The 141,887-nt window shown below is 47.0% G+C and overlaps 3 protein-coding genes across 7 annotated transcripts; 2 read left to right on the top strand and 1 right to left on the bottom strand.

The window, feature by feature from the left end:
* Nucleotides 1-35,032: 35,032 nt before the first annotated feature.
* RIPOR2 (RHO family interacting cell polarization regulator 2) lies at nt 35,033-110,725 on the top strand. Of its 3 annotated transcripts, XM_009939616.2 has the most exons (22): nt 35,038-35,096; nt 76,320-76,446; nt 77,655-77,810; nt 78,447-78,525; nt 78,732-78,755; nt 79,783-79,836; nt 82,917-83,066; nt 84,023-84,086; nt 88,279-88,322; nt 89,831-89,956; nt 91,929-92,077; nt 93,234-93,363; nt 95,416-96,105; nt 98,736-98,920; nt 100,734-100,902; nt 102,344-102,479; nt 102,921-103,082; nt 104,075-104,233; nt 105,232-105,434; nt 106,932-107,015; nt 108,983-109,073; nt 110,525-110,725. In XM_009939616.2, the coding sequence occupies exons 2-22, from the start codon at nt 76,346-76,348 to the stop codon at nt 110,623-110,625; spliced, it is 3,057 nt and encodes a 1,018-aa protein (XP_009937918.2). In that variant the 5' UTR covers nt 35,038-35,096; nt 76,320-76,345; the 3' UTR covers nt 110,626-110,725. The 3 variants fall into 3 exon arrangements, with proteins under 3 accessions (XP_009937919.1, XP_075272716.1, XP_009937918.2); XM_075416601.1 differs by lacking the exon at nt 106,932-107,015 and having other exon boundaries at nt 35,037-35,096; XM_009939617.2 differs by lacking the exons at nt 98,736-98,920; nt 100,734-100,902; nt 102,344-102,479; ... (4 more) ...; nt 108,983-109,073; nt 110,525-110,725 and adding an exon at nt 99,282-100,686 and having other exon boundaries at nt 35,033-35,096.
* A 4,438-nt stretch (nt 110,726-115,163) lies between these two features.
* On the bottom strand, nt 115,164-123,967 carry GMNN (geminin DNA replication inhibitor). Of its 3 annotated transcripts, none has more exons than XM_075416598.1 (7): nt 123,889-123,967; nt 123,293-123,356; nt 121,250-121,348; nt 120,730-120,868; nt 119,963-120,045; nt 119,774-119,884; nt 115,164-118,186 (listed from the first exon to the last, which is right to left on the bottom strand). In XM_075416598.1, exons 2-7 carry the CDS (start codon nt 123,347-123,349, stop codon nt 117,983-117,985), a joined length of 693 nt encoding a protein of 230 aa, XP_075272713.1. In that variant the 5' UTR covers nt 123,350-123,356; nt 123,889-123,967; the 3' UTR covers nt 115,164-117,982. The 3 variants fall into 3 exon arrangements, with proteins under 3 accessions (XP_075272713.1, XP_075272714.1, XP_075272715.1); XM_075416599.1 differs by lacking the exon at nt 123,889-123,967 and adding an exon at nt 123,493-123,660; XM_075416600.1 differs by lacking the exons at nt 123,293-123,356; nt 123,889-123,967 and adding an exon at nt 123,408-123,659.
* A 10,041-nt stretch (nt 123,968-134,008) lies between these two features.
* On the top strand, nt 134,009-141,856 carry C3H6orf62 (chromosome 3 C6orf62 homolog). The gene is made up of 5 exons (XM_009939620.2): nt 134,009-136,230; nt 138,185-138,361; nt 138,955-139,077; nt 139,946-140,080; nt 140,599-141,856. Exons 1-5 carry the CDS (start codon nt 136,102-136,104, stop codon nt 140,722-140,724), a joined length of 690 nt encoding a protein of 229 aa, XP_009937922.1. The 5' UTR covers nt 134,009-136,101; the 3' UTR covers nt 140,725-141,856.
* The last annotated feature ends 31 nt before the right edge of the window (nt 141,857-141,887 follow it).

The raw sequence follows: 141,887 nt of genomic DNA, 5'->3' as shown, positions 1-141,887 counted from the left end.
TGTGGGAGTTTCATCGGGGCATAAAACAATTCTTGCCAGACACTAGGGGCAGTGTAAAGAGATTACTCTGCCCAACAGCCAGATGTTTGCCTTTTTTGTTGTGCATTGAAACTGTTGTTTTCATAAAGCGAGGACTTCACCGTTCTGCTGAACATTTGGAAAACCCACAAGCCCTACACTTCAGAGCAGGCTACATTACCTAATGCCTTGTGCTAAATAGCTTTGGTAACTGCTTGCATAAAATCCAAAGGAATTAAATCCCCAAGCGGGCCCAGGGCCAGTCTCCCTTAAATCCCACGTAAGCCATACTCAGAGGAGGTGCGTGAGCCTTGCGCTGCGCGGGGAGATGGGAACTGCCACACAGCATCTTCATCCAAGCAGAGGGCACAGCATGGCCTCCGGCTCTGAGCGTAACACCCTCAGCTCCTGCTCCGAAGACAAAGCATAGAGCAACCTAGACTATTTTGCATTGCTGTATCACTGCCTCCTGCTGAATTACCCCGCCGACGATTCTCCGCTCCTCCCCTCTCCTCCCTGAGAACAGCACGGGCTTGAGCTGGTCTCAAAACTTTTAGATGGATAAAATTAGTCGAGATAAATCCCACTCATAGTGATCTTCTAAAGAGGGTTTCAAGCCTGACTATTTTCAAAATAGGTAGGGATTTAGCAGTCAGCTGAAAAAACGACGAGCTGGTCCAAAGCCAGTCATATAAACAGAGTGGTTACAGTGTCCACAGCATAGACACTAGCAAACTTGTGCCAAATCTAATGACTGCTTTACTTAAGCTTTTTAGCTCTGTTAATCCTTTGATCTGAGTAAGGAGTGACATGTCAGAAAACTAAGCTGGAAAGCAAAGAGAAAGTGATGAAAAGGAACAACAGATTATGCTTGCACAGAGTGGAGGACACCAGGGCTAAAAGAATGCAAAAGACATGTAAAAGCATTAGTACAGTAACTAGGCATGGAGTAGTCACTGTCTTGAGCATCCGGTTTGAGAAGTCCAGATAAAAGCATGTATCTTCTGTTTTAGAAGATGAGAAAGGACCAGACTTAGGTCCTTTCCCACGAAGACTAAAACCCAGCCAAGATAAATATGTCATCAGGGTAGACACTATGGCACAGTGTTTATGATGAAATGATTTTCAGTCCTTTGTAGGTTAAGATCCTGTGCCACAGGCAGCAGTTACATTTATCAAAGCTTCCGAGTGCTGGTGGCAGCTTTCCATCAAAGCCACTGGATCCTGAAGTCCTCTTTGCAAGTCACCTTCAAAAGCTTGCATGGGCTGTAGTCACCCATGGCTCAGCTCTAGTAACTCTGTGAGAACTGGGTGTTTCTCTTGAGGAGAAACCGAATTACAGAAGTATTTGTAAAGCATCTGTATGAAATAATGGAAAGCAGCTACTTTCTAAGTGATGGACAGCTAGAGGGAATATCAGTATGCATCACACAAGTTCTGGGAGGAATACAGACCTCCAGTGAAATACTACCATTGTGGAACTAAAATTGAAAGATACTTTTCGTTTTACTTGGAGTTGCCAAATTTTTTGAAGTTAGTTCTCCACTTCTGATTTTCATCTTAGTTATTCTCCAGCATACCCACCAAATGTGCTTTCATGTTTGTGACAAGCAAAACTCTCCACTTTCAAAAATGTTACACCACTTGCTCTGATGCAGAAGTCAAATTGTTGCATAAATTCTGTGGATGCAAACTAGCATGTTCGAAAACAAAAAAGAAATTAGGCTCAAATTTGCAATTTCATTTTTAACATCCAGATTTTAAACCACTAAAACAAAACCGAAAAAAGATTAACATATTCCAAGTATTAAAACAACAGTGTGCAGTAAAATAATAGCAAGAAGTTTGACACCTAGCTTGCAAAACCGCTTAGCAGGAGTATGCGTTATCTTTTGTATAAGATGAACAGCCTTATAATGCTTTCACATAGCCACACTTTAGTGAAACTAGGCCCTTTTATTTAACATAAAATCTAAGCTAAAACTTGAACCCTTATATTAAAACATCTGTTGCATTCACCAAATCTTGGCACAGTGGTGGACAGACCCGCAGTTATGGAGGAGAGCTCTGAAATGCAGAAGTGTCTCCATTTCCCACTGCTGATCATCCCCAGAGCATGAGGAGATTGGCATCTCCAGCAGAAGAAAACGCAGCCAGGGATCTGAGAGCCCGGCCAGGTCAGAGGAATCGTCTGGTGGAAAATATGGAAGATAAAGTAGCTCCCACAACCAGCTTTACCCTACTTATCCTTTCTATTTAAAACCTGTGCTGAAGGGAGTTAGGGATCTGAGAGGGTTTCGTTTTGGGGAAGGGGTGGGCTGATGCATAATTGAATCATTTCATGTTTGGAGCGGCAGTACAAAGCCAGGCTCCACACGGAGTTCCTAAAGCCTAACCCAAAAATGTCAAATCACCTTGAAGCGGAAAAAAACTTCCAAGAGGAACATAGACAGAGCAGTTCAGTTTGCCTGTAATTGCTTGTATTTCCTTTGCTTTCCTAGCACAAGAGTGCTGGATAAATCCAGTATGGTTTAAAATTTAAGTAATTAATATTTTACCTACACAGGCATGTGGGGTCTATTTAATACACCCAGATGCCCTTTAGAAACACTGAAGTATTTCAGCAAGTTTTTCAGCAGGAATTGAAAAACTGTAACATCTTCGTGATGCTGAGATGAGCATAAGCTGATGATATCTCTGTAATGAAAATAGGCATTGTATTAGAAATCCACTTCTTTTTAAGCACAAGGCAAGCCTACAGCTCTTGAGTGAACTAATTATTGCCCATTAACACTCTGCTTGTGGTAGTAAGCTTGGTTAAGCCACTTCTGACTGCCCTGTGTACAACTTCCTGAAGGTGTCTGACTGCTGACAGGGACTAACGTGAGAGCTCGACTCAGGCGCATTCTTTCATGGTGCTTCCTATACACATGTAATGGGAAAAAAAAAGAAATTATTGCAACCCCGAGAAGACAGAGATGCGGAATGATGAGAAGTGTGCTGCCATGGCCCACGCAGGAGGGACTTAAAGGGGGTTCACACAAAAATGCTGTTTCTGTGCAGTATGCAGGTGGGATCCAGAGCTGATCAGTACTGCTCAGCAAGCCTGGGCTCCCTCCGACACACAGCCAAAAAGCTGTAAGCTGTCAGGGGGTGGAGGGTAAGCAGAAAAGCATCGAGGCATTCTGCCAGCTATGTGGACCCCCCCCCACAGTGACGGACAGCTACAGGGCAAGGCAGCAGATGTGCAGGGAGGAGTCCCCGTGGGAGATCCTTGGTTCCCAGTCCGGGGCAGTCCTACGTGAGCCTGCCATGTTGCCCTTCCTTCCTGGCTGCTGGGCCAGCTGGTGGAGGGGAAGGATGGACTTCTCCTGGACGTGCCACTCCTTGCTTTGAAGTGAAATGGCATCTGCTTAGGTCATTTACTAGGAAATATTTTTAGGTGCATATGAGGTGTTCCTCTCCCCTGCTTCACTATGCGTTTCTGCAGGCTGTGGGGCAGGGGAGAGAGGACCACTTGGTGCTCGCCAGGAATATCTGTGCTGACACCTCCTCAAGCAGCTCATAGCTTGGGCAGATGTTGCTTGGTTACACTCTGCGAACAATTTTCACAGTTTACGTTACAGTCACGAGGGTAAGAGATTTTCAATACATATATAAATAAGAGCTGAGATTGCAGAGAACAAGTTGGTAAATTTTGAGACAAACAAATGCATGTAAATCTGAGGCCCAGCCAGCCTGAAGAAGTCCTGACTGTGATATTTCAAGAAACACTTGTAACTTGTTTAGTGAAGTTTTCCGCCGTTACAGGGCCTGATGGCACAGGTTGGGTCTGACAGTACAGCTGAGCTGATCGAAGCCAGCCACCACTGGAAGCTGTGGAGAGAAACCACATTAGCACAGATTTAGACCCTCAAAAGATACCAAAGTACCAAAGTCCCATCGCAAATATACCAGCAGAAGGTACCTAAGTACCTTTGATGAGCACGAGTTAGCATGCTTCCCCTTCTTGCAGCACTTGGTAATCTAGGCAGATCCCACCAAGCGCAAGTAAAACATCTATTTAACGTCATATCGAGGATGTTGACAAGGAGAAAGGCTGCCTAGCCTCTCAAACTGGGGGCCAAGTTGTGTCCTGCTTACCCTGCTGAGCCCTCAGCTACTCAACTGCCCCTGCAGACGTCCATGTGTGAAATTTATGTCACACCCACAGCCCTGGATTAGGACAGGGGCCCAGGGAAGCCAAGGAGCTTCCAAAAAACCAGAAGTTAATCAAGAAGAGATTTCCTTTGGGTCAGGAGACAGGGGTGTTCCTCCTCCCACGAAGCAAGAGGCTCCTTCACAGCCACTGCCTCCTGCCTCTGCCCTCAGCATGTTGGTATTTCACAGGAGTACTCTGGAAGCACAATGAAATGGTTATTTCTAAAATCACGAGCCATGTTCAAACATTATCCTGCCAAAGGAAGGGCAGTAAAACCACGTCTCTTTGCAGCAGGTCTGCATGGCTTCTAAAGGGGGGAGCTTGCCCGAGCCAAGCCTGGAGGATCAAGAACCTACAAATAGTCCATTATGTTTCTCATTTCGGTGTGTTGTAATTGTATGTCTTCAGTGCAGCTATCAGCTGCCCCCCAAACTCCAGCTGAGCAGCAGACGTATCGGCCCATGTCACTAACATTTTTTACATTGGTTGTCAAAATAAGGGCAGCTTAAGTTTAAGTAAGCATTGGTAACGTACATGCTCTTGGTTTGTTTTGCAAAGGCTGTATCAAATCCAGCTAAAACAGGAAACTAACTTGATGACCTCAAAAAAATAGACTATTGTGGTTTTATCTACCCTGTCTAATAGTCCTTATCGCTGTGTTTGTTATGCCTCATCATTGTTCAAGGAGAACACAATCACCTATTATTTCTCAATCAATCAGATCAGTCATTTGAGATCGGTCATTACTACTGACATTAATGTTGTCGCTATTTGAAAGATACATTTTTACAAAATGTTTTGGTCTTTGGGGCGCCTCTAACCTGTTGCAGTCAATTTGATAGATGAAAATGATGGGAAAACATTGCTTTGAGGAATTTGGGTGCTATTGTCATATTGCCATTTGTATTCAAATTTGTCCATTCGAGTACCAATCAACAGTGTCTCTGAAAAGGTCAGATGGAGGTCTGGTAGACCAAAATCAATCATTTCCACAGTGCTACCCTGTTGAATTAATCAATTAGAAGTGTTTTCAAGGATCTTTTGTGCCACTTCCAGCACTTGTCTATTGCTAGGTTATATATTCAAAGAGTCGTGCTGCATGAATTAGCTTTTGTGGAGGAAGTGCCTTTCTTTTATTCTTAAAAAAAGACCGTCTAGTTGGTTGCAGGAAATCAGTCTTGTCCGATGAGTGCTTCCCTGAGTAAATGGTCAAAGATGAAGGCACATGGCAAAGAAAATCCATACCAGCAGAATTATAGATTATTTTTTAACATACAAAGAAGATTTGAAAAGTAAAAGAAAGCGAGGGATGTAAGGCTGCTTGAAGCTGATTCTTTGGCTAATTGCATTGCAACCCTAAGAAAAGGGACTGCTGTGATGTCTCCCTGCAACTTTCTGTGACACGATGTCCTGCACCATACATCAAAAGCTACACAGTTCTCTCTCGTACGCACATTGAATTAAGCCCTGTAAAAGTATTAATGTAGTTACTGGAGGTCATAATCATATTTTCCTGACACAGAGAAATACGTGCATCACTTTTGTACTATGACACAATTGTTTTGGTATTGTTTTAAATAACGACCATAATTGCTAACTAAAATGAAAACAAGGTACTTTGTGTCTCAGGTATTTTCTCATTAAATGTAATTCACTTTAAAAAAACCCCAAACAGTAGCAACAACAAAAGCAACAACAGATTTCACATATCTTTGCAGCTTACGTTTCCTTCCAGCGGGAGGCTCGGTGGGTATGTGTGGCAGCAAGGTGAGCGAGGTGGGCTTGCTGGCAGCAGGCAGGGGGCTGGCAGGGTGCTCCGGCGGCTGTGCCCATGGGAGGGGGTGCACTGGGGGGGTGCCGTACCCCCCACTGCAGAGGAGCGGGAGAGCTGCCCTTCTGCACAGCCCCAGAGAGCCCCTCTCCTGAAACTGCTCTCTGCTTTGTAAAATAGCCCATCCTGCACTGTGTGCACATGTACCTTCTTTTGCTCTGGTTTTCCTTCTTTTGCAGATTTTTCTGTTGCTTTTGTTAAAAAGCAGAAGCTTAAAATCTTCTTGCTATGGTGGCAGTTGGCATTTGAGGGACATCTGTTCCTTGAAGGCAAGAATGTGTGTCCAAATTCTGATCTCATTTGTCTGGTAACCTTACAGTGTGGCTGGAGCAGAGATGCTGAGCTGATTATGCCAGCCTCCAATAGTTGAGTTCTCTATAGAAAGTGCCAAAAATAAGGGGTGGTTTTTTTCTTCATTACTTCATGAGGATTGTTCAGTCACATAGAAACAAAGCATGTCTGAACAGAAATATTCAGGAAGTTGGTATTGCAAAATATCCAGCTGGAGGCAGGATAAGGCTCAATAAATGCAGATAAATTGTGTACCTGATAAATCTACATGTGCTGCTAAATCCACTTGAATTATTGACACAATATAGAGCAAGCTCACTGGTCACAGCTCTTTGGAGGCACGCTTTTGATACAGCAAACACTTAATCGGGAGTTTGAGTGGTCCATGGCCCCTGCCCTGTGAGATAAACCTTCCTCCTTTTCCTTCCAGACCCCCTGGGTCCCACCAGGCTGTGACTGCTTCTTTTCCCCTGCAAGGGGTTCAGAGCCAATGTCTGCAGCCTGTCCTGCCCACCCTGTAGCCATGCAGCTCCCCCGTACAGGGTCCAAGCCTCCTCTCCCAGGTACTGGGAGTCAGGACCACTGATGGACTTGCAGTCAGCTCATCAAAGATGCAGCACAAAGTCATGAAATCTCCCAAGGGGAAGTTTCGCTCTAGACCTCCTGAAGAGAAGAAGGTACTCTGGAGGCTGCAGCTTTCAGCGTATTACATCTGATGCTCAGCTGCCCACAAATTATGCAAAATTAGGTGCAATTTGTCAGGCATTTATGTCCTTGAAAGTGAAACAAACCAAAACAAGCCACTCTGTAAAGCTGATGTAATTCTCCTGTCCTTGATTTAGGTGAGACCATAAAAGATCTAAGGACTAAAACATCCTGCTCTGCCTGCTGAAGGTTAAGCTTTCTGTGACCTCTGTAGTAATGAACACAGTTGTCCCCTTCAAGGGAGCCTGTGCACAGAGCCCACCAACGGGACAACCAGATCTTCGCTTAAAGTCAGGCCCTGCTAGTCCTGCCTGCAATCACAGAATCACAGAATCACAGAATAGTAGGGGTTGGAAGGGACCTCTGTGGGTCATCTAGTCCAACCCTCCTGCCAAAGCAGGGTCACCTACAGCAGGCTGCACAGGACCTTGTCCAGGCGGGTCTTGAATATCTCCAGAGAAGGAGACTCCACAACCTCCCTGGGCAGCCTGTTCCAGTGCTCCGTCAACCTCAGAGGGAAGAAGTTCTTCCTCATGTTCAGACGGAACTTCCTGTGCCTCACTTTGTGCCCATTGCCCCTTGTCCTGTCACTGGGCACCACTGAAAAGAGCTTGGCCCCATCCTCCTGACACCCACCCTTCAGCTATCTGTAAGCATTTATAAGGTCCCCTCGCAGCCTTCTCTTCTTCAGGCTGAACAAGCCCAGCTCCCTCAGCCTCTCCTCGTAGGGGAGATGTTCCAGTCCCCTCATCATCCTTGTAGCCCTCTGCTGGACTCTCTCCAGTAGCTGTTCATCTTTCTTGAACTGGGGAGCCCAGAACTGGACACAGTACTCTAGATGAGGCCTCACTAGGGCAGTGTAGAGGGGAAGGAGAACCTCCCTCGTCCTGCTGGCCACACTCTTCTTGATACACCCCAGGATCCCATTGGCTTTCTTGGCAGCCAGGGCACACTGCTGGCTCATGGTTAACCCGTCGTCCACCAGGACGCCCAGGTCCCTCTCCACAGAGCTGCTCTCCAGCAGGTCCACCCCAAGCCTGTACTAGTGCGTGAGGTTGTTCCTCCCCAGGTGCAGGACCCTGCATTTGGCTTTGTTGAACCTCATCAGGTTCCTCTCTGCCCAGTTTTCCAGCCTATCCAGGTCACGCTGAATGGCAGCACAGCCTTCTGGTGTATCTACCACACCTCCCAGTTTGGTGTCATCAGCAAACTTGCTGAGGGTACATTCTAACTCTTCATCCAGGTCATTGATGAAGAAGTTGGAAATCTGTTATTGCCAAGGTCTCTGCACTCTGCTGGGTGTATCTCCTGTGCAGCCACACGAAATGAGAAATTAAAAGGAAACAACCCCTCACAAAACTTACATAGACTCTCAGCTAGAGGTGTCTAAGAGAGATCTCCAAGGTTTGGCGCTTACAGAGCGCACTTTTGTTACAGGCTCACCCCTTGTTGTGCTCAAAGCACATGCCCAGCTCCTCACAGATGGTGTGTCCTCCAGCCTACTAATTCAAAGGGACAAGTTTGTCTCCATGATGCTCTTCCCGAGACCTTACGTCAGGTCTAGAGAAACAGGTTTGGGGGAAAAAAAGAGGACGAGCCACCAGTAGCCTCACCAGTGAGCCTCCGAGGAGACTCCAGCCTACTCTGCCCAGGCAGACTGACTCCAGCTTCCTCCACCTAGGTGTCTTGATACTGCAGAAAAAACAGTCCTGACATATTCCCAATACCTTCATATTTTCTTGCTACAAGAAAGGCAGCTGACCATCATCACGAAAGGATTTCCTCATAGTATTTATGTGACATTTCTGTAATACATGTCATAATGTGACTGCTTTTTGCTCCTAAGCATTATGTGGTTTAATTTAGATGGAAAAATTAACACAGTTATCAACTGAAGCCAAAAAAGTCATGCTGAGATGATGCAGCTCAGAATATTAAAATGCAAGATAAGAGAAATGAATACATTTTTATTTAGATAATGCGGCAGCCTATAAGCAAGACTTTTGTTATCCCATGTGAGATGTTTTTCCAAGAGCTGTGATTTTTATAAGATAGCAGCTCCTCGCCAGAGCAGAAGTGTGGCAGCTGCTGGTAGCTGCAATGCAGGTGCTCTGTGGTGGCCCCACATACATGAGGGCAGCCAGGCAGCTCCCCACCACCCCTGGTGCTCATGTCCAGGCAATACCCATTTTCAGAAGGCAGAAAAGGAGAAAAAGCATGAGGGAAGCAAAGCAGATTGCTTGGAGCAGTGAACACCACTGGGCACTGGGGCAGGGTCACCGTCTTCCTCTTAGCACTGGCCTGATCCTGCACAAGATCCAGCTTTCTGCAAAGGTGGAAAGTGCGTGCACTGAGGTATGCAGCTGGAAGGTTATTCGCACTAGTGCTCCTCCACACTGGTTCCATTTGTGCCTCCTAACTACTGTAGTCAACTTCGGCCTGATCTGGAGGAAGGTGACTTCGGTCTCATTATCTTCAGTTCCTGATTTCATGCTACTTAGCCACAATAGTTTCACACAAGATTTAAATGGTCTAAACATCTCCTTTTCCTGTCTTTTTTTGTTATTAACTTACCACTGTTGTTCTTTTATTAAATATCCAGAGATGCTATAGACATGTTGATGGAAATTAATTCTTCAGCTTGTTTGAGTGATGCTAAGTACCCATGACACTCATTAGCACCCAGCTACATTCCCTTTACAGAAGGGGCTGCTGGCACCATCTGGCATTGTCTGCAGGCACCTGTAGCTATTGTCTAGAAGCACTGAAAGCATTTTGAACATGTTGCTAATTAACGCCCAGAGCTACAAGAGGATTTGGGTGTGGCCAGCATCCCTGACAATCATAAATATTGAATAAAAAAGTGACACAGCTGCTTTGTGCTGTGCCAAAACCACACACTGGTGTGTATGTTGGGAGTAGAGCAAGCACACCCAGGAGACCCAGCTGCTCAGGGGATTTTTTTTGTACGCTAGGTTTTCCTGACTAAGCTTCATTAAAGGGCTCATGGTGGGAGTAAACGAGTGCTGGTGTCCACAGCAGGGTGGATGGGACCACCACAAGACCCACTGCTGCACTGAAGATGGTTTCAGGTCTGAGAGGTGCTGAGGTATTCAGTACCCTCTCTGGGAGTCAGTAGTGAAACTTTGAGTGTGGTGTGCTTAGTGGTGAAGATTTTGATGCCTATGGCCTTTGAGGAGCTTTGGCTGGTCTGAGTCTCAGTGATGCCACTGGACTGAGCTGGCCGGGTTCCACCAAAGTTGCACTGTGGGTACAAGTGCACTTTGTTCTTCTTTGTTTCGTTTTTTCCTTTTTCTGAGCCTGTCCATTATGCATAAACACACAGGACCACACAAGAGAGTAGGTGAAATTCTGGTTTCACAACGTGTTCTGAGATCTTTGTGATAAGTTTCCTCTGCACTTCACTCTCTGTCTTTTAATGTGTCTAAATTTATGCTTGTAACAACTCCCGTAATTCTGAAAAATATTGCCCTTTTTCTTCATTCCCTCTGCATCTAGCATTGCAGCAACAGTCATGAGGGATTCAGGATTGGTAAATTTAACTTTGGAACCTCTTTCTCTTTGGAGAATGATATTAAGACAGCATAACTGGTAGCCTGTGTACTTCCTAGTGATCTACTAGAAGTAGATTAGTTACTGCTAAAAGACATTTTGAAGGTGTCAAGAATAAGACCAAAGACTTGTTTTGGATTGGAAGGCATCCTGCTGGAATATTATTTGTATGTGAGTGGTTTTACTTGCTAACTGCTGACATTTAATACTTAAGGAGGAGAACCTGGAAAAGCTATGAAACTGCAGTAAATTACTGGAGTCTGTGGGAGGACTGGATTCCGGATACGATGTACTAACTTTGTCATTATGTCTAATTATATAAACTGTATAATGGAGGAGTCAGGAATATAACCCAGTTCTTCGGAATTTCAGCATCCGCTAAGTCGGTTCTCTCCCTGTGAGGTAGCTGTTCTATCTGAAACAAGATGTCTCACAGGAGATAATGACACAAACTCGCTCACTGGTTTCCACATTAAAACTAGAGCTAGCGGTGATGCTAGTGAACAGGTTCAAAAACCTCTGATGTTAGTGAGACAAAGTAACAAATTAATAGTTGCAGTGAATCAAGACTGAAGGGGACCTTCTCTTGTTCAACCTACAGCTATAACTGAAAGTGCAAAGACATGCTTTTGGCTACAGAAGCTTTTCTTCAGGTTGGAAGCAGCAGAGGTTAACGTCAAGCCACGCCAAGCCACGTGTAATGGGAGTTAAGTAATAGCTTCAGAAAACTGCAGAGTTTATCCTAACAATGCTAATCATTTACATATCTCAAGGAAGAGGGTGCCCTGTAACTGTGGAGTAGTGGGGAATGCCAGACATAAAAGGGTGATGAAGTCCTTAGCCCCTGTCGTACAGACAACAAGAGAGAGGTAGCCATCACGTTAAGGTATTAGTCGGGATAAGACATGGGAGAATTACTATGTGCCATGAAATAAATTTCTCTGTTGCATTTATGATTTTTTAATATTAGTAGAGTTACAAATTTTAGCTCCTAGCCTAGTCTTTAGACATATTTTGTGGGCCTACCATTGTTTTTTTAGGTTTAGGGTATGTCACGACATGCAGCAAGAAAGTGCATGAAGGATGATAGCAGAACTCAAATGCAGAGAGTGATGATGTTGCAGTGTTGGAAAGAACAACACACCGCCTTCCTTCTGTGCCCCGGGCTGACACAAAGCCTTTGGGACACTTCGCTATTTTAGGTGATGTGGTGGGCACACACGAGAGAGGAACTGATAGCACTGCTTAACACCCCGCAACCTGGTTTCAAGAACAAGCCAGCACACAAAGCAAGAACAGTTCCTGCTATGGCTGTATCTTAAACCTCAGTCTCAAATGTCCTCAACCCCAAAACTGTCAGAAGTGGATCATTAAAACCAAGTTGTCCTCTCCGAACTTTTAGAGGGCTGCATGAGAGCCTAGAGCAGTGAAAGGTGTGTGCTAAGTTAATGGGATTGACCAGGAGTGAAGTAAAGCATTTGTATAAAAGCAAGGGAGGAAAGCTTGCCAGACTAGTTAGATCTCAAAGAAACCATCACTGGCTGCAACGGTTTTGAAGAGAAGTTTTTCTACTTGGCTACAACTGGGTTTCTATAAACACAGATTGTTTTTTAATGGCTTCAGGGAGGACAATGGTGGTAAGAGAAGGACTGCCTGAAAATGCCTGCTCCAAGCATTCAATTATACCTCTATGTATCTTTAAGCAATGGGAAGATTTCCCTTTTTCACCTCTTTTTTTTTTCACTTTTTTTTTCTATTTTTTTTAAAGAGGGTGTTGCCAAAGGGTGTGCTATGGCAGCAACATCCTGCAGTATGTTTTTTGCTTCCTTCCTAATCAAAATATTATGGAGTTGTTATTGCATATCCCTGCTGTAATTTTGGAAATTTAATCCCCAGCCTTTGGGGGATCACACTCCTCCCTGCCATGTAAACTTCCTAAGCAAATTTTCTGCCAAGCTTTCAAGTGTTCCAATTTCAAGTTGTTTTGATCTTATCTCCGTTGTGTTTCCTTCATGTATCTTGTCTGTAAGGATTCTTTACCACAGTCAAAAATTACATACAGTTACACTCAGGCTCTGTGAACACAGGCCATATAGTCCAGAGCTCCCACGTTACATGAAGACGGAGCAAAAAGTTATTGGCCTGCTCCAGTAACTCCATTTGAAGAGAGGCACAGACTTTCTAGCCTCAGTTTGAACTGCTGGAATTTGGCTCATTGAACTTTAACAGACCATGTGTTACACATCTGGATGGCCCCTCTAACTTCAGCTAGTTTGGGTACAAATCTTACTAAAGATTGCTAGACTTTTCTAGTCTAAAAGCTGCAAAGTTCTGCCAATAGGGCCACGGTGAGACAGGTATAAAGGTGAAGAAGTTTCTAGTTGTGACTAGTGTCCCTGGCACAAGTTGCCCAGAGAGATGGTAGATGCCCCATCCCTAGAACCATTCCAGGTCAGGCTGGGTGGGGCTCTGAGCAACCTGATCTAGTTGAAGATGTCCCTGCTTACTGCAGGGGGGTTGGACTAGATGACCTTTAAAGGTCCCTTCCAATCCAAGCTATTCTATGATTCTATGAATAAGACAAATAGATAATAAATATCCCTTCCCAATTCCTAAAAGCTTTCAGTAGAGGTAGGGTGTCCTGAGGGAATTCCCCCAGCAGCTGCTTTTTGGCAGTTGTTGAAATGCCTGCCATGTGTAGCAAGGGCGTTGATGGTCTGAGCTCCCTTCACACAAACGTGCCCTTCAGTCATCAGCTGCACTGCTAGAGTCGGCTCCGTTGGTGCCTCCCAGCTGCATGGCTTGGGAACACCAGCAGCAGCTCTGGCACCGTGCTGCATTTGCTCCTTGCACACAGATTAGTCCAGAGCCAGAGAACAGTGTGTAACACCCCAAATCTTTACACTGATCCCGGAGCTGTTCTTTCTTAATAGGTAAGAACTTTGTGTACTTTTGGATGATTCCATATTGGATGATTTATTTTATTTAAACCTCTTTCCTGAACCACCTGCTGTTCTGACCTCTTTCTTGGACATCCAGGCTCTCCCAGCCTGGGGCTCCTGCAGCAGCACAGAGAATTGCGTGGCACTGGGAGGCACACCAGTCTCACACTGGTGAGACTCAGGTGATGTAACCCAGGGATTCATTTGCACTCTTGCACATGGAGACTCATTTTCATAGTCTGTGTTAAATTCAGGGATTGGTGTACTTGATAGGAAGCCTACCCTCTAGTATGGCTGTTTAGAAACATCCATAGCATATTTTGGGTCAACAAAGCACTTCACACACCAAAATGATGTATTATGCACAAAGTGTGCTTGCGTAGATGTGTTGAGGTATATGGAGGCAGAGGCTGTAACTGAGAAACCTACCGACAGTGGGCTTTAGGAGAAGAGCTTTGGCACCTCTGAGCATCCCATGGAGCAGGCAGGAATGTGAGGTGCTAAGGTCCCAGACAAAAGCACAGAATAAAACCAGAAGGTTTAATTTACCTACCTCGGAAGCATTTAGGCTTGCTGCTCCAGAACGCTGTTGACACTTGGCCGTGGCAAGACGAGCACTGCATGCTCAGCCGGTCGCTGAGTGAGAGGCTAAAGAAAAAGATCATACACAGTAGGACATCAGTAGCTTCATCGCACCACATGCTGGTGAGGAATAACTATTCACATCTCCCACAAAATCTGGGCATCACACCCTTGTGAACCAAGCAGCAGCAGAAATGTCCACATAGTCATTCTGACTCCTGCCTCTTATTGCCATCTGGGAATGGCTTTTAAAAAGTTTTAATAAGGTTTTACATAAGCCACAATCTTGATGGTGCACAGAAAGACTCTGTTTGTGTCAAAACCTCCCTGTGACACTGAGGATGAAAGCAGAACATTCATTTAGGAGATTTTTTCCTCCCCTGGGGGCTGCTGGGGTTGCTGGACCATACTTTGCAATCTTGGGTGAGCATTCCCTTGCTTACGCCTTGCCCTCCCTGGGATTTGAAACCTTGTGCAAAACAGTGTTCTCCTGCTGGGACAGTCATGCAAATAAACAACTCACGCTATTTTATGACTTTTCTTGATTTTCTCAGTGAGACATTTCTAAGCAGCGATTAATGAAAGCAATACGACATCGCATCTTCCCTTTGCAGTGTTAGTTGGAGAGCTCTAGCGCTTGCAGCTGGGCACTGCGTGTTCCTGAATGTGGGCTGACTTAGATATGAACCTCTCTGCCTTCCATTTTCTTTATTACTGGTTTTAATAAGCCTTTACTTACGCAAAGTATTTCCTTTGCTTATGAAAACAATCAGTGACAGATGATGCGTGATGCTATTCAGCTGAATCAACCCATTCATTCCCCACCACAAGTAAGAGGTTTTGCCCCTCTTCGTCATGTACAGAAGGAGTTTTCCCACCAAGACCCACTCAAACCTGCTTCACCCGGACACGGCTGCTCTCCACCTCGCCCACTACCTCCCAGCAGCTTGTATCCCTGTTACACCTCATGCACAGTGCAGTGTCAGACGCTCACTAGCACGAGTGGCCGGCAACCAGCAGAGCTCAACCAGTGCGAAGCACGAGGGCTGCGGCAGCACTTCAGCATCCGAAACCTCCTCTCCTGGCAGCAACAAGTGTCAGCTGTGGTTTGGTTTTCTTGCACAAACCCATCTGCGAGGTCAGGGCAGGACAGTGAGGAGCCCCTGGCAGGGCAGGGAGCGGTGCTGGCGACGGGCAGAGGGGCTTGTGGGGTGCCAGCAGCGCCGGGCTAGGGTACCGGCAGCAGTCATGCGTTGGTTTCAGCAGGGGGTCTGCTCACCCACAGGAGCATCCTGCTGCCCACCCACTTGGGGTCCCAGAGCCAGCCACCCCGCAGCGAGCCTGGCCAGCCAACCCATCGCACTCCCCCCTCAGCACAAGCCCACCTCCTTCTGCTCCACAGCCCACTTCTATTGTAAAGTTCAGGGTATGATGTGAAACTGCAGCATTCATTTCACTTCAGGAAGGGGATGTTAGACTGAAAACCATAACTTTTTTTGACACATAACTTTTTTTGTTTCCTGAATCAATGTTTGCTCTTGTGTCATCCCTTTGACAAGTGACCCTCAACAAGGATTTCAGGGGAAAGGCTTGATATTGTTGTGAATAAAGGTTTCCTAAATATCTTGCTCAAGAAAAGTAAGGAAAAAATCCCTAATCAGTATATTTCCTTTAAAATGGACATAAATTCAACATATCTGCTAAAAGGTAAATGTTGTATTGGTGTTTGGTCTTGAACTGCAGCTGCATGGAGCTGGGTTAGACTTTAGGCGATCTCTTTTAACGGTGGAGACCACAGAGCAGTAGGACAGGCTGCCGGGAATGGCTCAGACCCCCACCACCCAAGGTCTTAGGAAACAATTTAGCCAATATCTGCCTAGAGTGGTCTTGCCTTGGGACAGGAGAATGAACTTCTGCAGGTCGCTTCCAGTCCTGTTTTGATTTTCTACACTACTAGATTTTTCCTGTGTACCTCTGTCCTTAGCTGATGTCCCTGGTCGGCATTGGGTGGCAGCCACCAGCATCTGCCGGCCAGGACCGAGGTGACCAGCGGGTGCCCTGCAGCGTGCGGGGTGAGCCGGGAGGGGGGCTTCTGAGCGCTCGCCCCCTCCCCCAGCCATGGGAATGGCGGTGGGGGCATAAATACTATCTCCCACTGGATCTCCATCTGCAGAACAGATCTCCTGTCTGCTCCAGACCATGCGCCTTCACCCCCTGGCTGCGCTGCTTTTGTAATCAGGCATTTCTTATGATGAAAAATGGACACAAATACCAAACTGTTATCATTTTTAGTTATTCCATGAATAAGATGGTCAGCTTTTAGTGGCACTTTATTTTCCTTGGCTGCCAAAAATCCACTGACAAGGCAAAGGGCTGAGGGTTTATTTTGTGACGAGAGGGCACGTGATGCAGAACACACCCTAGGATTTGCATGAGGTGACTGAGCACATGCTGCAATAATTTGTAATTGTTTTATTGTGTCATCTTTCAACATTTTTCCTGCTCTTTAAAGACCGACTCACTGTCAGGAGCAGTAAAGTGTTTTCCATGAGGCAGAGGACTAGTTGTCAGACAGGGTCATCGTGGCAATTGTGCTGCCAGAGATGATTCTCAGCCATGGTTAGGTTCTGTGCTAAAAGGACATTTTTAAGTAGCTTCAGCAACAAATCTTTCTCTTCCATTCACTACCATGGATTTGTCTGATGACTTTGGTTAAACGTTTTCCTGGTCTGTTCCCAAGTTTTCTCAACTCTCCAAAGTTCATAAGACTTACATGGCTGCTGAGTGTTTGCTGGTGAAGTGGGCCCTACCAACTCCACACAGGACCACAGTTTTCAGATTGAGTGGAAATTATACCTCATGGTCATTTCTGCCTCTACAAGAAGTTGCTGAACTTCACTGAGGTGGTTTTGCAAGATACAAAGTTTCTGGTCAGAAAGTTGCTGGGGATCTTCCCCAAGAAAGAGATTTTCAACTTCAGGTTAACTTGAAGTTTCATGTAGGATTTCAGCATCTCTTTCTGGCAGGAAGTGGCGCTCTGAGGTCCCCTATCCAGCTGCTAGCTCTCAGCTGGGCCAAGGGCTTTATATTTAGCTGATGCTACGTGACTAGTTCTCCAAATTCCTTCCTTCCTTGTCCATTTTCCCTTTCCTTCAGGGGAAATATATGACAGATGTAGCCACGTCTTAGCTGGGGTAGCCGGGGCTCTTCCCCACTCACCTTGTGTGGTTCTGTAAGCCCATGACTTATCTATAAATTATGAATTGTTATCTTGATAGTGATGTTTCCAGCCCATAACCAGATGAAGTGATTGCATCACCAGTACAAGCTGGTGTTTGGCTAGCGAGAGCACCCTAGTGTAAGAAGCTGTGCTCATGATTTTCCTCTGCTGGGACATTACCCTTGCCTACGAGCCTGACAGAGCTGTCAGCAGCTCTCATAGCCCCATCTGAGGTGCCGTCACTCACAGGGCGTCATAGCCAGGGCGTTAGCAAAGCTCTGCCAAACTCCCAAGCATGAGAACAGGGCAGAGTGATTTCATGGGATTTGTCTTTGCTCTCCAGCATAGTGGATTTGTATTAGTTACTTGACTTTTTAAAAAAGAAAATTATGTTTTGTATGCCTAGATGAGAATATTAACTGTATATCAGAAAGATGTATGGTTCTTTGTTCCCACCATGGGAATTTTAGAGGTCCTTTTTTTGTTGTTTGTTGGGTTTTTTGTTGGCATCCTTTTGAAGCATACAATAGAATATTTGTCTTTGGAGCCCAATTCCTGCCACCGAAGTCAAAAATCAACTCCCACTATCTGAATAGCAGGGGATGGAATTTGTACCAGTAAGGATGTGCTCATATATCTTCACGGATTTTAATAGGGCTGATCCCCAGGCTTCATTTTCCAATTACTCTCGGGTAATTAAAGATACACATATCACATATCACAACTCTTTGTGCTTGCCCTCCTCTCTTCCCACCATAACAAGAATCATAATGGGAAAAGCTATTTCTCCATCCACCTTCAGTCTGTTGCGGACCACTAGTCTGTTTTGTATCCATCAGTTGTGGATGCTCCAGTTGAGGGTGTGATGCTGTGGCTTTCCATAAGCTGCTCTGGAAGTGGCTGAGATCAATGGAGCCACCATCCTTCCCTGACCATTAGCAGCTCCTCCTGCTCCTCACCATTATGGGTTGTGAGGCTTCACACAGTGGCTGTCGTGGCTGTCACCACTGCTCAACTGTCCTGAGGAATGACACCAGGACCTCGTTGAAAGTGCCAGCTGCACTCTGCACAGTGTCTGCAAGTTCCAGGATGGGCTAGGGGCAAAAGCTGAGGGCGGGACACCAGGACTGCTTCCTCGCTTTCAGAAAAACCCAGGAGACTAGCCCAAAAACAACCATGTGCATGGTGCATTACTGTTGGTGGGACCAGTGTTTGCCTGAGCCTCAGCTTCAGTCTACAGAGATTTGTGTCTGATGGTTACTTGGCCTGTTCATGGCTTGGGCACAGAGGAGATCCCCTGACCCCAGCAGCCAGTGTTGATTTTGGTGTGTCATGCCATTAAAAGCAGGTGTTTCTATGCAGCGTGGGAAGCCCAGCTTGGATGCTCCCTAACCTCCAGGAGACAGCTGAATAAAGGACCTGTTACACCCCTGGATCTTCCCATACCAGCCCTCTCCTCAGTACTAGGATACTCAGCAAAATAGCTGTGCAAGCAATATTTTAAGAAACAAAGTGCAACAATTCATTAAAGGGAACATCATGAACATAACCTGAAGTGAAACCATGCAAGTGAAGCAGAGGAAAGCTCTAGGCAAAACCAGCTATGGTGGAGTCCATGGCCCTGGGAGCGCGTTTCTGCCTGAGGCTGTGGGATCTGGGCAGAAGCGAGCAGGGTGCAGTAAGAGCCCACGCGTGGGCACAGCATGGGTCAACAAGCCATGCAGGCACTACAGACATTTTCTAGCCATGCTTCCAGCAGTACCTCCACATGGTCTTGTGCCCCAAGACACCTCCAGTTCCTCCAAGGGCCACTGCGACTGGCTACTAAATTGCCATGAATACATTGGCCATCTGGAGAAGGATGATCTTCTGCCTAAGAATGTTACCATCCCTTGGCTCTTTGGGTCATGCCCATGTGACTGTTCCTCCCATCTCTGCAGCTTTGAGCTACTGTGGAGGTCCTGGCAGTGCTCTGAGCATCACCACCTTTTTTGTTCTCTATTCCACATCCAGACAAAACTCTCAGTACTGGCTGCAGGTACCTACCTCCTTCTTGCTGAGGAGCACCAGACCTGTTATTATGTGTCTGCATCCCTGCAGTTCCTGAATGCCACCCCCATGCTAGCCTTCACTAAGGGCTGGATGTTTTTCCAAATGGCTAGGGTTTGTGGGTTTTTGGTTTGGGGTCTTTCGTACTAAGGGAAAGGTGAAACTGTAGGATTATAAAGAAACCAAAGAGATCTGTCTTCATTTATCCCCTTTTAAACCTGCATGAAACCTCTGACCACCTCACCTGGTTAAGTTCTGTACTTCTGTCACAGACAGAAACAAAACCCTGAGTGACAACATTCCTGAACCAGATGATTTTGAACTCTACATTGCCTGTACCCGAACGTAATGTCTTCTAACATTTCATTTGGGTTTGGGCAGTAGATAGTAGACAGGAAAACAAACCCAGGTCTTTAAGGTAAAGCTCAGATTAAATCTTTCATTTTGCACTCTGTGAAGATTTTATCTTCTAAATATTTGATGTTGTCCCTTAAATGCCTACTTCCTGGCTCTTTGCTTTGCAAGTGATGAGAACAGATCTAGTCTAGCAACTGTGTATCTATCTTCTGAACAGGTCACACTGTATGCTTGTGCTGGCAGTCATTGCTTCCTGGATGGAGGAAATGAAAGAAATCAAGTTTTTCACCATCTCGGTGATAAGAGAAATTCAATACCTTCATTGCCTATGCAAGCAGAGAGTATCTTTTTAATCACATAGTACTAAAAGCAAATGAGTCTACCTCCAGATCTCCTACCACCGATTCATAACACCTCCCACATTCATCACATACAAGAATGAATAAATAATGTATGAAAAATGCCTTCTAGCTATGAGTGTCATCCTTATTACAGGAACACATAGCTTTTCAGACTGGAGAAGTCTGAGGAAACTCACTGAAATGAGTTCTAAAATAGCTGCCACAAAAATTCACAGAAGGCTGGTACGAAACAGAGATGGTTTTTTCCCACCAGAAATGTCACTGGGCTATGAGCAACATGGGATAAAAGTTATTATAACTGTCACAGAAACAGAAGGTGTAAGAGCCCGAAGGTGCTGCCAGAGCACCTCAGCTGCCGCTTTGTTCCCGGCACTGCTGGTGGGTTCGCTGGGCGATGGGTATGAGTTCGCCCTCTTCCCGCAGCCGCCTCAGTCCCTGCTGCGAGTCAGCAACCCGGCCACTGGCCATCAGTCACGCAGTAGTCAGGCCTTCATTGCTACACCTTAATTACAGTATTCCCAGCAAAGGGGATTCTCCCCATCTCTAATTTCCACACCCTCTGGATAACCTGGTGAGGGGATGCCAACTTCCCGTGAAATCTTCCTGGCTTTAACCTCAACCATGGCAGCAGGAGCTGGTGCGCCTGGCTTTTATCAACATTTTTAGGTTGTAGCCTGGGGGCTACATAGCCGTTGCAGCTTCCTTTTGCCTCTCTCAGCCCCTTAGATGAGAAGTGGGTCTGCCCCTTGAATGTCCTCCTGACGGCTGGTCTGGCGGGGCAGAGCCGAGGAAGGGTGCAGTGAGGAGATGCTGCCTGCGCAAGGAGAGGCTGCTGGGTGGGCTGCCCCCTCATCCTGCTGCTGAGCCGCGGCCTTGGCAGGGTTTGCTAGGGGTGACAAAAAAAGAACAGACTGGAAGTATTATAAAACCCAGTGACAAAAGAAAACTATATTAATACGCTGCATAGGGTTTAGTCATTTTTCTGCTGTTGGGTTTTGAGCAGTGAAATCAATAAAGACAATAAATGAAGAGTAAAATTTAGTGTAAGTGGTTTATAAGTCATTCAGTCAGAATCCTGTACACTTTTGTATATAGAAAAGTACTCATAGTAACTAACTTTCTAGCACTTTCCATGTTCATGAAGGTTTTGTGTCTTCAGCAAATCTCTCCTCTTGTGTTGGTTCTTCTCTTAAACAAGCTATGCCATATAGGCATCTTCCTGACACAAACATAGCTGCCTTGCTGCCATCTGCCACCCAATGTGCTCGTGAAAAGAGATATTTGTCCCCAGCTAGAGTTACTGGAGTTATTTGTCCCAAGACTGAGTCCTTCATGAGCCTTTATTCATTTTTCAGTGATTGATCAATGGAATTATTTAGCCATTCACAATACAAGCAAAGTAGCAACAATATCATATAGCAACCCCTCATGCCTTAATACATTTTAAATACTCAATTTCCCTACTACCAGTTGGCTGTATATGAGAAGGGAGTGACACCACAAATGAGCAAAGAGGTCACTGCTGGTGGAAACAAGTGGGATGATCCTCTGGGCTGCTGCAACTCCAATGCTTTGGCAGACCATTCCTAGTCACAAAATAAGGGAAGCGACTCAAAAGTGATCTGCTGCTTGGTGGAGTCTGTACATCTGTTACAGAGAAATAGCACTGAAAATTGCAGTTGCCGCAGAATGAAGTCAGGATGCTGCTGCATGGGGACCAGATCATGTTGACTGAGCCTCTTTCACAACAGCCTTTGGGTTGAATCGTCTCAGCTTGTCACTTACAGACTGTAAGAATCCAAGCGGCTTTTTACATCGCTCAGGTTGAAATAAAATCTTCTCATTGAGGAAAATTAATTATTGAGCGTTCTGATGCTTTATAATATATTTACGTGCTCTTGGGAGCCTCTCTCTTTTAGAGTACAGAAAGCATCACTTTAAGCAAAGCTCAGGCAAGAGAAGTGCCCAGCTCTGCCTCCCAATTCCTTTCTTCCAAGTAGTTCAGGAGGTGCCGCTATCCACAGACAGTGTTAATCTGCCCGTTAGCAGTGCTTCTGAGCATTGGCTATAAAATGGAAGATAACCCTGATGTTCAGGATGGGCTGCTACTCTTATGCAAAGCATGTTACTCAAAGGGCTTTCCTCAAATCCAGGTGAAGTGAGCACTGTGCAAGCCTGCAAAGAGCTGTATTCCATTTTCCACCAAGGTTCATGGCTGGCTCATGCCCACAGTGAGTGCACGCTACCAGGGCCGTGCCAGGCAGCATGACTGACATCTGTCATAGCTGCCTTATTCTCTTTTCCTGTCCCCAAAGGGACAAGCGTGTGCAGTGGAGCATTTTGTTTTGGTGACCTGCTTGCTTCTGGCTTGTGAAGGTTTTTTTAATGAATGTAATTATACTGCTGCATGTGTGTTAGGAAAGGTTAGCTTACAAAGAGCAGTCTCTGGGCTGGTGACTGGGTCAAGGAAGCTCACCATCTCTTGCAGCAGTCCTCTCCACCAGCATGGACCATTCACTGAGGAACATGCGTCCGTCTCAGAGAGTTTTGCTCCGCTCATTGGGCTGTGGAGCAAGCAACGGAGGGGTGAGAGCTCACCCACAGTCAGGTCTGAAAGGCGGAGGCTGTCCTGTGCAGCACAGCTTTGCTCTGCCTTCCCCTTCCCTGTTCTCAGAAAAGAGGGCTTGAGCAAGCAAGAGTTGCTCAGCCTCGCTTGCTCAAGCTCTCTAGGGCCAGGTGGAGTCACTTGGCTGTGGCTGAGGGGGAGACTGAGATGAAGGAGCAGGAAAGCATGGGCTAAAAGCTCAGCGTATTGCTGTTCTGGTAGCTCCCGAGAGAGAGAAAAGCAATTAAGAAAGTAAAACTCACAAATTCACAGGGTTGGGTCAGTCCTTCTGTTGCTGTTAAGCCGTTAACATATTCTGTGATCCTCCTACACTGAGCTACTTTCTTCTTATACTTAACCTTGACCACTAAGGAAAAAAAAATCTGGCAACTTCAAATTTCGTGATTAATTCCAAAAGTTATTGCATCTTCTAAATTGCAATCTACTCTAAAGGCTTAATTGCGGGCTTATTGCCTGCATCTGAAGTTTAGTTTTGGCTTTGAAAATGGAAACAGCCTTATTCCGACACACTTACAGAGTTAAGCCTGCAAGCACAGCAGTGATGGATTGCTGACCTAACTGCGAAAGTAAGTGGGGACTAGAGAGGATTTCATTAAAACCTTCAAGACAAGATGATTTGCCTTGCTTTAATCGATCACAAGTCCCCCAGCTTGGTGCAGGGACAAGTGGGCGCTCTGGAAAGAGGTGTTGGGATGAGTTGGCGTTAGGCAGCGTCCCAGCCTTGTGGAGCAAGGAGAGAAGGAAAGGAGTCAATCTGTCAGTCAGACAAGGCACTCAGAGGGAAAATCTCAATAAACACAAAGAAATGGAGATAAAAACTCTATGGAGATTTCAGTTTCCTCAGCCCTTGTGTGAGGAGGCTCACAGGTGTTTCCTTCCCACCTCCAGCTTCTCCGCCACCCCCAAAGCCACTAAACCCGCACGGCGATGACTCGCCTTGTCTGCTCCGTTCATCGTCTGTGGGTTGGAACAGCAAACTTTTTGGGTGGAAATAACATTGCTTAGATTCTAAGAGGAAAAAAAAATCATGATTTGCTCTCAGGAAGGAAAACACAGTGCAAGCAAAGGGCTTGGATTCACTCAGTTCTTTATTCAAGACGCAAGCCCTGAACATCAGCTGATGAGTGTAAGCAGGTCTGGTCCCTGGCCAGTTGCATACACCTGGCTGTGTTTCAGCTGGGGGGGCTTTGCCTGCTCACCCTGAGCACAGGAGGTGGGCAGCGCTGGGGGAGATCACCCTGTGTTTTCCACAGCAGCCTCCAGTTATGCAACCAACTGGCCACACCTGGAAACCTTAACATGAATTTGTCTGTCCAGCATCTTTCTTCAGCCTCTTCTAAGTCTTAAGTTTACAGGAAAACTTGCCAACACAATTCAGAGACCAGATTGAGATTAATTTAAAATTTGGCCGACGAGAGAAGGCTCAGACGGAGCCAGTGCTGCACTGAATATGTCACCAGCTGCCTTTCTTCTCTGCTCCGCTCTGCTCCAAGAGACAGTCTATCTGCTTCAAACAGGCAGCCTTCATTCTCCACATTTCTCAGATGTTTTTGAGCAACCTAATTTTTCTGGAAAGCAGTCCATGGAGGTTGAGGTTTTTTCACTTTGAAAATGTGAGACCTTCTGGGCATCAACTACCGGGAGAACGCCAGTCACCAAAAGCAGCCAGTTTTGGACGGTTACCAAAGCTGCTGTGGAGGCAATTCTCCATGGGGAGAAGAAAGGTTCAGAAATTGTTCTCAGCTAGCTTGGTCCACGTGGTGAAACCTTTGCAAAAAGGAAACGGGCTTCCTACGTGTCAGTTTTGACATCGTCATCCTGTTTCTTGCCTGTATTTCAGCATGCTAATTGCTTGGAAAGGTGGGGGGTAAAAGATCTTATACTTAGATCTTTGTGTAGGTGCTGTTGTTAAGATGCACGATGAAAAAAAATTAACCTTTTTCCTTTTGACTCTGTATCTTATCCCCACCCTGGCCAGCCCCTGAAGAGGAGCAGGGAGGAGGGGTACCCTCCCCGTCCCCCACCAGCGCGGGGTCCGGTAGGAGGGCAGGGTGCTGTGGCAGGGGACAGCCCCCGAGTGAGAGGTGGGGAGAGGCTCTCCCCGGGGCTCTGCCTCGCACCGCAGCCATGGCAAAGCTGAGCCCGCTGCGTGCCAGGCAGTGCCCGCTGCTGCCCACCAAGCCAGCCCACACCTGGGCACCTCCATCCCTGCTGCCCTCCCCGAGCCGCAGCATCTCTCTGCCTGTCTGCAGAACTGGGTAGGCAGCGCGAAGTTGAATTGAGATAAAATATACTCCCCCCTCCCAGCCCCTTAAAGCTTTTTCACAGACTGTAGCACTCTCCGTGCAGAGAGCATGAAGCAGGGCATGCCGGTGTGTCTTCCACAACAGATCCTTTGTCACTCACTGTAGGTCGCTGATTTGCTATCACCAATTGCTTGTCTCTTCTGCTATAGCGAAGCCTGTACCGAGGCTGTTAGATTGACCACAGCACCCTTCCGTACTAGAGCAAAGAGTCTGCCCATGGGGATATGCTAGTTTGTGTCTGGTTTTCCTTTTGTCCAGTTTACGCTGTTTTCTATCAGCCATGAATATTATTTCTGAAGTGTCTGTTGTGTAAAATACTAAAACTCATTAATGTGTGTACTTCAGACTGAGCCATTTTTTGTTTACTTGGAGAAGCTAACTCCATCGTCCACTGGTGTTTAGGAGAGCCTTTCACTAGCGTCAGTGTGTGTGTGTGTGGGGATGGCTCTACACAAGAGTTAAACTTGCCAGAAAAAGAAAATTCAGGAGATGCAAATGGAAAAAAAAGTAATTGCATGGAGTGCCACATTTTGCTGAAACTCTTGTTGCTATTTTTACTTTTCTGTGTTGTACAGCTCTCTTTGAAGTAGCTCTCTCAGCAAACAAGGCCAGGATGAAAGACAGGCTGATTAACAAAATCAAGGCTGCTGAAGAAACACTGATGCGGTGGGTGATGATCCTTTCCTGAGCCAGCAAAGTATTAGTGCAGAAATGCAGCATGAGGGAACCAAAACCCCCACGACGTACGGTCAGTGGAAGGCTTTAGGTACATTCCGTGAGTGAAATTTGTTCAGGATAGCATGGTCAACAGCAGCCAGTTTACGCACATCCATCATTTGGAGGTGGAAAAGCTGCTCTTCCCATCTTAAACTACTATACCTTTGTGGGATAGGGAATTGCAGATGCATGTAAACGTTTGCAGGGATTTCCTCATTCTAAGATACTTTACGAATACCATCGTTGTTTGTCCGTCCAAGTGCCAGAATTTCTTCCTGGAAGATATGGATGGGGCTCTTCAGTTTTTTGTTTTGATGGGCCCCAAATCCACATCACTTCTTTTTACCCTCTGTGCTTTGCAGGTGAGGGAGAAGTGTTACTCTTCAGTTAAAAGCAACCAAAACAACAAATGCCAAATCAGTCTGCTGTGGTCATTACACTGTTTCTGAGCTGCTAATCACTTCAACAAACTGCAAAAAGTGAGACACTGTGCTAAAAAAAAGGGGAAAATTAGAAAGTCCTCTTTTCTGCGCTACTTCATAGGAGTGCAAATGAAGCAATCCCTCCAGGAGAGCTATTACCAGCCCTGTCCACATCCAGCCCCTGCGCATGCCCTGTATCGCTTGCCCAAGGAGGAAGGCAAGCAGGGCGGGGATCCCTTGCGGTGAGATTTCCTTCACCACAAGTTCCGTTCTCAGCGATGCTTTTATTCTAGGGCTTCAGAAAAAGGAGAAGTAAATCCTGCTGTTGCAATTGTTCGGAGAACTCGATCCCAGAGTGGCACCGATGTACCAAGAGGTTGCGAATACAGAGCGGGGACATTTTTCAGAAAAAGTTCTCGAAAAGCTGCCTGAAAGCCAGAACAGAATAGGCCTATCTCAATTTAACAACCTTTTTGACTTTAACAAAAAAGGTTCGCCTCTGCTGTCACATGCAAAACAGGCAATAAAAGACAGCTTTTCCATCCTTTGCAACCAGCTGTTTGTTTTTCTAAATCCAAGATGCTCTGGTTTTAGTGGAACCCCACTACTAACTGTGCCATGGTCACCTGTAGTGCACGGGTTGGAACAAGCAACTGGGGAAGGATCGAAAGCTTGAGTGTTGGCATTGCCACTGAGTTTAGACTTAAACGCCAAGATTCTATGGGACCTTGGTACCAGGTGTGAGTGATGCATGGCCTGGGAGAGAGCACCTAAGTCAGGACCAGCATCAGCAAAGGTTTCACAGAAACCGGACTGGGCTAGAAACCAAACTACCTCACTGGTGTCTCCAGCCTGTAGTGAAGCTGGTGTCACACTGGCTTTACCAGTGTGAGCAAGACTGAAGTGATGCCTTTCTGCAAAACAGAGGAGGTTCAAGGTTTAGGGCTGTTCCAGCTCTTCCAGAGTCCTGCAGAGAAAACCCTGCCATAGAGGACCTGCGGTGCTTGAATCCTCTCTGTAACACAGCTTGGAAGCAAAGGCACAGCCTGAATTTCATACTTCTGCCTGGAACATTATTTGCAGCAGCAATTTCTTATGTCCGCCTGCGCCTGCTAAGTAGTGCTTTGCAAGAGAGCCGCAGAATCGTGTTAAACAGTAATTTATAGCACTTTAGGGACTAATGAAAAGAATGCATTGCGGGTGAGGGAGAAATGCTGAGACTTGACAGTGTCCTGGTGATGGAAGCGGCTGTGACAGACTGCCTTAGAGAAATGCACGCGTGCTCCTTTTGCAGCTGCTTCAGGCAAGGTCTGAGCCATCTCACAGCTGAAGCTGCCCATCTTACCCACAGTTTGTGGGAATATGGGAGAATGCCTTCAAAAATTCCTTTGGCAGAGAAAAACACCCACATTGTCTTGCAAAATGCTTTGGGTCAGCATTTTCAAGAACCATCTCCCAGCAGCAGCACGAACACTGTGTTTGCTGGAGCTGGAAGAAGCAGAGAACTGCTCCCAGCAGCTGGAGAAACTGGAAAGATGGTACACACAATGGAGAGTAGTAAAGGCCCCAAAACGGAATAGTCTACTAGCACAATTAATTTAACGTGGAGCGGTATTCATCTACATGCACCATTTTTTTGACAGTGTGACCTGGGAGTCTAAAATAAATGACACAGGGCTTTCATGCAATTTCCAAAGGTCTGCCTAAAGTGAAAGAAAGAGAACTCATATCTATCGAAATGTTACCGAAATATTTCTGTGAATCAACTGGCAATATACCTTGCCTGGGATGGGAGACATACAGCTGAACAATGAGATGAGTTTCTTCCCTGTGTTTCCTCCAACACCCAAGAAAATTACTACTGGGGAAAAAACGTTTGATTAACAAATGCTATGGTAGAGAAAATTGGGAAGTTCTTGTGGCTTTGGCATAGGCATTAGCATATCATATAAACCCTTCATTAATTTTAGAATTTGTTCAAGTTAGTAAAAAGGTTATATAATTGATGTGTAACCCTTAATAAGACATAAGGTTTTGATGCTTAGCAGGACTGAACATATTTGTTGGTTATGCTGGGGATAGCATCAGCTAGTTTGCATGTTATGCTATGCAGACTGCTTCTCTTTAACAATTTATGGAAACAATCTGAAATACCTCTGAGAGAAACTCATGGGATTTAATCATCAAAGGGTGAAAAATCCATCATCTGTTCTTTGCTGATGACAATGACCTCCTTGAATCACAGAGGAATATGTGTGAAAATAACCAGGAAGAAAGAATGAAGGCAAAAGCAAACAGACATGAAGGTTTCTTACAGAAGAAGAAAGATAATAGGGATACTTAGATTTTTTGAAACAGCAAAGGTATTCTCATCCCAGCCAAGAGTCACTGGAATGTGCTGAACCCCTCAAGCAGTGGGACAACTTCACACGCAGCAAAGTGTCACTGAGAAATAAATCTACCAAGCTGAATTCCAGCATTACTCAATAGCTGCTCTAGCAAAATAGCATTGACCCTAACCTCAAGAGATCTCCTATTCCCACTGCCCTTCCCAAAGGAAGAATCAACTATTCTTATATTCAATATTCTTATATTCCCAATAGCAACTTGTCTACTCAGTTTTCAAATGCTTTAAGGATGCTTTGTAAGTTAAAGGAGCACTCTGATCCACTCAGCGCTGACTCACCCAAGCACTCGCTTTTGCTGCTTCACTGTCTTGACTGTTGGAAAGACTTTTTTCCTAACTTGCTTCTTCCTAGTTTCTGCTAGTTTGCTACCTAATTTGCTTCCAGATTTTCTTCCTCCATTCTGCAGTCGAAGTCCATAACTCTTTGTGCAGAGGTGAAGGAGGGCTTGGGGACTACTCATATCTCCTGTATTCATCTTCTTTCCCTTGAATGAAGTGGTTCCAGTCCTTCACATCTTTTCCTTAATTCCCTGTTTTCTAGCCCTCTGAGCAGTCTGGGCACTCCTCTCAGGACTGTCACCAAACAGTTTCAATCCTCCTTGAATCGAGATACCTGAAAGCCGTGTCCTGCCTCGGCAGAGGGCTTGCTAACCACCAGGCCAGTGAGAGGATTACCTCATGTCTCTGTGTTTGACCACACCTGATGGCATGTTGTCTGCTGTTTTTAGGTGCTGTTGCTGACTCCCGTTTGGCTGCCTCCAGACTCTTTTCAGAAAAACATGCTACTTTAGCAGCCATCCCTCATCCTGCATTGATGAGGTTGATTATTCTTGCTTGAGCATAGTACAGCTCGCTCTCTTGAACTGCATTTACTTTTTTCCCAGACCGCTTGAATTTTGATTCTGTCCTGTACTGTGCATCCCCTCCAGGGCAGCCTGGTATCTGCACATGTAATGCGTGTGATCGTATCCACCTAGGATATTAAAGAGTATATTGAATAATATCAGATATAAGGCTGAGCCCTGCAAAATCACACTTGACCATGTTGTTTTCTTTTGCTAATGAACCATTGGGAACTACTTACTGTGTACAATTTTCTGGATTATATTCATACTGTAGAAGTTTCATCCAGGCTGGTTTGCTTCCTCGCTTTGAATTGAAATAGTATTTTGCTATGAGAATGAAATGATCTACTTTTATAGGCCAAGGGATACTGGAATGGAAAACGGGGTAAGAGAGCAGAAGAAGAAAGCCGAAGTCATCTTTGATGGGCCTGGTGGGATGTGCTAGGTGCTGTGTATTGCAGTGACATGCCTGAATGGACACACATAGACCTCACCTCCAGGACGTTTGACAGGTTCGGTGCACACAGCATGGGAAGGAGCACGAAGGGCGATGGTAGGGCACCAATAGCGAGTGTGCCGTGGCTCCTGCTCACTGCAGTGTGCGTGGCTGCTGGGGCATCGAAGACAAGGCTGTGCACAGACCTTCCCCCAGGTCCCCAAACCAATGTGTCCAAGATGGACATGGACACCAGCTGGGCTAGGGAACCAGCCTGTGGTTCTTCAGCCACCATGGCTTTTGCATAGCTTAGGTGCATTGAGCTACATCCCAAACTGGCACCAAACCCACCCTGGCACAAGAGTGCAGTTTTCCCAGAGGTCAGCTTGCATGCCCAGCTCGTCTCCACCATCTAATGCACTATGGGGGTCCTCAGGAGCCGCTGTCCTCTCTGCTGGGTGAATGGTTCCTGAAGCCTGCCCTTTTTTTCAGCTCCCCAAAATACACAGTGTGTAATTTATAGCCTCACAAAGATTTGTGCAGAGGGCTCCGAAGGTTTGTGAAGCTGTGTGGAGTGAGTCATGTCTTCTACTGGCCTGGGCTGCTGACTCTCCTCCCAGACAGTAGGAGGGAGAACTTCTCCCAGGTTTTCTCTGGAACTGAATATCCCTATGAGCTTAATTTGGGGGGAAAAATATGCAAAAAGTTTCAAGAGTTTGGCAAAGAAAAAATTATACTAAGCTCCGTCACTGACACAAACTGCCTAAAGATAATCTAGTCCCTGGAGACTCTGTAACTTGCAAATGAGTTAACAACTCGGCAAGTAATCGTAACTCCATCCTTCAGGTTTCTAAGGAGGATGTTTACCGGGAAAACTGAAACTCCAGCAATATCCAGAGCAAAACTTTCACCAGTACTCTGAATCCACGTGAACACTCCCTTTCATAAATTGACCAGTAACTGGTGCGAATCACCTTTTCCTAGTCCTCCTTCATACTGTCTCCGCCTTAGGGTCATCTGTGCTTCCTTTATCATCTCTTTTTTTTCTCATTCTTGCCCAAGTAGGTTATCCCCCGCAATGCAATCTTCATCCCCAAAACATCCCCAGAAGAAAGCAGGGCACAAACTAACCCTCTGACACATGACTTGCTGTATCTCAGGAATCCTCTTTGCACTAAGGCAGGAGGAGATGTGAATAGGGCAGAAGGTGTTTAAGACCCTTCCCTTCTGCACCAGCACAGCAGGGCAGAAAAAGGCCGACTCATCTCTCCTGCCGCTTGCAGGGATGTTGGTAATTTAAGGTAGGGATGAATTAAAACAACTCTATCCAACACTGCTAAATGATACTATTTTTTACACTTCTTTTTCATTAAGAATGTTTTGGCTTTTAGTCCTGTATCTGAAGATAGAACACCTCATTTTTCTCCTGGGCCAGAAATTGTTTCAAAGTAAGTTGCAGGGGAAGAAGAGTAAGGCTGGGGTGATTTAAAGGAGCTGTTCTACAAGCTGCCTCCTCTTGCTTGATCCACCCTTGTTTTTGACATTTCCCCAGTCTCCCCCGCTTTTTGTTGACAGGTTCTTAGAGGATGGGTGGTGGCTCTTTCTAAACGCAGCATCAGATGTGGTTACCTGAAGAACACACATGTGAGAGCTGTGCAATGACTGCAAAATTGATTCGGGGCAGAGGGGCGTTGGTGTAGAGCGGGGCTTCGTTAGCCAACAGGTGAAAAGTCACTGTGTTTTGGAATAGCTCAACAGGAACGAGATAGAAGTACTTCTTGTGAGTACAGAGGGAGACAAAAAAAAGCTGAGATGGTACAAAATAAAGCAGGGAGGAAGCCACTTTGTTAGGCTGGATGGTTGAGATCAGCAAACAGCAAAGACATGGGCATGCAAACTAGCAGGGCAAAATTACACTGCCCCAAATGCAGAGGTGGAGCAGGGAGAAGGGGGGCCTGGGCATCTGCGTGAGCCGGGCCGGTTTTGTCCATGTTAACTTCTCCTGTCTGGAGGGAAAGAGCAGCGCGGTCCCTGGGGGACGGGTTTCTGGAGGAACGTCGCTTGCTGCAGGCGATGTCGGTGAGGCGGCCATCAAGGGACGATGTGGCAAGCGGGAACAAATCAAAGCGACTCCTCTTTGTGCATCTGCAATGGAGGCTGAGTCATTACCATTCATCACCAGCCTGGCTGGTGTGTTCATTTGGGTGACAGTTGTTTTTGGGAGAGAGGACAGCTTTGGATGCCTTTTAATTCCCGAAAATAAAAGAAAAAAGGGCTGTCAAGGTAACAGGCATCCGGAGAGGCTGACTGAAAGCAGTGCGTAAGGAAATAACTTTAAGTCCCAGGGAAATGCAGCACAAAAGGGAGCTGCCGCAACAACCAGGACAGCGTGGCTTGCTCCTTCGTGTTACTGAAGGAAGCAATAAATGGCTAAAACTTCCCATGCTCGATTTACAAACAAGCTCCAACTGCAGGACAACACAGCAAAGTTAGCATTGCTGTGGCAGGGTATTTTCTCTGTCTTTCTTCCTGCTAGGCTGGCTGTCTCTATGTGTAGCATCACTCATCTTGCAACTTATTCAAATCAAGCCCAAAAGAGGTTTTTCCTCAGCAGGAACAGTGAAGCCTCTTCTGTCCCACGCCGGACCTCAGAGACTGACGTGCTCCACAGCACACTGGGGCAGTTTAGCCATTGATTTTACAGGGGCTCAAGGTTTCTCCCATCCATCTCCTGCTGTTTCACAGCTGCCCATGGCCCGGAGCGGCTCTTGCCGGGAAGTCTTGAGGCAAGGTACACCCTGTGACCGCCTTCTCCTTCAGCACTTCTCCTTTCCCTCACCCCTGGCAATCTTCTCATGTGCTGGCCCCACCAGGCTTTGCTAGCCCAGCAGTTTCCTGCTCTGACCCTGGGAGGCAGCCCCTGCAGAGGTACCGTCCCCTTGCGTCGCCCTCCCCTCCCTACCTGTCCATGCTTTTCCTCTGCAGCTTTCACATCTCCATCTTGTTCTTCCTCATGCCTCCCTCCTTTTTCTTACTGATCCTCTCTTCTGCTCTGTTTCCCCTCATCACCCCGTACTGGTGTTTCTCTCTTCTTACTGCTGTCTTCATCTACTCAGCACCATGGCAAAAGGGCCCTTCTGAGGCCAAGGGACTCTCCTGCTGAGCGCAACAGGGTGCAGCTACCACCTGATCAGAGATGGTTTTCGCCTGAAGAAATCACTTCAAATAAACAAGGCAGCACAAAGCGAGAGAGGAGAAGTGACTGCCCCAAGTCATCTCTCTTACCCTCAAGTCCTCGCCTCTTACCCAAACTGTCATCTTTCCTCCACAAGGACTTAAAGAAGTGTGGTTTTAAAGCAAAGCGAAGGATGAGAGGGGCCTCCGAGGAATGGAATTCCTCAAGGAGGCTTGCTGCTGTGGCAGAGGAACAACCAGGCAGTCAAGCCACATCGCCCCACCAAAAACCATTTCTAGGAGGCTCTTGGCTCCAGCCACATCCACCTAGGAAAACACAGCTTCCCAGCCCTGGCAAGGCAGCAGCACCCAGGCTGTGCAGCTGAGATGCCCAGCGTGACAAGTGAGGGAGAGGCACCAGCTCCATGGAATGCAGTGCCACTTTCCAGGGACCGGGAGGCACCTACCCTCTGCCCAGGGGAAGGCTGTGCTTGAGCTGGAAGGGGATTTTCACCTTCCTACAGTGACTGAAGTGCTGCCACAGGGTTTGCTGCAGAAGCTAATGAATGTGGCTTTAAGGCCTGGGGTTAGGTCAGGCTCTGCAAATGGACCTGTCCTGTGTTCTGTCTTGTCTTCTCCATCTGAATGAGTTCAAGCTATGCACTGCCTAGGAGACCAGCTGTCTCCATTTTCAGCCCTGCAGAAACCCACTGCTAGAGCTTTAAAAAAATAACCCATAATAATTAGAGATGAGCTCATTATATCTGCTTGTGACTCATCTATTGGGAGCAGTACTGAACACCACTGCTGCGCTGGGAGTCTTGCTTTCAAGGGTGTGGTGACACATGCAATTACTAGACTGAGTAATCAAAACTCGGTACAGGTTTACTGTCATTACACACTAACTTCTGGTAGCAGAGATGTGAAGGACTACTGGTGTTAGGCCCCACACCTCTATGTGCACAGACACGCACATAAGTATCCCCGAGTGGTCCAATGAAGTCAGCAGGACTGTGCAAGGTTCAGACACCACCTGAAGCCCAAAAGTATTTTTGTGCAAGTTTAGAGTGAGTTAGTTTGTAGGCAAGGTCCTCTCACAAATTGAGAGACCTGGCAGGAAGGAGTCAACTTGCTTTGTAAAGTTCAGGAAACACAGCGACTAAATGGACCAGTGTGATGCAGAATTAGTAGTGACAGAGATACTCAAATAATATGTCTGTTATTGACAGGCAGCAAGTTTTACTTCGATATTCTTCTATTGCTCACCTGATCAGCAGGAAGGTCCTTAGGTTTGGTAATGCACCAAAGACAGTAACTTGGGAAAGCCTAACTGCAAGAATCACGTCCCTGCTAGTGTATCTGCCCATGGGACAACAGACGTCACCTATGGCTTTCCAGCTTGTCCACATGTCCATCACCACGGGTCACCCCAGCGTCGGTGAGAACGTGCTGTCACTTCTGCAGCGCTAAATGAAAAATAAAATCCCGTGAACGCATGGCACTGAGAGAGCCCAGGGGGTTTACTCTGGTCAGACTGTCCTTGGGGTGAAAGCGAGCTGCTCTGCAGATCGAGCAGGGCGAGTTGTTCCCCAGCTCTACCCCTGCCACCAGAAAGGATTCGCATTCATATGCAAAACCCCTACACCCTGGGCTGCCGGGGCTGCTGCTGTGCAGTGGCATTGCCGGCGACAGGGCAGGGTGCATTCTAAGCCCGTCTTGCCCATCTCTGCTCTCAAAATCAACTTCTCTCTTGGCAGTAAGGACACCCCACCTCAAAACCCATCTCAAAGGCTGTCTGTAAAAACAAGAAGCGTTATTCACATGAATGAGACTATTTTCGTAAGTGCGGATGCGGAAGCTGTTACCACCAAAATATTTAGGAAACCGGTGAAAGGAAATAGTCAAGCGGTAGCGTAGGAACCAGTTCAAGCACTCGGCTCTGGCTGCTCCCCGAGCTGCGTCCTTGCCACGATGCAGCATGCCCAAGAAGATCCGACTGCACCCGGAGAAGAAGATGATGCCTTTGGGGAAGGTAAAGTCATCTTTTATTAAACTAATCCTTCTCCTGCTCAGAGCAGAAACCAGTTTCTAGCTTGGGTGGTATTTCTCGGGTAAATCTGAAGTTGTCTATGGGCTCTAAGGTCACAGGGTGACCAGACTTTCTTTTTTTCCTAAGAGAATGGAGAACAAAAGCACCCCAGATACAATAAAAATAACTTTCACACTGGTTCAGCAGCTTGCTTCCTCAGCAAGGAGGTTACTGCAGAAGAAGAAAGCTGGGGGGACACCATGTGTGTTTTCTACAGTGGCTGCACTATGCAAAGCGTCGCATTGGGCATTCAACACCGCAGGTGCAGCTGTTGTTAAAGTAGTAGGGGCTCTTTACAGGGGCTAAAGGCGACTTGCTACTTGAATTATCTTAGCAAAATTAGACTCCTCCACTCCGACTGCCACAACCCAGGGCACAGAAGCAGTGCTATAGCTTCTTATCCTTAAAACTTTCTGCTGGAGTTTGGTTCCTCACTGCTTGTCTCCTGCGCCGCCGTTTACATGTGTACTGAGTGCTACTGGATCAAAATAGCAGAGAGGCAGCTGAGATGACCCAGAGGAGGAGGAATAATCTGGCCCATGGTGTCTAATTTCTGCCGCTGCTTGCTGCTCCCCTTTGCACTTGAGTGGGGGCCGGGGGGAGAACTTGCTCATGCAAATCTTCTCCCGGCCCCCAGCTCTCCGTAGTTTCCAAGGGAGTTGCAAGCACAAAGAGCTGCCTGGATCTGCTCCAAAGACTGTGAACCTTTAAACTCACTTTCAGCACAGTTTCAGCAAACCTCATTTAAACAAAGCTCAGCTGTGGTTGGTAAGGAAAACTTAGCAGTGAATAGTGCCAAATCAAGTTATCTGAGCCCCAGTGAAAGGCATCGACACAGAAAAGAAAGCAGTTTCAATGGTGTACTGTCTCTACTCAAATGCATTTCTCACGTATACATGCCCCCATTGCTCACTCTGTGTCCCAGTCCGGGCTCAGAGGGGCAGCGGATTTGCAGAAAGGAGAGGTCAGAGCATTTGCATGCAGGAAAAAGTCCTGATAATCCAGGGAAGACTTGATGCCACCGGGCAAATGAACTGGCATTGAAAGTACTCTGCTGCATTCCCTGCATCCTGCCCTCACGCAGGCGGGTGCTGCTTCCCAGCATTACCAGCTGCGTGCTCCGACTCGGTGTGGACGTTTTCAACTGCTCTGGAGACCCAGTGGGATTCAGGCGCCATTGCTGTTTCTGAAACCTCTAGCCTATGTTCTTAATCAGAAACGTAGGAGGGAAGGCGAGGAAAGTGTGCAGGTTATTCAACAGTTGCATTGCATTATCTGAAGGGAGAGAGACGGTGCTTAGGAAACCCTTCCCAGCCCCTCAGCTAAGTTGTTTCTGGCAGGGCTGATCCAGCAACAGCTAGAGGAGGCTTGATTTTCAAAAGCAGGAACATTTTAAAAACCTCTCCATGACCCTGCTTGGAGCAGGAGGTTGGACTAGATGATCTCCTGAGGTCCCTTCCCACCTGAGTTATCCTACCAGCCTGTGAGTTGGTGACAGCCTCTTCAAGTCATCCACGTGTAACTGGGAACAAACCTACCCCAGCTGCTCTCTCGGGCGGAGGGTCTGTTGGCTCCAAAACCCACCAGCTGGGAAGCCCAAACCAGGCAGGCGAAGTGCTAGCCTTCCCCTTCAGCCCCCTCTCCTCCCTCTTGAACGGGTTAGCAGGGAAACATTAACTTTTTCGCTGCTATTTCGGGAGCGCTGTTGCCCCTGGACATCCATCCCAGCACGCTGCCTGGGATCGGGTGGGATGCGAGTGAGGGGAGCAGTGCCGGTTTTGGTGACGCCGCAGAGACCCAGGCACCAGCCAAAACGCGGTTGCAGATGTTCAGGCCAGACAGGGTGTTTGTCAGGTGCTGAGCTCCAACTCCCAGCTCAGCACAGGACAAAGCTCGGAGGGCGTGGGCTTCTTTGGGGTGGTTTTCCACATCCGACTGCATCTGGAAAGCGGTGATGGCACATCTCCCGTCCGCCTTTTTAACTTGTCCTAGTGCTTAGCTACTGTCACAGTTAAAGATAGCGACATCTTATTTCTTCTAGTGCACATTTGTCTAGTTCTTCTGAGTTTGTTGCCATCTTGCCCAGGAGAGCAATGAACTCCCTATTGCTTGTACATCTAAATGTCTCATATAACTATCCACAGACTATATTCAGACCGCTCTTACCCTTTGCCAAGCAGACTGTTATCAATGACTGTTTCTTTATAAAGTGTGAGTTTTAATCTTTTAAGCACTTTCATGGTGCTTCTAGGGACCATGTCCCTTGGAGATGTGGACACCAGCATGGAGCCCACCGCTCCAAAACTGTTACACCAGGGAAAAATCCAGAAGTTACATGATCTGTTCACTCATACTTTATAAATATATGCATATATACATATATATACAGCTAATACGTATGAGGACTTCTTGAGTCTTTTTGTGTCCCAGCATCACATGAGGGTCTCCTCTTCATCAGACTTTCTTCTCTAATGCTGAAGTCTTTCAGCATCAAAGTTTCTCAGGACAGGATCAACACTATCGCATAATTATGGCTTATCTCCTTTGCTCCCAGCTATGCCCACACTAAAAACCAGATGAATCAGCTCACTTTCTCAAGTAGCTTGTTCTCAGAGTGATTTACCACTTGCCCAGACACTGTGCCACCCGCATATTCAGTCAATCGCTGTTTAAAGTTCCCTTTCAGATCACTCACATAAAAAGAGTTAAGTCCCATAGGGATGGAATCAATCCATGCAGGTCCTCGCTAGAAACTGGCGTCCTTGATGATTCCTCAGCTGGGTTACATCTATCATTCAGACCTGTTTCAGATCCATTCATTATGTCCCGAATCGATCTACTCTATTTCAAGTTTCTTAGTCAAGACGTCATGCAGTAACAAGTCTTATTGCTTGCAAAAGGCTAAGTACACTACCAACACAATTATTTTCTGTAAAACTAATGAGTGTTGCTGATTTTATTCCATCTCCTTTAATTTTGCTTATATGACTCTTAGATCAGCTATTCCGTAATGAGGCCAGGACCACTGCCAGGCTATCACACTGTTAGTGACACAACATTAACTCATAGCTCTCTGGAAATCCTCTGGAGTTTCAATATTTAAAAAAAAAAATCAGCAAAGAACTCCTTGGATAGGCCTTTTCAGAGCTACAGTTTAAAATCCTCCTTTGGGAAAGATAAAGGGAAAAATATTTTACTATTGATATAGGCCGTAAGCTCGCACTGCTATTTTCCCACATGCAGACAAAAACATATGATGAAAACTTCTGTATTTTCTGCAGCATTATTGATATTTTCACTATTTTCACTTACTTATGCTCCAACAGCATCATTTTTCCTTATTGTACATTGAAATCCCAAGCCACAGAGCTGGGTGTGACAAAGCATACTATACGTATCTTCACAAAAAATCAGACTGACTCTTACAATAGGTATTCAAAGCTTGAAAAGGTTCATCCTCAAAGAAAATCAGTTAGCTAATTTTCTTGTTTCCTAATAACAACCTTGCACTTACATTGTGCTATCATGTTCTTCAAAGGATCTGCGGAGGCTTTGCGAATGACTGTGCTTAGGCTCAGTGAAGCACAACCCCCTCTCCCCGGCGACACAGCCATTGTTTGACAGGGCACAGCTGTAGCATGCAAAAGTTTCTAGAAGGAACTATTTTAGCCTCTTGAAGGTACAGACAGTGATATGTTTTGGATCTTTCATGGCCTTACTCACTATGTTAATTCAAGGCAAGTGACTTCAGTTAGTCTTACACATGGTCAAAACACCTACTTTGGGGAAAATGCTTTTTAATTTTTAGTGACTCTAAGTGGCTGAGATTTTGAAGCTGTATTTCATTAAAAAGAAATCACTTCCAATATCACAGCATCCCCTCATCCCTGCAGCCAAACAGACGTGGGTTTTCCTTGGGTCTGTCTAAGCTGAGGAGCCAGGGAGGCTCCTGCAGCTCCCGGGTCCGGAGAGGGAGGGGGATTTGGGCACGAGTCGGCTCCCTTGGCAGAGCCTGGCTCGCCCCGGGAGGAGAGCTGAGTGCTCACAGGGAGGCATGATGCCTTTGCTCCAGCACAGCCTCTGATGGAGGCCAGGCGCTTGGCACAGCAGGAGCCTCTGGATCAGCGCAGACACATCCATGCACATAGTTCGCAGGCACTCGGCAAACACAGCAATCATGCGGGTCCAGGCATTTCGTTAGCAGTGATCAACATAGCTAAACTGACAATGCACAGGAGAAATAGAAATTAGATTGTGATTTATTGCAGATCTTTTCACACAGCTGCTCCACACCGACCTCTCCTCACATCTCCGCTTCCCACCTCCTGTACGTGCCCTCTGGTTGTACCGGCGGTAACCACGACCTGCCTCTCAGGTCAGAGCCGACACAAAATCCTACCTGTGTTTCCAAAGTATGGGGAAAAAAAGCAAAGCTGTCTTCTCCATAATGTTTAGTAAGTAAGTGCCTGCTCCAGTTCAGTAGACCAGAGCCCCACTTTCGACGATGCACCAAAAGGTGTCAGAGTCCCAGGGCCCTCTCCTCGCCCAGGACTGATGTTCTGCTAGGGCACACAGACACATTCCAGCACTGCCACCCGTCAAGGCTCCCAGCAGAACTGTAATTGCATCAGACTTCTAAGGTAGGCGGCAGAAATGTACCAGATGCCTTCACATCCTTGTAAAGCCTGCCTGTCCTTTTTAAGAGAGAAAAGAGTTTTAGCTCTGGGGTTTGGGATCAGCTTTGAGGCTTAGCTGAATCGAAAGGTAGCTGCTGCTCATGGTTATGTGCACTGCCTGGGGTATTGCAACATCATTGATGATGTTAGAGAAAAATGAGGATGAAGTCTCAGATGTGAACTTAAAGTTGAGACATGCTCTTTGTTCAGCAACAATTCAGGTTGGGCAACCTGTCTCTTCCCCTAAAGCAACCGATGACACTATGTTTTCCTTGGACGTACAGCTGCAATGACTTGTCTAAAAGTCACCTGGGGAGATCAATGTCACAGCTTGCCCGTGACCCACAGGACCAGGCTTCTTTCTCTGCCGTAGCTAGCCAGCCATTCATCCATGAGCCCTGCTTTGGTGAGAGCCGGCTCAGGTACGTCCCCTCCCCACAGAGCACATCACACTGATGCAACTTTCAGCAAATTATGTCTTCTAAGGATACTGATGTGTACGTGTCAGTATGGTAATCCAGCAGATGTGGTAGTCAGCAGGTAGTAGAGGACACTACCTCAGAGACATACAGAGATACCGTTTTTCCCATGTTTTCACCCCAAACTGAGTGAAATTAGACACGTCTAATTTTTCCATCATACGAGCGCCTCACGTCTGCGAAGGCGGTAGTAGAGATGAGCAGCCTTGTAATGTATTAAGCATGGGAGCTTCTCCTCACTGACTGCTGGGAGACTACGGATCATTGTCCTGAAAACGTTTACAGGTCCCACCAGTCGTACCTGTCCTTTCGGCTTATCTCACGCTCCTGCAGACGGAGAATGCGTGTGCCGTACTCACTGCAGCCCAGAGGGAGAGAAGTCCTATCACTTCATCACCAAGGCAACGGTGTCTGCTTCAACCAGATAGATAGGTCACGGTGAGAGATGTTCGGCCTATAAACTCAGATTAAAGCACCTTTCTCCAAGAGTGTGGGCAGACCCACTTAGCGTGCAGGACAAGGACGGCGTGGACAAGAGGGTGTGCTCTTATGGAGCATTTTTGCTTATTCCTGTTTACGCTAAATGCTTCTCTCACCTGCTTCTCGCAGCTGCTTCTTTCTGGTTGTGGTCCATGGGCAGATACAGAGTTATGCAGACGGGTGAGAGAGCCTTTTGCGGTCGGAGGAGACACCACCCCGGGTGCCCCCGCACCGACCCACCCACAGCGCTCCAACCCCCGGCACTTCCAGCTGTCCGGGGCAGCTGGAGGGATATTTTTAACAGGGCATTGTGCTCTGTGTCTGAAGCAGAAATGATTGAGTCTTTGAGGCCCAAAATTAAAAAAAGATTGAAATGAGACACTTTCTGTTTTGTTGTCTCCCTATTTTTTAATTAAAAGATCTTTGATCTGTTTGTTGTTTTCTTCTCCGTGTCTTGAAGGCAACTTGTTTGGCTCATATTTGTCAACGATATTTCTAGATCACTAATAATAACAGTGAGGGGAAAAAACAGGTCAAATAAACAAGTGGCATTTAACCAGCCCTCAGAGAAAAGAGGAAGGTACGTACAAGCCAGAGAGAAACCACAGATTAGGTGTGCTTGGGCCAGCTTCTAAGCCTGCAAAATAAGTGTCTCACCAAAGGCTGAAGCAAAATTGCCATCATTTTCACCTGTTTTTTCCCTCTTGTTTTTAGAGAGTGTCTTTACAATGCTCTGTGAAACATAAGCCTTTTGTCACCCAGCCCCATCAGTAAAGTCACAAAATAAATGTGGCTTGGCAAGCACGAGCTGGTGGCGTAAACAACTTCACCCCTTTAACAATTCGAGGCGCAGCTCAGCCGCCTCTGAAATGAGCTTCCGCCTGCCTGGATGCTAAAACCAAAGCCTTGTGGTTGACGTACCAAGGGTGTGACAGGCACAAAACAGCCGGGTCAGGAAGGGCAGAGTTAAAAGGCGAGGAGTGAAAACAGCCCGAGAACATGAATTAGAGAGAGGGGGAAGAGTAATCAAGCACTTGACAATGTCACAGTCGCACTAGAAGGTTGATGGTGGGAAGGTTTCCCAATGGTAGGATTTCTCCTACTTCTCATCATCACTTGAGGGGAGAGGCCTCACAGAATTTTAAGCCGTATTGCCTTGATCTGGTGTCTAGGGGCAGGGAAATGGTTTGAAGAGGGCTCCTACTGTGGCGGCCACCTAAGCAATCCTTCCTCTCTGCTGAAATTCACAGCTCGACCTACAGACCTTCTGCTGCGGGGTGTGTGTGTGTGTGTGCATTTGCACACCCCAAAAAAGATCGAGTGGGGAGGGTGCAGGAAAACATTTACACTGTGAAGAGCCACTGATATTCCTGTGTCTTTGGCAACTGGATAACAGGTGAAGCAAAATCCCTATGGAAATCCTGAGCACAACAGGCTTAATGCTGCATAACTTGCGAGGGCTGATGTTGGCTTGCTCAATGGTTTAATTGCAAGTAGTCTGGGAAGTGGAAAGTTCAGAGCCCCAGAGCTTGGATATGATGCCTAGAATTTAAATGGTTGGTAAAAAGATGGAAGGACAAAAAGTAAGGCGGCAAGAAAGGAAGCGACAGAGATAGAGTGAGAAAATGAAGTGGGATTTTGGGGAAAGTCCCACTATGACCCAGCCCCTGCCTGAACAAATGGCAGGGGATAAACACATTTGGGCTGCATCCAAATTAGGCAGTTTGAATCACCTCAATTCCAACTTTCTCAGATATTTAGAGTCCCAGCTCCTCAAACTGGTTTCCTTAAGTTGCCCTTATAGTCAATAGTCAGTGCATGTGTGTCTGTGTGTGGAAAGCAGGGGAGGGAAAAAAGAGGCCTCTTGAGGTGCCAATTCAGAGATCCTTTCTTTAATTACCTGCTGGAAAAGGGCTATGAATATGATGAGGGGACTGGACCACCTCTGCTCTGAGGAAAGGCTGAGGGAGCTGGGCTTGTTCAGCCTGAATAAGAGAAGGCTGAGAGGGATCTTATAAATTTATAAGCATTTATTGTTGTAAGTATCTTAAAGGTGGGTGTCAGGAGGACGGGTCCAGACTCTTTTCTGTGGTGCCCAGTGACAGGAAAAGGGACAACGGGCACAAACTGAAGCACAGGAAGTTCCAGTTCGACACAAGGAAGAACTTCTTCACTCTGAGGGTGACGGAGCACCGGAACAAGTTGCCCAGGGAGGTTGTGGATTCTCCTCTGGAGATGTTCAAACCCCGCCTGGATGAAGTCCTGTGCAACCTGTTCCAGGTGACCCTGCTTCGGCAGGGGCGTTGGACTCGATGATCCCCAGAGGTCCCTTCCAACCCAAAACATTCTGTGATTCTGTGAAAAGGAGATCCTTTCCTTAATTAGCTGCTGGAGGACCCTGGCTCGCTCCCTGCCTGTGGTAGTGGTGGGCACCAGCATGGCTGGTGCCCATAGGGCAGCATGCCCATCCATAGGGGCGGCTGGTCCCCAGGCACGGTGGTGGGAGGCAGATCCACTGCAGGAGCCAGGTAGCCTCGCTTTTGTGACAGCGTGTCCCTGCTAGGAAGCCCTGCAGCAGCCACTTATCATTAAAGCGATGCTCTACTTGTACTTTGCCTCTAAACAGGACTCAGTAGATAGGGTACTGCCTACACAGGTCTAGTGTTAGGTTCCCCCAGTGCACAGCAGTGCTCTTAGTTTTGCCCCACGAACTGCTGGGGAAACTGTGTATGCTTAGTGCTGCCCTGGTCACTGTGGTGTGGGAGCTCAGCGCCCGGGTCGCTTGCTCCAGCAGCACTCACCAGACCGTGCCGGGACATCGCCTGGCCTTTAGTGCCCGTGCCACGGTGTCGCATGAGCCTGTCTAGTATTAATAACAACCCATCCCACAGAGAAGAAAAGGCACCGAAAACACCCCAGCCCCACAAATACTCAAGCCCACAATCCCCTCCCTGATCCAGGTGAAATGACTTCCCTGGGAAGCAAAACCCCAAACTACCCCAAACCCTCAGATGAAACCACCTGAGGCGCGTGTGGCATCGCACACCCGGGCTTGCAACACATCCCCTTTCACCACGCCAGGCTCCCCTCAGGGACAGCCCTGCCTTCCTGCCTGCCCCACGCCCTGCTCGAGGGGAAGTTGCCCGCAGCCATGAACTTCTGTGCAAGCGATCCTCTCGTCATGCCGTGCAATATGGGAGCAAGCAGAATAGTGCTCAGGAACAGTGGTGGCTGAGCAGCGATGTGGGAGCCTCCCTGGAGGGCTGTCAGAGCTGGCCGTGGCGGAAGAGAGAGGGGCAGCCTCTCTGAGGGGCTCGATGGAATGGCTAAAAGTTCTGTGAATATATTGTCATTAACATAGACATGAAGTTTTCAAAGACTTCCAGAAAGATTTTCCAGAATCCTCTTGGAGACGAGCTTATAAAAGCTCACGTCTTTCCCCTGTGGCCCTCCAGTTTGTGAGTAAGATGCCGGTGGCTAACAAGGCTAGCTGGAATTCAGGTTCCACAGCATAAATGGAGCTTTGTTCCCATCCTTCTCACTTCGTGGTAGCTCGGGGCAGTGGAAGAGCTCTGCTGAGAACATGGATGCGAACTGCAAGGCACCGGGTTCATTTTCGCAGGGTGGTTGTGACCGTGTGTGGACGCGCAGTCTTGCTACATGAGAGCTCCCTGTAAGTCTCAGAGTTCTGCTTGCTGGGTTTTCTCACTCGAGAAGAAAAATATAGGACAGGGCCCAGGTAACGTCACAGAGCTAAAGGAGCTAGCACTGAGCAAGTGAGACCTTTTTCTGTCTCTAACATCGCCGGCCGACCAGAGGTCACTGCAGTTCCTTAATGGAGGTGATGTAAAGACCAGAGGGAGCACAGCCTGCTTCCTCTAGGGATTCCTTGAATTATGGGGTGCCATCTGGAGAGTCTGTCTGATTTGTAAATGTAATTGTTTGGGGAGTTTGGGTTACATCAGGACTGATGGATCAGGTCACAACGCGCAGCTTTCACACTGAACTAACAGATTTCATTCTCTTGAGCATCTCGGAGAAAGGAGAGATTTTATAGATGTAGATAGATTTGAAACTAGATAGCATCTCTGAGATCCTCCTACAAACAGGCACGAGGAGTGCCACACAAGCAGTACTAGCATACACTTCACAAGTGAAGCCCTTTTTTTATTGAAATGGGTGGGAATATTGAAAAGGGTCCAAATAAAAACATTCTCAAAGAGAAACGAAGCCACCAGAGGAGCAGCACTGCTGAGCTCAGCTCTGGAGATGGATGGCTACAGTTTTGGGTTTTTTTTTTAATTTTCCCATGGAAAAGCAGGCAGCTCAGGAGGTCCTGATCTGCTCTGCCTCTTCTGTCACTTCGGGGAGCTTCCTGCCCTTTCTGTTCCTGATGCCTGTTGTGAGCCAAGGAAGAGTTAGCTTAATCAGCAACACCAGCCACTGATTAGTGCCAAGCTGCTGTCATTAATCACTTAAAAAATCACTGCGCTGAAAATAGTACCCAGGGTCAGATGTTCAAAAGCTGGTGTGGCCTAACTGGTGTCATCTAACCCCAGCCACAAAGCCAGACCACGTCCCTAAAGAAACACAATTTCCTCGCTTTACATTACATGTTATTTGTGATTTTTTAATTCAAATCCGCTCACAGCCCCGGTGACATGGCACGAAAAGCTGCTCTTCACCTTTCCTGGAGGAGACAACTGCTGCAAGTGGTTAAACACCTCCAGGCGAAAGGCAGGCTGGACAGCGAGCAACCCGTATCCCCCCAGAATGATGCACCAGGGTACCAGCCTGAGGGTTTGGCCGCGAGATTCTCCACGCTGTGGACCCCCACCCCTCCTTTGGAATCTCAGTCCAAATATTTGGCAGATGCTCTTGGGGCTCATTACGTTGCAGAGGCAGTGTGTTCGTCGCGCTCCCCCGAATGGCATTTTGCGTGTGCTGCACTTGTTTTATATTTGCTATATTTAAGCCACAGAAATATGTGCTGATGAGGAAGAGAGGGCCGTGGCGGTATCTTGGAGGCAGGAAGGGAATGAAAATCGTTTCTCAAAGCTGCGGTCCTTCTGTGCGGACCTCCAGCCCAGGAGGAGGAAAGAGGAGCGCGGTCAGCTTGGGTCGCTGGCTCACCAAGGACCCGGCCGGGTCACGCACACTGCTGGAAAGGATTTCAGGGCTACTCTGGTTTCATGCTAGCATAGCTGAGGATGGAAATTGCTTGGAGCCTTTGTCCCAGAGGACTCTTCCTGGGTTTACTGGTATGAAACAGTCACATTAGGAACATGCAGGAATAGGGGTATCCAGCACTGTAGGGCTCCTGCACAGCACTTGATTTTGAAACTTTCCTGGCATTATTTGCTCCCTTCCCTCCACCCCAGCTTCTGCGTGCTTCTCCTACCTGACCATCATTTACCCCAGACCACGCTCATCGTCCCTGCAGCTCCTCCGTTCCTTGCCGTGACCTGTGGGACACGCGGAGCAGGAGGAAGAGGAAGGTGGAGGCTGTCTCTGAGCTGCTGCTGGAGGGCACAGCAAGGCAAGCCACAGCCCTGGGTGCTCCCGACCCGCTCTGTCAGTCACAGACCTCAGGTCATGAACCTAACCTTTGGTGGCTGATAACTGGTCCCACAGTGTCTCGCCCCTTATAATAACCACCCTTCGTGATCCTTGGTCCTTCCAGGCCAACAGCCTCCTTCATAGCGTGGGGAGGAAGACGACGGGGCTGGCCCAGTCATGCATGCGCCGGCAGCTCATGCTGCAAACCAGAACGTACTTGGGCATGTACAAAAAAGAGCTTTTTCCTCCTCTGAGCTTCAGAGATTGTCCAGAATTTGCCTCTTGAGTGCAGGTGAGGCTGCAAGGGGAGTCTGGAGGTGCGCAGGGGCTGGGTCCGTGTTTTAACTGCAGTCCTGATGTAGGCAGCAAGTTTCAGCAGCAGGCATTACCGCCTGGTAACATGGGTGGAGATGGCATCCACCCCTAGGAGACCCCCAGCTGCGGCGGGGAGCTCAGCCTGCCGTAGTGATGGGAGATGAGGTTTGTGGCAGGGAGCTGGGTCTGGGCACTCGAGGGGCAAGGGATAGGACAGTGACAAGGGATGACTTCAAGATGCAAGAGGATCCCAGCAAGGAAGCTGGGATCAGATTGACTTTCTGCCTACAAAGCTGAATCCTTTCCTGGAGATGGTCTAACAGGGCCTTCTTGATCTCATACGTGTTGATTGTACTGGGAAGGGCAGTCCCAGGCCGGCACCTCGCTTTCCGCAGACCCACGGGAAGCGCTGCGCCCCACTTCCCGCACTCCTCCGGGCAAGGCGGGAACGGGGGTTTTGAGGGCGTCCAGCAGCAGGACTTCAAGCCAGCCCATCGCCAACAGCACGGAAGAGGTCGTTTGACAGCCACGCTCCCAAAACGCAGGCCGACAGCGCCGTACCTGTCGCTTCAGATCTCTGATCACTACCGTAGCTTTGATCACCGCGTTGTGTAGCTGGCTTCCAGCTGTCCAGGAAAGTAAAAATAAGTTTCCAGCAGTTTTTCGCGCGCCTTAATTAGAAAACAAGGAACGCTTTTCAAAAACAAGAGAGGGGAAAAACATAAGGCTGGAGCTGGAGCACTAGACATGCCATCCACACACTTGGCATGCACTTAAGAGCAGCTGAGCCAGCCCTGGTTGCTAAGCAGTCAGAGAAACTGGAATGTGCTGCTCCCTCCAACCCTCCACGAACTCCTCCCCATTGCCACCCAAAACCTGCCCAGAAGAGGCATCGGGGCTGATTTGGAAAGGGAGACAGTTCTAGGGGAAAAAAAGCAATTGATGGGTCCTTCGTCCCGCTCTCCGAGGTTACGTCCGTGAGGGCAGGTAGGGTGTGTGTTTGTACCTGCAAATGCTGCCAGAGGCACAGGCCATCAGTGGGAAATGGTCTTGCTCTGCAGGCAGCTATCTGTCTCAGCCCACCACAATGCAGCAAGGTGGGACAAAGAAGACGTAAAAGAAGGATTACCTATGGAAAACATTATATCTCTTGTGCTATGTTAAAAGCTAAAGGCAACTCCTCTTTCTGTCCCCAGCCCTCTCCCTCCACACCCATAGCTGTTCCTTGGTATACCAAGTGTGTCCTGACCACCACGCCACAGGGCACAACAACTGCATTGTACTGGAGGCATTCGCAAAGGTCCCGCTGTGCTGAGCATTGGGCCAGAAGTCCCAGCAGGCTGAGTCTGTTCCTGAATCACTGCAGAAGATCAGCGCAAGTAACTTTTTCCCACAAAGTGCCCCGAGGGCTGCAGGTAGAAAGCTTTGCAATAGCAACATCAAGAGAAATGAGGAACCTGAGGGTGGAGCAGCAACACAGAGATGGGAAGTAAAAGGGGGGAAATGGTTGCACAGTGGTTAGAGGATGTCTATCAGCAGTGAAAAAACAGCGGGTATCAAACTCTTTTAGAAGGAGAGCACAAAGTATTACAGGATGACGACGAGTGCAAGCCAGCTGTCCTGGGCAGGCTCAGCTGACAGAGAAGGTATAAACATGGGAACGGAGTCAACCCAAAGAGCAGCATAGACAGGGCGTAGTACAGAGAGTAGGAGAGTTGTGACAACACCTTACTGCGGTTAGCTGGAAAGAGCAATGGTGAACTTATGTATGGGCAGCATGTTAAAGCTTGCGTCTTGCCCTGCTTGCTGATGGCAGGGGTCAGGCTCTCATGTTTTACCTGTCCCCTAAAAGCCTTTCCGAGTGATGGTTCTGGCACCTGCTGTGCTGCCTGCTCTCAAATCTGATCATTCGCCGCTTTTTTTGGACGGAGTTCTCCAGGTGAGAGCGTTCAGGTTTGCTACCTGTGTTCCCACAGGAAGCTTTCCTGGGTGTGATACCTGCTGGAGATGTCCCATGGGGTATCCGTCAGCAATATGAAAATGCCACGTGCTTCCAGGCATCCGCTTCTGAGCAAGGGAGTTACACAGCAACACAGCAAAGAGGATTTACAACAGAAAAAGCCCATATACAAATCATCTTCCTTAAAGGCTAGGGAGGCCTGATCTACCTCAGACATCAAAAGCTCGAAGCCATGGTCTGCTAACGAGAGTCCTCATGTGGCCAGCAGGTCGAGGGAGGTTCTCCTCCCCCTCTACTCTGCCCTCGTGAGGCCCCATCTGGAGTGCTGTGTTCAGTTCTGGGCTCCCCAGTTCAAGAAAGATGAGGAGCTACTGGAGAGAATCCAGCGGAGGGCTACAAGGATGATGAGGGGACTGGAACATCTCCCCTACGAGGAGAGGCTGAGGGAGCTGGGCTTGTTTAGCCTGAAGAAGAGAAGGCTGCCAGGGGACCTTATAAATGCCTATAAATATCTTAAGGGTGGGTGTCAGGAGGGTGGGGCCAGACTCTTTTCAGTGGTGCCCAGCGACAGGACAAGGGGCAAGGGGCACAAACTGAAGCATAGGAAGTTCCGTCTGAACCTAAGGAAGAACTTGTTCCCTCCGAGGATGACGGAGCCCTGGCACAGGCTGCCCAGGGAGGATGTGGAGTCTCCTTCTCTGGAGATATTCAAGACCTGCCTGGACAAGGTCCTGTGCAGCCTGCTGTAGGTGACCCTGCTTCGGCAGGGGGGTTGGACTAGATGACCCACAGTGGTCCCTTCCAACCCCTACCATTCTGTGATTCTGTGATTCTGTGAATTACTATCTGCATGGTCTGCTGAGCACTGCCACCCACCACCGACCTTCGCCTTCAGGGGAATGAAGTCACCTAGAACCAGGCTAAGCCTTTGTGCCTGCATAACAGACACACAGCCCTACGGTAAGCAGGGAAATTTCAGCAATATCCCACGTTTTCACAGGGCTCCTCACAGAGTCCCCCTCAGAGTATGTTACGGGGGAAAAAGGCTTCCTCTCAGACCTCTGTCCAGACTACTGGGTCCTGCTCCCCCTTTCCAGGTTTCTCTAGGTGACTTGTTGGCAGCAGACCTGAGAGCCAGCGGGTCCTTCTGCTCTGCTGATTTGGGACATTCAGCAGGCTGGAGCCCGTGGGGCGATGGGAGAACTGAAGTACTTCTCATTATATCCACCCCCCAGAGCGGTGTGTAGCTGATGCATATCAGCCAGAAAATCCTGCTTAGCCCTTCCAAGGTGCCTGGGAGGAGCAGAGCATTTAGGTATTCTCACACTATAATCTCTTCTCTGATAATCCTGATTTACTCTTTGGCCAGGGAGCAAAGGCTATCAGAAAGCCAAGTGCTCTGGCACAGCCCGGCAGGTAATTTAGAAACTCTGGCTTGGTTCTCTCCAGTGTAATGTGGGGTTACCATTGCTGGGAATTGGTGTTTGTGAAGGTGCACTGGAGCTGGCAGGGAGATGGAAACGGAGCGTAATTGGCAATTACTGGTTTGTAGAGGTCACCGTTTTCTAGAGACAAAGCTAGAATCAGCTGTTGTCACTTACAAATCTCACTGGGGACATTCACGCTGACCTATTTTGAACATAACAGCAGATTACGCTGCAACGCGGTGAATAATTTATAGAAGTAGTAGCATGATCACGGGCACAATACAATGGCAGCTTCGGTTCCTGCCGGATTGTGGAGGGAGGGAGAGCTCTCTGGCATTTTCCACTGAATTAGCAAAACAAGACACACGTGGAACGACCGACAGGAGCCTTTCAAAAGCATGTGTGTCAGGATGAATACATGTTCAGAAGGACTAAGTGGGGCAAAGATTTTATCTAGAGCGTCCGTAAACCAACTCAGTCTCCTAGGAGTTTCGGCAAGCTACAGCACTGGGAGCAGAGAAGTGGGAATGCGTGTAGGGTTGGGGGTGATGGAGAGGAGGAAACCAGCTTGCTGCATTTGCTATGCAAAACTGTATTGAGAAACCAAGAGAAACAGCTCCTGCATCCCTAGCACATGTATTTGCATCGGACAGAGTGTATTTCCGTGAAAGAGGAGGCTGCAAGTGAATGAAGTGTTTGCATCTGCGACTTTGAGTTCAAAAAATCTTCTGCAAGATAAGACCAAAAGGGCCAGAGGGAATTTGTAACACGGGTTACACACAGAATAATTGCCAGGAACTACTGTAGGAGGCTCAAGGTTGAGGTAAGATGCTGCAATTAGTATATGGCACTAGGAAACCTTTAACAAATTAGCCGGGCTTCCACAGTGAGAGCTGCCACCCCCTAAAAGGCTGAAAGGGACTCAAAAGCATATTAAGTATGCATGATGAGACATTTATAGCTTTCAGCATTGCCACAAATATTCCCTCTCCTCTCCCCCTGGCATTCCACAGCCCGAAGCGCGCAGCTGCTTTTTCCAGAAAGTGACTTCTCCGCCTTGGCCTCAGAGTTCACGCCCGACGTGAAACACACAAAACAGGGACGTAGAAAAGGTCGCCCTAAAACCTTCACCTTGGGGCTACAGCCATAGCACTGTGCTGGCAGCGGCCCCTACGCTTCCTCCAGCAGAGAAGTGGGTGCCTCTGGAGCAGCCACAGCCGTGATCGCTGCAGAGCCCACCCGAACTCGCAAACCTTGGGAACGGCCCGTAGGACCCAGAGGTCTGCACGCCAGCGTGAGGAGCACCCATTCCTGCTTTTACCGAATCTGGAGTCATTTTCTCTCATTTCTAGTTGTTAAGGTGACAGGGTGCTGTTTATTTTCAGCATACAATATAAATAACACATGTTCATTATTACTGCTGAAAATTACTTAAGGTGATAGATCAGCTGGAATTGGCAGCTTGGATTTTTTATTCAGTGAGGGTTTTTTTCCCATCCATAACGCTCTCTGAAACCCCAACTCCTTTTCTTTCTTGTCGTTTCCTAAACTTCTCCCTACGGCATCGTCCCATGTGACAGGTCTGTGCGGTCCATTGAAAAACATTTGTGTTCGGAAGGGTGAGTTTACCCATCCTGACCCAAATGGGGAAAGATACAGGCACAGAGGGAGAGGGTCAGCACTGCCTCCTCAAGCCACCCTCCAAATTGTGTCCTTTACCATTCCCACAGATTCCGCAGCAGCTTTAAATTGGAAGAGGAACAGCAAATTGTATAGAATATATGACATGGGTGTTTGGTACTTCTGTTGGGTGGTGGCCAAGGTGAAGTCGGTAATGAAGAAAGGCCGCAGAAGAGAAACGGAGAAGTCCTAAGGGCAGCAATAAATACATGCAGAATCCTTACCTCTATGGAGAGATGTATTTATAGGAACTAGGACTACGTATTTTGGAAGGAAGACTGAATCTGAAGAAAATATCTCACAATATCTGGGAAAATACAGCATTCCTGCCTTTTTTTCTTTCTCAGGGTAACACAGGAGAGGTGCTCAAAGGAAAAAAACATAAGCAGTTGATGTCCTTTCATTCCTGTTCACCTTTAGCTGTTGACTTCAGCCCTCCCAGACCCCGAATTCAGAGCCCGTTTTCGCCCCCCTCCGCTGAAGGCAAGGGAGGCTCCGGCCAGCAGCGCAGCGGCCGCGGGCAAGGGGGGCGGCGGCGGCCCGTTCCCCGCACCCCTCCCCGGGGGAAGGGTCGGGGGGGTGGCTCGCAGGTGGCTCCAAAAACTGTGCGGAGCCACCGAGCGGGGGGGCGGGGGGGGAGGGGTAGGGGACTACACGGACCGCGGGGGGCTCCGCGCCCCTCCGCCCCGCCCCGCCCGCACGGGGGCGGGTGGCCGGGCCGCGGCCGCGCAGCAGCGCTGCTGCCTCCTCCTCCTCCTCCTCCTCCTCTTCCTCCTCCCCCCTCCCTCCCGCAGCTCCGCAAGGAAAAGCAGTCGGCGGCCGCGCTCGCTGGCAGAGCGGCAGCGCGCTGCGAGGGGAGATGGGCAGCCCCCGCTCCTCCTCCTCCTCCTCTTTACTTTAATTTTCCTTTTTTTTTTCATTTTAAAGCACCGGTGGCGTTTATCCTGCCGCTGCCCGCCGCGCGGGCGGGCGCTGCGGCGGGGATGGGGCGGCGCGGTGCCGGCGGGGGCGGCGGCGGGGCAGCTGCGGGACGGGGCGGGCTGTGAGCGCCGGCGGCAGCGACAGGTACCGGGCCCGGCGCGGGACGGGCGCGGGAGCGGGGTGGCGACGGGGCTGCGGAGCCGCTGTCGCGGGAGTGGGTCCCGTCTCCGCTGCGGCCGGTGCCGGGGAGGGGAGGGGAGGGGGGGTGCTGGTCCGCGGCTGCGGGCTGGGAATGCGAAGATCTTGGCGGTTAGTGTTGGCTGGGGATGTGAAAAGCTGCGCGGCGTGGGGGACACGCGACACTGATTTGGTGTTTTCTCGTAGAGCGTGGAAGTGCTTAGCCTGGTTTCCATATTTAAAAAAAAAAAAAAAATAAGCCCCGGCGTTTCCTTAGGTCTTGTCTTTCTATTTCCAGTGAGCTTTTATGGTATTACTGGTCGGAGGAAAGCCTAGACCCGCTTAAGTTCCCCTTTCCGTCCCTGGCTCGTTCCCAAGGGCTGATGCAAACACGTTACGCTTCAGCTTACCTTCGAACGCCCCGCTGCCCAAAGGTCACCCTCAGCCTGGGACCCGGCCTTCCGCGCCTGCCTTCACCCGGCGTTTCGCTGTCGCTCATGCAAAGTTTCGAAAAGCTCTCTGGAAACTGTGCGTGTGGCGCGCGTCTGTGCGCCGGTGGCCATTCGGCCTTTGCACCCGGCCGTGCGTCGCCCCGGGAAGAGCTGAATGTGTTTTCAGCGTCGTTTCTGCGTTCATTAATCTGGCCTCTGCATTCATTAATCTGGCCGTGCGTTCAGCCACGCTCATCTTAATTACCGTGTTTGAGCTGCTGTCACGCAGCTGGAGCCCGGGGCAGGGAACACGCTCCCAAACAGAAACGTTAGCTTCGTCTCCTCCAGTGGCTAATTAGGTTTTGTCAGCATCCCTCTCCTTCCGAATAAACACAAGTGGGAGCGCACCCAAATGGGGGGGGTGGAGGGAGGTTGTTTCTCCTGGCAGGTTTCTGTGCTCGCTGCCCAGCCGCCTCCGAGATCGTCGCACGCTGGGAAGAGATATAATGGGATCTGGCTTACTGTGGCCAGGCTCGAGGAAGGTGTCCCCTGGGACGGACGAGGAGCCCTGCTTTGTAGCCGTGATGGGCAAACATGAGAGATTTCTCCACACTTAAGTAAGTGTGGGTGGGTATCTATTGCATGGTGGGAGTCTGAAGGCAGCAAAATCTATCTTTTCTTCCGTAAATTCAGCATTTTCTCAGCCAGTAACTCAATCACTGGGACAGTCACTGAAGATGGTGTCTGTGCTGCTTGCAAGTGCAAATAAGCGCTTGTGCATTGTCGACTTTTAAAATCCCAGCATCCATAACCTGATGCTGGTTTGACTTTTGGCATCCAAGCAGCACTCCCTTGACAAGGTGTGGGCTTTGGGGGTTTTGTTTGTTTGTTTGTTTTTCTGTTTAAGAAGCAATAGGTTTAATTTCTTTCCAGAATCCTGGTGAAGAAACAGAGCAGTTAGCCTTTCCATGTCTCTGCTTCTCTCTACAGCAACAGTACAGTTATGCCTTAGAGGTTTTTCTGTAGCAGAATTAATATTTCTTAAACGCTTGGGAACGTGTAAGGGGAGAAGTGTGTGGTTTGTGAAGGAGCATCCCTGAGTGAGAAGGTTGCTTTAGGTCCTTGTGGTCTCAAGGCACATGACCGTTTTATTCACCTGTATCGCAGAACAAACACTCGAGGTAAGAGCGGTACGAAGCACGGCCTCAAAACTCACAGCAGCACATTCACGCACCGTGCAGGGTTACCTTTTGCTCTTTGATATTTTTAAACCCAAGCAAGCAGAAAGGCAACTTCCAGACAAAGCGCGCTGCTGGGGAAGGTCCGGTTCTGGGGAAGCCGCCTTGCTTCCCTGCTGGGAAGAAGTGGGAGTGAGAATGAAAGGCAGCATTGGCTTTTTCCAAAAAAGGGATGGCTGCTCTGACTTCTTTTTTTTTTTTTTCCCTCATGCTATACATGTGGCAGCGACAAGCTGCTCGCGGACAACCCACGTACTGGGGCAATTTTCCTCGGTCAAGCTAAGCTGCAAGCAGCGGGGGGAGATAGGCAGCTTGTGTCTGCGGCCGTTCCGCCGGCACGGAATCATAGAATCATTAAGGTTGGAAAAGACCTCTGAGATCATCGAGTCCAACAGAGCATCAGCTGAAAGCAGACCGGGAAGGAAGCGAGGAGAGCGATGCCTGAACGCACGCTCCTGGCACAGGCTCATTGGAGAGGACCAGGACATGAATTAGTATCGGATAGGGGGCTGTCACATCACTTCCAAGCTATGTGGCTCCTGGAGGACTCTGTTAACAAAATGCTGAGAAACCTGGTTGTTTTCCCACTTAGCAGGAGCTCGGAGGTCACTGTTTTGTTCACTCAACTTCCAGTGCTCGCTGCTCTTCTGGCGGAGGGGCGGGGGTGTGTTGAAGCAGTTTCTCAGTAAGAGATTTTTAAAATGATGATGAGCAAGAGCACACACTGACTACTTTCCCCACCACCACCAGTTTTGCATAGACTGACTCCAAGATGTGCTCGCCCTTTTAGAAGGCAGAGAGAAAGAACTGGGCCCACTGTGAATGTAAAATAAACTTTAAAGTCTTTTGACAGCAGAGCAGTTTTGCTCAGGGGGACTTCACGAACTGTGGTGGCTCCACTTTTTACGTGCAACAGCACAAAAGAGAACTTAATTTCCTCCCTGTAGCAGAGTTGCCAACATCTTTGTTTCCCTCCCTGTCTTCCAGAACTTAGTTTTGCCAGAGCAAGGCAGGAGGGCAGTCTGTGGGCAGAAGAGCCTGGCGGCCAGAGGAGGGATGGTAGGATGGGCTTTGCCAGTTCCCCGATGAGAGGGCTGGGAGGAGAGTGGCAGTGGGAGCCAACCTTGGATGCAATAGACCGGATCATATGTCTCTGCCTAAGGTCAGGAATGGCTTAGCTAAGGCTGGGCAGCCAACTCACTTTGAGCCTCGCGACCGTCCTTCCCTGCATACCCCAACTCAAAGCAGAATCTGCGTGTTTTCCTGGCCACAGCTGCTGAGCAGCTTTATCTCCGCTCCTCAGTCATTTATTCCAACCCCCCTGCAGGGAGCAGGGACATCTTCAGCTAGATCAGGTTGCTGAGAGCCCCATCCCACCGACCTGGAACGTTTCCAGGGATGGGGCACCTACCACCTCTCTGGGCAACCTGTGCAAGTGTTTCACCACCCTCATGGTAAAAATTTCTTCCTTATATCTAGTCTGAATCTACCCTCTTTTAGTTTAAAACAATTACACCTTGTCCTGTCATTACAGGCCTGCATCCAGGGGACTTAAATTCGGTCCCCTGACTTTTGGCCGTCCAACTCTAGCTTTGAAGTACCTTTGCTACTGGTGCTACTGGGGAGAAAGAGGACTCCCTGCTCCGACCAGGTCCAAGTTAATTAGGAAGTGTCAGTGAGGCTCCAGGAACTGGCTGTATCCCAGACGGGATCAAAAAGCAGGTCCTGGTATGTGCTGCCCTGCTCCCTGGAAGGTGCAGGGAAGAGTTGGTTCCTTGGTGCTCTTGATTGACTTTTTGGCAGCCGCAAGCACAGACCTTGGCTTGGTGTTTGCATCCAAGCTCTGCACCCGGTGGCCTCGATAAGTGAGTCTTCGAAGCGTGACGCAAGAGCTAACTGTGGGTTTTTTCTGAAGTTGTCTTTTTCTGCTGTGTTTTTATGTTACGAGGGTGTCCTGTAATTTTTACCCCCCAACCAGCACAAAAGGAATGAGGGATTAGCACAGAAGTATGTGACCACCTTTCTGCTTTTCAGGGGGAGGAACAAATTGAAGCTGACAGCTCCCTGGAACCGGTGCAACACATGAAGTAGTCACAATAATACATTTTATCTTCCAGCCCTTTTAAAGCGTCAGAAGCTCTCCGGTCTCTGATGCCTCCAGTAAACTGACCTTGGCTGGCAGAGCCACCACCTCATTACTGCTGTCCCACTGCTCACAGCCTGCAATCTCTCCCGGCCCTCAAACAGCCCGATTAGCTGCAGTAGCTATTGCTTCCTAGGTCAGGCAGCCTGCTGGTAACCCTTCAGTGACACCAGATCTGTTTGAATTAATCCCTTCTGCAAGAAACTGTTTTGTTGTTTTTTTTTTTTTAATTCATTAGAAACGTTTAGCTGCAACACCCAGAGACTGGTCAGACTTGATTCTGTCCTGAAAACATCACCGACGGGAAAACTTGAACCCATACAGCAACTCCAGAAAGCAGTTGCAACGGAGAAAATCTCTCTAGTCATCACCGAGGTTCTGATTTTAGCTTGTGCCTTCACCTCCACAAAAGACCAGGCTAGACCGACCCTGCCTGTTACTATTTAAACCTTTCTATTTGAGCTGACCAAAGGAAGGATCTCCTTTACGGTGAAATCTGTTGGAGACAGACAGGCAAATAAGCATCTGCAAATAGCTGCAGGAGGCTTGTGTCTCAACAGACGAGGCAAGGCTGCGCACCGCAGCTTCCTTTCTCGTGTCTCGAATTATCGTCTTGCTGTCTGAGCAGCTGAAGCAGCTCTGTTTGCCCCTCAGTGAGGTGTCTTTCCTCTTTGTCAAATTTATCCAGCATCTGCTAGAAGACTGAGGCAAAACAGAGGCAAAAATATGGTTTGCAGTGAATGCATCCCGTTAAGACACCTCAGAAGCATTGGGGAGAGGAGCTAACGCTCGGGGCTGAGACGATGGCGCTGGCCCGTGGTGCTGCCGCAGGCAGACAGGTGGGGTGGCTGGTGTAGCTCGGTGTCCAAAGTCCGACAGGCATTTTCAAATCGTGTCACATGAGGGAAAGTGCCTTTTCTATAAATTAAGCAACTTGCCATCCTCTGTTGGTGTTTAATTTTAAAATGTTTGGGTTTAACACTGTAATTGTGGTACAGAAGTAGGGGTGCACGTTACAGCTTTGTGCGATAACATCCCCGCGAGTAGTCTCTGGCCAGGGAGTCTCCCCGGGTGTGGAGACACCTTTTTCTCCCCTCATCCCTGCAAGCATGGCTGGATTGTGGGTAGCAACAGCGATCCTGTGCGCTTTCCCAAAGGTACAGGCACGTCTGTGGGTGACGATACTGTTGACAAAATGCCACTGCTCAATTAAGCGTGTAATGTGTCAAGTCCTGCATGAATGACTGCCCTTTTCTTGTCTTGTTCGGTACATCCCCAAAATACCATTTTGTTAGTTCGAAGAAGGACCTGGGTTTTCGTACAGGGATGATTGTAGGGTAGGAGGCAATGGGCTGTGAGGTGCTCTTTGAACCATGAGGCTTTTTCCTGAATTCAGTGTAACGCTTGCAGGCCACATCTACTTGTATAGCCACAAAATCTTATTCCTAAGAGTAGAGATCCACTAAAGTAAACAGAGGTGAGTGTTTAGTTTATTAGATGCTCAGATTAATAAACCCAAGAGCTGGAAATACTCACGAAGTCATCTGTGCTACACAAAGTCAAACTGAAGCCATATTAAAAATGCTAAGGCTTCAGCTGAGGCTGGAGAATAATCAGCTTAAAATTCTGCCTGCGTACACCAAGGTTTTGCTTTCCTTGAAATCAGAGGGAGGCGGTGCCGTCGTCTCCCCAGATGGCAGCTGGACCACAAAGCCTTGTTTCCATGTGCGCAGGTGCTGGGCTGGAAGCGCTTGCGATATATTTGATTTCCATGTCCTACACTGAAAGCAGAAGCTCCCTGAAGGTTGGATGGCTTTGCAGCTGCAGTTATCCAGCAAGGAGTTGCTTTTTCCACCTTCTTTCCTACTCTTAAAAAGAAAATACTCCTCCTTCTTCCTGGTAGGGAAGGCAGCACCGGTGGATCCAGCGTAACAGCTCCTGTGTGAGCATAAACCAAACACGGGATGCGCGCTTTCTCCAGCCACTGTATTTCTTGTGGGCATGTCGTGCTGCCACCAGGTGAGGAAGACAATTGCTTCTGTCGGCAAAAGGACAAAATAGTTTTCCATCATCATATAAAACCATTATATCCTCCTTTTCCTATTCCCAGAATGATGATCCGTTGCGATGATGTGAACTGGAAAATGCAGAAACCTCAACAGAGAAGGAAAGGAGAAAAGAGCAGGAGGGCAGTGGGGGACGAGCTGTGGGGTCATTCCTATAAGCTCCTCATTAGCCTGGGATGGCCTTGGTGGATTTTTCCTTTAAATGGCAGACTGTAGAAAAGCAAGGCTGTGCCGAGATGCGTGCAGCCTTAATTTGTGCAATGAAAAGTTGCGCAAGATAATTACCTTGTAGTTCAGCGACAATAAATGCTGTCAGATCAGTTTAATCCACGCTCAGTTTATCCCTAATGTCTCTGTATCTAAAGGACCCAAATGGTAACTAATCCTATAGCATGGCTGGACCGTATGACGTGTTTAACTCAAGATTTCATTTTTTTAATGTTCACTACAGATTATATTTACCAATTTAACCTGACTAGATCTACTTACCATGTATTTAAGGTTTTCATCAGGCTTGCGTTGGCTGTGTCTGTGACAGTAAATTACAGACATTTGGGATTTTTCTCAGGTGCTAATGGCAACAGGCATGGACCAGACTGTATCCGTGGCATTAAACTCCCCTGTCCCCCAAAAGAGGGAAGCACGTGAAGACTGGTTTGGAAACGGTCCTTGGCCCACACCACTTCCCAAACCGTGCCCGGTAACTGTGTGGGAGAGTGCTCACTGGCCCAAACCAAATCTGTGCCAGCGATTGCTCGAGCAGTGTAACCTCCCTCCTTTGCCCCAAGGAGCAGAAAGCCCTTGCGGGTTCAAGAGGGAGCAGCTTTTCTATACTGAGACATTTGATAGCTACCAAAATGAGATGTGATTTCAGAACGCTGCAGCAAGGACAGCAGTTCTCCATAAAATTCTACATATTTTTTTCAAGCGGTTTCTGTAAACACTTGTGTGTTGTAAAGCCGTCCTGCTCTTCGCGCTGGTGGGCTGAGCCTGCTCCGTGTAGGACAGCCGCGTGGGGACAGGGAGCGGGGATTCCTGTGCCTCCCGGCCGGCTGAGCATTGCAGTCGCCTGCCTGGTTTTGCTCAGCTGCTGCGCTGGTCGTCAGATCTCTTCCCCAGTACCAGCGTCTTTACCACAAGCTTTTCCAGCAGCGACTCTTTACCCCCCTTACCCCTTTAACCTGCATCAAATCTCCTCCAGCTGCTTTCTACAGCTGCTTTAATCATCGTGGCTAGAGAAGAGACGGAGGTGGTTTGGGGGAAGTTTAGGCTATCGGTGGTATTAGATGTGCGCTGTTGTCTCCTACGCCTTTGAGAATTTTTAACATTGAAAATATTTTAGCGAGAAGAATAATAACCTCTGCCGTAGCTTTAAATCAAAGTTTTAGAAGTCGTATATGTAAGATCTTCTCTAGCACAAGATTCAATTTTTGAATTTAAATGAACTGGAGCCAAGAGACAAGGGAGTTACGTCAGCGCACACAGCCTCTCTTGGTTGTGCATGGGCAGTGTTCAGCTACTGGATGTTCTAGAAGACGGCTTCAGACACATGCTATAGCCAAATATAAAAGAAGTAACGCAGGACTTTTATGGCAGTGCTCTTGAAATGGCCACACTTGTGAGGTGTCGGAAAGGTTAAATAAATCCATTGCTGCAATACTCGTATCTGGGACAAGAACGTCCAGCTCTGAAGATGTTCTGTCCTAGCACATGCAGCGATGCATCTTCAGCAATATTTTAGTGAGCGATGTGCCATTAAGACACCCCTTGAAATAGAACCATCCTGTAAACATCCAAGGCATTTTAAATCACCCTAATCCCAGGTATTTAAAGAGAAGCAGCAAAGTGTTTGTATCTCATTAGCGACTGAAAGGATTTGACAACAACAATGTTTTACTTTCCTTTCAGGGATGTAGCGCCTGTCTTATTTGTTTAATTTAGCTCACTCGTGCTTATATTAGAGTGTACCTGAAGTGGGTACCGAGTACAGCTACAGTTTGTCTGTCCTGGCCGAAGCAAAACAACTAATCTCTAGAGCAGCCCACTGGTTACCTAAAGCATCCTCCGTGTGTTTACTTGACACATTCACTTTCCTGCAGATGCAAAGAGGTGGTAGCCTTGGCTTGCTCTCCTTGCCCGTGCTGCTGCCGCCGTCTGCATTAACCAAGGATGGTGAACAGCAGAAATACTCGTGCAAAGTAATGAAACAAAGCAGGACTCTTAAGGATGATTTTATATTAAACACTGCTGCGTCACTGCTTTTCTTTCCTGCCAGTGAGAAGATGTTTATGTTCGTTGCTTACACAGTCTGAGAAAGTGAGGCCACTGTGCTGCTTGCACTTCATGTGCAAATTTAGGTTCCTGCTCAGAGTCATCATGCATTTTGGCAAAAGACTCCCACCGGAGTTACGTCTATTGACATCAGGGTGGATTTACCCCACTTGTCCTCAGATCTTGCTCATGGGCTCGTCCAAATGTTACTGTTGGTCAGTGAGGGACGAGGAACACCGCCAGCACCACTCATGGTTTCCTAGACCTCCCCTACTGCTAATGCTTGCAAAAGTGTAGAGGAGGTTGATCACTTTTTGTGATCTTAGCTGAGAAGTGGAAATTCCACCCAAAGCATGTGGTCAACAGGACGGTGTTCAGCAGCATATGCTGAAAGAAGTACAGAAGTAATTCCCACAGTCGGTTTTGCTACGCTGGTCTTGCTACTCCTTGCAAGGTCGCTCCTGGTAGTTTGTCCCCTATCATAGGGGTAGGTAACAGAGCAGCACAAGGCCTTCCACCTTTATGACTGCGTAGCGCGGCCGAAATGACAGCGTGACTCACTGAGTGCGCAGGTCACGCGTGCTGCACCGCTGCTGCGGATTTGGTGCAGGGTGGGTTCAGAGCACGAGAAGATTGTTCTCGGTTGATGTTCAGAAATGCTTTTTCTTTAGGTTGTTTGCCGGCACTTGAATGGCAGGGGGGCTTTGTTTTTAATTAAATCTTTAATTGACATAAAGAATAATCAGCCATGAGTAGAATTGGAGCTGACTTCTGATCAAAGATCATTCTGCATACCGGCATTGGTTCGAAATGAATGAATGTCAAATCTAATTAGACAGCCAGATTCTGATCCCTCGGCCACCCTCATACGTACTGTTACAGACCAAATTTTGCTTATCTACACTGACGCCAGCTGAACGTGGTTGCTGTGCGTTCCCAGTGCTGGGAGGGCACGGCGTGGGGTTCGTGTGCACGCTCGCTCCAGCTGCCAACGTGGAATAAATGGTGGAACTGGAGAAAACTAGGTCAGCTACCACGAGCCCATCTGTCGTGTGCGGGAGCCATCTAGGATCAAATTTATTTTCTTTGGGTTTTTTACAGTGAAGTAACTCTTTTGCATTTCCCTCTCCCTATGTTTTTGGCACGTGCTATGCCAAGGGTGGGGAAGGAGCGGTGCTGTAGGTGCTTCTCTGAGGGGGGTTAGGCAGGGCAAAGGGCAGTTTGCAGCTCTCCGACCGGGGAAACGGGGCATCTCCCGAGAGCTCTGCTGAAAGAGCGGCTACAAAAGGGGCAGGAGGAAAGCTAATCATGGTACAAGGCAGAAGGGTGCTGCTTTTACCTTAGCCACCGCCAGTCATTATTTCTGTGCTAGTGAGGTGATGAGCATTATAGCCAAAGGCATGTCTTACAGTAAAAATAAAAGATGAAGTTGAAAGTTCCCACACTGACTTTGGCTCCTACACTGGTGTGAAAGATGACCAATGCTTACTGAATTGGTGGAGCTGTATTGCGGTGGGAGCATCAGGTATCAGGTCCTATACATTTACAGCCATATCTTCTTTACCATTTTGCTATTAGTCTGGACTGTTGGCTTTCTTCTTCCTATTATTAATGCTTTTTGGTTTATGTACTTCATCCAGTTTGGGTAGGAGGAGCAGAACAAACAGCATGAGCTATTCCAGATGGTAGACAATTTGTGTTTCTGCTCAGGGTGTCTAGTGATGAGCTAGTAAATACTGTAGCATTTGAGTTGAAAATGTCTTTACATACAATATAAAAAATGTTCTTAGGGAAATGAGACCATAAAGTACAAGTGTTGCTGTTAGCATCAAGCCTTGGGAAAAATGTTATTTGAAACAAAAGCTAAAATTTGGTACTGAAGTACCCAAAGCTAACATTTTTGTTTATTAGAAACAGGTAACAGTGCCTTGTGCTCACTCGCAGGGATTCCTGCATGACAAAGTAAAGCTCCCAGCTATGGGCTTAAGTAGAGCTATAAAAGATGCATGAGTTGCATAAACACTTCTTTGTGCATTGTGAAAACTGAATCCACCCAAAGTGAAGGTATGGAAATATGACTAAGAAAAGAAAGAATCACTGCAGGCATCACTGACGAAGATCAAGCCATTGGTGAAAAGTGAGGACAAGCCTTCAGAGAGACTTAGACAGTCAGTCGGTGGGGAGTGAGTGGCGAGGCTTGGAGGTCCGTGGTGGGGGAAGAGACCCACCTCAGGCTGCCAGCAAGGGCAGGACCAGCTGCAGTAGATTATATTAAGATTCCTGTTGCTGCAAGAGATGGGGCAGAGGTTTGCCTCCTTGTGCTGGGGCAGGAATATGTGGGTACCAACGGCTTTGATGGCCACCCAGCCATGACCCGGGTGCTCCCACATCTCCCGTTTGAAGGAGAGGGAGCTGTCTCAGCTATAGCTCCTTCTCTGTGCAATGCTGCTCTCCACAGCCACGCTGGTAAACCCACGTGGCTCTTTTTCTGTACGCTAAAATTAACATTTGAAGCTCACAGATCTGCTGGCCTTTCACTGGCTGATGTAGGCTTGGGAAGCGTGCTTGTCAGTATAGCCATATGCTGCTATTTAGGAATACCTCGTAGCCTTGGACCTTGGTGGAACGAATACACATGATTTTGTTCTGGCAACCAAGAATAGTTCTTTAGATGGAGCTCACATGTCTGTACAACTCTGGCAAATGGTACCTTGCACAAGCAAGGAGCAGCCCAATCACTGGGACCATAAAATGTGCCATGAAAGTCTTAATTCATTAATCCAATGACCACCAGAAGATAATTTCTGCAGGTGCTTCCAGGAGATCCTATCTCATGGAAATGTTCCTGACACATCAGGAATTACAAGCTTATGCACTAATGTCTAAAAGTTGTTGTCCTCAAAGTGTAAAAACTCTTGTGAAAGAATTACATTACTTATGAAAGTTTTTATAATGCTCCTGGAGCACTCTTACTCATATATTATTGTTAAATTTTTATATTAGAAAACTATCCACAAGAATGTTTACATTATCATCCAAGATGCATACCTCTGTGACTCCTAAGAGTCTAGGGAACATGGAAACCATAAATTCCAGGTGGTTATTTAGGCTACTGGCCATGCTGGCCTCATATTGCCAGGGTGATTCAATAAAGTCTGAAGGAAGAAGTTGGAAAATTAATATTAAAAATGACTAGACTTTAGGCTACAAAAGCAAGCGACACCACCTGAAGGCACACTGAATGAGCTTAGCACTGAACCAAGCCTGAGTAGGTTTAGAATTGAATTGTGCTCTTTGGGTTTATGAGTGCAAAGCAGAAAGGATTGGCTGGCTCGAGGAGGACATGGCTTCTAGGGTATAATCAGGTTCTTCCCTTATGGGATTTATTCTTTTGGAGATGCACACTCCTAAATGGGATGTTATTGCAATTACAATTTTTTACCTTTGAAATCTGGCCAGCTAGTCTGATAAGCAGAACATAGGCTTTGACGTAGGTGAGAGAGGAACATACTCATTTATTTCATTATTCAGGAAGATACGGGTTCATTTGTTGGATATACCCCAGGTCTGCAGGTAAGAAATGTTCCTAGCATGCAAAACAGAATCAGTTGACTTCTCTAGGAATCCACTCGCATGAGTTTAGTGGACTACCATGTCTTACCTTAACCTCAATAATTATCACCAAATTTTACCGGACACCCTGCAGACCACAGATCAGCACATGCAGCAACGGACAAACCATCTCACTGTAGAGACTGCATCTCCTTAGACCCAGAATGGGCCTTGAAACATGCGTCACACAAAAAAATATGATGGGAACAAAGGATTATCAAGGGTCCCTTCAGTCATTGAGTCCTGCCCCCCATTCCCATTTAATCAAGGATTATACGTGATCCCAAAGTGTCCTCGAAGCCTCTATTCCATGAACCCTCAGCTGCAGACCGCTCCCTGATGCCCTGCAGCAAACCCAAGGCCCGGAGCCATGACTGTAGCTGCTACAAGGAGAGAAGAGGAGGAATCAAGGGCACCATCACCACTGGTATATTTATTGCAGCTTTATATGGTTGCCAGCACACATCTAGCAAAAACTTCCCCTCATCACGTAGTGAACAAAATAGAGCGTCTCCAGATCAGTCATGGGGAAAAAGCAAACAAAAAGGGATCGTGCAAAAGTCAGCCTAGACTTAGCAAATGTGGTTCTGACTGAATTTCTCCTCTCTTAGCTTGGATTGAGGTCTGCGCTCTTCGTCAAATATTTCAGCATGACGGGAAGTGGAGGTCTGTGCTGGGGGTGATGAAGAGAGGGCAGCCCTGTGGAAGTGATGGGCTGGGTCGTCCCTTCCCCTCTCATTACCTCAGGCTCAGCTGTTTCCCCATTTCCAGGCTGAAAGGAGAGCTGGGAGAGGGGACTTTTATTTCCCCGGGGACTGGGACATCATCAATTATCTGCCATTCCCTGCTGCAAGCTGTCAGTGAGCAGGACAGAGAAAGAGTAGTGGCAGGGTTTCACCTTGTCCCTCCACTCTGCTGACGGGCTCATCGTTCAGCAGCTGTGCACTTAGCATGGGCAGTACTAATTGTCTTAATCACGCTGCTACACAGCGCATGCTTATATTAGGAGTAAGCAGGCTGATGACTTTTTAAAATGAAACATCAGTGGTTCATTAGGTGTATAGACTTAAAGATGTAAGCATACTTGTTGGATCTGCTGCTGAGGTGGACCTCTTGAATCTTGGAAGCATTTAAAACCATTTCAGATGCGCAATATGCTTTATATTGAGAGCAAAATGCATATTGCATCTAGAAGACAGTAACATTATGTCAGGTAACTACTAAATGGAGACTTAGAAACTTGGTCACTGCATTGGAGTAGCACCAACATCCCCCCTTAGTGTAGTGTTCATCTGCAGGGATACCAGTCAGCTCAACAAGGGATGTGGGCAAGTCCTTGTGGGCTGAGCCTTGCTGAAATTTCACTAGTGACTACATCTATGCATATGACCAGAATACAACTGTATTGTTAAATTCAGAGGTGGGTTTATTTAGTTGATAGCACGGAGGCCTGTGAATGGTTTAAGAGGCAGGAAAATAAATCCCCCTCTACAAAGTGTATTACAACAATGTGACAAATACTCGTCACTCAAAGCGTATTTGCTAGATGTAGCTGTTGTAAATAATCCACCGACGTGGGGCCTGTGTGCAGCCACGGGCTACGCGGCTGCTGCTGCTAGGCCGAGTCAGTGCAATTTTCTGAGGTCAGCTGGAAACATCTGAGATGTCACCAATGTAAGTTTAAATCTTAAGAACAGATTGTGTTTGTAAAATAAGAGTCAACCTCTAACCTGACAAACTGATAAGCAGCTGAAAAGTAACTGAACAGAACTGAAAGATTTCATCAGTTCTGACTCCGTTACCTCCTTTTACCACAGTTTTCTTCTGTACAGAAATGAAATTTGTACTAATCACCAAGATTATATGTAATATAGAGAGAGAGCACAAGCCTATCTGTGCTCTCAGTTCTGACCATTTTATGCAAAAGCAAAGCGAAAGGAGCTCCAAGCAGGTCTTCAATTTGCATTTCAATTGCACTTCTTCCACACTTTCTTCTGCTATCTTGAGGAAAGTCTTAGCTACTAAAGCATTGCAAAGCCGTCCGAGTGCTAAATTCCTTTTCCAAACTTATTATTTTTTCAAGATTCCCCAAAGCAAAAGAAAACCTAAATGCTTCCAGTGTGTCTGCACGTGGTCACATATGGACACAAAGATTTTGTTCAGGGCAGAGCCCATTCATCTTTCATTCACATTAATGCAGAAGATATTCATCATGTGGAAGATGTTAGCATTTTGACAAGGGTTTCGAATCTAAAGTATTTACTTTTTTATAGCCAACATGAGCATGACTAGCACCCCGCTTCAAGTTTGGTTTTATTCCTCCTGTTTTCTAAGGAGTGGCTGATGTTTGTGCAGTTAAATCTCCTCTGACTGTCAGCGTTGTTCAGCATCTACCCTCACGCGTCTCCAGATGCTGTCTGTGGGGGTGGTAGTCATCTTCTCAGATGGGGCAAGTGCTGAACAGTTGCAAAGGATTTCCTGCTCCTTCGCACTCCGGACCCAACTTTTAATGCAAGTCCCTGGATGCGAGTGGGAGCATATGGCACGCAGCCTGACTGTCTGAAGGGGATTTGGAAAACCAAAGAGAACTTGCTGCGCGGAGCCCCAGAGTGCTGTGATCGGGTGGTTTCTGCCATGCCTTTTGCGGGCTGGTTCCCAGCGGGGTTTGGACGGCGAGGCATCAGCTGGTGTGGGTGGACACTGCACCATCTGCAGGAGTGCAAGGTGTGACCCTGGAAGCTGCAAAGTGGCTGCTGCCAAGGGCTGGGTGTCGGCAAGCCTGAGCAGAGCTCAGCCCCACAGAGGTGTGCCGAGAGCCTTAAGGAGCTAGGGGTGAGTGCAGGGCCAGATTTGGGCTCTCATTGACCACAGACACAAGTATCTCCGGCTGTGGCCGAAGCACGTTTATCGCTGTGCGAGCCAGCCAAAGCGCATCCCTACTGCGGTTTCTCCGGATCCTTCGAGGAGCAGCTGCTCCTGAGCCCCTCCTGCTCCCACCCGCTCCCTCTCCTCCACCTCTCCCGGCCATGGGTTTCTGTTCCGTGAGGGTGCTTGTGGCACTGGTCTGCCTGAGACTTCTTTATCCCGAGGGTTTATCCTCGCTGTGGATAAGCTGGCACGGCTCGGAGCTGGACACGCTGCGTCCGGGTGAGGACGGAGACACGAACGGTGGAGCACCGTTATATTCTGGCCATGGCAGAGGAGAAAAATGGCCTTCATTGCAGCCCAGGTGGTATCTCAGAGGGCTGTCCAGTCACACGGGGCTTCCAAAACATACGGATTTATGCTGGTTTGGTTGTGTGATAGAGAAAACTTCATGTTACCGGTAGCACTGGCAGTGCTGCGAGTGGAGGAAGTATTTCTGGTAGAGCTCTTGCGGAAATGTTCCCAACAAGGCAATGCAGTCCTCTGCACGGAGAAGCAGTAGCTTGCCGTGACGTCTGCTGTCGCCTCAAAGGGTGTTTGCCCAGCTTAGCGCTACAAATTAAACATAACTGGACGGCACGCAACGTTTCCCCACGTATTTGCTTTCTCCAGTGAGCGTTTGCCGTGCAGGCACCGTGTAGCTCTGGTGCTTATCTTTAATAAATACATTCGGTTGAGAAGGCTGACATTGTAAACCTGTGGCCTTTGCAGGCGGCTGCTTTTTGGGGTGCTTGTGACTGTTTCTTGTCCGTGGGGGTGAGAGAGTGATTTGAACTCGCTGTCAGCCCCTCGGCCCCGTAGGTTGCCTTTGCCCAGAGCATCAGCTCCGTCGCTGGTGGGCAGCTCCAGCCCTTGCCATGCCGTCCAGCCTCTGCACTAGGCTCACCCCTCGGCCCCGCAGTTGGAGTGAAATGAACTGGAGGCATGGGGCAGGCCGGGTCCAGATTTTAAAATAAATGAATTTTTTAAAAAAATCTCTTTTTCATTTTTTCTCAGGTTATTTTTAAGCTGGCCTAATTTCTCAATCCGTATCACAGTGCAGCACCATTAGCAGCCATGCTGGCACCCGGGAAGGAAGGAAGAGGCGGTGAGAGGACGGGTCCTGCCGGCCCCTGGCAGCACCTGAGTACCAGTGCCCTCTTCTCGAGCATCCCCCTTCCCCTCCCGCTCCCTGCCCTGCTGCCTGGCCTCAGCTGACCGCAATGCTCCTCAGATGGCTCGGTGAGGCCATTCACCTTGTCAGAGCGGCACAAAACCAAGGCAGCAGAAAAATCCGCTTCATTGTCTGCCAAGGGTGGCAAGCGAGGAGGTCGAGACAAGGAAAACAGCGGAGCGGGGAGGGAGGGAGGAAGGAGACATCCCCCTCTCCCCTCGTGGCAGCAGCAAGCGGACAGAGCTGTTGTGACCCACAGCACTTGTTTGCTATTTCTTTGCAAGTGGACTGAAATCACCTTGGTTTGGTGCAGATGCTGAGCCGGGCATTGAAAATGAGCACACAGACAGAGCAAGGGGTTCCTCCAGGGTGCGGAGTGCCTCTAAACACATGAAATGCGGAGCGTACGGTGCCTGGAGCTTGTTTACTCGCCTCTCGTCATGGTGGAGAGCATCCCTCTCTCATTGCAGCATGCCGTGGTGTTTTGGTTTCGGCTGCCGCCGGCAACAAAAGCACCACGTGGCCGCCCCTCCCCCTGCCGCGGTGCGGAGGAGAATGGAAAGAAAACAGGCAGAAAACTGGTGGGTCGGGATAAGGGCAGTTTAACAGAACAGCAAACAGAGGGAACAGGAACAACGACGATACAGATAAGGAGAAAACCCGACAAAAACAGACCCGCTCTCTCGGACCGCACCGGCGCCGCACGCTCCCGAGCCGCGAGTCAGTTCCCGCCGCCCCGCCCCCCCCCACCGGAACCCAGCGTGACGGCACATGGTATGGAATACCGGGCTCTGTTTGGTCAGGTGGGGTCAGCCCCCACCCCCCGGCTGTGCCCCTTCCTGGAGTCCGGTGAAAATTAACCCTGTCCTGGCCAAACCCAGGACATTATCCACCCCTTATTCCATACCATCTACGTCATGCCCAGGTCCCCCATTGTCCGGTTGATCACTACCACTTCTCCTGTCTCCAGATATCATTCCCTTAGTCTATGGATCATCACTCTAAAGTGTCCATTGAGTTCATTTAATCCATGACTTCAGGCTCCATCTGTCGTAATGGTCTTCCGTGGCAGGAGAGGTGATGTGTGGTGATGGGTGGCCACTTGCTGCATCCGGAGCTCACGGCTGATGTATCTGGTGCAGCCCGTGCCCACAGTCTGCAGGAGATGTTGATCTTGATGAAGTTGCTGGATGCCAGTTGTTGAAAACCAGGTCCAGTTCCATCATCGCTGTGCTCTGCTAAGTTTTCATCGAAAAAGTCCATCCTTCTTTAATCTGGACGATTCTTACTATGCTACTACTGGTACAACATATAACAATTATAACAGTGATAACAGACAGTGACAGGGTTATTTAACAATTAACTTTGTACAATTTATTTATGGACTATTCTCGCCCAAAATTAAATCCCCATGAGGTACACATCGGACTTCCCCATCCTTCCGCATTACCCACCAGGTACGCCCAGGCCCTTGAGGAAAAGCAATCCCCCGGACGGGCTTGCCTTTGCCTGAGGCAGGACTAACCCAAACTGTCTTCCCTAACATGTTCCGCATGTGCACTACAGGGACTTTATCTCCTTCTACAGGGTGCTGAGGTTTTGACTGGGCAGGACCAGCCCGGTTGGTGGACCCTCTGGTGTTAACCAACCAGGTGGCCTTTGCTAAATGAGTATCCCAGTTTTTTAAAGTCCCACCCCCCATTGCCCTCAAAGTGGGTTTTAGCAGCCCATTGTAACGTTCGATCTTTCCAGAGGCTGGTGCATGGTAGGGGATGTGATACACCCACTTGATACTGTGTTCTTTGGCCCAGATGTCTATGAGGCTGTTACGAAAATGAGTCCCGTTGTCCGACTCAGTTCTTTCGGGAGTGCCATGTCACCACAGGACTTGTTTTTCCAGGCCCAGGATGCTATTCCGGGCAGTGGCATGGGGCACAGGGTAGGTTTCCAGCCATCTGGTGGTGGCCTCCACCATTGTGAGTACATAGCACTTGCCTTGGCGGGTTTGTGGCAGTGTGATGTAGTCAATCTGCCAAGCCTCCCCATATTTATATTTTAGCCATCGTCCTCCATACCACTGAGGCTTTACCCGCTTGGCTTGCTTGATTGCAGCGCATGTTTCACATTCATGGATAACCTGTGCGATGGTGTCCATGGTCAAGTCCACCCCTCGGTCACGAGCCCATCGGTATGTCGCGTCTCTTCCTTGGTGGCCCGAGGTGTCATGGGCCCACTGAGCTATAAAGAGTTCACCCTTATGTTGCCAGTCCAGATCCACCTGAGCCACTTCAATCTTAGCAGCCTGATCTACCTCGTGGTTGTTTTGATGTTCTTCAGTGGCCCGACTCTTAGGGATGTGGGCATCCACGTGACGGACTTTTACAACCAACTGCTCCAGCCGGGCAGCAATATCTTGCCACAATGGGGCAGCCCAGATAGGTTTGCCTCTGCGCTGCCAGTTGTTCTTCTTCCATTGCTGCAGCCACCCCCACAAGGCATTGACCACCATCCAAGAGTCGGTGTAAAGATAGAGCACTGGCCACTTCTCTCGACTGGCAATGTCTAAAGCCAGCTGGATGGCTTTCACCTCTGCAAACTGGCTGGACTCACCTTCTCCCTCGACCGTTTCCGCGACTTGTCGTGTAGGGCTCCATACAGCAGCCTTCCACCTCCGCTGCTTCCCCACAATGCGACAGGACCCATCCGTGAACAGGGCATACTGTTTCTTATCTTCTGGCAGCTGGTTATACAGTGGGGCCTCTTCAGCACGTGTCACCTCCTCCTCTGGGGATGCTCCAAAATCTTTGCCTTCTGGCCAGTCCATGATTACCTCCAGAATTCCTGGGCGACTGGGGTTTCCCATTCGGGAGCGCTGGGTGATCAGCGCGACCCACTTACTCCACGTAGCATCGGTGGCATGATGCGTAGAGGGGACCCTCTCTTTGAACATCCAGCCCTGGACCGGCAATCGTGGTGCTAGGAGGAGCTGTGCTTCAGTGCCGACCACTTCTGAAGCAGCTCGAACGCCTTCATATGCTGCCAGAATCTCTTTTTCAGTGGGAGTATAGCGGGCCTCGGATCCTTTGTATCCCCGGCTCCAGAACCCCAGGGGTCGACCTCGAGTCTCCCCTGGTGCTTTCTGCCAGAGACTCCAGGTTGGGCCATTCTCCCCGGCTGCGGTGTACAGCACGTTTTTAACATCTTGCCCTGACCGGACTGGACCAAGGGCTACGGCATGAACTATCTCCCGTTTAATCTGTTCAAATGCCTGTCGTTGCTCAGGGCCCCATTCAAAATCATTCTTCTTCCGGGTCACGTGGTACAGAGGACTTACAATCTGGCTGTAATTTGGGATGTGCATCCTCCAAAAACCCACAACACCCAGGAAGGCCTGTGCTTCCTTTTTGCTGGTTGGTGGGGACATAGCTGCTATTTTGTTGATGACATCCATTGGGATTTGACGGCGCCCATCCTGCCATTTTATTCCTAGAAACTGGATCTCTTGCGCAGGTCCCTTGACTTTACTTCGCTTAATGGCAAAACCGGCTTTCGGAAGGATCTGAACTATTTTCTCCCCTTTCTCAAAAACTTCCTCCGCTGTGTCGCCCCATACAATGATGTCATCGATGTACTGCAGATGTTCTGGAGCTTCACCTTTTTCCAGTGCAGTCTGGATTAGTCCATGGCAAATGGTGGGACTGTGTTTCCACCCCTGGGGCAGTCGATTCCAGGTGTACTGGATGCCCCTCCAGGTGAAAGCAAACTGTGGCCTGCACTCTGCTGCCAAAGGGATGGAGAAGAATGCATTAGCGATGTCAATTGTAGCGTACCACTTGGCTGCCTTTGACTCCAGCTGATATTGAAGTTCTAGCATGTGTGGCACGGCAGCACTCAGCAGTGGTGTGACTTCATTCAGGCCATGGTAGTCTATTGTCAGTCTCCACTCTCCAGTAGATTTTCTCACTGGCCATATGGGACTATTAAAGGGTGAGCGAGTTTTGGTGATCACTCCTTGACTCTCCAGTTGACGGATCAGCTGATGAATGGGGAGAAGGGAGTCTTGGTTGGTACGATACTGTCGCCGGTGCACCGTTGTGGTCGCGATTGGCACCTGTTGTTCTTCAACCCTCAGCAACCCCACAACAGAAGGATCCTCTGAGAGACCAGGCAAGATGGACAGCTGTTTAATTTCTTCCGTCTCCAAAGCAGCTATGCCAAAAGCCCACCGATACCCCTTTGGGTCCTTGAAATAGCCTCTCCTAAGATAGTCTATCCCAAGGATGCACGGAGCCTCGGGGCCAGTTACAATGGGGTGCTTCTGCCAGTCCTGCCCAGTGAGGCTCACTTCAGCCTCCAGTACACTCAGCTCTTGGGACCCCCCTGTCACTCCAGAAATGCAAATGGACTCTGACCCTTTGAACTCTGATGGCATTAAAGTACACTGTGCACCAGTGTCCACTAGAGCTTTATACTCTTGACGTGCCAGGCCACCGAATCCACACCGTCCAATAAACGCGGTTGTCCCTTTCCTCCACCTGGCTGGAGGCAGGGCCCCTCTAATCCTGGTCAGAGAATTTGCTGCTCACCTGCTGTAAAAATGACTTGGAGGTCCCTTCCAGAGGATCGGAATCAAGATCAAACTGTCTACCTGGTCTGGAGAGCTGGCTGCTGGAAACTGGAGCAGCATTTTTCCTAACAGAATCCCCTTTTGTGATTGTTTTACCTCACAACTCACGTACTCGTGCCTCTAGACTTGAGGTGGGTTTTCCATCCCACTTCCTCATGTCCTCTCCGTGGTCACGCAGGTAAAACCACAGGGTGCCCCAGGGTGTATAGCCTCTGTATTCCCTCTCCTGAGCAGAGAAACGCTTGCCCCTAATAGCTGAGACACTGGCCCGTACAGGTGGGGAGTAGGACATACTCTGTTCGAGTCGCTGGACCTTCTGGGACAATTTATTTACAGCTGAGACAAGGGAGGAAGAGAGACTTTCCTCATATTGCTGGAGTCTGACAGCCACCTCATCCACTATTGGTGCCTCCTTACCTTTCCAGTTTACAACTGCCAGTGAGTTGGCATATGAGGAGGGTGCGCTCCGCACAAACTTCCTCCACATAGATGCTGTGCACTGGACTTCATCTGGGTCTGTGGGTAACTGGTCATCATCTGGTTCATAGTAAACCAGCTCCTGCACAGCTAATTCCCTCAGGTGCTGAATACCCTTTTCCATATTGGTCCACTTGCCAGGATAGCATACAAAATCGTCACTGAAGGGGTACCTCTCCCTCACACCTGACAGAAGTCTCCTCCAGAGGCTGAGGATTTGTTCCTTTTTCCCAATGGCCTTGTCAATGCCCCCGTCCCTGGCCAGGGATCCCAGCTGCTTGGCTTCCTTGCCCTCTAATTCCAAGCTGCTGGCCCCGTTATCCCAGCACCGCAGCAGCCAGGTGGCAATGTGCTCGCCTGGGTGGCGGCTGAAATCTTTCCGCATGTCTCGCAGCTCGCCCAGGGACAGGGACCGGGTGATGATCTCTGTCTCTATCTCCCGCGATGACCCTGGCTCATCGTCATCCCTCCCGGAGCGATCTGCTCTCTTTGCGTCTGTCTTTAGTTTTACGGGGGCGACTGCTGCCGGCACGGGTTGGTCATTGGGCTCAGCCGTGATGCCTGCAGCTGGAGCTGGGGCTGGAGCAGCTGCTGTGCCTGCCAGGGAAACCGAGGCAGAGCCTGCAGCTGTGGCAGCGGCGGTGCCGGTCTGGGGGGCTGTGACTGCCTGCTGGGCTGGAGGGGCTGCAGGGCCGGCTGGGGGGGCAGCGCCAGTCGCAGTGCCTGCCGCTTCATTTCCCCCCCTTTCCCCTTTAGGGCACTGAACAGTGTTGAACAGGGCTCGGTAGGCATGGGCCAGACCCCAGCACATTGCAGTGATCTGTGTCTCTCTGGAGTTCCCAGGGTGGCAGCACACTTTTTGCAGATATTTTACCAGATTGTCCGGATTCTGTATGTGTTCAGGGGTGAGTTTAAAACACACCGCAGGTGCCCACTGCTCTAGACATCTGCCCATGCTGTCCCACACACCCAGCCACTCACAGCTATCCGGCCCCGGGGCAGGTCTCTGCACGATGTTCTTAACGACTTGTTTAACCCTAAACAAAAGCTGAAACCCATTCAGGAGGCAGAACAAAAGGAGAGTGCCGGCCTGAGCATCCCACAGGTACTCGAAATTATCAAAAGCCCTTAGGACCAGCCTGAAGGAGAGAGGGGGGGCGAAAGAGTGGGGGAAGGTATCCCCTTCGGCTTTCCCCACAGATTGGGTTTGATTACTAACAAATTCTAAGACATAGGACCCGAGGTGTGGAAATGACCGCAGTGCCGCATGCAAACACAAGCCTAATTTCATGCACAGTGATGTTATCATAAGTCGATATCACACAGTACAGCAAAATCATCATCCTGATCTTTTTTCCCGAGGTAACAAACAGCACAGCAGTGAATACATACTGCAAGTAAGGATTGAGATACCAGAGCCATCTGAACAAAGTCGGAAACATTTTTACCGGCGACTATTTAACTAACACAGAAAAAATGCGTATAACAGAATTTAACAAAATGTAAGAAAGCAGTTTTAACACCCGCTGCTCAGCCCTGCCGTTATCCCCGCCCCACGTCTGGGCGCCAATTTAATGTTTCGGTTTCGGCTGCCGCCGGCAACAAAAGCGCCACGCGGCCGCCCCTCCCCCCGCCGCGGTGCGGAGGAGAAATGGAAAGAAAGAGGCAGAAACTGGTGGGTCGGGATAAGGGCAGTTTAACAGAACAGCAAACAGAGGGAACAGGAACAACGACGATACAGATAAGGAGAAAACCCGACAAAAACAGACCCGCGCTCTCGGACCGCACCGGCGCCGCACGCTCCCGAGCCGCGAGTCAGTTCCCTCCGCCGCCCCCCCCTCCCGGAACCCAGCGTGACGTCACATGGTATGGAATACCGGGCTCTGTTTGGTCAGGTGGGGTCAGCTCCCACCCCCGGCTGTGCCCTTCCTGGAGTCCGCTGAAGAGTAACCGTGTCCTGGCCAAACCCAGGACATGTGGCTGCGAGTACGCACACCGCGTCTTCCTTCTCAGCAGCCAGGTGGGAATCAGCCTCGGGGAAAACGAGCAAGGACCAAAGGGGAGCTGCGGGGCTGGATTCGTGTGGAATGAACCCTCTTCTTTTTTTTCTGATAGATGTAATAGCACTTCACGGTGATGGTGAGAGACCCCTAAGAGCTCTGCACGCTCCCAAAATAATTTCTGGGACACCCTGATGCAGCAGATGGGGATGCCAGGGCTGGGGGAGAAGCATGCCAGGCAAAGCAGAAATTGGGGATGGCATAGGGATTGGGACGCTGAAGCATCTGGGTCTCTAGTCCCACATCCAAACCCTCTGTGTCTCAGGCACATTTTCGGTAGACCCTGGGCCGTGAGACAGAAGTGAATCCAGGATCATTTTATTTTTGAGGTGGGACGGTTTAGCAATTCAGACAGACTTGTGCCCTGGCTCGCAGCCCCTGGTGGGGTTCAGTTACCCCTTACCATGTTTGACAGGCACCAGGCAGTCCCAGCATCCCCGATGCCTCTTAGCCTCCATCATCACTGACCTGCTTTCTATTGTTTTTCAGGAATATCTTCCAGGCTCCCTGAAATCATGTCAATAGGATCACATTCATTCTCTCTGGGAGGTCCTAATGGGATTATTAGAAGCCAGTCCTTTGCTGGCTTCAGCGGGCTTCAGGAGAGACGCTCCAGGCAAGTACCGGGCTCTCTAAGGGGAATTTCTGAATCAGGGCCTAAGGGAGTGTGAGGGTGGAAAAGAGCTGAGAGAAGACTGCCTTCACTCTGATTGCAGAGGAAAGTCTTCTAGGCTAAAATCTCTCTGTATATTGTTTGTACAATTAAGCTGTTACCCTCTGCCTTAGCTACTCAGTGCCTGTTTGCCTCTCCCCTGTTAATGCAGGGCTTCCTCACATGTCTCAGAGCTGTGAGAATGTTGGAGAGTCATTTTAATGTACTAACTAACTTATGCAGCGATCTTTTCAACATGTGAAATGTGCAGGAACATGGTACTCTTCCCACCGCCCCCAGTTTGAGACCGTTGCTACCTAAAAGACAGTTTTCTGTTGCCACGCTGCTATGAATACAAAACGGCTCTGTTTCCTTCGCAGGGCTGCCTTCGTGTCCTGCTGGAAGCTGCAGAGCCTTTCATTGCACCGCCATTTAGCTAGACAGGACCTGGGGCTTGAAGTCAGGCACTTACCAAGCCATCCAGCTCCTGATGCCCCCAGAGGCTACTTTATGATTAATTTTAACTTGTGTAAAGTCTCTGAGTGCCAGACCACCAGCTAGCAGTCGAGGAGGGAGAGCAGGCAAAGGGCTGCCTCAAGTCAGTGATGGTTGTTAGATGCTGACCTACCTGCAGCGGAGTCACTGGAGAGGCCCCTCTGTGCAGGACAACTGTTCCCCCTTTGCCGTACGGAGATGCCGACGGTCCATGCTCAAGACCAGCGGCGCGATGCCGTCCTCCAGACGTGCTATTAACTGAGCCTCAGTCTTCCTTAGGAGCCCCCAGGCTTTATGCCCGAGATTATCTGGGCTCCCCTTGGTTTTTAGCACCTGGATGTAGCTCAGCCCTTTTATGGCTGTGGCTGAGCAACGCGAGGCAGGACAGGCACGGCATAAGACAGAGAAATGTCTGATGAGCCTCAGGCTCAGCCCAGCGTTTCCAGACCACCATTCGTATCTCGGCAAGGCGACTGGCACATCAAAAGCTGACAGCGCGTGCCCCAGGCTGCTCAGACCTCTTAACCTGTAAACAAATGCAGTCCTTCAACTTGCAGGCACAGAAGCAGGTTCATTTCTGCTAGCAGAGATAACATCAGAAGATTTCTCCAAGCTATGCTCCTTTGAGATCATTGTGATTTATTGGGGTTTCCTCCTCTTTAATGTTCATTTCACAGGTGTAACTCCTTTATTGAAAATTCCTCTGCACTCAAGAAGCCCCAAGCGAAGGTGAAGAAAATGCATAATTTGGGCCATAAGAACAGCACCACCCCCAAAGAGCCTCAGCCTAAAAGGATGGAAGAGGTCTACCAAGCCCTGAAGAATGGCCTGGAGTAAGAGCCTTTATCCTGCTTGTTGACTGAAGCTTTCTGTGACATTTTAGAGCCTAGAGAAACATATCACAGGACCGGGGATCCTTAATCATAGGAGGGGAAAATACATCTCTTAGAGCCTGGATTGTAACACTTAGGATCTGAAATACTTGTGCAGGAATAGAGGGAGCAGAATCCCATTTCCACTCAAATTACTAGGAAAGCTCCCAAAGGCTGGAATTTCAACATTAGATATTTTTTTCTCCTCCAAATTTCCTGAAGTCCTATCAGAGGCTTGTATTGCCCTTAAGATAACGTCCCAGACGATAACGGAGCTTGTACCAGCCAGATACAAGAGCAGCGATTGGAAGGCACCAGCCCGTAAACTGAGCAGCAGATTAGTTTACTTGAAATTGGTTGTTCAGCCTAAGGAGGACACCGAGCTCTTATACACAGCTAAATGAGTGGCTCCTATTTGTTCCCAAAAAGGCAGCAGGGAGCTGCTTTTAGGACAGATCAGCGTAAATGGGGTTTTGTCTGGAAACGCATCCAGTGAGGAAAGCCATTTGCTGGGCAGATTTTCTTTTAGGACAGTCAGCAGCCAGCTCGGTATGTGCTGCAGAGCTCATGCATCCCTTCTCTGGTTTGTGTTTACAGTGAGTATCTGGAAGTTCACCAGACAGAGCTGGATAAGTTGACTACTCAGTTAAAAGACATGAAAAGAAACTCACGCCTGGTACGTGTCATGATGCTCTTTCATCGTGCGGATGCACAGTAACCTTCTCATGGTGCTGGAGCAGCCAGGGGGTGGGAGCGTACAATGATGCTCTTCTTCCCTTCCAGCCCTGGTCTTGGTTTGTGATTTCTGTTGACTGCCAAACATTACTTTCTTATGGTACTGTTACGTTACAAGATTAATCAGTTTTATCTTCTTTATTGCAGGGAGTCCTGTACGATTTAGATAAGGTACGTTACTCTCTTTGACGCTGGTTTTGCAAGGAAGCAGTGATATCTGTACGGTGTATGTATCTGGCATGGGAAACCTTTCTCAGCCAGACCCACTACCCAGACCAGCACCATCGAGGCAGAAGTTGCCTGACAATTTCCAGTTGCGAAGGAAGAAGTCCCGCTCCCCTCCTCTTCCCAGGGGCTCTGGTATTGCCCGGCGCCTCCGCCAGCCAGCCGTACTGCCTACCCCGGCGTCAAACTCACCCCGTCAGCCCTTTCCTGGGGTCTGCCCAGTTAGACTGGCTCTGGGCTGGGCACAGGAAGGGAGGCAGACCCCTGCCAGGGGAGGACGGAGGCGGAGGAGCGAGACCTCCTGTTTCTGTGGGCTGCCAGGCATCAAATCCATCGCCTTGTGCAGCATCGCCCTGCCAGCTCTGGGTGGGCGGGAGGCTGGCAGGGGCACGCCGGGGGTGGCTGCGGGAGCCGGGCAAGCCCCGGCCCATCCCTGCTCCTGCCAGTTCTGGGGAAGGGAGATTGAAAAATTGGAGATATTATTTCCTGCAGGAAAATTCGAGTGAAACAAAAGGAAAGCTTTCAGAAATGTCTCCTGAACAAGTCTGGCTTTTTTTCAGTCGAAATGCCAAGCTTGCTTTTGCTTTCAAAAACAGTTTGCTGAGGAAGAGAATGGATTTTGAAAAACAAAACCCAGACAATTTTAATACAAGTTTTCAAATTTTGAACTAAATAAGTTCAGATTTTTTTTTTTTTAAGAATTCACAAAACTAGGGAAATCCTGTGGAAGAAAAACTTCTTTTGTTCAAAAATACATGAGGTACAGGAGATGGTGAGCTCCATTGTCAGCAGCAGATTAATGGTAGAAAGGTGGGACAGCTAACTCCAGATTCACAAGCAACAAAACCCTGCATGTTTTAAGGAAGAGTTGCTTGGCTTCCTGGGAACCTGAAGACCCGAGCAGAGCTAGCGTGGTGACGACTTACTGATTTATTTAAACATGCCTCACCCTCTGCCTTCTCCTTTCCTTCAGCAAATCAAAGCGGTCGAAAGATACATGAGAAGGCTGGAGTTCCACATCAGCAAGGTAACGAGCGCTCCTATCATCTTTCTTCTGCATCTGCTCCTATGTTATTCGGAAAACAAAGCCCTGGCCTCCTGCTACCCCTCTGCTCCGGGGAGGCCGCCTTGACGAAGCCTCTCCCAGATTCGGTATTTTTCCTGCGACGGGCTGGTGGTCGGAGCCAAGGAGAGGGTTTCCGCGTGGTTTGTAGCCCTCGAGGTCGAGCCGTGCCCCGAGACGCTCCCGCCTGCTTTTGTGTACAGAGAGAACACAGGGTCGGACACATGCTGGGAAAAATCTCTCTCATCGCATGCTTATTGTTAAACCATAGGTAGAGAGAGGGTTGCATCTGAAAGTAATTTAATTCGGCAGTTGTCTCTGCCGTGTGCAGCAGCTAGATTGGATTTATTCCTGGATTTCAGTGCTAACGCTTTTGCTGCATGGTTTGGGGCCCACGTCCACTTGATTACATTGGTGAGAACAGTCAGTAGAGGTACTCATGGTTTATATTAATACATTTTAGAGCTGGACAAAATCCATGGTGTGTATTCTCTTAGTTATAAACATATCTGCTAGCAATTAGTTGCTTTTCTGAGCCTGACAAAAGAATGAATTATTTTTGATGGATGAAATGTCTTTTGAAAAGCATTCACACAGCTTGAAGCGCTCCAGATATGACAACCCATCCAAACCTTTTAATTTCAGTCTTCTTTTACTCTTGGAGCCGAAAAAAAAAGATGTAAATCATCAGGCGATAGACTGAAATTTTGTTCCCCAAACCACCTTCTCTCTTGCTGGCAACATGAATGGCAAAATTAGTGCTTAAAGAACATTTCCATTCAGGCCCTTCCCACTCCAGCCTGCTCAGAGCTAATGGTTTCTGGGATTATAATAGGACTGAAAAGCGCCAAACACAAGAGGTATCGCTGGTCAGTGTTACTCAGGCTGAGTACATTAGTTCACTTTCCGTAACCCACAGCAACAGAGACGAAAGGAACCGAGCTGTGCTGCGTTAAAGCTTACGGGCTTGGGCAGGTGAGGAAACATCTTTACTTCTAATGACAGAGAAGGTCTTTGTCAGCTGTACGGAATCGGGGCCGCAGCGATGCCTTCTGCCCGCTACCCGCTGCCGCTCCGTGCGGGAAGCAAAGCGAGGAAAAGGGGATGCGCAGCAGCGGACCCCACCTCATATTTAGGGAGGCAGATGAGCCTGCCCCAGCCGTGCTCGCGTGGGCAGGGGCAGGACATGAGGCCCAAGTCAACGCTCCACCCGTGTGGCAGAAGTAAATACCAAGTGACAGCTGTTTATAGTAGCTGTCTTTAGCTTGCTGACTTGCAAGAGGAATAGGAGTGGATATGGCTCCAAGAAGCTTTTTTTGTAACTTTGATATGGCAGAATGCTGCCTGTGCTTGCATTACCCTTTGCTGAGCTCTTTCCCTTTAGCAAAGCAGTCCTTGATTTGGTTACAGATCCCTCAAATCAGGGGCTTCGGCCATTGGGAATCCAAGCTACCCTTGTAAAAGTCCACCTAATGCTTTGAAGCTATCAGGAAGACCAGTCCCATTCCAAACAAATAAGCAACACCACTTTCTGTTAGAGGCTAAGCAGGCTTGGAAAATGGGATTTTGAATATGCCTGGATTGTCACATCAGGCTGAGCTCTAATGTAGCAGCACAAAGCCATAGCCTGAGGAAGCCGAGGAAACTTTCATAGAGAAAAATTCTGCTGTGAAAATCTGCTACTGAGCAACCAGCACCACGGGGCACAGGGTGGTTGCTTGATGACAGAGATAACAAAGGAGAAAGTTATTCTAGGTGAAAAACAAATATTGCCCTATCTTAGCAGGGACATTAGAAGCAGAAAGAAGAGCAGCTTCTCAGAATCATAGAATCATTAAGGTTGGAAAAGACCTGTAAGATGATGAAGTCCAACCGTCACCCCACCACCACCATGTCTGCTAAACTATGTCCCAAAGTGCCACATCTACATGTTTTTTGAACACCTCCAGGGATGGGGACTCCACCACCTCCCTGGGCAGCCTGTTCCAATGCCTGACCACTCTTTCAGTAAAAAAATTTTTCCTGACAACCAATCTAAATCTCCCCTGACACAATTTGATCTTCTATTCCTTTCCTTCTCCTCACCCTGACAAAGTCAAGTTAGAAAAGCTACATCTCCTGTATCTGGAGTTTCTATGAAAGAAGCTATAGCACTGTAGACTCCCACCAAACAGCTCGGACAGAGTAAGTGCATACTTTCAGTGCAGAGATCAGAGGGAAAAGGGAAACCAAAGCATGAGACACACGTAAATCCATTGCACTCTGAAGATAGATCCAGGGGAGACTTTAAACTGCATGAGCAGATTTTGCAAAACTTCCAGAGTTTTTATTAAATGTTGGGTGCCTAAGTCATGCCAAAGGATTTTAAGAAGATGACTAGGAAATTACGTGAATGCCTGGGGGACTGAAGTTCAAAATACTTCTTTAATTGGACATCAGCTATTTCTAAGCGCTTTGCTTGTGCTGATTCTGACCATGACTCCCAGTTTCTGCAGGATGGGCAGTGAGAATTCAAAAAAGTCACCTCCTGCTTCCAATATTACCTATTAATCAAATATTGCAACAGTCCTGATCCACGGCTGGCGTTAGCAATACCGAAGACATTGCTGGCCCTGTTAAATGTGCCATTTAACGTGTCCAGTCCCTTTTAGCAGTGTGGGCTTTGCAGGTGCCTGTGAAAGAGCTTTTCCACACTGGTATATCTGAGAAGCTTGCTGCATGCCTGCCCTACCGTTACGATTGTATGTAGCCCAGCCAAGGGGGAAAAGGGAGTAGTGCTGGTTGAAGGCATGCAGGGCAAGCGGGTGAATTGCTGGCAGCATCTGGTGTTGCTGTAACGAGATGTTTGCAGTGGAAGTTATTTTGATCTTATGTTTCTTTTTCATAGACCGTAACAGTATCACAGCTTCATTTGCTCAGCCCCTCCATTGGATACAATAGTTTGACTCAGTTTCCCTGTAATGCAAATAACTTCATTATTTGTTGGTTTTATTTGGTTGGGTTTTCTCCATTTTTTTTCAATACGTCGTCATTGTTCCCTCTAGGTGGATGAGCTTTATGAAGCCTATTGTATCCAAAGACGTCTCTGTGATGGTGCCAGCAAAATGAAGCAAGCCTTTGCAATGTCTCCTGCCAGCAAAGCAGCTCGAGAGAGTTTAACCGAAATCAACAGGAGTTACAAGGAGTACACAGAGGTACATCCTCATCTGTTTAGTCTTTTGCTCTTGCGCTGTTTGAAGGCTGTGGGAACTTTGCCAATGATGTCAGGGAGAATTTCATCCAGATAAAAGAATTAAAAGCAACATCAGTGAGGAAGAATTATTATTTCTTTGTTCATCTTCAGATGAATACCTGATGACTTACAGAGATGGGGGACACAGGCCTAAAGAGTTCCTTGAAATAATAATATTTATGCTCTATGAGAGGAGGGTTATATCCAGGAGCTGCTACACAACAAAAAAAGCGTAAATCTGCCCCAAACCTACTACATGCCGACTAACTCATTCCCACCCTGCAGATTTTGGTGTGGCAGCTTGGCTGGAACCCATGTGTGTACAGACATCTGCTGCATCCTATCGAGTTTTACTTGCTGTGATCAACATCTGAGTTTTTAAACAGGCAGTTGATAAAGAGGCGTCTAACGGTGTCACAAAGATCCCAGCACGCAAGCTGTGACAGCCTTCCGAAATCTGAAGGAGGAAGTGGAGAGGGTCTGGTACCTGTCTCCTACAATATTTTTTTCTTAATGTAGTCCCAGTTTCTTGAGGGGTTAAAAATGTGCTGGGAGCCACTTTGGCATGGAGTTGCTGCTGCGGGTACATCTTCTGGCTGGAGAGGACTGGGACAGTGACCAGGCTACGCTTCGAGGGCCACAGCTGCCCTCTGCCAACGGGAGGATTAGAGCACAGCAGCAGAAGAGCACGGGGTTATGTTCAGCTTTGGTGTGAGCAGGCGTAGCTCAGCTGCCATTTTTATGGCCAGACCTAGCTAAACGTCAAGGGTGGCTCTGGCAGATTGATTTTATTGCAAGCTATCGTTTGTCTGCATAACAGAAGCTTTTCTTTCTAAATAAACCTCTTTTTTTTAAAAAAAAAGGCAAAAAGAGGAAAAGAGGGTTTGTCTGACCTCACCATTCTCTCTTCCAACACAGAACATGTGTACCATAGAAGCAGAGCTGGAAAACCTATTGGGGGAGTTTTGCATCAAGATGAAAGGTAATTGCCTTTTCACCTTTTCCTTCTCGTTCCCTCAGCAGTAGCGGTCTCTGTGCACGTCAGCAAGGGCATGGAGACGTGCTAGTTTGACGTGTGTTTGTCATAGGTGTGGTTTTCCCCCACCACACCCATTGCTGAGCCTTCAAACCCCCAACTTACACCCCAGCCCAGTGGAAAGGATCACAAAGCAAGGAACATCAAAGCTTGCAGAGACATTTTCTGAGATGCTGCTTCTACTTTTCAAGGCTAATTACCTCCCACAAACACTTCTCCCAACAGCCAAAGCAATTCAGTTTCGAAGGCTGCTGTACCTTTTGCCTCTATTTCCATAATCCTTTAAGAAGATGACTGGGAAATTATTTGAATGCCTGTGGAGCAGCAGTTTGAAATACTTTCTTAATTTGACCTCAGCTGTTTCCAAGTCTTTTACTTTTGCTGATTCTGACTACTGCTATCTTTAACAAATGTAAAAAAGCAAAAACCTGGGGGTAGTTTACTATTTAAACACCTAGATAACTCAGTGGTAGCATTCACCTTTTGGTTTTATTCCTTGTCTTTATGACAGGGGACTTTATGGGCTTGAATACAATGGAATGAGTTTCACCTGAAGCCTCAGTGTATCACTAGGTATTGTTAATGCTGTTATCGCTTTAAGACTAAATGTCTTGAAGAGATTGTGGGGGAATATCTTTTTTGGATCTTCAATCACTGGCATGAAAATAGTCCTATAAAACAAAATCGGCATCTAAACATGTGTGCACTCAATTCTTCACTTGAAAACTCTCGTCTTTAAAAAACCCATGGTATTGCTGGTGGGGTTTTTAGAGTTGACAAACCTCATACAGGGTTTTGCTTTTGCTTGCCCTGTCACAGCTGTCAGTTAGTTGTGTCCAGGGGTTGCAGTGCCCGAGACATGATCTAGCTTAGACCAAGTTAAAACAGTTACTCCAGGCTTCCATACTAGAGAAAACAAGTGCAGCAGCTACTACAGTTCTCCTGGCTCCATCGCGGAGCACCAAACCTCAGGTTTCAAAGCCCCCACTCTTCAGTACTGGAAAGGCAGTCAGAGGTGCGTAGGTGCAAGATGGACACACACAGCCTGAGCCAGATGTTTTTGTACAAAAACCCACAGCAGAGCCGCAGCATGGACACGCTGAAGCGAATGCAAGGCCACACAGTGCACAAAGGGACTTGCATCAGGCCAGGTCCCTCGGACTGTTTCCGTACTTGCTGTAAATGCAGCGCAATGTGCAGTTCCTGATGGCAGGACATGTTGCAGAAGGTGTTGTGGCATCACAAATGATGGTGCTGAAAAGGTCTGCCAGCTTCTCTTTTGAATGCCCAAGTCCTCCAGCAAACCTCACGAGCTCTGGAGAAGCGAGGTTCTGCACTGACATGCAGGAGCAGAGCACAAACCAGAAACAGCAGCTACTTCTGAACACAGGTCCAGGTCTTGTAACATAAAGAAGCCCAAATTAGAAAATAACAAAGAGAAATATCAGTAAGTTAGAACATCTAAGATTTCTATCTGGCTAGTTTTCCGTAGGAATAGGAATCCAATAGGACAATCCAGCCATTGCTGTTGCTAAAGCTCACAACAGCTCTAGCACAAAAGCCTGCAGATCGCGCAGCAAGCTTCCCCCTGAAGCTATACTGCAGCATATCCAGCTAACTTTAGGATCTAATTTAAAATCATTCCTCTCCCCAAAGCTTATCTGTTCCTAGCCGTTCCAGTGAAAGTTATTTTTATTTTGTGCCCTTTGTCACTTACACTGAAAGCAAGCCAACCTACACAGTGCTGTCAGGAAGCAGGGGACCCACACTGTGTATTTATGACTGACATTAAAAAAAAAAAATAAGCCTGATCATTTTCGAAAATAAAGATAATAAACTTGCCAGCAGGTTTAGATTATTGCTCAGGATTAATCAGCTGTTGAAATTAAACAGGGAAACGTGGTGTGGAAATTTAGAAGTCCCTGTATCATGGAATCTGCGTGTCCTGTTATGATGTGTAGGGAGGTGTCCCTGTACTACCTGTTTGAAGGGCCAGGGCAGCAGAAGGCGAGGTGCCCAGCTGGTCCCTGGCCTGGCACACCAGGAGCTCTGCAGCACCGAGACCAGCACAAGCACCGAAGTCCCCACACCCAGCGTCCTGCCCACAAGCGGAGCTGTAGGTGTGGCATGGACTGACACCTTCAGGCGGCCCTGACACCTTACCACAGACCCTAGCCTCCAATTACTCGTTCTGATGCCCCAGGAGCAACCACCCACCCCATCTGCATTACGAGCCCAGTGCTTTTACAAAGGCGTGACATTCAAAATGGTGCTGTAGAGCCATTGGCTCCTGCAATGTGTTTAGTCCCCAAAAGCCACTCAGTTACCAAAAAGTTGCTTCCTAGGAAAGCACTTATCCCCTGTAATCAAGTCAGTGCTTAGCCTCCTCTTCATCAGGCTGAAGAGACTTGACTAGCCTGGCTGGGCCAGTCACCACTCACAGACCTTGACACCAGACAGCGTCCGTCTGGAGTTTTAAGATACGTTCCCCTGCCCGCCCCATCCGCTGAGCAAAGAAAAAGGCCTTTTCTTTTCCTCAGATACTTTCAGTCATGTCCCAGCAGAGATCAAATTCTCTTATAAAAGCATGCCTGGGGAGAGAGAAGCAGCAGTGGAGTCCTCACAAGCTTAAATTATTTATAAACAGTAAATAAATTAGAAAGGAATTGGTAACATGAGCTCTGTGCAAGGGGCTCTTGATTCTGCTAAACCATAAAATGAGCGAAGAAAACTCTTTTCTGGTCAAAGAAGTGGAAGAGGAGTCTCAGCAGATCGCAGGGACAGGCCATGACTGCGTGCAGGGGTCTCGTTGCTCCCACAGTCCAGATAGCAGGACTAACTCAGCCCAGTAAATAAAGCCAAGACTGGGGTTCATCATACTTGCCTTGATTTTAACACACGCATATACGTTCAGTCATGGCATTTTAGGATAAATGCAGCCCAAAGACCCTGGAAAGTTTGTCCATTCATTTCTCTGCCGTAGCCTTTGTATGTGTCGTCAAGCTGTTTTTTCGGGGCATTGCAACACTGCAGGCATAGTTTTAGGCTTACCCAGGCAAAGCTGGGTCCTGTTGAGAGTATGGACTGTGCAGGAAGGACAAACCTGCCCCACAAGCTGGTGGTGCCTCAGCAGCTGTTGCAAGACAAGTATGAGGCAGCACTTGTCTTTGGTCACAGTAAGACTAAGTGACTGAGGTAATTTTTATACCAAAACAAGCACAATAGGTATCTGCTGAGGAGAGCTGTGAGAAGGGAGTGGTTCCTTCTGTGGAGGGAGAGGATTAGGTTGGTGATAAACAGCCAGTTGCATCCTGCAGAAGAGCAGGTCACGAGGCCGGAGAGGGACAGTAACGTCCCTGGGATGTCAGGATGGTCACAAGCCTCAGGAAACTCTCCATTTCACATGCACAGTGCCCATATAGAAATAGCATCATCGTGTCCTGCCTTTAGGGAAAAAAAAAATATCAAGCCAACATGTACCACAAGTGCTTTGCTGCACTACTTCTCTCCCCTCTGGGGAAAGATGGGGTAAATCTCGCATTACAGAGGCCAGTCATGTTTCTTGATGTGCTTACTATTGAAAGACGCTCGGCTAGTATGGGAATGATAATGTTATGGAAACGCCAAACAGAGGGAGCCACTCTTGTGTTTATATTAAGATGTACTAAAAAAGAATCTGTATTATAATGTGTAGCTCGGTCTGATTAGCATTAAGCAGCAAGCACTGCATGGTAATCGGCAGCTCACCCACGCCTCGTGATGGTGAGGGTGTTAAGCTGGATTTCGGAAGCCAGGTGACACCAGAAAGCTATTTCTTGTTTTTCTATAATTATTGTAGAATGATTCAAGCTGTTGTAGGAAAAAAAGCTGGAAAGTGCAAATCTTTGATGTGCAAGAAACCACAACCCAATGAATAGTATACCAAAAAAAAAGAGAAAAGAAAGAGAAAGAAAATTTTGCGTGGGGGATACTAGTCTTGGTTTTGAGGATGCTAAGGCAGCAGCAAGAGGGGGGTTAAAAACACGTCCTGGCTGTGGGGGCTGCAGGGTCCAGGCACCCTGCTGCACCCCACTGCCGGGCACTGGCGTGCTCGGCTGCCCGGCCCTTCCCGCAGCCCCTCCGTGTCTTTCCTTCCCAGGTCTGGCTGGCTTTGCTCGGCTCTGCCCAGGAGATCAATACGAGGTACGTCTGCGTTGCTTCACGGTTTGTTTAATAGCAAAAGAACCAAAAGGAAGGCAGATATCTGCTGCTTTTTACATCGCAATGAATAAGGTCTTTTCACATCAGCACCCCAGAAATAGCGATAATTTTTACTGTATATGCTCTGAAAAACCTTGCAGTTCTCTTTCTATCTGCCTATGTCAGGGCATCTGTCACAGGACCTGAAAATTATATTCAGAGCAGTGGATGATGGCTATTCAAAGAACAACAAGCTTTTGTTTTTTTAATATTAAAAATTTAAGTTAAAAAAACTGAACAAATACACAAGCAAAACTCCCTTATTTTTTAAGCATCTCCCAGAATGAGGGCATGCTTCTCACTGGGTTATTCTGGACAAACTTTTCTAATACCCCTGGAAGAAAGCATATTCCCCATCCCATGCACGTAGAGCAAATGGAACACATCCTTGCAAGCATGCTTTTCTGGATGCTTAGGCTTTACTTCATCATAAAGCAGAGTAGGAGGAAGGCACAGAATAACCATTTCTTGAGACCCAGATGCTGCCTGCTCTGAGGCTGTGTCAGGTTCTCCGGTCACTGCAGTGTTCTGATGGGGAACATCAAGAGCAGGTTAATTAGAGATGGATTAGAATAAAACCTTCCAGCTCTATTCGGAACAGAGCTAACCCTGCAAGAAATTCACAGTGACTTGATAACGGTCTCTCCCAGCCAGCCCCGCAGCCCGGAGTAGGCTTGCTGCTCTTACCGCTTCAAGATGTGTTACTGCACCGTGGTCTCATTCATTTCCATCGCCAGCCAGCCAAAGTCTCACAGCTGGGGAGGCCTCTGATGGGCGATGGCCAAAAGCTCACCTACCCTCTCCCCTGCCTGGGAAGGCAGCAGATCCACCAAGCTGTAGGTGTTAGGAAAAGCCATGAGGACTTTCCTCCTGCTCCTCCAAATCTTCCCGCTCACTGCTGCTTTCCCTGTAAAGAGAGTTAAAACTCCTGCAGCTTCTTTGTCGTGTCATCTAGTTACATGAAACTTTTTTAAACTGAAAGATAGTAGATCTAGATTAGATTTAAGAAACAAATTCTTTATGATGAGGGTGGTGAAGCGCTGGCATAGGTTGCCCAGAGAAGCTGTGGATGCCCCCGCCCTGGCAGTGTTCAAGGCCAGGTGGGACGGGGTTTGAGCAACCTGGTCTAGTGGAACGTGTCCCTGCCCATGGCAGGGGGGTTGGAACAAGATGATCTGTAAGGTCCCTTCCAACCCAAACCATTCTGTGGTTCTATGAAGGTGAAAGCCGGGGCGAGGGGTACGTTACTGAAAGCAGTGATTAGGAGAGCTGAGAGGCAGAGATCCTGGAGGAGAGACCTTTTCCTGCTGCCTTGATGGGAAGCAGAAGGACAGCACTTGCACCATTAACTCTTCCAACCTACTTCAGACCCTTTCCCCAGTTCTGTTTCTGATATTTGTGCATCAAGAGAGCACATTTCTCAGGAAGACAGGAGTATTTTTCTTTTTCAGATTTTCATGCGTTACGGTCGCCAGCGATGGAAGCTGAAAGGCAAAATAGAAGTGAATGGCAAGCAGAGCTGGGACGGAGAAGAAATGGTTTTCCTCCCTCTCATTGTTGGACTGATCTCCATTAAGGTACACATGCTGACTCCTTTGCCTGCAAGCAAGACAGGAGTCAAGAAGCTGCCTTCTCATGCACCATCAGCAAAAATGCAGCAGCAGATTGTTGAACTCTATGGAAATGAGCCATCATTAGTATTTCTAACATACCTACTAGAATGAAGTGCTATAGTATTGTCCAATCTAGATGCTACAAGACTGTAGTCAGTGTGGGAGTCCTGTGGGAGAGGTTGTCCTAACTCTTCCCAGACTGGTGTCACAGCCATACTAGCACAACCCTTGCCTCACATTGCTCTCCAGAAACTCAGATTATTTGCACCAAAGCAAAGGAATGCTAGAAACCTGTTTGCTAACAGCATTCAGAAAAACAACCACAACGAAACATCCAAACCCAAAAAGTCCCACTGTTGCTGAGTTTGTTAATACTGCTCTGATAAGAGAGCAGCATGTGTTGATCTGGAGAAATACATAGGTCTCTGATTTGAACACTCACAGGAGCCAGTTGGGCATAAGCTGGAGCAGTCCTGAGGTCCAGTCCCACCACCCTGCACAGAACAGCAGTGCTACACAGGCCTCTGCTGTTAGGTTTCTGCTGGCAGTGAGATGGAAGACTGTACAAAAAACACTCCGACTTTTTGGCAGCTTCCTAGAGCACAGCAGTTCCCAAAATTTCCTAATGCCTGCAGCTTCTGTTGCCCTCTGATTCTATGCCCCGTCCCCCAGGGAAAGAACAACCTTTGCAATTCCTAGCATTCAGCAGCGACTTCTCCCAAACCAGAGTCTTTCCTCCACTGCTCCATCCCCCGATTGCCCCAGGCCTCCCCACACAGTTTTCTGCTGGCTGTAAGTCCATGTGCTTTCCTTCCAATAGACCTCCAACTTAGAGGTACCCATCCCCTCACCCCTGTCTAGAAATTGCTGCTAAGAATTATTCCAGGTATACCTGGTTAGACAGCTTAAACAGGGGAGTGTTTTAAAAATCTCGTGGGAAATATCCTACTTACACATTGCAAAGACTTCATGAAAAAAATGCAAGCAGTTACAAAACCAGCATCAAAATAATCCCGAATGTGTGAGACAGTAGGTTTCCATAGACAGTCGAGTTGTGACACAAGGTGGGTCACCCTCCTCAATCTAATGGCACAGCTTTACGGGGAAAGGTCAGGAGAGAACTCTTTCTTATAGTACATGAGAGTAACAAATGAGAGTCCCGGTCTTATTAAGGTTAATATGTATATTGTCACCCCTTTGTGGACTGTCCCCAAAGACTTTCACAAAAAAGGTTCAAGAAATTACTTTCAAGCAACTGGCCAAAGGTTTGCTTGTATAGGAGCTGCATGTATAACTGTCCCTCTGAATTTTCAGGCAGATACATATGTAAGTTTGAATAGTGCTGTGCTCTACACTTAGTATAAAAACATATGGAGGTGGTTCCTCATCAGTAGATCTGTGGAAGTCCTCACGAAAGGCTGTCATAGATGCAAACAACTACATGGCTTCAGAGTTACAGGAGATGAATGCATAGAACAGAGCTCCCTTGGGAATTATTAAGTAGGCTGGCTACATCAGGAGATTGCCTGTCATGAAAATGGTCATGAAAATACTGGGAGAGTATTAGACAGGAGAACATCCAATAGGCTTTCCCAGTTCTTACTCTTCCCTTGGGCTCTGCTTATGGTCACTGCAAAAGACTAAATACCAAGGTTGGATAGCCCCTTGGTCTGAGCCAATATCGTTGTTGTCTTCTGACACCTGTGAAAACATAAAGAAAACACAGAAGCATGATCATATGTAACAACACATTTATTAAAAAATTTTTTTTAAATCTGAGTTTTTTTCCCCTAAGTAATGAAGATGCAACAGATATAGTCATATTTTGGAAGCCTTTTAGCGAGGGGTCCAGGCCAGAAAATCAAAACCATTGCTTTGTAATTAAGGATTGCAATGCCTTGCATGGTCCTAGGTATCTTGTTCTTTCCTCTTACAGGTCACAGAAGTTAAAGGACTCGCAACTCACATCCTTGTGGGAAGTGTTATCTGTGAAACAAAAGACCTGTTTGCAGCTCGGCCTCAGGTGGTTGCAGTAGACATTAACGACCTTGGCACAATCAAGCTGAACCTTGAAATCACCTGGTAGTAAGTAGAGCTGGCTGGCTGGTCACTGGGTCAAGCAGTTGTAAAAATTCAACCAAAGAGAAAATGTCCATGCGGTCTCTCCCCTCCTTTTTGCTCCCTGCTGAGGCAGATGGGGAAGGAATTGCAGCCTGAGTTTGGGAGATGAGAAGGAGTTCATGGTCAGCCACAGGTTCCCTGTGTTAACCTGTGGCAAATGGGTTTGTGCCTAAGTTCTTAGTTGTGCTACCTTCAGCTGTTAGAGTAGGGATGGCGAGTACTGACTTTAGGAGACATATGAAACAGAAAGATCATGAAATTGCCTAAAGCGTATACTTCTTCCCCAGGCTCAAGAAAGGGGTGTAACTGAGTCCTCATATATTCCTTAAAATTTTTTAATATTTGTGTAAAGTTCAGTGGGGTTGCTCTGGATTTAAGCTAGCATAGCCAAGTTCAGAATTTGTCCCATCTTTAAAAGCTAGCTTTTAAGGGCTTTATGCACCATGAGGGTGGTGGGAAATCTGGCATTGTCCATTGTAGACACGGTGCTTAAGGACATGGTTTGGTGGTGGACTTGGCAGTGTTAGGTTTCTGGTTGGACTCGGTGATCTTAAGTGTCTTTTCCAACCTAAATGATTCTATGATTCTATCTGCATTGGTCAGCATAGATAAGCTGATAGTGTTAGGATTCAAACCCAATTCTCATAGCACTTCAATAAAATTGGGAACTGTCATTTGTAAAGAAGCATTGATGCTTTTAGCTTTTACAGTCATGTATGCCATTTCTTGTAATGCAATAAACATGAAGCCAGCAATAACAACTACTGGTTTCCTTTATAATGCAACAGCTCTATTAATAGTAGAGCACCTTTCTCATTAGTATGTGTGACACTTGTCAGCTCAAATCCAAGAATACTTTTCATGTGCGAAGAATAACATCAGACTACGCTACATAAATGATTTCTGAGAGTAGAATACTTTTATTAGAACTGAAAACCACACTTCTGAGCCTGCTGTCTAATTAACAACGTATTCTTTTAAACATTTCTGTTAAAAATCTTGTTACCTCTGGGTTTTGACGTGTTAGTAAACCACCTTTTCAAAAACCCTTTCCATGGACCTGAAATTCCTTCTCACTCAGCCTAACAACTACTTTTTGTTTCTATTTGTGTTTTTGCAGCCCCTTTGATGTTGAAGACTTGACCCCCTCCGCAGGAAATGTGAGCAAGGCATCTGCTCTCCAGAGGAGAATGTCCATGTACAGCCAAGGCACTCCCGAAACGCCAACCTTCAAGGACCACTCATTCTTTGTAAGCTCTGTTCGGCTTCATGTTTGTGTAATGAGACGCCCTAGAGCAGTTCAAACACTGCAAATACTTCATTGCTTTGCATTTCTAAGCTTTTTTCCCTGGTTCCAGCAGGTTATCCTTACAAATACTTGTAAAGCAAGTGAATTCCTAGCTGCTAATCCTAAAAGAAGGTGACTATGATCCTGGCATCTTTGAAACAATGTGGGCAATTATTGCATACCTATTCTTCTTGCCCGATTGCTATAATACTTGAATAATATTTGTAAGATATGTGTTCATTCTTAACAGTAGTTAAACAACCATTATAGCACTAGTATTTTTAATGCATCCCATGGTAAGATTTGCCCCTGTACCGGAGATATTCATAGGGTGCTCCCGTATTTTACGTGAATCAAAGTCTGAATGCTTAATCAGAACTGTGTATAAACTGAGTAGGCCATCTGTACAGATACGGATTTTACAAGTGCTGCAGCCCGTGCCTGTAATTTAGTAGTCTGCTACAAAACATTCATTTAACTTGCCCTTCCTCACACCCTCTTTGCTTTAACTGTTGAAGAAATGGCTGCATCCCCTGCAAGACAGGCCAAAGTTGAGAATCTTAGATGCTCTGCAAGACACTTTCTTTGACAAGCTTCGTCGCAGTCGCTCTTTTAGTGACCTGTCATCGCTCAGGCTAAGCCCAAAAGCAGGGCTAGAGCTATATGTGAGTCCTGGTTTTCGTTTGGTGAAGGAGCCTTTCAGTCCCCGTGTGGTATCTCCATTCCTGCGCATGCTTCATGTGTTCCTCTCTGTTGCAACTCACTCATTTTGCTGACTGATTAGAGGGGAGAACATGACTGTAAGCCCAAGCTGCTCACATTAAATCAAAGTTCCTCTTGGCTTCTACAGGGATAATGATCAGAAGCCAACTGTCTGTGGGCGGAGGGCAGGGCCGGAATGCAAGCCAACATGGTGTTGTTAAAAATCGCCTGCTATGCTGACTGATATTATACATTTGCCTCACAACTTCACTTTCAGATGCTAAAAGCATACCCATTTTGGGGGAAAGAAGAAATCAACCATTGAGTGTAATTATGTTTAGGGAAAAAAGCTGCTAATAGTGCTGGGAAAAAGACGCAAGTTTGGGACAGTCTAACTGTATGCACCTTACCAGCATGTGAATGCCTGCAGTTCTTTCCAGCAAATTGTCAGCAAAATAGTAGTTGCCTTTCATCTGTGCTTTGCATTTGCACGAGTTTGCCACATAACAAAGCAAAATTTGTAGGTCAAATAGGCAGGTTGTGACTCCCGCAGTGATTTTTTCCCCGTAGGTCAGTCAGAGAGATGAACATACATATATGCTGTGACCATTTTGGGGTCTGTATACGCTGGTTTTGCTTCCAGAATGATCAATTTCTTGATCAATACACCACCACAGAAATTCTTCTGTCATTTTGCCAGAAACTCATGTTGAACATGACTCCTGTGTAACTCATGTTTAACAGTTATTAGATTTGTCCATGCCACATGCAGAACATACTTCCAACAGACAAGAAATAGCATAGTAATAAGACCATTAAAATGCCATGACAGTAGAGATACTTTTGGAGCAAGCTGTGTTAAATTTTAGGGATTGCTACTTGAGAAGTCAGAAAATAAACACAATGGACATCTGTAACAGGTACGAAAATGCAGCCAAGGTGGCTTAAGTACAACCCCATTACAAAGAGACATGCTGCAGGAACTAGAGCAATGCGGTGGAAATGCTGTCTGAGGGGATCTAGTAGGATGAGCAAAATTCGGGTCTGCGTTCTGGGACTCGCTTCCTGGAGAGCTCGGCTTACCAGGGAGATGCTGAGCCCAAGTTCTCCAGCAGTTTCTCCTGCCAAAATCAGGAGCCGTGCCAGATGAAAGCAGAAGTTGGATTTGAAATGTTTTTCCTGTCTCTCAAGTCTTGAATGTTTCTTTAATCTTTTTCCTTGCATTTTTATTTCCCGGGCACATGCTGTATTTTTTTTCTCTTTCCAGTGCTACATGAAAAACATTTCCTCTCTCTCTCTATTATTTTTTCAGTCAAATTTACCAGATGACGTCTTTGAAAATGGAACGGCGACCACTGAGAAGCGGCCTCTTTCTTTCACTTTTGGCGACCTGCCATACGAAGACCGCGTGGCCCCTGCCAACGCCGCAGAGTCCTCTTCTGCTCATGTCAGCTCCAGCCCTGACATCGCTGTGACCCCCACCCAGCACCGAGCTCTCAAGTCCCCCAAGAGCTCAGGCTGGGACTGTAGCAGCAGTGACTCCCGCAGGGACTCTGTCGCCGAGCCGAAGGACCTGCCGTCCCGGGGAGAGGGGCCGGTGGTTGAGAACAAGGCCACCCCAAGGGCAGTTCCTGAAATTTGCCAGAAAACCTCTGACGCTGGGAGTGATCATGTCTTTATAGAGACAAGTGTCCCAGTGTCTCTCCTGCAGGACACGGATGAAGGTTCAGAGCTTAAGCCTGTGGAGCTGGATACCTATGAGGGCAACATCACGAAGCAGCTGGTAAAAAGGCTTACATCAGCAGAGGCAGCCATGACCCCAGAGAGGCTGCCGTTTGAGGGATCGATTAGTGGGGAGTCAGAAGGATATAAGTCCTGTCTCGATGGAAGCATTGAAGAAGCCTTGCAAGGGCTTCTCTTAGCTCTTGAGCCACATAAAGAGCAGTATAAAGAGTTTCAGGACCTGGACCAAGAAGTAATGCATCTGGATGACATCCTAAAAGTGAGTACGCTTTCAGAAAATACTACCCTAAAGAAAATCTGAGTGGGTAGAATCGACTCCCCTCCCTTGCAGACATCAAAGTAGAGGATTTGGATATCAATAAAATTCCTCAGTAGTGGTAGATTTGCTCCTGCTTGGACCGTTCTTTCACAGTGTTGCATTATTAAACCTGACTGCAATGTTCTTACCATAGTCTTGTATCCTCAAGCAATGGATCTTTTAATCTACTCGAAAACCGGGGGAAAGAGAAAAAGGTGCAATGGCAGGAAGGTCATTAAATTATACGCTTCTCTGAAGAAACCAGTTGTGAACCCGTTGCTTGTGCCATGCTGGAGATCAGATGATCGCCAGCCTTCTGCCTTTAAAATCTGTGGGTCATCAGTGGGTGTACTTTAGCATACTACCTCTGAACTCCACAGAGCTGTGCAAAAACTACAGCAGCTAAAGATCATGACTTGTCACCGTAGAAGGTGAATTTTCTAAATTGCCAAAGCGATACAGAAGCACAGATCTCACAGAAGGTTGCCATTCCCACATCGCCTAGGCTTTTCCCAAGCCTTTTCCTTTTTCCCCCCATACATTTTTAAAAGGAGAGAAATCCTGTCATTATGCCAGGGTGGACAGAACATGTTGAAAATTAGAAAGAAGAAAAGGGGTTTGCATGTGGGTTGTTAATATGTTTACTACTAATCACTGTGACTTGTATCTCCCCCATGACCTCATGACGCATTACTGTGCAAAGAGTATTATATGGGCAATAATAATTTCAAATGCTTCATATTCATATGCAAGTTGGTCTGCTAGTCATTTAAGCCTCATCATTTAAAAACATGGCCGAGGAGAAAGGAGAGACGCATTTATCCTTCAGCGTGATCTTTTACAAAGAACCTTTGTTAACATCTTTGTTTCCGTTGGTGTTTGCAGCTGCGTGGTATTTTCCCAAATTAAGCGCTTTTTTGACAGCCTGCAGCCCCTGTTTCTTGCACTATTTCCCAAGGAGATTCAAGCAGGCAGAGCTACTTTTACTATTATTTTTTAACTTGGTGGCGGCTCTGCAGCTTGTACAAAGAGGCCAGCTATCCAAGCAGCAGAGGGACAGCAGAGACTGTTTATTTGCACTCCTTTTATCGGAAGTTGCAAAGGTTCAGACAAGGGATGGGGGGCAGAGAGAGGACATACGTGTGCAGACAGGATTCCTGCACACGGGAGAAGGACGCCTTTTCCGGATCTGCTTTGTGTCTGCATGCTGCCTGTGCATCAGCTTGCATGGCAACACTCAGCATTGCCATGCCGGGCTCCCCAGGCAAAAAGGTCAAGCTGCAGTCCAGCTGTGGCTGAAGAAATCTCTGTTGGCAGTATCAGACAGGCAGAGAAAAGGAGAAGCCCATGTGTTGCTGTTTGCTTTTGCCTGAAGAAGCTGCACTACCAGCCCTGAAAGAAGCGGTAGCTAAAAGCATCGGTGCTGCAGAGGAAGAGGGATACAGCACCCACCGGCGTCTCAGAGGCGTTGGGAACTGTGTTTGATCAGCTGATGACTGTACGGTCAGCTTCAGGTGTCAAGCACCGTAAGTGCTAGCATGTGACCATTATAGTATTAATATTGTGTGCAAACAAACGAGAAACAGAACTTCAGGCCCCTGTAGTTCTAGAGGAGCTGGTGCGGAGTCTGAACTAGGAGGCCAATGCATTTCTTTCTACAAGCTGAGACGAAGTCCTGGCTCCCGCCTGGGACTGGAAGATGCAGCCTGTGTGACGGCACCGGTGGCTTCTGGCTGTTTCTGATCAAATAATCATATAGTGCTGAAGGTTCTGAAGTCATTGCACAAACCAACGGAGGTGGTCCCTCGTATTGCATCTGACCCTGGCAGGTGACCCTGGAAGCAACTCTGTGGGCAGGTCTGGATGAATCACCACGTGGGACCAGGGGTTTTGATACTTCCTACACCAACAGCAAGGTTTCCATTGCATTTCTTCCCAGCAGTGAGATGGGATGGCTTCCCCCACCCCAGCACTGTTAATTTCTGAGTTACAATACTGCCTTTCTCTGTCGCCTAGGAATTGATGCCTGATTGGCTTTTCCATGATAAGCTGTGAGGCTTCAAAGGCCAGAAAAGCCCTCTCAACCCATGTATAACTCTGCAGATATGGCACTAAATTCATCCGTGGCTAAGCTCCATTGGAGTTACATCTGGAATAAACCCAATAGTGCCATTGGATACATATAACTTGGCTCCTGTAGCTGGAACAGCAATTATAGAACGTGCCTTCCCCTTTCAACTTCCAGTGTGTTAATTGCCATCTCTCCTTTGGGAGCATGCCAAAATCTGCGTCGCTTGGATTCAAGATGTACTTCTCGTTTCTATAAAACACACCAAATTTTGCCTTTGAGGGTTTTCCTCTGGGGAAGAGACAGGGTAGGATGGGGAAGGGAGGAAGAAGGGAAGGGTTTTCCAATTCTCAGGCTTTGATTGTATATGCTATGAATATGAAGGTTTGAAATGAAACACCCAATAAAAGGAAGTTTTAAAAATAAAATGAAGTATTTGAAAGTTTTAAGCTTTATCCTTTTTTTTTTTCTTTTGGTAGTGGCTAATATCGGGGGTTTTCATTGGTTTGTTCTGCCTTTGCAGTGCAAGCCAGCAGTAAGCCGAAGCAGGTCCTCCAGTTTAAGTCTAACGGTTGAAAGTGCTTTAGAAAGCTTTGATTTCCTGAACACCTCTGACTTTGATGAGGAGGATGGTGGTGGTGTGGAGGTTTGTAATGGTGGAGGAGGTGCAGACTCAGTTTTTTCAGATACTGAGATCGAGAAGAATAGGTAAGTTTGTAGTAACTGCCAGCTGTGCTTATGCCAAACTGATACCCCAGCTCTTTGTCGCTAACAGGGGATTCCGGTGCACACATTATTCAAGGAAGACTGACTAATCCTTGATGAGTTTATAGGGTCAGAGGGTTCCCCGTGGCTGCTGCATACAAAATCTTTAACTTCCAGGATCATTTTTTGCCTGTTCAGATATATGCAATCATCTGTCCTCCAAAGGAGAAGGGTAAATTAAATTAAACTGACATCAGTACTGGCAGAGCCTCTTCCTTGACATAGGTTTGGACCTGGCTTTCCTTGGATGTAATTACTAATTCCTCTGTGGTTTTTCCCCCCTCCCTTTGTCTTTTCTCTCTAGCCGAATGAGTCTTTGCAGTGGATTAAGCTTGTCAGTAACAATAACACAGGGCCAGATTTAAGCAGCATGGTGTAGGTTTACTTTGGAATGTAAGAGTGATGACTGGTACTCTGTTCATGGCCCTGCGTGTCACCTGCCCTTCTTTCATCACTTTCAGTCTTTCTGAGAAAAACAAAAACAAAAAAAAAAAAGCCAAAAAAAAAAAGCTGTGGTGTTTGTGCTGTGGTCTGCTGCTGTCGTGTGACCTTAAGATGCTGTGTTTCAATCATTAGATCCTAAAAGCACGCTTGCATCCTTGGAGCTGACGCGATGCCCGGCGGGCACAGAAATAGCACTAGAGTTGGGAAAAAAGAAAAGAACATGGTTCCCTAGGATCCCCGTGCTTCCCAACCAGGGAGCTGTACTTCTCGCAGCTTATCATGGCCTGTTCAAAACAAATTTGAGTGCAAACAAGCAACCCCCCTGCAGTTCACATCATCTCACTTGGAAAATTGTGTTGCTTGCGAAATTGGCACTCTGAGCTCAGTTCAGTCTGCATCAGTTTAAGGACCTGGCTTTAACCAGGCACTCTTGCATAAATTTAAGTTAAGCAGCAAAAATTTAAGTTAGTTATAAGCTAACTTAGAAAGCAACTAAAATCTTTTAAGTTAAAGTACAAGTGAAAATTTCTTTTTTTCCCCTCTGGCTCATCCCCGGACAGTGCAGATTCCCGCTTCCATTTTTAGACACATAAGTGTGTGACTCAGTGTAAAGACCTCAAGTGTTGAAACTTCTGAGCTTGCAGCCAAATACACGTGCCGTCTGGGGACTGACCTCGGGCTTTGCCTTTAGACATAGGGAGGACCATTTGGGCAACAGGATGATGCTGGAAATAATGATTTAAAACACAGCGAGACTGGCTTTACGCTCTTACGGGAACAGTTGGCACAGTAAGCTGAACACATTGTGCGTAAAGCAGCATATGAAAACATCATGTCTCTTACTGGAGCAGTGGTTTTCCTTCCCTCCTGCGATGAGCATGAAGTTTGGCAGTGGGAGCACACGGAAATCACAGAGCCGTTCTGAGCAGCTCGGTGCTTGGGGCGGCACAAATGGTGATGGTGCTTAATCCAGGTGACTGGGGAGGTGGTGATTCACCAACAGACGGGAGAAAAGCATCACCACCAAGCGACAGTAACTGCGGGTTAACTGGGGGTTGCTGGTGAGGGCATCGCATCGCTCGAGGCAGCCCGGTCAGGGGACTCAGCCCCATCCCCTCGGTGGCTTCCGCGCCCGGGCAGGGCAGCACTGCTCCTTTGCGATATGATGTGTTCATTGCGACGTTTCTGCCTGCTCTCCGCTCTTCTGCCGTGCTCGTTGCTCGTCGCCCTGAGTGAGCGTGTGTGTGTGCGTGCCTGTGTGTCTGCCGCGGCGGTGCTGGGCCCCGCACTGACCTCCCGCATCCCTCCCCAGTTACAGGACGGAGCACCCAGAAGCCAGAGGCCACCTGAGCGAAGCTCTCACCGAGGACACCGGGGTGGGCACCAGCGTGGCCGGCAGCCCTCTGCCCCTCACCACAGGGAACGACAGCCTCGATATAACCATAGTTAAGCACTTGCAATATTGCACGCAGCTCATTCAGGTACCGGGCCCGGCTCGTTTGGGGCATATATTCCAAAATTTTCCATGCAGGCGCCGGCGTGCGCACCGCATGGGGTAGGAGCAGGCCGGCAGGGTCAGCGCTGCTGCTGGGAGGCGGTGGGAGCGCAGGGCTGGGACAGCGGCCATGCTGGGGGGAAGGCAGCACCCTTTGCCCCCAGCCAGAAAAGCCTCCGCCATCCCCATCCCGGCCCGTCTCGGAGCAGAGCTGCGGTGCGAAGCGCGGGCACTTTGCAGGTGCTGCCCAGCAAGGAGTGATGGCAGCGCGGCGGATGGCAGGGCAGCCCCTGCTCGGGGGCATGCACGGCCGCTGGCTTCGATGGGTGGTCCTCGGTGAGATCGCTCCCCAGCTAAGGCAGCCCGTGTCTTCAGAGGTGGAGCAGAAGCCTGTGGCCTCACTGTTAAACGAGCCCCGGACGCGGCAGCAATGTTCGAGAGCAGAAATGAATTTCTGCATGCGAGGTGGAGGGATTGTCTGCAGCAGGCACAGGATGGCCCCCCTGGCACATCAGAATTGTCTGGTCACGCTCACAGCTAACCAGCACAACCTTTTAGAGGGTTTTTGTCAGCAAATGTGATTTTAAACCTCGAGCAAGCGAGGGCATCGGCGTTTTCCTGACAAATCAAAACACACTGCGGCTTCCTCTCTACAAGTATTTGACTCTTCCATCTCAGATCTAATATTAGCTTTATTTTCCCAAAGGCCCACTGAAGCAATACAGAGCAAGCCTGATTCCAGCAGCCTTAGTGCTGAGCTGGACACTGCTGGCTCACAAGTATGAGAAAAAGGGAGGGTTTTGGTTTAATTACAAGAGTACACAGAAAATATGCAGCTGGGTGAGGCAAGCTCAAATTATGTCCACACACAGAGCAGATGTGATATGAACAATATTTATGTGGACTGCTGAAGCAAATGCAGATGTCAGCAGCAGGGAGTATTAGCAAGGAGAAAGCACCAAATGAATAAAGGCACCTGATTAGTTGATCAGAGCTGAAACAGAGTAGAGAAAGAGTGACCTGTGGTCTGCCTGCAGGCAGGAATGTCCTGAAAGTCCACGGCCTATGTTATGCAAAAGTCAGACTATTTTTCTTTCCTGGCTTTAAGGCTTATGATGATGGATTCCTTTAGCTTTGCAGAATGTGTAAATAGGAAATTACTTACGCAAATGGATACTTGGGTACTCAAGTGCCTGGATCTGGATGTAGATCTTACAGATATAAGCAATAATGCTTTTCAAGCAGGACCATAAAATGTCTCAGAGATGAAAAAACATTTGAAGTTGAGGAGATCCCATGGCTCCAGGCAATGAATTTGCCATTGCACTTCTTCAGGTGGCAGGTGTTTTGGAGTTCTTTTGTTTTCTTCTGAGTTTTCTTTTTGGTTCAGTGACTCCTTTTCTTCTCTTCCTATTTGACTTCACCAGCAAATTGTGTTCTCCAGTAAAACACCATTCGTGGCAAGAGACCTCCTGGATAAGCTGTCCAGGCAGATCCTTGTGATGGAGAATATTGCGGAGATCAGCACTGAGAACCTGGGAAACATCACCTCCCTTACTGATGGTAAGAGACAAGTTAGGGGGTTTTCTTCTGACAAGGATTTGTTTGGGCACATGTGCCCGCTGACATAATCGCTGTGCAGAGCTCACCGCAGCTGCCAGAAATGCCACCATAGTAAGGGCCAACTCATGGGTACCATCAGATGTAGCAGTCACCACAGCAGGTCAGGGGCCTTATTCAGTTCTTCAGCGCTGGTATCCAGAAATAAGCAGGTGAGAAGAGAAAGGACTTTTTATCCTGCCTGATGTGCAGAAGATGGACACAGGTCATTGCCATGGTGGAGTGGGATTCTGCCACCTCTGAAGAGCCAAACGCCCACCAAGCAGTAACTGTCTGTCAGTGGGCTGGGGTGAGATTTCCTCCACCCTTACCATCTTTTCTCTTCTGGAAGTCAATGCTTCCAGCACAGCTTTGTTTCATCATTCATTTTGTCTTCTCCTCCAGCAATTCCAGAGTTCCACAAGAAGCTGTCACTGCTGGCTTTCTGGATGAAGTGTACTGGTCCTTCAGGAGTGTATCACACCTCTGCAGACAAGATGATGAAGCAGCTGGATATCAATTTTGCCACCACTGTGAATGAGGAGTGTCCAGGACTTGCAGAAACAGGTACCAACTGCTGCAAAAAAAAATTGTGTCAGTCATCAGAGAACAGTTGTGTACTGGGCTTTACTCAACCTTCATTGCTTTGTTTTCCAAGCCCTTGGAGGTCTGTTTAGCCATGGCTCCAAGATCTCATTTGAAAACTAATGCTACAACTCTTGGAACAGTTTTGGCCCAAAATAATCAAATCAGAATAGGAGAAAAAGGTGAGGTCAGCAGAAAATAAAATATTGTTTTAAGATTTATGAGCTAATCAGAAAGTAAGTCTATTCCCAAATACAGGTTTGGAAGTGATCCAGTGAAGCAGGAGTCCTCTCACTTAATTTAATGTGTCTGTATAATGTCTGTGCCCCATTACAGTTCCCTGGGATGGAATTAATACACGTCTGAGTGAGTCTATCTGAATATAGGTTGCTGTTTGGAGGGAGTTTTACCACATTGACTGTCCATGGGACAGGACGGGGATGTAGGGTGACTTGCGCAGGTGTGGGCACCTGCCCTGCAGATGCCTGCCCAGGGAAGTGTTTTCCTTCCCGCTCCATCCTACAGCCTCTCACAGGCCTCAGACTGGCTTTCTGCATGCCACGTGCTCACCCAGGAACATAACAACAAGCAAAGCCAAATCCTGCCTCTGTGCTCATCTCACCTACTTCAGTGGCATTGCAGAGGTGTAACTGGCAGTGCATGTGGATATGCATTTAGCGATTCAGGATATCATTTTGGTATAAAGGATGCTGTGTTGGTCAGATAGGAAGCTGCTCGAGCCACGGGTAAACTTGTAGAGGTTCATCCTTACAAAGACACCCTCTGGTGATGAGAGCTAGACAGGGAGAAGATCTGTCTGGCTTCTAATCTCACCGCAGCTGAGGTTAGAACTGTTGCAAAGTATCTGGCTTTGCAAATACAGTTATCTCTTTCTGGCTTTGAAGCGGACGGCGGCATTTTGCCAGCAGCTTTTGCTCTCACTAACGCGTCCCTTTGTCTGTGGCTGCCTGCAGTCTTCAGGATCCTGGTGTCTCAGATCCTGGACCGGACGGAGCCTGTCCTCTACTCCAGCATGTCCTCCGAGATCATCACCGTCTTTCAGTACTACAACTATTTTGCCAGCCACAGTGTTAATGACCTTGGAAGCTATTTGCTGCAGCTCGCAAAAGAAGGTAGGGTATACACATTCCGGTGGCTGGCAGGGGAGTACATCGGTGTCCTTCTGAGCTCGGCACAAAACAGTTCAGCCTTGAGGATGATCTTATGAAAGAAGGGGGCAAGGAATTGCCTTGGATACAAACTCTGAACCATTGTACATATCAAGGGAAAGGAGATGATGCAGGTGCACCCTGAGTCATTTCTATCTCCATATTCAAATGGGAAAAAGCTATGTCGGAAGGGTTAGTTTTTAGGAAATGGCTGATGGTGGTGGGCTGGGCTCAAGGTCTGGGAAGTTTTCTGTGCCTGCAGGTTGGACGACATTCTGGTCTTGCACCATCCTTTCTGCAGAGACCTTCTGACGTGCTGAGCTCTTCTCAGGAGCCCAGGGATCACAGCACCTTTGTGTTTGGCAGGCTCTGCCACCGAGAGCTACAGAGAGCAGGAGCTCCACAGAGCATGGGAGACTGCAATCCCTGGCAAGCCAAGTTTTCTCCCTCTCTATCTGGGAGGGAGTTCGAGGAACGTTGCCTAGTTTTCATTTTTATTTGGGCATACTGGTGCGCTTTGGCTCAAAAACCTGGAAGGAAGAAGGCGTTTCAGCCCACCTCTGAAACACATTAGCCCTGGCTCTTGGTGGCAGATGTCAGCCTGCCTGGAAAAGCTCTCACAAAGATGCCCTGGAAGGCAATACGCCGACAATGTTGCGTTTCACTGTTATAGGGAGGATTTACAGCTTCCAGCAGAAAGTGAAGATTTGACAGGTAGTCCCTTGACTCTGGGTAGGCCTAAGTGCCACAGTGTCCCACCTAGCCCATCTACTCATCTCCTCCTTTGGAAGAACATCTGAGAAACTTGCCCACAATATGGGTCCATAGCAATTGCTCAGATGGGGATTTTTCATGTCCTTTGTGCATACAGTAAAAATTGGGGATTGCTAGCATGAAAGGGAACAATCTGAAGTACTGAGAGGATAAAATAAGTAACAAGGACCTTCCTCTTGCACTTCTAGCCTCTGTGGTTCAGGTGCTGCAGTCAGTGAAAGATGGAAAACTGCAGCAAAATGTGGCCAAGATAAACTCCAATAACCTTCCACCACAGCAAGAAGTTTTGAGGGCTTTGGCTTTACTTCTCAATGAAAATAAAAATGAAGTCAGTGAGACTGTGGCATCACTTCTGACAGCTACCACAGAAAACAGGCACTTCAGGGAGAAGGTAAGTGGCAGAAAATCACCTGTCGCGTAAGAGACCTGTATCATCGTGACATTTTTTTATGCCTGTGTGTCTCAAATGTCTGTGCATATAAAATCATTGTTCCAAGCTTTATTTAAACTGATCCAGAGGGATTTCCTGTCTTAATTTTTTGGCAAATATGCAGGTCTGTTTCTCTCATTATGCCAGTCTGCTTCTACCTGTCATTACACTAAAGAGGTACTAATCAAAACTCTGCAAATACTTACTGAGTGCTGTGCTCTCCAGCTACCTTCCACACTTCAGCGCTTCTGCTGGCCTGTTTCAGACTTGGCTTCTGTCCAAGGCTTCAAGGCATCAGTCCCCAGCATCATCAACATGCAAAGATGTAGGTCTGAGATTTTTCATTTTTTCTCAAATGAGGCTGGCATCTATGGGACCTTCCGCCATTTCTGGAGGGGGTGGACTGCGTTGGGCGAACACAGCTCAGCTGTGAGATCTAAGATTTCAGTCAATCACAGATACCAAAGGCAACAAGCAGGGCAAGATTAAACATAGAAATTAGCCTGAAGGGAGAAGAGAAATAAGAAGAAATTAGGGGTAGGCTTCTAACCTTTCATAGCAGACCTTTCCCTACTACCGTTCTTCTTCCCTGTCAGGAGAGGGCAAAAGAAAAGCCAGCTGGAAGAGGGGGATTGGCAGAAGGAAGGCAGAGGGAGGAGAAAAACAGGCCACTCTTTGCTGCTCTTCTCTGTTGATCCAGCACCCTCTTTGCTGCCCTCCCGCTTCATCTTTCATGTTTGCAGCCTCTTGGTATCTCATACCATCCTTCTCCCTCCCCAGCTTCACGGAGGCAGCATCTCAGGGAAAGCATAACCTTCTTCTGGAACAGGCGTGTGTAGCTGATATCTGGTTCACTGCCTGCAGGAGGACCACAAGCTGCCTTGTATGAGGGCGTTACGCAGCCCTCTGCTGCGGATGAGTTCATTGCGTGGCTGTCTGTCACCGAGATTTGCTGCTCACACCGGTTTTGTTTGCTCAGCGATAGCTACTCATTTCTAGGACAAAGCTGGACTAGCAGCTCACGCTGACCATGTAATAGTTATTTGCAGCCCCCCCTGGGGTCCTTCCCAGCCCGTTCGTTACTATCCCTACATCGGAGAGACCATCTCAAGGGCCAGCTCTTGAGCTATTTAGACTCCAGGGCTCTTTGGCGATTTATTCGGAAAGGCCCTCAAGGGTGCCAGACTGTGCTTCTCACTTTAATATGAACTTTTCCTTGCCAAAAGCCAGCCTGAGACTACTAAGCTAGAACCAGTGTCCTGGCCTGTATCTGCCACAGGGAACTGTCCCACCACGTTCCCTGTAGCACGGGCTATGCCTCTCCGTCCCATGGGCGTGCTGTCAGGCCAGCGGGCTGCCATCCCTCGCCCTTTCGTAGGGTAGCAGTGCCTCCTCGCTCCACCCTTCTGCTCCACACAGGCACAGACATTTTCATTGCTGCTCTTTCTCTATTTTCAGGCCTTGATTTATTACTGTGAAGCACTGACCCAGCCCAACCTCCAGCTGCAGAAAGCAGCTTGCTTGGCTCTAAGATACCTCAAGGTGAGAGATGAGGGATTCACTGTGGCACTTGGCTTTACTTTAAAGAAAGGACATCTGAGCGGTACAAATGACAAAACAGAAATTGCAGTAGCAGCAGCAGCGGTGCTTTTCTTTTGCATTGCTGCATTACATCATTTTACAGATACCGTGCTGTTTGGGAACAGTTTCACAGAATCACAGAATGGTCGGGGTTGGAAGGGACCTCTGTGGGTCATCTAGTCCAACCCCCTGCCAAAGCAGGGTCACCTACAGCAGGCTGCACAGGACCTTGTCCAGGCGGGTCTTGAATATCTCCAGAGAAGGAGACTCCACAACCTCCCTGGGCAGCCTGTGCCAGGGCTCCGTCACCCTCAGAGGGAAGAAATTCTTCCTCATGTTCAGACGGAACTTCCTGTGCTTCAGTTTGTGCCCACTGCCCCTTGTCCTGTTGCTGGGCACCACTGAAAAGAGTTTGGCCCCATCCTCCTGACACCCACCCTTAAGATATTTGTAGGCATTTATAAGATCCCCTCTCAGCTTTCTCTTCTTCAGGCTAAACAAGCCCAGCTCCCTCAGCCTTTCCTTGTTAGAAGATTCATTTCAAAACCAGCCAGGCTCTGCAACAATGATGATGTTTATCTTTTGCTCCCCATCATATTGATTTTGGGAGACTTACTTCTACATCATAGAGAATAAAATTACTCACCTGAGGAGTACTGGCTGAGAGTGGAAAAAAAAAAACATCCTCTCCCAGGATAAAATTAACTGTAATGCACGCGGGCTGCAGCGGGAGGAGAGAAGGGGCGAGACGGGCAGCAGCTTGTTGTGGCAGCACCCGGAGTGGCTGTAAGCAGCCAGTGCAAACCGTACGGACAAACAGCTGGTGCATCTGGGGGCTACAGCTTCAGCTAGCGTCTGGTGCCGTTTCTGCACTCCCTCCTGTGATGGGAAGGAAGAATGCTGCTTTTGTTTTGGCTGTGCAGAGCCTTGGGAAACGGCAGCCACCCAAGCCCGACTGGTGCGGGACACTGGGGCAAAAAACATATTCCCTGAGACAGACCCACCGCCGACTGATGGTTTCTGCCTCAAAACTGTCCCCTGGAGAAGACAGCTCTAAAATGTAACTGCATCCCAGCCAGAACTGATACCATCCAATACATGATCCGGTATTGTTTAAATATGAAAAAACTGTTTTCCCTTGAACGAGATGCTAGGGGGCATCCCTGAGAGGCAGCAGCGAGGGGCATTACTCCTCTTCTGCACGCAGGGCGCAGTGGGGTTTTCCATCCCTCAGGAAAAGGCAGGCTGGGAACCAGTGGTGGGAACTGGAGCTAGACACATTTAACTTGAGCAGTGTAGCTCCGATGCATCTTGAATAGTGAGAATGGCAGTTGCTGCGGGGAAAAAAACTACTGAGGGGAAGTCTCGTCATTTGAGATCTTCAAAGAGAAAGCTGAAGCCTTTCTAGAAGATGTTATTTCAGAGATGGGGATGCAGCAATGGATAGGTGACTGTGGGTGAGCTAACCCAATGGGAGTCTCATTCACACCACACCACGTCGGCCACACAAGGTCCCACACTGGGTCTCTGAGAGGTTTGGCAGATCGCAGCAAGCTCTGTGTTGCTGCGGCCCCATCACTCATAAACATTCGAGCTGCAGTCACCAGTATGCACCCAGTGCTTTCATGGCCTTGTCCCGTGGCCCGTTGCCCAGCTTACAGTCAGAAGTGGCAGGCATAGCTGGGCAACCAGATTTATGTGTGTAGCGCATAGGGTAGGAAATTTAGAAAGGGTCCCCGCTGGCAGCAGAAAATACACCTTCTCCTAGATGCTCCCCTCAGGGAAACCCCATTCCCTGTGTCCCCACCAAGGCCCCCCCGCCGGAGTAGGAAGGGCAATGCGGAGGATGGTCACTATCGCCACGCGAGGTTGTGAAATGAAACCACGGCGCTACACAGTGCTAATGCGGTTCTTTTTGCACTTGCCAGGCTGCTGAGAGTATCAAAATGCTGGTCACGCTCTGCCAGTCTGACAACGAAGAGATCAGAAAAGTGGCGTCCGAAACCCTGCTTTCACTCGGTGAGTTGCCTGTTTCAGAGCAGCGTTCCATTTTCTTTTTTAACAGAGCAGCATGTAAGACAGATGAGTTACACAAATGTGAGATACTAAACTGGAAGCAAAACTTTATACCTAGAGACTCAAACAGATTAGAAAATACATATTCTTAGCAATCAGTCATTTTTAAAATCATGAAAATGGGCCAAAAAGAGAGAAATTGAATTGTGTGAGTCTGGAGGGGAAAGTAGAAAAGGAAGAATAGCAAAGGAGAAGTTGACAAACAGAAATAATTCATAATGAATTTGAAAACCAAACAGCCTTGAGGAGGCAGGACCGGCACACTGCCTGCTGTGTATCATACACCCTCCTCTTGGGGATCCCCTCCTATCACCTCTGTAATGCCATTAGCACTGCCAAGAGTTCATTTAATCTAAATTATCTTTATATGCTTATTGGACAGACCCTAGCCTGCAAGGCCTCCCTCACACAGTACCTCAGGCATCTTGCGTGGACCCTTATTTGTCCTCGAGACATCAGATACCCTGTTCATTAACCTGTATTCTAGCGGCGTAGCAGTGTGTGACTGCAAGCGTGGATGCACAATTTCAGGACACCAACACTTCAGTGGCACAGAAAAATTGTATTTTTCTGTCCTTTAGGCTAGGCATGAATTTATGCTCCATGGGAGAGGGGGGGTGTGTGACGTCCATGTCCATCCATCTGTGATTTTAGTTATGCAAACTCTTCAGACATACTCGTTCACTCACCGGTTCAGCAGAATTCACTCTGCTGCTGGACGTGTTATTTCGGGGGTTACAAAACAGCTAGCCCAGGGACACTTCTGTAAACTCTGGGAGACTGTACTGCCATTCTTCTTGGGGACATACAGAAACCATTTTGATTCCTAATGGTCACTTCAACACACGAGGCTCAGTGCTGTCTTCAGGCACCTATAGGGGACAGCGCCTAAGAGAAAAGTGTTTGACAGACCCAAATAGTTAAATTTAGCAAATGTACTGCTTCCTCTTGTTCAGCGGGATGTAGGTAAAGATGTGGCTAGGCTCACTTCTCTGAAGTGCCAGGAAGTGAGAAGTGGGTAAACTTTAGGCTGTCCAAAGTGGAAGTGGATAAACATCATCTGCCTGGAGCGCATCGCAGCTGCGGCTGAGACCTTGACAAGCACCACAGGCCATTTGGTGAGACAAGTGTACACATAGTGTCATCTAATCGTACAAGCCACGTCTGCTTCTCTTTTGCTGTAGATAAAATCAGCAAGTTACACAAGAAATTTAAAAAAAAATAATGTGAGCATTCAGAGCACGCTTAATTTTTCTGAGTAGTTTAAGATAAATTTTAAGAAGGGGAAGACGTTACCAGCAGATCAGTACTTTCTAACAGCAGAGAATCCAGTATTTTAGAAGCTGTAGAGCAATGATACGATAAGTTACTATGCTTTAACATTTTGCATTCAGGTGAAGATGGGAGACTGGCATATGAACAGCTGGACAAATTTCCCCGGGAATTTGTTAGAGTTGGCAGCCACCGTGGAACTGAAACCGCCACAGCTTTTTAGGTGGAAAAGAACCTGCCTAGATGCAACAGTCATTAAAGCAGGATGGAGCTGCACTTCAGTGTGTGGAGCAGAAGGAAGACTTTGAAGAATTCTGTGAGAATATCCCAAAAATGTAGCAATTGATAGACTTCTTAAGGAAAAGTAAAATCTAAAATCCAGTTTAAGAGTTCCTATTGGCTCCTCTTTGCAGCTCATGGTGGAACAGTTGGATGCTGAGGAACAATACTTTGACCGATTTGTAACAAATAATGTAATTGTGGTTATTCAGCCTCAACAAACTTCTGTGAGTTTTTAGGATTTGGCATCTTCATATATTTCCCTGAATATTACATTTCCTTCCTTGAAGTTGTCGTGAAAGCTTGAGCCGTGCGATACTGCCTCTAACAAGGACGAGTAGGAGGCCACCTGAGCAGGACTGCAGAGAAGCTTTCTCCTCGTCCCCGAGCTAAGCGTCTGCTGCCGTGCAGTGTCCCCAGCAACACTCCAGCGGCAGGGAGCACTGCTCGGCTCTCTCGGTTTTGTCTCAGTAGTGGAAAGTAGAGCAAGTTCCTTCAAGCTGCGCCTGCAGAAACAGCACGGTGTAAACCCTGGGAGGTGTCGCTTTGGTGACTCATTCTAAATGCCTCCGCTGGTCTTTTATTTCCTTTCTCCTGGCCTCCAGCAACGAACCATCATTAACGCGGAGATTTGTGAGGGGGATCAAACAATCAGTCACGCAGGTTTCCAAAAACTCAATGAAAAGGTAAAGCGCATTTATTTATCCCCAGAAGAAGGAGTGAATACAGCTAATTGCGCGAGTCCCCAAAGCCATTTGGTCCTGTGAGCTGCAGGCAGGATGGGATTTCATACACTCTAATTAGTGGATCATAGCTTCTATAGAGTGATTTCAATGTAAAGAGCCAGAACAAACGAAAGCGGACCTCGGAGGCAGCAGCAAACAGGGTGAAGTGAATGCACTTCCCCCCCCTCGCTGCAAGGATGAAAGACAGTGAGTGCTTCAAGCTGTTGATTGCGAGCCTTAAGTTAGCAGAGGAGGTGAATAGAATTTAACAGAAGAGTGTTCCTGTGCTGTGTTCATTATGCATGAAATGCTATTTAGATGTCAATTAAAGTATCCAGATTTGCATAGACTACATCGAAAAGATTGCAAACAATTCAGATCGAAAGGAAGCCTTGCGCGCCAAACACGCTGGCAGGCAGGGGTCATTTTGTTTTGGGATTTTTAATGTGAATGTTACAACAATGTACATATCTGTATATTTATAAATATATATATTCTTCCTTTAATTAAAAAAGTACATTTTGTACAGTTCAAAATGGTTACTTGTTTACTGAGGGACATAGACACTTTTTGCAGAAGGTGAAATAACCACGTTATGGTTTTTATACCACGCTATCCCATCGGCTGAATTCTTCCAAGGTGTCCTTTTGTATTGACTTCTGCTTTTTTTTTTTAATTTTTTTTTTTCTTTTAGTTTTGTGGCATTTGTACTCACCATATTTCCTATCATGTTTAAGTTATAATAAAGATTATTTTTTAATTACCAAGCTCATCGGTCCATATGTGTAGTCACTCTTTCTATCAGCAGCCTCTCCGCTGTGAGGCTCATACAACCTTCTAGCGTCACGGAAGTCAGCTCCCAGTACCATAGGTGGCTCAGCAAGAGCTGCCTACTTGCAGCTGGATTTGGGGCAAACCGTTAGGGAGTTGTTTAATCACAGTAAGGGAAAAGGCGTGTAGGGAATATTTCTCTTTTCAAGCCTGGTCACCAGGACAAGACTTTACAACAATCTCAGAAAGTTTAGCGAAATTGTATTGTCATCTGCTAGATTTCTTACAGTATAGAAGTCATTTGTGTTTCACACTGCATCAACTTTGTTAAGACTTAGAAGAACATTACTTTAAGATCTTGGAAAAACATCTAAATTAGAGCAAGTGAACAATAAACGTAGCGAGGACTACTGCCTGACGGCTGGCAGAGAACTGCAGCTTCTTCTGTAGAGGGAGAAACGGTCCAATACTTGCTTGTGTTTTAATATACACAATTCCTGCATTTTCATCTTTCTGCTGGCCAAGGCCGGGTAAGTGGCAAACTATTTTAATATTTGACATACATACACAGCCCACAAGTGGCACAAGAGTGGAGAAGGGATGAAACCATAGTGAAAACAAATGCTCTTAGTTGTACCTCTGTGAGTGAACCTAAGCACATTTTAAAAATGCCAGTTTTAAACTAAAATTCTGGTTTGGAAGCAAGGGGCGGACTGTGCCCTCTCAGTGTTCCTTCTCTGGTTGCTCCAATGTGTGTGCGTCGGCCCTCGCTCCCGTCCCAAAGTGTCAGCAAGAGGCACACACTACTTAAAAAGAAGATGAGAATATTCTTGTGTTCCCGCATCTGTCAAAAGCTCCTACCTGTAATACATACCCTATGTCAAAAGCTTGCTTGTAGTTTGCGTATCACAGCACGGAACAATTTTGTTCAAGCAAAAGCTATGAAGTCACCGGGTCGCAGGTGCTGCATTCTGCACTGCTGCTTAGGAATGAGTGAGGTGAGTTTACTTTCAAGCAAGCACTGGTGCCCTACATTTCTACCTACTCCTAGTCTAAGTTCAGAGCAAACCAGCTTTGTGTGTCATTGAAGATGTTTACCAGGAGAGGCTCCACAAGGACTGGCAGAAAATATGCCAAAGAGGCTCCAGGACTGCTACCAAACTTCTGCCGATGACTTCATCCCTTCTGTGCAGGCAACCATGTTCTAACATGATTCACGACAACAAACACACACACAAAAAATAATCACACTCCTAAGAACAAAACCAAAGGATATCCCCTAAGTTTCTCCCCTCAGGGTAACAAACCCTTGAAAAAGTCAACAAACCTTAAAGCTTGCAAAACCAGAAGACAAATAAAAAGGAACAAACCATGTATTGTCTCATAACTCATGTTTTTTTGCTCGCAGAGCTGACAACGCTGCCTTTCCTACCGTATTAATGCAAGAGCTCTCCTGCCTGGAGCAGGAAAACCCAGATGCGTAGAGGTGAACGTGGCAGGCAGATGCTTACTGACCAGCAAAGGAACCAGCAGGCAGTAACTATAAACCCCGTTCCCGGGCCTGCAGCAGGTTGACTCGACAAATTTAAAAGATCTGGGCTACCCCAGGGAAAGTATGTTAGGAGAAGTTTCCTGCACCAAAATAACTCGGTGGCAGCGCAGACTGAAGAGAGAGGGAGCTCGCCAGTGAAAGTGCGCTTGGGGAAGGAGCTTGCCTGGTGGCTCATTCTTACCTCACACTTTTCATGAACTAAGGTGGTTTTCACTACCCCTGCTATGCTGTTATCCCCTCTGCATTCTGCCCAGTAGACATAAACCCGTAGCACCTCTGTACTGCTCTGTCTACTATAGCTTTACCCGATGCTGCAGTCCATTATATACTGATTATTGCTGACTAAGCATTCAAAATTAGGAGTCAATATGACCACCAGACCATGTATCTTAAGTATGGACCTCTGCTTTGCTGATTTGCAACGCAACTATCCTGATGACAGGATCCACAGCACCCCCCCGAAACGGCTGCGGTGCTCCCGAGGGTACGACAGAGGTATCGTCAAACCCAAGGGTTTGACCTTGAACACGGCCGATCGCACTTCATTACAGGCAGTTGTTGGCAGACCGACAAAGCAGCAGCAAATTAAAGTTTCTCAGAACGCCATTATCATTTACTGAACTGCTTTGTGTAATAACAAGAGTGGAAAGATAAATTAACAACACAATAAATATTTTCTGCTGAAGAAAATGTTGACGATAACAACACAATTCAGTCTTGAGAACAACAGAGCACTGGAAACACACGTCCTGGGCAGCTTTGCAAACCTTCCGCTCAACCTCTCAAATGCAGTTCTGAAAAGAAAACCACCTCCAATGGCCCTTAAGGAGAAGTAAATGAACATGCATCATGCTTCCTCGCAAAAAAAAAAAAAATAAAAAAAAATTACCAACTTTATTACTTGGGCCCAGGCAGCAACACCAGCTGCGACACATGGCAGGGCTGGAGGCCCTCACATCAGCAGCACGGTGCCAAACACCAGGCGAGTTTCAGTTGCCCAGCCAAGTAGTCATTAGGGTCTAATTCACTCCACCATGCATTGTCTTAAATACAATGGGTGTTTACACTAAAATTGTTGTTTTTGCTAACCCAGTTCAAACTTCTTCCTCACACAAACTATCATCCACAGTTCGCTTGCCTCTGCTGGTCCCCAGACAGCTGCTCCTCCCTGGAAGACCCAACACCTGCAAAGGGCCTGTCTCCCCACACGTTAGTCTTTCCTGTCTAAAATTCTGTCCTGTCAGGACATGCACGTTTTTGGGAGAAGCACTAGGACGCAGCAGATGTGTCCCATTTCTGAGCAGCCTTTGGGTGCTTCAGTGAGAGATGAGATGGTGGCCACAGGCTCTGCGGTGGAAAGGAGTGAGCATACTGGTCACACATTGCACAGAAGCATTTATGACTTCTTGGAAAGAATCACATTCTGCAGTTAGGTTCCAGAACAGATAATTTTATTCTGCTAGACAGTGTTCTCTCTAATTTAGCCCAATATGAAATGTCTTTGTCTTTAGTGATAGTGATTGTCAGCTGTTACATAGCCATGCTTCAGTGACAAACAAGAGTTTCCCTCTGTACTTGAAACAAAAGGTCAGATGGTTGCAAGAGAAGTGATTACACAAATGTGTTTAACTTCTACAGATTTGGCAAGCCTTTGCATACAAAGTTCCTAGACTTACTACATAACATAGCTCTACTGCATGCACGTTGTAAAAAACACTCAGGAATTTTCAGGACAATAAATGGAACTTGACCCTTCTACAACATTTTTAAACAGTGATTAATGCAGCATCACAAAACTCCTGACAACAGTTTCATACATTAATATTTCTGATATAATAGGTATAGGGAGATTGATTGATCAAGGTCCAATACATCTGTGACAGAACACATACAGGTTTCCTTCTACACCACAACTCGGCTCTCATACCCACTCTTCTCCCGCAGCAGGTTTTTTCAGGAGTTCATACAGCAAACTCTTCTCTCTGCTAATGAATTAGGAGTTAATAAAACCAGAGTAGTCTTGGTCTGAAGACTTTCGGTGCAAGCGTATGTATTACTAGGTGGTCCATGTCTTTTTACATCAAAAAGTTCTTCTGTTACAGGTGAGCCAAATGCTGCAATACCTCCACCTCCCTCAGCCTATGTGAAGAGCTTGCATGACTTATTTTGTACACAGTTCACCTCAAAAGATCCAGCCCCTCAAGGGAGGGTCTTGTCTTTGTTATTTAAATAAAATCAATCAAGACAAAGCACAAGATGTAAATCTAATGGTTCTTCTTGACCATCTCGATGAAAACAAGGAAGAGCCAGATGCAGGCAGTGCACACAGCCTCTGGGTTTGCTGCTTTCTGGCAGCTCGCTGTTCTAACAGCAGCACCTGCATTGCAGCAGTTCAGAGCACAAAGTGAAATAGTGGAAAAGGTGCACTTGCCATCTCAGCTGGACTGGTCTGCCTGGCCAGCTAACTATGCAACAGTGCTTTCTTCCCTTCTACAGCCTCTGCAAATGCAAAATATTCCTGATGTTTAAAAATAAAGCCACATCTGAAAAAATGACTGTTAATTATGAGCAACTTAAACTAAATTGCACTGCATAAAGACTAGTGTAACAAGTTAAAAATGTGTTTCCTCATTTACTATTGTTGAGGACTACTTTGACACAGAAATTGCTTAGAATCCAAGACAGGAGAGGTTTAAGTCACCTGACAGTATTATCTATTTCTTTTGAACAGAAAACCAAGGTTACTCTACAAAGCAGTTATCCAGCAGCCAGTTGTTTGGGTTTTTCTTAAACACAGCATCAGTGCAAGTTAAAGGACACAGCTGTCACCATCTCTGCACTGTGATGGGAAGGCTTATGTTTAAGCATCCTCCAGAGCACAAGTTGGAAGGTGTAATCTTTTGTTTACAAAGTTCCCAGGAAAATATGATGCCTCATCTTATGGTTACCAGATTCAAGGCGAAATGGAAGCCAGAAGGAATATAACTTCTTACAATGATTCTGACATTCCTTGAACATCACACCAAAATCAGTTGTGAAACATTAACTTACTGACACCCACAGGGAGGGAGTAAGACACAGAAGGAACCTGAAGGTGCCAATCTGGTAGCTCCACAGGCACATTCACTCACACCCCAAAACACCATTTGGCAAGGCCTGATAGATCCATAAACCAGAACCTCTCTGATTATCTCTGCCTCCCAACAGCCACTCAGCTGTAAGCGCTTCACAAGATACTGCGATGGCCACCACCTCTTCAAGCCTGTCCTTGGAAGGCCTTACTACTTACAGAGCAACTGCTGAGCTCACTCAGGACTGGAAAACCTGTCTTCAGCTGCAAGCATTTCTGCCCCCCATATGGATGCCAGATAAGGTGCTCAAAGCTTTAAAGAGTGCTTTTTATTCCTGTAAACCCTTTAGAACATTACTGTCTTGGTAAAAAGGTGCCTCATCTCTTGGCAAATACCAGAGCAGTACTTTGAAAACAGACATTGAGCTTCCTTTCAGAATAGCTCCAAAGTGTATGCTGCTTTGTCACCATCCAATTTTCAGTGCAGCTGCTATCAGGAGCAAGAACACTCCACCTTTTCTTTGTAAGCCAGTAAATGTATTTCTAAAAGAGACTGTCTAGTACTGTCTACTTCTTTAGCTCTCATCTATACCTCTTGGAAAAAGATCCCTTAAACAGAGGCAATTATTAAAAAAACCCCAAAAAGCATAAATCTAAAACGTTAATCCCGACATTCATATTACCCATTCTTGACTTTGAAGACTCACCAACAGCACAGAACTTTTATTTTGCTTTCCCTATCCACCAAACCCACTCTGTTCTTCAGAATTCTGCAAATTTAAGAGTGAAAAACTGCTCAGGCACTCCTCCTAAAGAACTTGAAAACTTCCATTTACAGTAGCCACAGCTGACTTAAACCTAGCACTAGCCATTCCCCACTCAAATAAAAGGCTGTTTTGGTAAAGCAAGGATTTATTTATCAATTTCCATGTATCATGTCAAACCAACTGATATTTACACAAGTTTGAAATACACAGTATTTGCATTTTGCACAAGCAACTAAGTGCAGCCTGTGGGAAGTTTTCTATGCAGTATCCAGACACTCCCACTGCTACATAATTCTAGTTAAAACCAACATCTGCAATGCTTCCAGAAAAGTTTCTATACCTGAGAAGCTTTAGTATATCCTTTCAAGAGGAAGCTTGCAATTAAAAGCCACATACTTAAGCATATTCAAAGGTTGTCATTCCAGATGCAAGTGATCTGCTTCCCTTGAAGCAAGATCTGATATACTCTCCTTTAAGCCACATAATACTTGTGATGGCCTTTCTGAAGAAGGGCTGTCTGCATCATCTCCACAGCTAAGCTCTTCAGTTTCTTCTTTGGGTTCCTCTAGAGCCAGATTCTCCACTGTCCCAAGACTGTCAGGTGCTTGCCCGGTTAGCCTCTAGAAAAAACACAGAAGACAGCAAGAACTTAATACTTTTTCTACTTAATAGCCAGAGAAATAAAACTGTGCACATTGAATTAAGAAAACAAATTCTCTTCATTTGGAGACTGTTGATATAATTAAAACATTCCTCAGTCACAAAAATCTTAGACACTCAAGTTCAACTCAAACTGCTACCTCAATAAACCACATGGTCTGCAAGTTAGACTGTTAAGTCTTCTTTCAGTTCTTCAATAGCACAGGTTTTACCTTAGGCAGGATAAAATGTGGGGAACAGCTTCCCAAGCTAAATATTACTATAGTACTATATAGGTTTTAGAAAAATGACTACACAGATTAAGTTCATAATTTCTAATCAGAGATAATGAAGCTACATCAGAGATAATGAAGTTTAGATGAACTAGGAGACCCAGCAGTTTCTAGCACCTGATGATCTAAGTATTCCTCACCTAGCCTGATCTAAGGAAGATAAACAGAACTAAGAGGCTGCTTTTGAGGCTTCTGGTTGTTTGACTTATCATTTGAGGCTCACTAAAGCTTCAGAAGCAAGCAGTTTACAACTAATAAGTGAACTTAATTTTTGAGGACCTGCAGAGAAATTTCCAACATTACTTCGAAGTTCTTAAGTCATTTAATTTCTGCCTGTGGGTTTATCACTAACAAGCAGCACTCCCTGAATACAAAAAAAAAAATTCAAGTGTAGCAAATTAGTGGAGTCTTGAAAGACTGATCTAATGCACTAAAAAATGAACTCGATCAAGTTTACTTCTTACTTGATCAAGTTGCTTGCAATAATCTTCCATTTTGTTTTCAGCTCCCCAGTCCAATCAGACTCGAAATACTTGCCAGGCACCCAGCTTCATACCCCAGCTGAGAGCTCACACCCTACAAAAACAACCTAGATGATAATTTCAGTATCAAGGTTCCGTGGCTATATTTATCACAGCTTCAGACTGTTACAGTCTGCCCCTGCTTGCATGGAATCAGAAACACAACTACTCCGTCCCTGAGGACTTCTCACAGGAAGCCTTTTTGAAACTTACAAGTTTATGAACTCTACAGACTTTGTGCATTAGCCATTCCTAGGCCACTGAACTGGCAATTCCTCAGTGAAACCTCAACTTTCAAGAGCACAGGTGCTCCCACTTGCCACTCTGCACATCCCCATTCCAAACTTTGTTCCTCAAAGGACACAGTCAGCACAAACACCCCATTTACCCAGCAGCCCCACACAACCTACTGAAGATTTGAATTTAAGTCATCTTGGAAAAGTGAAAATGAACCCTTCCTTCCCATGTCATGATCTCCAATATGCAAAGCCTGTTCTGATAAGACAATAAGTTGAATCTCCCCTTCAGAAAACATTGCTCTTAATACTTTCTCATTACTCCTGTGGGTTCTGACATGGAAAAACTCCTCCACTAACACCTCTGGTTTATAACAATCCCACACGAAACAGGCCAGACAGTAATTTAAAATGAGGAGCTGTGTGAGCACACAAACAAGTCACAATTCATTAAAAATATCTTGGCTAGTTTCTCATTTTTTCATTCTACAACATTAACTGAAAATTCCTTTAAGTACCTCAATCATGCTGGTCATGTAATGCACATGTTCAGCGAGGGACATTAGCTCTTCATTTTCTTCTTTTAGGCGAGCAATTTCACCATCTTTCTGTTCAATTTCTTTGTGCAACTGAGTTCAAACAACAAAACGTTAAAACAGGAAGACAACAGCCCATGGTAAAGAAGTTAGTTATATTTTACTAGCTACCTTTTCATTCTCTTGAAGCACTTCATACAAAGCCTTCCTCCTTTCTTCAGCCACTTCCTTCCAATATTGAGATGAAGGACTCCCTGAAGTAAGAAGCTACAGTAAGTCTGTGCTGAGACTGACTTCTTGAGATCACCTTTAGATATCCAACTTGTATGAGTGTTCTATAAACTGTGATAATAAGAACCCACTCCAGACAGTGTTTTCCCAGAGATTAGTTGCAAATTTACAACTAGAGATATAAGCTAACAGAACACAGAGATCCTACACTCTATTAATGGCTACACAGGCAGAGTCTTCAAAAGGCTGCCTCGAGCACAGCAGCAGGCTTTGCAAGATGGTCACATTTGCAAATGTCAGTCTTAATGAGTACTTTGTGGAAGACAGAAGTCTTTTTCCCAAGTCACTGTCCATGCTGGCCTTAACGGTTCTGAGAAACTGCACATGCAGCACACTACACCAGAACAGGCTCATTTCAATTTAATTATTAGTCACTTAAAAGCTCACAGCCAAGCCAAAGTAACAACTACAGGGTTTCCTAACACTTCTGCACAAAATGGTTCTCAGCTACTGGTTACTCATTCTTCAACATCAGACATCTATACTGTATTTTACTATACTCTAGAGGATGTCATCATTTCCAGCTAGACATTACATAAAACCACAAAGACCTTATCTAACTGACAAAGTAACAGTGTTTCAAGTTATATTCCAATGGGAGCATTGCATTTCAAATGCAAGAAAGCATTTCAGGAATTGCCACATACCTTTTATCATGAGATCTACAGCTTGAATGACATCATCTGTACTCTCATTTTCTTGCTCTTTATCCACAGACCCCTCAGCTTTACAAGCCTTTGAGGTGAACTTGCTATTCCAGAGTTTCCTTTTGACTGAAGATTTCTTCTGCATAAAACAGAGACAGGTTTAACTCCAGAGCAACATTTCAGCTTTTTTAAAAATACAAACTTGTAAGTCTGCTCACCCACAACTGCAAATAAATCTTTATAAGCCCCACTTTCTTCACATTACAGTTGTAGTTAACAGACATCTTCCTTAACACCCATAGGTTTAACAGAAGTCTAACAAAAGAAAACTCTCAAACATTTTCCAGAAGTACTCAGAAATTGATACTTTTTAATATTAATTACTAAAATAATAGTAAGCTTAAGTCGTGACACACTAATTAGTGGATTGTGTGTTTTTTCAAATATACTAGTTTTCAGTTAAAAGCATTTCACTAAGTAGAAATAGTTACACATCTACAGGTTATCTTCTAATTCATACCTCATTACGCCTGCCGACCAGGCAACCTGCTGCTGAAGGCTGAATCATTTTAAGAGTCCGTCTCGGAGCAGCACTGCATGTGGTGTCTGTGAGGTACTTCTAAAAAGACAAATATGGCTTCAGAGGGTTGGCACCCTTCTTCACAAACTCAAACTTTGGAATTTGTCATGCTTCCACTAGGGTGACCCACACCGTTCATCTTAACAAGACAAAAAGATGACACTTTAGCCTATGTTAAGACTTGTGCAAAGAAGGGATCTAGTTATCTGTAGCAGAGATGGACCTTGATCATGTGAAGCTATGCCCAGTCCCTGCCTCTTAGAAAACCCTTGCCCTTCATAGAGGGCCTTGAACAGGTCTTACAGCTGAAATATTCTGACAAGACTTCAAGGTCAGTTACAATGCAGTGACACACGTAAACTTTGGCTGAAGCTCCCAAAGCTGTATTTGGCAATAGCAGTATTAGACTCCAGGGGAGAGACAAAAGTGACTGCAAGTTTACTTGGTAAAGGCACACACATCACTTTCCACACTACCTATTTCTGTGAAAAAAACCTCAATGGATGTTCATTTAAGTAGATGTGTTGCTTCAATTATATCTATACAGGCTATTGTTTTGTATAAACAGTATGTTTATCACCTTTGCTGTCAGGCATAAATACTTTTTTCCTGCAGGCAAGCTTTCCGATTGGGTTGGTTACACTGCCACCATGGGATAGCAAACAGTGGCAGACAACCAAGCAAGAATAGCCCAGAACACAATGCCACGCCAGCGTGAGAAAGTTACCGATTCACACTATACTTCATATGACGAGAGTTCACCTTTCCCACGGTAGTTCCTGCCGCCAATTATCTTACTGTTGAACCAAAGGACAAACACTAACTGCTGTGGGAACAAGACTCGCACCATGTGTCAGACACTGCTTGCTGCTATTGAAGGTTAGAGTTAAGTATACTCTGCCAAGAAATTATTGACCAATACTTGAGTTAACCCATTGCATATAAGTACTTGAAAGTGCAAAAAGCCGCCCTGAGGAATTTATATTCTAGAGTCACTACAGGACAGGATTACCATGTGTGTAAGCCAGATTTATCAACTGGCAATTTTCATTAATACCAGAAATTCTCATTACAGTCACTCTGTTCTACATGACAGAGGGCTATTAGCCTCTATTTTATATGGTATTTGTACCATTCTGATTAGGGCCTACATTAAAAGGCTTAACAAATGACTCTTGTAACAGGACTAAAATAGGTATAAATTTTAGTAACTTCTGATCAGTCACCTCTTAAAAACCTAAATCCTTGAAGGATTTCCACCAATTCCAAGGTAACTATGGCTCACAAGGGTCGCTTTAGAAACAGAACTGCCTGCATGAATATTTCAGTTAAAGCACGTCCAAGTCGAGATAGACTTCACTGGAGATATTCAAGACCCGCCTGGACAAGGTCCTGTGCAGCTTGCTGTAGGTGACCCTGCTTCGGCAGGGGGGTTGGACTAGACGACCCACAGAGGTCCCTTCCAACCCCTACTATTCTGTGATTCTGTGATTCACTTTAAGTAAGCTCATACCTATAAAGGGCAAACTACAGAATGTACTCTACAAGCCCTTAGCAGGCAGACTGATTCTGTAACTGAACTAAAGCAGCTAGCCAGCACCTAGAACACACAGAAAGACAGCAAGCTCAGTGTCAAACTAAAAAGGACTAGCTGAGCAATAAATTGGAAAAAAAAAAAAGTAGTCATAAGCACACATGCCCATGCAGGACACAGTGTTCCCAAGCCACTCTGTCTGCCAGGAGGTTACTGAAGCCAAGAGGGCATCAGCCAGGTGGAAGCACATTGCAACAGATCCCTTTGTATCCCTCCAGTGGATATGAAACTCGTGTCAGACAGAGGGACCACTTCCCAGAGGGCTCAGCACAAGCCTCCGAGCAAAGCACATTCTGTGTTTGAGACACTCTTGGTAAATTTCATCTTCTGTTTTCCTGTCCCTCAGCTGCTGCTCCCCTATTCCAGCTTCGAGACTTTAAACCCTGTACCTGCAGGGTTCCTGACGATTTCTCTGCACTCAGTTTATGTTTCATTTTGGAATTCATAGGATCTCTGAAAAAAACAACAACAACAAAAACGAAAATAGTAAAAAAGCATCAATACCCAGCTGCAAGTTCAGTTCAGGGACACCAGTCACGGCGCACCACAATTTCAGTTTGCCAGCTTGTAGGAGAGCATCAACGCTCACCCACGGACCGCGCGGTCAGCAGGCCCCCGCAGAACACCCCCCAGGGTTCCCCCCCAAGACACGAGCTCCCAGCGCGTTAGAAATCAGCGAGGCGCCGAGGGGACCCCCCGCACCCCCCAGGCCTCTCCACAGGGAGGGGGTGCGGGGGTGCCAGGGGCGCACACCCAAAATGGCGGGGGGGAGGGCGGGGCGGCCCTCTCGCACCAGCCGAGCCCGCAGCGCCCCTCCTCTCTCGCCGGCGCGGCCAATGGGGAAGCGAGGCAGGAGCCCGCCAAGACCCAAACGCGGCCGTGAGAGCCTCTGCCCCCCCCACCTCCAACCGGCTCAAACAAGACTGGGCCCTCCCGTTCCCTTAAGCCCACCGGCCCGGCCCGGCCCGGCCCGGCCCGCTCTCACCTGCAGCCGCCCCCAGCACAGCTCCCCTCAGCGCGCACCCAGCCGACCGCCCTCTCCCGCCGGGCGTGCGCCTATAAGGAGCGAATGGGGTGGGGCGGGGCGCCGCAGTCACGTGAGCCGCCGGCTGCTCTCTGAGCCAATGGCAGGCCGCGCTCTCGCCCCTATCCCGCCGGCGGAGCCACGCCCCGCGGGCCTGTGGCGGGAGGACAGGGGCCGGAAGGGAAGCGAGGGGAGAGGTGGGGCGGTGGCCTGAGGCGGCCTGAGGGAGCTGGGGCGGCCCGAGGGGCCGGGACCCGCCGGAGGAAGGGCAGAGCGAGTGCTGCCGCAGGTGGTACGGGGAGAGCTTGTGTTCTTGAGTAAGGTGAGCGGAAAGTTCGGATTAGAGCACAGGGATGTGAGGCACCTCGGTTATGAGCTACAGGCCCCGGCCGTGCCAGTGCTTCGGGGTGGGACACGGGCCTGTCTGGTGCAGTCTGGCTCCAGGCTGGAGCCCCCTGAACTGGAGCTGTAGGAGGTGAAACACCACAAGCGTTGCCTGGTGCTGACCTTGGCTATTGCAGCGTTGCATTGGAAGTTTGCTGGTTCCACATTCAAAATTTCTCTGAACGTCGAAACTAGACAAGATCTCTCTGACTGCTTTCACCCCTCCCAGTATTTGTTGTGTTTTGTAAAGATACCGCACCAAACCAAATTTAAGCCACGTATCCCCTCTATTGCCACCACGTCTATCTAAATTCCCTACAATCTGCAGAACGGGGGAAGAAAATTAACATGGTTAAGCCACAACAACAGGTATACAACAATAATTCTACATATGATACAGGGTATAACTCTATTAATTATACATAAGGTATGCTATTAAGTTTGTTACAGGCCACTTTACAATTGTGTTCTTGCAAATATTTGCATGTTTATGTTTTATTTATGCTAATAGTACTATCTGTGGACTTGTGAGTAAACACTTGTAGAGTTAAGGACACATTCCTTGCAGTCAAGGTCTCATAGCTAGCTTAGAGCAACTATCAACATTTCTTCCAGGCAATATGATGGAGCTATTAGAAATTAGGATAATTACAGAGAGAAGTATCTATTTAGCATGCCACTCTGTCAGTCTTTTGTTTGGAAATAAACTGTGTGCCACTTACCAGAATGTTTTAAGATGCGTGTCATGGTGCGAAGTAAAGAGAAAGGCAGAGCATAAGAAATGGTGAATTAGGAAATCCTTAAACAAGGATAAGGAAATAAAGCTGATATCTCTTGCATAAACTTGTTCGGTCGCCCATTGACCCATTTAAACTTTCATTGTCCACAACATCCTTTAGCAAGTACTTCTAAAGATCAAATAAGAGTTGTCTGAAGAAACCCCTTTTTTTTTCTCTTTTGAACCCAGTTCCAGTAGTTTCATCTGATGTCCCCAGTCGTTATACTGGAAGAGACAGCAAACAATTTGTCCTCATCTAGGCCACTGTTACACAGATTCCCCTCCAGTTCTCTCTCCCAGGTCTGCTTAGCCATCCCTTACATGAAAGCTGTTCCATCTTTCTGCTCTTCTGTGAACTGCACGCTGTTTGATTTGCCTTTTTAACCACTGCTGAACATCAGGCTGACATTCTTGTGGAAATGTCTGTCATACGTCTGAGATCTTATTCTTGCATGATGGTCAGTTAAAAGTCTGTTATTCAATACGTTAAATTAAGATTTTTTTCCTATGTATGTTACTTTATCTGCATTGAATTTCATTGCTGTATTTGCCAGTTGCTCAACTCCATAATGCCCTTGTGCAGTTTTTCAGTCAGCTCTGTTTGTATTATCTTGAATAATATAGTGTCATCAGTGAGCTGTCACCTCAGTAAGCTTTGTCTTCTGTCAAGAAAAGAAAAACAACATGGGTAGAAATGTCTATCTAAATTACTATTGTGCTGTTACAGCAGTAAAAAAAAAGTGTTCACGCTTTTAAGTTAATTTAATTCTTGTTGATTCTAGAAGAAAAGTTGGAATTGCCATATGCCAAAGCACTAGTAGACATGCTAAACTCTGATCAAACATACACGTAAATCTTGCCAGCATTAAATCTCCTTTTGGAAAGATCTGGATATAGATAATGTGTACATAAACACAATATCAAAACATTCCTGGTTTTTATGTTTTATGTATTGTTATATAGCAATATAAATATGCAATATAAACTATTGTACAAAACATGTAAATTATATGCATGCATAGATTTGTATACATAAAAGGCAATGTGTTTATTTTATGGCTGTGATATAATTTTTGTAACACTAATGATTTCAAGTGAAACTTTCTTAAACATTACCTCTTCAAAATTCAGTTTTAATTCACAAAAAGTTTTCAGGTAGATTTACAATTCAGAAGTGGTATAACTGCTTTTGGGAATGTTGATAATTGGAAAGGGCCGAGGAAATGGGAGATGGTTCTGATGTGACGGTTCTGTTTGGTGTTCCTTTTAATTTGTTCCTTGCTGGAGGCATACGATCTGGAGGTTTATTACAAAAGTGCCACTCCTTCAGTTTACCCAGCTGAAGAACATGTCCTGTTGCGAACCACTGTGTCTTAGAGTTTCCCTTCAGTTCAGTTTCTTTAGTTTGAAGGTTTGTAGAGAACCCCTTCACCATGACAGAACGCTGAGAGTGTATTGTTAGAAGCTTATTCATACTCTTAACTGTGGAAACCAGTATAATTATTAAAAAATCTCACAGAAAAAGGTTTCAGGTTACTTTATTGTAATATTCCCATTTTTGTGCCTGAAGGTTAAATTTAAATAGAGGTTATGGCATTTTTTACATGTAAAAATCTGTCAATCCACTGCTAGCAGAATCTATGTCTTTAGACCGACTGCAATATAATGCATTTCATCTTGTCTGTTTCATTAAAAAAAAACTTTCTGTCATGAATACTTATGACTATTTGCACTTGAAGTGAGCCTAAGCAAACACGCCGAGGTTTTCTGTAGAGCTCAGCCAATTTGTTAGATTATTCATGACAGTAGAGAGTGTGTACTTTTTAGAGCTTTTATACTCCATTGATATCGATAAATGTTGTCAGTTTTTACAACAGAGAAAAAAAAAAAAAAGCTTCTTGGCAGACTTCACGTGCATGGAATCGTGGTGGGAATAGGTGGGAAGGCACTACCCGGTCTCCAGTGACTGTGGGGTCTGGTTTTACTCAGGCTCCTGTGTCTGGAAACTTCTTAAGCATTATACAGAAGAGTTTGGACTTGACTATCTGAATCAAGTACTGGCAAAATGCTATTTCTGCATGACAGTCACATTGTGCCTTTTGTCAAGGCCTTTATTGTAATCCACAGATAATTACGTAGCTCTGGGGTGCTTAAGGACTCTTTATTTCTCCCTGCTACATTAAGTGTGGGTAAATTACGTTTCTATTTTGTAAATGATGTTATTACATAAATATCATAAATGCTTTCCTATTTGTTAGTATTTAATGTGAGGAATTACTGTAACTGTTTCAGATGCAGAGAGCTGCTGTGGAGAGGGCCAAGGGACCCTGAGGCACGTCAGTGTTTTATCCCAGTCCTGCTCTGGGAACAAGCCCTGCAAAAGGGTCCCAGGAAGGAAGCCCTGAGGCTGGGTTTGGGACCTCTGGCTCAATAAACAGGGACTGTGCCTCTCAGGGTCCCTCGCTGCTGGTCTCCTGGCCCTTCTGCCCAGTGAAAGGGCCATTTATTTAAGAGATGAAGCGGCTCCCGCAATCCGCCGGGTGACACTAGGTGGCAGCGTGGTATCACGTTGCCGAACGCTTCGCCTCCCTCAGCGTCTTGTTTCTGGGCTATTGCGTCCTATAGAAGAGTGTTTCGTGTGTTACCCACAACAAGTTCACGATTTGTCTTCTTTTCCCTAGGCTGATCAGCACGGAAGGCTGCATGCGAATGAAACTCTGTCCAGGTATAATTCATAATGCAAGCTGGTTTTCAGTGATGGCCACTGCTATTAGTTAAATCTCTCTAGAGAGCCTGCAATATTCATGTATTAGAATAAAAGAGAGTCCTGTGAATAGTGATCTTTACTGCTTCAGAGGTGAAAGGTTAAAAGAAAAATCTACATCTCACCTTCTGAATTTTTCCCTAGTTAAGTACTGTGTGAGTCATTAAGATAGCCCTTAAAACACTGTTAGGTCCTAACCTTCCCAGCTGCGGATTTACCTTGGAAAAACATCATTTATATAGTGCTTTGAGATTTAAAAATCAAACACTCTCTATAAAGGCTAGGAATTATTAATCTAAAACTACCTCCAATTCTGTTGACTACAAGTATTTAGAATATTATTTACAGACTGAAAAAATAAAACAGTCTGTTTCAAATTTTACTCTTATTCTTGTGAGAACCTGATGAGCAAACACAAAACATACATTGGAACATGACTGTCTTTGGTTTTGATAGATTAAACCAGTCTAATAAAGACAAATGCATTTGCACATCACTAACTGAGAACATCAGTTAAAGATGACATGGCACGGTGACAGGGGCAATAGTCCTTCAGATACCAAAACACTTTGTCCAACTGAATTTGAATTGCAGGTTTGTGTACAAAGTGCAGGCAGAGATCCTTGTTTTTAATGTGCATTTCAGACATTTTAAAAATAAATGCAAAGTTTTAGAGACAGGACGTGCATTTGTTACACACAACAAATGGCCAAGCTGTCAACGTACTCACAAGTACCATACTCAAAGAGGCAGCTGATTGGGTGTCGGTGTTTGGGGAAGCTATCATCTCAGCAAAGGCATAAAGAACCTTTAGTTACTTTTGACATCATAACTGCACATACTCAGCACTCCTCAATGAGTCAGGAAGACACAAACTGGACAAGCAGAAAATGAGAACACACATAATCGAGTGTACTTGTGTGTCTGTGTATCTATATACGCGCACACACACACATGTAATTATTAAGATGGAACAAACCCAGCAAGACAGTAGGTACCATTCAGCCAAAGCTTAGGATCAACAGCTCACGTGCCGAAGAAGGTATGGCCATTTTATGACCACAGCCTGTCACCTAGAAGGCAGGACATAGGGAAGTGATGGATGAAGCTTAATATTGCAGCAATAGGTGTGCAGTGGATATCTAGTTGTACACAGCATGATGTGAGGGATGTTTTATGCATTAAACATTGTCAGTTCTCTACACAAAAGCATTCCCGTTATGTTTTAGTAACTCATGTTTTCTCTAAAGGCAGAAAAGAGTGAACTACAGTATATTCTGGACTATATGAAAGAGTTTTAATTGCCACCTCATCTGTCTTGTTTGAATTTAGAAAGAATACTAATTTATTTTTGTATGATGCATAAACATTTGGCACTGAATTAATCATAGTTCTGTTTTTGAACCAAGTAGCTTCAGGGCTGATAATACTTCTAACATACACAGCCAGTACAGCATGCGTGGAAAGCATAAACAGAAAGATAACAGAATCCATCTCATCTCTTCCTAACTATGTCTATGACATATATCAATTTGCTACAATCTGTTAAAAACTAATTATTAGCTAGGAATTATTAAGTTTTAAGTAAATAATTATTAAGCTGGAAATTAAGAGCAGAAGCAGTACAGTCCTGCCCACTTGCTTATGAGCAAACATTTAATTCTGAAATCACATAAATTTTGGAAAAAAAACGCAAACAACAAGATCTTTCTCTTGATGCCGTGAAAGGCCAGAACTGAAGACTCAGTAGTCGGCAGACTATTAAGCAGGTATTCTTTATTACGGCGCCGGGCACATGGGGGATCTCTCCTCCCAACGTGCGTGCCAAACACCCTGTCATTTCAGGTTAAATACAATCACAATATACATACTCGTTATATTTCTGAGAAATGCTTAGCATATTCATGACTTTTCCAAGAACTAATTAGCATATGTTAATGTCTTTCACGCATGTCTGTTAGCGTCCTCCGGTGGTCTTTGGGGGTCTCAAGATGAAGGCTTCTACTCCTCATCACAGTGTCCACTGGTTGACCTTTGTTTCTGTGCAGTCTCAGTTCTAAGATCACGTATACCCTGTCCTCCCACGTTGTTTTGCTCTGGTCTTGTTGCCCTCTTGGTGCCTCCTTATCTCTGTAGCCTGGTGCATCTGCCCTCCCAAGGCTGAGCTGTCCAAAGAACATTATTTAGGAGTCTCTCTGTCTTAGAGCTTTCCTATCCCCCCCCAAAACAGCAAGTCAAGTTTGTCTAAGTAGCGTTATCTAGGAGCCTCTTTATCTTAGCGCTTTCCTCTCTTCTCAAAACAGCAAGGATCTACTTTAGTTTAATTAGAATCACTCTAGTAAGTGGAAATTTTACATTTACAGGTATCACTCTAATGTTATAAATCCTTTTTAATTTACAGAAAAAGACACAATTTATTATGCAACTGAAATGTGAAAAAACCCACAGTGCTTAATTTCACTGAAAACAGCAAGGAAACAATAAAATGGTGACTAGAAAATACAAGTTTTTTCAGAGCAGAAAAGGAAAAAACATACAAGCAACCTGACATTCCAAATTTGCCGTGCTTCTCAGTACTCAAACGCTTTGTCTCCCAAGGAATATATGTTTGTGACGAGGTCTTTCCTGCCTTCACACGGGCTATTGCCCGCGCTGCCTGATTCTGTATTTCTCCGGATGACAGCTAGGCAGTGTCACAGTGTCACCCCCCCGCTGCAGAGACCAAAGTCCCTAGGGATGTGAAGTCCCTAGGGATGTGCAGGCATTTGATTCCCCAAAGACCTCAGGACTGCAGCTACACGGTAACATACAAAATCCTCCTCGCTTTGAGCGGGAGAAAGGCTAAAGGACACCAGCTAGTTTGTCTGTGCTATGTTAACCCGCAGAAACTGACCCGCTCTACTGACTGTTTTGCACAGCCTGTATTGAACACGCACAAGAAACACAATTTTTGCTGTGCTAATGAGATTGAAGTGACTGGCGGAAAAGATGAGACTCCACAATCCTCCGATTGTGAAGTAGGTATGTTTTATTCAGCGCTGGGCGCATGGGGGTTAGCACCACCAAAGACGTGCGCACCGATATCGCCAAGCCATCTATAACTTATACAGTTCCATTTTGCATATTCATATACACCTGTACATATGCATAACCTTTCCTGCTTCGTATTAAAATTAGTTCCAAGAAGTCATTTCCATAAACTCCTCTCGACTGCGCTTGCATGGTGCCTCCTTGTGGTGGTCGTCGAGGGTCGTGGGGATGAAGATAGGTGACTCCTCTTCGTCACCGCTAGTAACCTTTCAACTTCGCGCAGGCTCAGTTACTTCTTGGCCTTTACCCAAACTACAGAACTGGCTATGGCTGGCTTTATGTGTAGACTTCTTGTTCTGTAACTCTTCTTTCCAGCCTTATCACTCAAACAGACACAAAATTCGCAGAGCTAAGGAATTTGTCAAGCTAAGGAATTTGCCAAGCTGAGCTAGACTAGCATTACCTAAGTCTTTATAAGCATTGTCTAAGCTTATTTATTTCTTTATTTCCCTGCATCAGAAGCCTAAAAAAAAGAACTATTATGTGTTTTGTATATACTTCCACAACCTACTTGTTTGGTTTGTTTTGTATACCACCCACATTTTGCTCTCCTTAATAAAGTTTGTATCGTTTTAAACTAGATTTGAGGAGAGGCAGTCGGTCATTAGACCGCGTGTTACAATGGCAAAACACACATCAGCTTTCAGGCACACAAGCCTCTCTTGTAAATGACACAACATTGCATAACCGGCAAGCAGCAGAACAATAATGTACAATTATCTGGTTAAGAGAATTATGGATCAATAGCATATAAATATTTATTTTGCTAAGTCTTCACTCTCCGTTCAGTAAGAGATGTCACTTGATAATACTTATTTTAACTAAGATGCTGATATTTTTCTACTATATGAGCTTCATTATCATGCACGATGGAGGAAAAGAAGCACTACTGTATAAAAGTAGGACAAGACTCAGCTGTTACTCATGGCTTTAATAGTGCAGGTATTTCTGTACATATATGTACAATAAACGTACTTTGGCCGGTTGATGTACTCATTTATGTAAATGTTGTCAGGATATCTTTACTAGCCAATGAGTGAGGAGACAAAAAATCTTCTCTGAGTTTGGTAAGGGAGGTAGCTGTCTAAATCAGGAGGAGCAGCAATCTATACACAGGGAACCTGGAGTGATTTCGGTTCCCCATCCCCTTCTGAAATGTTGTGAAAGAATTTGAGCAGCTTGACTTTGCAGAAGACAGCTGGTGGTTGCTTAACATGTAATATTCTGTGCTCGATCTCCCGTTTTCTCTAAGTGTATATATATATATATATATATATATATATATTTCCTGTAAGTATATCTATTCCTCTTCTCATAGCTCCTCTAGAAAGTCCTCCAGAAGAAAAACTGCTCTTGGGCCAGCACTGCATGTTTTGGATGCGTTCCTCAAGCTGGGGCTGGGCAGCTGCCTGATCCCTCGTGACAAAGGGCCATAGCTGTGGCTGCATCCCCGCTCTGGAGAGGGCAGCTGCCCTTACTGGGCTGGAAGAAAACTCCTTCCTTTCTCCTCCGCAGGCAGGCAAGGTGCCGGTTCCCGTGGAGGGCCTTCCCCGCTGAGGCATTCCCTGCGTCGAGCAGTGCTGCTGCGCCGGGCTGGCTTTGTGTTGGCTGTGCCGGCACGAAGAGGGTCACCGGCCAAGTGTGAGTCACGGCCCAAAGCAGCAGCGGGCATGGGAGGGAATGTCAGGCTGCGGCACAAAATGCCGTACAGGGCAGCACTGCAAACAAAACCGCTTTGACTGAAAAAGCGGGTATCTAATCACAGCTCTCGTTAAGGCCAGACTGATACTACAGTTAAAAAATGCTGGCGTTCTGAAACCGTCCCAGCAGCGCGGAGCTGATGTAATACTCCTGTTTAGGCGGCTGCATTCTGCCTCCAGATACAGGGCTGCTTTCCACAGGCATCGCCATCAGAAGCGAACAGCAGCCTCCAAGTGGGTAAAAATTACCTGTTCCTGCCCCGTTCCTGCTCAGACAAGAGGGGAGCGTTCTGATAATGCCCGCGACAGGGAAGGCAGACGGCGTGTCTGCACCAGAGGGCCGACCAGCGCCAGGTGAAGGCAGCGAGGCCTGAGGGCTGAGGCACGGCAGCTGCCTGCCACACCACAGGCAGGAGGGAAGGGGCGAGGTGTCCCAGGGAGAGCGTGTAAGGGAGAGGGGAGCTAAAGGGAAGTAACTGATGTGAAGGTCAGGAGAGAGCAAGGGAGACCAGCAGAGACCAGTAAGAGCAGGAAAAAAGACTGAAATCTGCTGGAGTTCACTGGAGAGCGTGATTGCCATGGGCTCTGGAACGCAGCCCGACGAGACAGCCAATGCCTGCTCTGGTCCTGCGCTTGAGATCTCCTCCGTGCTGTCGCCGTTCAGGGGAGCAACAGGCGCCACGGTCAGAAGGAAGGTGGGGGAGATGCCTCCACCCCGCCCGGCGTCCCGTCCCCTCGCTGCTTCCCGGCCGGGCGCCGCAGCAGCACCCTCGGCCTGGGCGACGGCGGGGGAGAGGCGAGGGCCGCGCCGAACATGGCGGCTCGCCTCGGGCCTGGGGGGACAAAGAACGCGGGCAGGCCGTGCGCTCGCTGCTCTGCGGCTGCAGGGAAGGCGGGCGGGGACAGGCACGGGCCGCTCCCTGTGGCACCGAAATGAGCACGCTTGCTTTTCCCAAATACCGGCTCTGCCTCCTCCCCTCCGCCCTGCCCTGCCCTGCCAGCCCTTCCCTCCCGAGCGCTGCGCCCGGCCGCCCCATCCGGGTCCCTGTCCCGCGGGCGGTGCCCCGCTCGGCACCACGCGGGGCGTGGGGCGGCGACACGAGGCGCGGCGGTGCGGAGGTGGGGAAGGAGCGGGGGAGCGCGGCCCGCGTTCCCGGCGCGGTGGCGGCGCGGAGGTGCCCCGGCGCGGCTGTGCTCTCCTCTGTTCCTCGCCCGAACGCCAGTGTCCGTGGACAGCGAGGTCACCGCCGAGCCTTCCTGCCTGGAGCACAAGGATTCTGTCCTTCCCCTCCGCCCCCCCCGGGACCCGAGCGCTTGGTACGCGCCGGCGGAGCGCGCTTGCGCATTGCGGGCAGGGCGGCGCCTGTGTGACTCAGGCGCTGCCATTTTGGGTGGTGGGTGCCGGCCGCGCAGCTCCGCTCCGTGCTCTCTCCGGGCCGAGGCGCAGACGCAGCCCCAGGCGCTTCCGCTCGCTCCTGCCGTCGCCTTCGAGGACGCCCCGGGGCCGCCTGGGCGAAGGGAGGCTCTCCTCGGCCCTTTCGTCCTTCTCCCGGCCGTCCTCCGCCGCCGCTCCGGGATCTCTATGCCCGCCGCCCTCCGTAGGAGCCACTAGCGCAGGGGCCCGCCGCCGCCGTCTCCTCCTCCTTCCGCCGCCGCCTCTTCCTCCTTCTCCTCTTCCTCTCTCCGCCACCATTTCCCCTCTCCCCGGCACCGGGGCGCTGAGCTAGGCTATGGGGACCAGGTTGGGGGTGAGCGGCGGCAGAGCGGGCGGCCCGGTCACCGTGTGCACTGCGGCAGGGATGGGGGGGCTCCGCGGCTTCGTGGCTTTATCTTGACATGGCTCCTCCCCGTGCTGCTAGCAGCGCCGCCGCCTCCACTGCTCCTCCTGCGCCCGCCGGCTGCGGGTAGCGAGCGGGCCACGGCCTCGGGCTCTCGGCTGAGTCTCTCAGCCTTCTGCTGAAGTGGGGGGGAAGTTTCGGAGGGGTTCCTTTTTTGGGGGTTTCTTTTCCGTTCTTTCTTTTTTTTCTTCTTCTTTTTTTTGTTAAGAGAGGAGGGGGGGAATACTTTTTCCCCCTCTTCTTAACCCGGTCCGACAGATTTGCTAACCTCAAAACTTTTAACCTCGACTAATCAAACGCCTGGGGGGAAAAAATGTCTGGAGAGAGGAGGAAAATAACCTGATAATTGGGGATTTGCTTTTTGGGGGGAGGGTGTTTTAGAGGTTTAAAATTGCAGCCTAGCCTTGCAGTTAAAAAAAAAAAACAAACCTCGCAAAACTTTTGACACCGAAAACCTGTTTTTGCGAGAAAAGCAGGAGCAAAACTCTCCATGTTTTCCAAGTGGTGACCATGAAGTGAGAGGGGAGCCGCGGTGCGAGCGTGGGTGTCCCGCTGCCCCGGGCACAGGCCGCCCGCTGCAGCCTCCGCCGTCGCGCGTGGGGAGAGGCCAGAGGAGAAGCGAGGAGCGGAGCGTTGGCCATGCACAGCCTCGGCTAACCGTGCTCGCTGAGGAGGGCAGCGGCAGCAGAGAGAAGGATCCCCGGGGGATCGGCAGCCCAGGGAGCGTGAGAGGTGTTGGGGGATGTAGGGCTCTCCTGCTGGTTAGGAGCCTGGGTTTGGGGTGCTGGTTTGGGTTTTAGTCTCTAGGTGAGATAATACTGTCCCTCGAACCCCTGCCTGCCCTTCGTCTGTGGCCATCATGATCCCTCTTCTCTTTGGCAGCAGTCGCCTCGGGGCAGTGATGTGCCTGATGATGAGCAGGATGAAGTTAGAAATGACTCCGCTGTTTTTTCTCTTTGCTCCCCTGCAAACCAGCACTGTGTTGTCTGTAGTTGATTTTGCTGTTGGCAGAGAAATCTCGTATCTCTCAGGATGTGCGCTCTTCCTTTGCGCTCTTTTCTCTGCTCTCCACCAAGTGTAATAATTCTAAAGAAAAAGAAAGACGGGCAACATAACAGTAGTGGAAAGCTCAGAATAATAGAGTCATGGATCTGGCTGGGGTAAAACGCAATTTGTAATTTCAGCTTCTTTTTTTTCTTGTAAGCAGAACAAAAATACCCCCCCATGGATTGGGTTTGTGCCAGTTGCTCTTTATCGTACACATAAATTGTGATAAGATTTGTTGTTGATTGTTTTTTTTTATTCTTACCCACTTATTCCTGCGGCTGAAGGGTTCAAATTTTTTTCTTCAAAATTCTTAGGCTTTTTTTCTTGTTTTATTGTAAAACCTCTTGTCCAGCCATGGCTGGACGACTACTTACTTTGTTTCTTGACCCCTCCAATGCGACATTCTCATAAAATACTGCCTGAGGTGTGGTTTTGGGTTACATTCGCGTTTTATCTATTCAGTCGTATTAGCAGGAATAAAGCGACTTGTTTCTGTTGTACTTGAGTCTTATGAAAAGGTGCCCATAGTTTAGCGACAGTTTCCAAAGGCTTTAGTACCACCTGTATTACAAAATGGGGGACCCAAACTCCCGGAAGAAACAAGCTCTGAACAGACTTCGTGCTCAGCTTAGAAAGAAAAAAGAATCTTTAGCTGACCAGTTTGACTTCAAGATGTACATTGCCTTTGTGTTCAAAGACAAGGTAACTTGGTTTTAATGTTTCTTTCTGTGTGGTCTGTTGCAAAGCACATTGCGTGTGCTGTGCAAAGCCTTGCTGCCCAGTTGCATCATGGTTTATCCTTAATAGATTCCCTTAGCTTTGTAACATTGTTTTTTTTCAAGTTGCTATAATACTTACTTTACATTTGTCACTTTGGCTTTTCGTATATTTGTAGTTTTATAATGCAGAGGGTGCCAGTGCTTCATTAAAGGATTGGTAACTTCTGTATTGGGTAAATATTTGTTGATACTGTAATTCATTAAGCCTGATTAGGGTCTGAATTGCGTAAGTGTTGGCTGTGGATGGTTGAGAGGGGAGACCTGACTGGAGCGATTGCTAAAGTTTCTCTGTTTATCTGGGTAAAGCAGAAGGCAGAACCTGGCAGCTGAAGGGAGGAGTTGCAAAATGCAGTGTTGACATGGCTCGGGCACGCAAGCATATGTGCAACTGCTGCTACCATTTCGAAAGGGAACAGGGAGGGAAAAGAGGAAGCCTTCATTGCTTGGCTGGTTTTGTCTGCTGCTGGATGCTGTGCGTCTGGGCCAGGGTGGGGAGCCTGGTGGTGTTTCTAAAGCTAACTGTAGACCCAGGGTTGTAGGACAGTTTGCATCCACAGAAGATGGAGAAGTATAGGAGCTTGTAGGAAGTGAATGTGCTGAACAAATGGCGAGGAAGTGAAGATAGAAGCAAAAGACAACAGAGCACATAATGCAGGAAATGCATGTGGACAAGAACTGAACTTGTTCTTCAGTCCCCTCAAATGTATAGCTTTCGCATTTGTTGAAATAATTACATGTTTGGTTTTTTTTAATGAAAACTGTTCTTTGAACTTTTTAATTGAAAAGTTTCCCTAAAATTCGTAACTTCGATTTGCTTTTGTTCATCAGTTCTAGTGCAAACAGAGATGGATATAGTGGGGCGTAATTTCTTGGTACTGTCTCATAGTAATTAAGAGAAATATGAATGTTTAAGCAGTGGTAACTTTTTTTTTAGATTATATGAATTTAATGGTTTTATTTGGGGCATTCATACTTCTTTGTGGTTGCTGTGCAGACATTCATTGTTTAAAATCCCATAAACTGTTTTAAATCCTATAAAATTTGCTTGTATCACAGTGAACTAAGATGTCCATCCAGTACCAGTTTGCTTAAAGTAGGAGTTTTGCTCAGCTTAGCTTGGTCAGCAAATAGTTTCCTGTTATGTATGTTCTGGCTGGGAGTGTAGAGGGTTGTTCTATAAAATATATGCTGTCTGTCATGTAGTTCTTGGATAGATAAAGACTTTTCATGAGCCATAAGAAAGCTACTAGAAGCAGGCAGACAACTTTAAGTGATTTCACGTGCAGCAAAAACTATTCTTCCACATTCCTCCTAATGTTTTGGCCTTGCTTGAGAGATACCGAAATATTTGTATTGAACATGAAAGTTATTTATCAAATTAAAGTAGTCCTTCTTTGAGGAGGTTATGACTTGTACCTAACTCCGCATTGGATCGTGATCGCCCATTGTTACCAAATGTGACAAGGGAAGTACTTCAGTGCCACAAGGGGGGGGAGAGGGGGAAGTGTTACTTGATTCGCAAAGACAAGCTTGCAGAGAGCTTTTGGTCAGCCTGAAGTCACATGTTCCACATGATAAAAGGGCAGTTCTGTTAATGTTTAGGTACAGCTTTAATATTTGCAAGATTGGCCTGTAAATCTGTATCTTTGGAGACTACAAAAACATGTTCAACTTCTTACAAAAGTTGTTGGGCTGATTCTGTTCAATTTATAAGATTTTGCATATAAATTTTAGTGTGGTTTGTGTGAAAGTCCCAACTTATGTGATGTGCGCTTTATACATGAACGCCAACAGAAAGTCACAAATTCTGAAATAAACTGTTATCTGTAATTGCCTAGAAAGAATTGTAATCTTAATGTAACCTGTGCTTTTTTCAGAAGAAGAAGTCAGCGCTTTTTGAAGTGTCTGAAGTGATACCAGTCATGACCAATAATTATGAAGAAAATATCCTGAAAGGTGTGCAGGATTCCAGCTATTCTTTGGAAAGTTCCTTAGAGCTTCTGCAGAAGGATGTAGTACAGCTCCACGCACCCCGCTACCAGTCTATGCGCAGGGTAAATTTACTCTTTACACTTGCTGAACTTTAGTTTGTTCTCAACGCTTATGTTTTTCTTTGTGAATGTTAAGGCTAATCCTGCTGGTTTTATTTTCTCAACTCTTCTGCTGCACAGTGGTTCTGAGGGCATGTGTTTATGGGGTCTAGTTTGAAGGGTAGCAGAATATGTATTCTGAAATTCCATTTGAATGTGTAGTGCTCAAGCTTTACCTTTCATCTGTCTCATTCAAATATGCCTTGGAAATTGTCGTCTTGCAATCCTTGTCCTCTAGTAGGCATGTGCTAATTCTTGCAACAACTCTTGCTGTGCAACTAAGTGATTTGGCTTTATGCTTTATGAATATTGGAAGATAGACAGTCTTTGCTAATGTTGTCTTAGAATTGGGATTTATATTAACTGGATGCTGATATTAAAACTCGGTGGAAGGCAAGGATGACTTCAATTGTGCTATGCATAATACAAATGGAAAATTACACAATCATGGTGATAAGTACCACCTTTAAATTATGTTCCTGTAGTAGAGCTAAGTTGCTTATCTGTATCTTTGACTTACGGAGGGAATGTAAGTACTGAACTTTCACTACTTACAGGATGTGATCGGCTGTACCCAGGAGATGGACTTCATTCTTTGGCCTCGTAATGATATTGAGAAGATAGTCTGTCTCCTGTTCTCTCGGTGGAAGGGATCTGATGAACCCTTTAGGCCTGTTCAGGTATTTGGTTTTGTTTTTACCTTCAATAAGTAACTTACGCTTGGAGGGGAGGATATACTCTTTCTTCTTAATGAGTAAGTTAGTGAGGTGTGTGACTTCTGCAAATAGTAGAAAGTATGATGGCTGGTTATATTTATAAAGCAGTCAAAGTTTTGAATGCCAAATTCTACTTTCTATATTTATGCACTGTTGTGTTAGCACTTCCAAAATCTAAGCGTCTGAGGACCCTTTGCAAATGACATGTATGTATAAATACATACATCCTGTTAGTATTTGTAGAAGTGGTTTTGATGTTGCTCTTAGTACAGCTGAATCTTTGTGTCATTAAGGTTCTGTGAGTATCCCAAGCTGCTGTATTTTGTTAGATGGGAGTCTGAGATGTATGGAATGTTTGCATTGTGATTTTACTTTGAAATAAATTTCAAACATTTTAGACTGTTTTTTTTCAGTAGCCAGCTTTAGCTGTTTACATCCAGATTTTTGAACAAAAATGTTATATGTAGTTTCTGTGCTGGTTCTGCAAGAAAAGTTACTGGAGGAAACATGCTGCGTTGTTGATGCACAGGAATGTTCTGACAGAACAAGCTAAATCTGGTTTCATATATGCACTTAAAGTTGTATCTTTGAGTTGTTAATACGTCATTGCAATGACTAATTCCATATTGGTAGAATGAAACTAGGGAATTCTTTAAGCTGTGCCAGGACTCAACTGTGTCATTGTCGCTGTGGTCCCCAGTTTCTGCTTTTCGTAGATGAGAAAAGGAAAGAAACAAAAGTGGTTGTAAAGCCCCAGATTGAAGGAAAGTAGTTGGTTAAACGTGAGCTTTAGCTTAATGAATATCTTATTCTCCTCCCTCGCACAATGCAGGCCAAGTTTGAGTTTCATCACAGTGACTATGAAAAACAGTTTCTGCATGTTCTGAGCCGAAAGGACAAGACTGGAATTGTTGTCAACAACCCTAACCAGTCTGTGTTTCTCTTCATTGACAGACAGCACTTGCAGGTGAGCTTATTTTATCCCTCCTCTTAGTATGTGTTTTTGCAAAAGACTCAAGCACAAAAATTGAGCATGCGTGCGTTCATGCTTGCATTTCAGCAGTTTCAGAGGAAACTTACACTATAAATAGGATTCACACATGCAAAAACTAGCTACGGGCCACAGATGTGTTTGCAGTAGAATTAATTTAGTGTTCTCGTATTAAAAATTAAATAGGTTCTAAATTAGACTTGATGGTGTTTTGGAAAGGATTAAAACATTGGCTTAATTTGGGTGACATTACAGAAATTATTCAAGTGAAGAATGACCAGAATAGTGAAAATATTTTAGGCATTTGAGGTCACAGACTAGTTCTGAGTTCAGGCTGTTTATACAGATGAAACAGTGGCTTTTAAATGTCTATGTTGTTCCTCCACAACCAGCAGCAAGCTAATGATTGGGCTGGAACTGCTGGGGGGCTGCCTATTAGTCTTGAGTTAACTTCCATGTTTTACAGCTTTTCTTTGCATTTTCTTTTCCTCTAGACTCCAAAAAACAAAGCTACAATCTTCAAGTTATGCAGCATCTGCCTGTACCTGCCACAGGAGCAGCTCACTCACTGGACGGTTGGTACCATAGAGGATCACCTCCGTCCTTACATGCCAGAGTAAGGTGCTGGCCAGCAAAATGGGGAAGATCACAGAATGCAGCAGTGGATTTTCACGTTCCTCACCACTTTATTCTTTCAGAATTTAGAAGAAAATGGACTCATGTTCAGAACACTATACATTGTGAAACTTGATCATCCTGGATTTTTTTTTGTCATTTGTATCTCAGAACTTTACAATTTTTTTTAGATGTTTTCTGCATGGACCTTGTGAAAGAGAGGATGCTCTGCACGCTTCTGCACTGCATCAGCATCTTACTAAAATGTGAAATGAAGGGACTGTACACTGAAACAAATGCATCCGAAAGCACAAGGTGATCATTTGTGGTGGTGTTCCCATTTGTGCTGGTCATTCCCCTTAACATCTATAATGTTAACCATCAGTATTTGGAGGGTGAGAAGTGAATGTAACGGGTATATGATTGTATCAAAGAGCACTATCATTCATTTTAATGAACAGAGAAGTGGCTATTACAATAGGAAGTAAGTGCGGGAAAGAAATCTTTCTTTTAGAAAAAGCATCTCATTTAATGTGTAGGCATTTTTTGCCTCTTTTATTTTGCTGGGCCACGTCTGAGTTTACTGGCACTTTCATGTTGGATCTCTTTCCCCAGGTTGCTGTGTAACTGTACGAAAGTATTCTTTTGAGTTGGATACATTTATGCAGATGAGGCAGACCTGGAGTCTGAAGTTGCTGAAGCAGCTAGAAATAAAGTAAAATAATAGCTGCAGAAACAATGTTAGTAGAGGATTATTTTTTCTTGAGAGTTGAGACTTGTAAACTTGCAGGTGAACTGTGCAGGAAATACTGGTTTCTAAAACATTTGTTATGGAAAACCCATGGAGGTTTTTTTTCTTTTGGAATAGACTTTATAAAACAATGTAAAATAGTGTTTGAAGTGTCAAAAGTTGGTTCTGACAGAACATTTTAAGATTGTGCAATGATGAAAGGAAGACTACTGTATAGTTTTGTTGACAAAGAAGGCTCTGCTTAAGGGTTGAGTACTTTACTGGAGTAAAACTGCATAAGCCTGCTCCCTTTGGATAAAACTAGTGCTTACCTGTTTAAAACTTGTATTTAGCTTTTGTTTGGAATTGGAAAAAATTGGAACTTAAATAAATTAGGTGAAAGATGACTGGCTTCATTTATGGAAATCGTATGAATTG

This window comes from Opisthocomus hoazin, chromosome 3 (assembly GCF_030867145.1).
Source record: "Opisthocomus hoazin isolate bOpiHoa1 chromosome 3, bOpiHoa1.hap1, whole genome shotgun sequence".
NCBI classification, from domain to species: domain Eukaryota; kingdom Metazoa; phylum Chordata; class Aves; order Opisthocomiformes; family Opisthocomidae; genus Opisthocomus; species Opisthocomus hoazin.
The sequence above is the reverse complement of the archived record's forward strand: the minus strand, read 5'-3'. Positions and strand labels throughout refer to the sequence as shown.

What these genes read in the sequence shown, in the direction of transcription:
- RIPOR2 (XM_009939616.2), top strand. Translation starts at nt 76,346, where the DNA reads ATGTCAATAGGATCACATTCATTCTCTCTGGGAGGTCCTAATGGGATT. An exon ending in TTGGACTGATCTCCATTAAG is followed by an intron (nt 89,957 to 91,928) that starts GTACACATGCTG and finishes TTCCTCTTACAG; the next exon opens with GTCACAGAAGTTAAAGGACT. An exon ending in AACCTTGAAATCACCTGGTA is followed by an intron (nt 92,078 to 93,233) that starts GTAAGTAGAGCT and finishes GTGTTTTTGCAG; the next exon opens with CCCCTTTGATGTTGAAGACT.
- GMNN (XM_075416598.1), bottom strand. Translation starts at nt 123,349, where the DNA reads ATGAATTCCAAAATGAAACATAAACTGAGTGCAGAGAAATCGTCAGGA. An exon ending in AATCGTCAGGAACCCTGCAG is followed by an intron (nt 121,349 to 123,292) that starts GTACAGGGTTTA and finishes TTGTCTTTTTAG; the next exon opens with AAGTACCTCACAGACACCAC. An exon ending in TGTAGATCTCATGATAAAAG is followed by an intron (nt 120,046 to 120,729) that starts GTATGTGGCAAT and finishes TTCTTACTTCAG; the next exon opens with GGAGTCCTTCATCTCAATAT.
- C3H6orf62 (XM_009939620.2), top strand. Translation starts at nt 136,102, where the DNA reads ATGGGGGACCCAAACTCCCGGAAGAAACAAGCTCTGAACAGACTTCGT. An exon ending in CCTTTGTGTTCAAAGACAAG is followed by an intron (nt 136,231 to 138,184) that starts GTAACTTGGTTT and finishes TGCTTTTTTCAG; the next exon opens with AAGAAGAAGTCAGCGCTTTT. An exon ending in GCTACCAGTCTATGCGCAGG is followed by an intron (nt 138,362 to 138,954) that starts GTAAATTTACTC and finishes CACTACTTACAG; the next exon opens with GATGTGATCGGCTGTACCCA.